The sequence below is a fragment of the Rattus norvegicus genome, chromosome 4 (genome assembly GCF_036323735.1).
Source record: "Rattus norvegicus strain BN/NHsdMcwi chromosome 4, GRCr8, whole genome shotgun sequence".
Taxonomy (NCBI): Eukaryota; Metazoa; Chordata; class Mammalia; order Rodentia; family Muridae; genus Rattus; species Rattus norvegicus.
The window spans coordinates 158,014,617-158,158,795 of NC_086022.1; the positions used below are offsets into that span (position 1 = coordinate 158,014,617).

The 144,179-nt window shown below is 40.1% G+C and overlaps 2 protein-coding genes across 8 annotated transcripts in view; both read left to right on the forward strand.

Annotated features, from left to right (window-relative positions):
* The first annotated feature begins 11,521 nt into the window (after positions 1-11,521).
* On the forward strand, positions 11,522-105,288 carry Clec4a (C-type lectin domain family 4, member A). 7 transcript variants are annotated; one of them, XM_017592740.2, is made up of 7 exons: positions 85,738-86,094; positions 87,977-88,093; positions 90,981-91,082; positions 99,705-99,871; positions 100,861-100,973; positions 103,243-103,402; positions 105,038-105,288. In XM_017592740.2, the coding sequence occupies exons 1-6, from the start codon at positions 86,013-86,015 to the stop codon at positions 103,382-103,384; spliced, it is 723 nt and encodes a 240-aa protein (XP_017448229.1). In that variant the 5' UTR covers positions 85,738-86,012; the 3' UTR covers positions 103,385-103,402; positions 105,038-105,288.
* Positions 105,289-133,817: 28,529 nt separating this feature from the next.
* The window catches only part of Clec4b2 (C-type lectin domain family 4, member B2), a 23,500-nt gene continuing 13,138 nt past the window's right edge, over positions 133,818-144,179 (forward strand). Inside the window, exons 1-3 of the mRNA NM_001005896.2 lie at positions 133,818-133,871; positions 134,379-134,468; positions 139,344-139,445. Of these exons, the coding sequence (NP_001005896.2) occupies positions 133,847-133,871; positions 134,379-134,468; positions 139,344-139,445 (217 nt within the window). The 5' untranslated portion in view covers positions 133,818-133,846. The remainder of the gene's footprint in view (positions 133,872-134,378; positions 134,469-139,343; positions 139,446-144,179) is intronic.

The following is a 144,179-nucleotide window of genomic DNA, read 5'->3' on the forward strand; positions in this document are numbered from 1 at the left end:
ATTTTGGGGAAAGTACCATGAAGTGTGTGAAGAAGGTTTATACTTTTGTTTTAGGATAGAATATCATATAAATATATGTTAAGTCCTTTTGGTTCATGACTTCTCTTCGTCTGTCTATGTCTCTGTTTAATTTCTGTTTCCATGATCTGTCCATTGATGAGAGTTGGGTGCTGAAATCTCCTACTATTGTTATGTGAGCGGTAATGTGTGCTTTGAGCTTTAGTAAGGTTTCTTTTATGTATGTAGGTGCCCTTGTATTTGGGGCATAGATATTTAGGCTTGAGAGTTCATCTTGGTGGATTTTTCCTGTGATGAATATGAAGTGTCCTTCCTTATCTTTTTGATGACTTTCAGTTAAAAATCAATTTTATTCGATATTAGAATGGATACTCCAGCTTGATTCTTCTGACCATCTGCTTGGAAAGTTGTTTTCAAGCCTTTCATTCTGAGGTAGTGTCTGTCTTTGTCTCTGAGGTGTATTTCTTGTAGGCAGTAGAATGCAGGATCCTCATTGCATATCCAGTTTGTTAACCTATGTCTTTTTATTGGAGTGTTGAGACCATTGATGTTGAAAGATATTAAGGAATAGTGATTATTGCTTCCTCTTATATTCATATTTGGATGTGAGATTATGTTTGTGTCCATTTCTTCTCTTTGTTTTGTCGCCAAGACGATTAGTTTCTTGCTTTTTCTAGGGTATAGCTTGCCTTCTTATTTTGGGCTTTACCATTTATTATCCTTTGTAGTGCTGGATTTGTAGAAAGATATTGTGTAAATTTGGTTTTTTCATGGAATGTCTTGCTTTCTACATCTATGTTAATGAGAGTTTTGCTGGATACAGTAACCTAGGCTGTCATTTGTGTTCTCTTAGGGTCTGTATGACATCTGTCCAGGATCTTCTGGCTCTCATAATCTCTGGTGAGAAGTCTGGTGTGATTCTGATAGGTCTGCCTTTATATGTTACCTGACATTTCCCCTTACTGCTTTTAATATTCTTTCTTTGATTTGTGCATTTGGTGTTTGACTATTATGTGACGTGAGGTGTTTCTTTTCTGGTCCAATCTATTTGGAGTTCTGTAGGCTTGTTGTATGTTTATGGGCATCTCTTCCTTTAGGTTAGAGAAGTTTTCTTGTATGATTTTGTTGAAGATATTTACTGGTCCTTTGAGCTGGAATTCTTCACTCTCTCCTATATTTATTATCATTAGGTTTGATCTTCTCATTGAGTACCGGATTTCCTGTATGTTTTGGACCAGTTGCTTGTACCATTTTACATTATCTTTGACAGTTGTGTCGATGATTTCTATAGAATCTTCTGCTCCTGAGATTCTCTTTTCTATCTCTTGTATTCTGTTTGTGATTCTTGTATCTACGGCTCCTTGTCACTTCCTTTGGTTTTATATATCCAGGGCTGTTTCCTTTTGTGCTTCATTATTGCTTCTATTTCCGTTTTTATTTCCTTCACCTGTTTGATTGTGTTTTCCTGTAAATCTTTCAGGGATTTTTGCATTTTCTCTCTATAGGTTTCTGCTTTTTTATTTGTGTTTTCCTGCATTTCTCTAAGGGAGTTCTTTATGTCTTTCTTGAAATCCTCTATAATCATGATTAAATGTGATTTTTAAACCTAGATCTTGCTTTTCTCGTGTGTTTGGATATTCAGTGTTTGCTTTGGTGGAAGAATTGGGGTCCAATGATGCCATGGAGGCTTGTTTTCTGTTGCTTGGGTTCCTGCACTTGCCTCTTGTCATCACTTTGTTTCTGGTGTTACCTTGTCTGCTATTTCTGACATTGGGTAGACCATTCTATAGGCCTGTGTGTCAGGAGTACTGTAGACCTGTTTTCCTGTTATCTTTCAGCCAGTTATGGGAGCAGTGTTTTCTGCTTTCAGGCATGTAATCTTTCCTATCTAGTGGTCTTCAGCTGTTCCTGTGGGCATGTGTCCTGAGTCCACCAGTCAGATGGCTTGGAGCAGAAAAGTTGATCTTACCTCTAGTCCCGCAGCTGAAGTTGCTCCTGGGGGGCTGCTTTTGAGCTCTCCATGAAGGCAGCAACCAGGAGGGCCTGCAACCCCTTTCCCTGGGGCCCCCAGTGCACCAGGGTCCCAGATGGTGTTAGTTGTTTTCCTCTGGTGTCAGAAATATGGGCAGAGTGTAGTTTCTTCTTGCTTCCCAGGCGTGTCTGCCCCTTTGAAGTGTTATCTCTCCCTCCCACTGTATTTGGCTGCAGGGATCTGTTGATGGGTCCCTTCAGGTCCGGGAGCTGTCTGTACCTCAGGGGATCTGCTGCTTGAGTGCCCCTATCTTCCAGTTCCCAGAGGCACTATACAGTTTCCCCTTTGGCCAGGGGGGTGGGCAGGGGTGGGCAGTATTGGTGGTCTCTCCTGCTCTGCAGTCTCAGGAGTGCCCACCTGTCTGGGCGGTGAGCTCTCTCTCCCAAGGGGTTTGGGATCAGGGAGCTGTGGTTTAACGTTATATTTTACTTCAGGCCATTCTTCAGTTGGACTTTGTTCTATTACCTTAGCATTGTGTATGAAAAGGCATGCCAGCATAATCTGAAGACTGAAGGGAGCAGAGCGTAGAGTGAAGGGCATAGTGGTCTACACAGAAATCAATTAGGGGAGCATATGTTGGAGATTGGTAAGGAGGAATGTATGCTCAATAGGAACTAAAAGCACTGAGCAGCTTGCCTCTGAATAGCTTAGGGGAATATTTTCTCATCCTGGACAGTCAGTCAACTCCACACTATAGTTTGTGTTTCTTCATCCTCAGGGTCAACTACAAAGTGTAGGTAATGCCTTTGCTGTATTAATCACTTCTCCTTAGGAATTAAATCTTAAATAACCATGGACAAAAGGTTTTTGGAGTTTAAAATTACCAAATCTATCTCAGCATTATCTATATCGCTTCTTATCCTGGTGCTGGAAAAGCTTCATTGAGTTCAATCTAGGTTTGAATTTCTTCACAGGTCTATGGTTGGTTACTGGAAACTGAACTCAGTCTTCAGTACTTTGCTTTCTTCTAGGGGAGTGGGAATCAGAGTTCTGACTGTCTGATCACATGGTATGTCCCTTCTTGAAACAATCTTGGGGACTGACAAGAGTCATTTCTTTAGTATAATGTAAAGCCTAGTTAAAATGGAATTGCTCTATATAAGAAAAGATGTTTCTTTTATACTTATTGTTCTGGAACTATTTTTGCAATTTAAAAAATCCCCACGATAATTGACAAATAAATTTTCCCATTATCAAAAGACTTTTAGAAGTTCTGTGCTAAGAACTAGGGATAGGGGCCATACATGTGCATGTTCTGTATCCTAATATCATTATGTACGTCACAGGAGACTGCTTCCTTATGAATGTGCAAGTGTTGGTGAGGATAATAGAGGGAAGGTTCCAGAGAATGTGCGTGAAAAGGAAGAGATAACAGATTTTATGGAGCTTGCCTCTGATTTCACACAACTCTTCACTTCTGCTAACCTATTGAGAGAATTCATAAACAGTTACCAGTGGACTATTGCCCCATGCAAGCCAGATTTTGTTATATTGGGCCAGGTCTGTCTGGTTCCTTCTTTCCTGGCAACAATTTCAAGCCCAAGGATATAACTCCTATCAGAGGAGCAGGCTACATCATTACTCTCCAATCACATTACTAGTAATGCCCTACATGAAAACAGTCCACGCTGGTTGCTGCCACTGCAGAGAGCCCCTGGGCAGCACCCCACGAGCGAACCTGAGCCTCGGGACCACAGGTAAGACCAAATTTTCTGCTGCAAGAAAGCTGCCTGGTGAGCTTGGGACACACGGAAGCAGAATTTCTCTAAGACCGGGCACGTTCTGTGTTTACCGGAAGTCCCACACCCGCGGATCCCGGCCCGCAGCAGCTCTCTGCTCCCAGACCCGGTGAGAGAGAGACCCAACCGCCTGGTCAGGTGGGCACTCCTGAGGCTGCAGAGCGGAAGAGACCACCAACACTGCTCACCCCTGCCCACATCCCTGGCCCAAGAGGAAACTGTATAAGGCCTCTGGGCTCCCGTGGGGGAGGGCCCAGGAGCGGCAGGACACCAGCCTGAGACACCGCCAGAACCTGAAAGAAACAGACCAGATAAACAGTTCTCTGCACCCAAACCCCGTGGGAGGGAGAGCTAAACCTTCAGAGAGGCAGACAAGCCTGGGAAACCAGAAGAGACTGCTCCCTGCACACACATCTCGGACGCCAGAGGAAAAAGCCAAAGACCATCTGGAACCCTGGTGCACTGAAGCACCCGGAAGGGGCGGCACAGGTCTTCCTGGTTGCTGCCACTGCAGAGAGCCCCTGGGCAGAACCCCACGAGCATACTTGAGCCTCAGGACCACAGGTAAGACCAAATTTTCTGCTGCAAGAAAGCTGCCTGGTGAACTCAAGACACAGGCCCACAGGAACAGCTGAAGACCTGTAGAGAGGAAAAACTACACACCCGAAAGCAGAACACTCTGTCCCCATAACTGACTGAAAGAGAGGAAAACAGGTCTACAGCACTCCTGACACACAGGCTTATAGGACAGTCTAGCCACTGTCAGAAATAGCAGAACAAAGTAACACTAGAGATAATCTGATGGCGAGAGGCAAGCGCAGGAACCCAAGCAACAGAAACCAAGACTACAATGCATCATCGGAGCCCAATTCTCCCACCAAAACAAACATGGAATATCCAAACACACCAGAAAAGCAAGATCGAGTTTCAAAATCATATTTGATCATGATGCTGGAGGACTTCAAGAAAGACATGAACACACTTAGGGAAACACAGGAAAACATTAATAAACAAGTAGAAGCCTACAGAGAGGAATCGCAAAAATCCCTGAAAGAATTCCAGGAAAACACAATCAAACAGTTGAAGGAATTAAAAATGGAAATAGAAGCAATCAAGAAAGAACACATGGAAACAACCCTGGATATAGAAAACCAAAAGAAGAGACAAGGAGCTGTAGATACAAGCTTCACCAACAGAATACAAGAGATGGAAGAGAGAATCTCAGGAGCAGAAGATTCCATAGAAATCATTGACTCAACTGTCAAAGATAATGTAAAGCGGAAAAAGCTACTGGTCCAAAACATACAGGAAATCCAGGACTCAATGAGAAGATCAAACCTAAGGATAATAGGTATAGAAGAGAGTGAAGACTCCCAGCTCAAAGGACCAGTAAATATCTTCAACAAAATCATAGAAGAAAACTTCCCTAACCTAAAAAAAGAGATACCCATAGACATACAAGAAGCCTACAGAACTCCAAATAGATTGGACCAGAAAAGAAACACCTCCCGTCACATAATTGTCAAAACACCAAACGCACAAAATAAAGAAAGAATATTAAAAGCAGTAAGGGAAAAAGGTCAAGTAACATATAAAGGGAGACCTATCAGAATCACACCAGACTTCTCGCCAGAAACTATGAAGGCCAGAAGATCCTGGACTGATGTCATACAGACCCTAAGAGAACACAAATGCCAGCCCAGGTTACTGTATCCAGCAAAACTCGCAATTAACATTGATGGAGAAACCAAGATATTCCATGACAAAACCAAATTTACACAATATCTTTCTACAAATCCAGCACTACAAAGGATAATAAATGGTAAAGCCCACCATAAGGAGGCAAGCTATACCCTAGAAGAAGCAAGAAACTAATCGTCTTGGCAACAAAACAAAGAGAATGAAAGCACACAAACATAACCTCACATCCAAATATGAATATAAAGGGAAACAATAATCACTATTCCTTAATATCTCTCAATATCAATGGCCTCAACTCCCCAATAAAAAGACATAGATTAACAAACTGGATACACAACGAGGACCCTGCATTCTGCTGCCTACAGGAAACACACCTCAGAGACAAAGACAGACACTACCTCAGAGTGAAAGGCTGGAAAACAACTTCCCAAGCAAATGGTCAGAAGAAGCAAGCTGGAGTAGCCATTCTAATATCAAATAAAATCAATTTCCAACTAAAAGTCATCAAAAAAGATAAGGAAGGACACTTCATATTCATCAAAGGAAAAATCCACCAAGATGAACTCTCAATCCTAAATATCTATGCCCCAAATACAGGGGCACCTACATACGTAAAAGAAACCCTACTAAAGCTCAAAACACACATTGCACCTCACACAATAATAGTGGGAGATTTCAACACCCCACTCTCATCAATGGACAGATCATGGAAACAGAAATTAAACAGTGATGTCGACAGACTAAGAGAAGTCATGAGCCAAATGGACTTAACGGATATTTATAGAACATTCTATCCTAAAGCAAAAGGATATACCTTCTTCTCAGCTCCTCATGGTACTTTCTCCAAAATTGACCATATAATTGGTCAAAAAACGGGCCTCAACAGGTACAGAAAGATAGAAATAATCCCATGCGTGCTATCGGACCACCACGGCCTAAAACTGGTCTTCAATAACAATAAGGGAAGAATGCCCACATATACTTGGAAATTGAACAATGCTCTACTCAATGATAACCTGGTCAAGGAAGAAATAAAGAAAGAAATTAAAAACTTTTTAGAATTTAATGAAAATGAAGATACAACATACTCAAACTTATGGGACACAATGAAAGCTGTGCTAAGAGGAAAACTCATAGCGCTGAGTGCCTGCAGAAAGAAACAGGAAAGAGCATATGTCAGCAGCTTGACAGCACACCTAAAAGCTCTAGAACAAAAAGAAGCAAATACACCCAGGAGGAGCAGAAGGCAGGAAATAATCAAACTCAGAGCTGAAATCAACCAAGTAGAAACAAAAAGGACCATAGAAAGAATCAACAGAACCAAAAGTTGGTTCTTTGAGAAAATCAACAAGATAGATAAACCCTTAGCCAGACTAACGAGAGGACACAGAGAGTGCGTCCAAATTAACAAAATCAGAAATGAAAAGGGAGACATAACTACAGATTCAGAGGAAATTCAAAAAATCATCAGATCTTACTATAAAAACCTATATTCAACAAAATTTGAAAATCTTCAGGAAATGGACAATTTCCTAGACAGATACCAGGTATCGAAGTTAAATCAGGAACAGATAAACCAGTTAAACAACCCCATAACTCCTAAGGAAATAGAAGCAGTCATTAAAGGTCTCCCAACCAAAAAGAGTCCAGGTCCAGACGGGTTTAGTGCAGAATTCTATCAAACCTTCATGGAAGACCTCATACCAATATTATCCAAACTATTCCACAAAATTGAAACAGATGGAGCACTACCGAATTCCTTCTACGAAGCCACAATTACTCTTATACCTAAACCACACAAAGACACAACAAAGAAAGAGAACTTCAGACCAATTTCCCTTATGAATATCGACGCAAAAATACTCAATAAAATTCTGGCAAACCGAATTCAAGAGCACATCAAAACAATCATCCACCATGATCAAGTAGGCTTCATCCCAGGCATGCAGGGATGGTTTAATATACGGAAAACCATCAACGTGATCCATTATATAAACAAACTGAAAGAACAGAACCACATGATCATTTCATTAGATGCTGAGAAAGCATTTGACAAAATTCAACACCCCTTCATGATAAAAGTCCTGGAAAGAATAGGAATTCAAGGCCCATACCTAAACATAGTAAAAGCCATATACAGCAAACCAGTTGCTAACATTAAACTAAATGGAGAGAAACTTGAAGCAATCCCACTAAAATCAGGGACTAGACAAGGCTGCCCACTCTCTCCCTACTTATTCAATATAGTTCTTGAAGTTCTAGCCAGAGCAATCAGACAACAAAAGGAGATCAAGGGGCTACAGATCGGAAAAGAAGAGGTCAAAATATCACTATTTGCAGATGACATGATAGTATATTTAAGTGATCCCAAAAGTTCCACCAGAGAACTACTAAAGCTGATAAACAACTTCAGCAAAGTGGCTGGGTATAAAATTAACTCAAATAAATCAGTTGCCTTCCTCTATACAAAAGAGAAACAAGCCGAGAAAGAAATTAGGGAAACGACACCCTTCATAATAGACCCAAATAATATAAAGTACCTCGGTGTGACTTTAACCAAGCAAATAAAAGATCTGTACAATAAGAACTTCAAGACTCTGAAGAAAGAAATTGAAGAAGACCTCAGAAGATGGAAAGATCTCCCATGCTCATGGATTGGCAGGATTAATATAGTAAAAATGGCCATTTTACCAAAAGCAATTTACAGATTCAATGCAATCCCCATCAAAATACCAATCCAATTCTTCAAAGAGTTAGACAGAACAATTTGCAAATTCATCTGGAATAACAAAAAACCCAGGATAGCTAAAGCTATCCTCAACAATAAAAGGACTTCAGGGGGAATCACTATCCCTGAACTCAAGCAGTATTACAGAGCAATAGTGATAAAAACTGCATGGTATTGGTACAGAGACAGACAGATAGACCAATGGAATAGAATTGAAGACCCAGAAATGAACCCACACACCTATGGTCACTTGATTTTTGACAAAGGAGCCAAAACCATCCAATGGAAAAAAGATAGCATTTTCAGCAAATGGTGCTGGTTCAACTGGAGGGCAACATGTAGAAGAATGCAGATCGATCCATGCTTATAACCCTGTACAAAGCTTAAGTCCAAGTGGATCAAGGACGTCCACATCAAACCAGACACACTCAAACTAATAGAAGAAAAACTAGGGAAGCATCTGGAACACATGGGCACTGGAAAAAATTTCCTGAACAAAACACCAATGGCTTATGCTCTAAGATCAAGAATCGACAAATGGGATCTCATAAAACTGCAAAGCTTCTGTAAGGCAAAGGACACTGTGGTTAGGACAAAACGGCAACCAACAGATTGGGAAAAGATCTTTACCAATCCTACAACAGATAGAGGCCTTATATCCAAAATATACAAAGAACTCAAGAAGTTAGACCGCAGGGAAACAAATAACCCTAATAAAAAATGGGGTTCAGAGCTAAACAAAGAATGCACAGCTGAGGAATGCCGAATGGCTGAGAAACACCTAAAGAAATGTTCAACATCTTTAGTCATAAGGGAAATGCAAATCAAAACAACCCTGAGATTTCACCTCACACCAGTGCGATTGGCTAAGATCAAAAACTCAGGTGATAGCAGATGCTGGCGAGGATGTGGAGAAAGAGGAACACTCCTCCATTGTTGGTGGGATTGCAGACTAGTAAAACCATTCTGGAAATCAATCTGGAGGTTCCTCAGAAAATTGGACATTGAACTGCCTGAGGATCCAGCTATACCTCTCTTGGGCATATACCCAAAAGATGCCTCAACATATAAAAGAGACACGTGCTCCACTATGTTCATCGCAGCCTTATTTATAATAGCCAGAAAATGGAAAGAACCCAGATGCCCTTCAACAGAGGAATGGATACAGAAAATGTGGTACATCTACACAATGGAATATTACTCAGCTATCAAAAACAACGAGTTTATGAAATTCGTAGGCAAATGGTTGGAACTGGAAAATAACATCCTGAGTGAGCTAACCCAATCACAGAAAGACATACATGGTATGCACTCATTGATAAGTGGCTATTAGCCCAAATGCTTGAATTACCCTAGATCCCTAGAACAAACGAAACTCAAGACGGATGATCAAAATGTGAATGCTTCACTCCTTCTTTAAATGAGGAAAAAGAATACCCTTGGCAGGGAAGGGAGAGGCAAAGATTAAAACAGAGACTGAAGGAACACCCATTCAGAGCCTGCCCCACATGTGGCCCATACATATACAGCCACCCAATTAGACAAGATGGATGAAGCAAAGAAGTGCAGACCGACAGGAGCCGGATGTAGATCGCTCCTGAGAGACACAGCCAGAATACAGCAAATACAGAGGCGAATGCCAGCAGCAAACCACTGAACTGAGAATAGGTCCCCTATTGAAGGAATCAGAGAAAGAACTGGAAGAGCTTGAAGGGGCTCGAGACCCCAAAAGTACAACAATGTCAAGCAACCAGAGCTTCCAGGGACTAAGCCACTACCTAAAGACTATACATGGACTGACCCTGGACTCTGACCCCATAGGTAGCAATGAATATCCTAGTAAGAGCACCAGTGGAAGGGGAAGCCCTGGGTCCTGCTAAGACTGAACCCCCCGTGAACTAGTCTATGGGGGGAGGGTGGCAATGGGGGGTGGGTTGGGAGGGGAACACCCATAAGGAAGGGGAGGGGGGAGGGGGATGTTTGCCCGGAAACCGGGAAAGGGAATAACACTCGAAATGTATATAAGAAATACTCAAGTTAATAAAAAAAAAAAAAAAAAGAAAACAGTCCACAAATCAATCTCTTGTTTTCAAAGAATGCAATGGTGGATTGCAAAGATAACTGAGAAGTATATATACATTTAAAAATGTATGTATGTTCATGTGTACATGTTCATGTGTGTGCAGGTCCACCAGTGTGTGAAGGCGTGAGGACTGCTAGGTCTCCAACTCAGAACAAACAGCTAACTGAGGTGCCTATTAACATATTAATGCAGACTGTTCAGCAGCCTGTCTCAGCAATGGCAGTTCCTGTTACAGAGACATTCTGACTGGCATAGCCTGCCTCTACCCTGTACTCTCCACTTCAAGTACTAGGCTAGACCTCAGCTTCTCTTCCCTACATTACACAGACATTTTGTTACTTAGTTCTTTTGGTTCTCCTGGTCTCTTTGCTCACTCCTGGCCTTTTCACCCTTAATTCCTGTGCCCTCCTACCACCCAGCAATGGTCTGGTTCATTCTGGAACAATCCAGATGCCTCTGGTTTTATATATCCCCACCTAGTCATGTCTTCCTTTTATTTCCATTTAAGGACAATCTCAGATGTAGGTCCCAGGAACACTATCTACTGCCTTTGAGGTAGGATCTCTTGTGGATTTGGAGAATATCAATTAGGCTGAACAAGAAGCTTCCAGTGACCCACCTGTCTCTACTCTCCAATGTTGGCATTTCAAGCATGTATCTGCACACATGATCTTTTTAGGCTGGTTCTGAGCATTAGTCTCGGGTCCTCATGCTTGCAAGTCTCCCAACCACTTTACCCTCTCCCACCATCCATGGACTTATTATTGTTTACTGCATTAACTCATAACATCTAAGTTCTAGCCGCTCAAACTTTTATTGTTTCCTAGAACCCTGTTTACTTTATGAGTTAAGTCTTTTACAAAATAAATAAACCACATAAAATTTTGTAAAGAACAATGAATGTAAATACGGTTTACAGATAAATTTATTTTGAGGTAGAAGATATTTCTACACTAGTAACTGAACAAGTTATGAGAACCTTCCTCTGAGAGTTTTCAGGAAAAATTTCAGGTATGTTTCTCAATTTCCTCTTTCTGATGTCCTTAAACCATTAGAGAGAAGTATAAACTGTGACTTCTATCTATACAACATTGGCCATCTCTAGAGCATGAGACACTTGACTCTGAGCTCTGGCCTTTTGAAAAGAGCCAGGTTCCTGCGTCATACCTCAGAGAGACATATAGAAGAAATCCTTGACCTTTTGAATATACACCTCAATAATGATACAGGAAAAACTGCCCCAAGGTGAGATGGGCAATCTTTGGTACAGGGAGAGACTGGGAGTATGTGATATAGTGAGAAGGTGACTGGGCTAATGACACAGACAAGTTGGCAGTCTGAAGTGATGGAGTGGATCAAGACAGCAGAGCCACAGGGGTTTGAAGGAAGTATAATACCTCAGAGACAGGAACTATGAACAAATAAGAAACCAAATATTGAAGAGGTATATAAAAAGATAGGATATCGATGGAAAAATGTGACACTTAAGATAGAAGTAAAAGGGTATAAAAATTTCAGGTGCCTGAGGGTGAAATGTTTCTGGAGTGTGTGTGTGTGTGTGTGTGTGTGTGTGTGTGTGTGTGTACGTGTGTGTGTGTGTGTGTGTGTGTGTGTGTTTTCCGGAGCTGGGGACCGAACCCAGGGCCTTGCGCTTCCTAGGCAAGCGCTCTACCACTGAGCTAAATCCCCAACCCGTGTGTGTGTGTGTGTGTGTGTGTGTGTGTGTGTGTGTGTGTGTGTGTGTGTGTGTGTTTTATAGCTGTCTTTAACATATACTCTAGATCTTTGGCAACTATTTACAGCTTCTTTGGAAATATTCCGAGCAGTTTTTCTGATTGTCGATTGCTCTAAGCTTTTGGTCCTATGGTGAGTATATCTGCTTGCTATCTGACAAGGAAGGAAGTCTGCTGGATTCTGAGACTCTGGTCAGCTGCTGTGATTTCCATGTTACTCCTCAGCACCTGTTTCATCATCAGCTGTGTGGGTAAGTTCTTCACTGACTGTTGTCCCTTTTGGACACTGTCTGGTCTCTTCTACAGAGATTCATAGGGGCTCTTTTGTTTTGTTTTGAGTTTCTAAGATAGTTTCTCTGTGTAGTCTGTTGCTATCCTGAAATTCTCTCCATGGTCCTGATGCTGAACTCACTGCGATCCTACTGCCTCCATCTTTCAAGTACTGGAAATAAAAGGATGCAATATCATCACCAGACCGAGGGTTTTCTTTTAACCACATTATCTGTTCCATCCTTACATGCAGTGTCATGCTTTTCTCAACTTCTTTTCCTTGTTGTTCTTTTCCCCACCTTTTGACCACAGAGTTGTCTAAGGTTCCTTGACCAGCTGTCTTAGCACATGTTATTTATAACCATCATCTTAGATAGTGCCTTCCTTTAATCACAGTTTCTTCTCACAACACCTCCATATTGGGAATGCAAATTCAATTGATGTTTCATTGTTGACAGGTCAGAGTCTGATTCATATGGGATTTTTCCTCAATACAAGAGGGAAAGTAACCAAATAAAATAATGATGATTGAAGAAATAAAATATTTCTGCCTCTTTGATCCTCATGTAAAGCACCCTCTGTAGTCTATTCTGTGAAACGTTTTGGTGATGTTCTTTGCAGTCTACAGTCTGCTTCTGTATTTGGTATGAGAATTATCACAGTAGTTACCACATAGTCTAAGGAGAGGAAGTGACTTACCCCAAGTCCTTCATGTCTGCAGTCTGCTCTGCAATCCAAAGACATCTTCTCACTGAAGTGCAATCTGGCTTAATTAGCACAGCCAAGCTTAAGGGTGTGGATTGTGGTCATTAAGGATAGTTATTTTGCTGTTTGTGGAACCAAAGTTCAGGACCCAAACCATGAACTAGAAACATTTGCTTAAAGTAGTAATAAAGCCCATGTTTGTTGATAGTTTAGCGTGCATACTCATGAACAAAATGTTAACGTAGAAGTATTTTTATTGGATCTTTGAAACTTACATATTTATATACAACGTATTTTGATCAAATCCACCCCAGATAGAAGTCTTCATGTTTAATTTATTCCAAACTGTGGTGGTGGCCATGCAGAATCTTCAGGGAACAGAATCTGAGAAACAGCCACACAACTTTTTTTTTCTTTTCTTTTTTCTTTTTTTCGGAGCTGGGGACCGAACCCAGGGCCTTGGGCTTGCTAGGCAAGCGCTCTACCACTGAGCTAAATCCCCAGCCCTGGGAACAGAATCTGAATGCTTCAGTGATGGAACTCTATGGTGGCAAGGCTCATGGAAAATGCTTCCCACTTGGGGATGACCTGCTGTAGAAAGTATTTAATCTCAATTGGGGGTTTATACCCTGCCTTTGATCATTAAGTTCAAAGATAAAGGACATATAACCTTTATATTTATAATAAGCCTTCATCAGTACTAGGGCTGGGCAGATATTCATCCTGTATGCTATTATGTCTACTTCCTTGTCAATAGCCCTGACTTATAACTTGTGATGTTCCATTTGGACCTCTCTTATCTCAATTTGGCCAGCCATCATGGCTATCTTTTCATGCTTCACCTTTCTCTTTTCCCCACCTTCTTCCTCTTCATGGTTCTCCTCAGACCCCCAAACCCTGCCTGTCTCAATTCTGCTTAGCTATAGGATGTTAGCATCTTTATTCATGAATGAGGAATAACTTGAGAGATAATGTCACATAGTGTCATTTGGGTCTACATGTAGATCCTGTTGCCTCCTGTTGGCAACCAGACCTTTTGTGGCCAGAATTTAGCATTACAATACCTAACAAAAGAATAAAACTCAAGAATTACCTGTGCTCTCCTTGCTCTTACTATTCTGTCTGTGCTCATAGCAATATTTTCTTTTACTTTGTTGGTCTTAGGCAAGGCTGGGATCACTCATGCTGAAAGCTCTGTGGATGAATCTACATTTTTTCTCAATAACCTTTTGAGGGGTAAAACTCTCCTGTCCTACTTTTGCATGTGTTTATTTTCCAGATGTAATCTTTAAACATGGGTATTTTGGGGCATGTTATCATGTCCCTAGAGAAACTGCTACAGCCACAGTGAGTAAGCCTGTGACTGCTATAGAAAACAGTGTGTCCTGCTTGCATAGCTGTTCTGAGGAAGCTGTGTCTGATCAACAGAGATATCAAATGAGGAAGCTGTGACTGAACAAGAGACTTAAAATGGGGGAAGCTATGTCTGATCAACAGAGTCTTAGTAAATAGCGAACTTATGTCTGATCAATAGGGGCTTGAAAACAGTTTTTAGAAAGATGATATCAGGAATTGATAGGTACATGTCAGAAAAATTTGCTTGGTACAAGGAACACTTCTCTGTCCACAATTAAAAATGGTATTGTGAAAGAGGATTAACTATCTGATAACTAGATTTATACTCATGAATGTTTAATCTGTCTCTCACCTTGTGTAACTTCATTTGTTACCAGCTGTCTATAGGACATACTTGGCTAAACATTTAATTTTGGCTTGCTGAAATTGTACTTTGCAGCTCAAAGTAAGGTTAGGGGGTGATTTACCCAGTGGGAAGGGGAAGGAGGAAAAAAATTGAGGGCTTTTTATATTGATGGGGCTTTTTTAATGCTGATGTTATGATTTCTTTTAATAAAATAACCAGTGACATCACAGGATTATGATTGTATAACAACATAAAATACATAAAATTGGAGCTATTTGGGGCTCCATGCTAGAAAGTTGACAGGAGCTCAGTGTCTTCACTTTCGCTGGCACCCCTTCCTGGTCTCAGGACCTGAACCTTTCAGCTGAAGATGGTCTCTGAATACTTGCAAGCAGGAATATTCATACCCTCTGATCTTGGCTCAAAGACCAATACCTTAATGAAGAGTTGGAACATATATACAGTATAGTGTAGAAAAATATAACCTTCAATTTCTATTTATAAAAATTCCACACCAATGTACAATATTTGACTAGACGCTGTTAAGTATGAAGTAGAGTCAATGATTTATATTTTATCTCACCTTTCTATATTCTCCCCTCTTTTATTCTCCTTTCCCCTCTTTTTCCTTACTATTAGATAGAAGTAAAGAAGAAAATGGCAAAAATGAAAGAAAGAAAGAAACCCCTGAATATAACCTTCTTTTCTGTGTTTACTCCTTGACCAAGAATATTAACAGCCACTTGCTCCTCTTAAGAAACTTGAAATAAGTCCTGGGAAACCTGTTGTGTAATTTACTGTCCAGTTTCTGTGTGATGGAATACTGCAGAGCTTAACTGAAGTCCTGTCTGGAACAATTTGAGCCTGGACCATCTTAGCTAGGTGTTCTGAAATTGTCCTGGATGCCATTTTTGAGGATATAGGCAGTCCACGAGGTTAGATCACCTGGGCTAACTGTCTTGTCTTCATTGGTGTCTGGTCATTTTTGTGCTAAGAATACATTACTTGAGTAATGTCATAATGTCAGCGATCCAATAAGGAATTTCAGGTCCATTCTCCTTATCTGTTCTTCACCCCAAGCTCATTCAGCAAGCACCTGAGATTCCTGGAATGCTAAGTACCTTAGCTTTCAGCTAGTGACCTTTGCTCACCCTGGATACTCCTAACTCCTTCTCCAAAACTATATATCCCTTGCTTCAGTCCAAAAAATGTGTGTGTTCACAAACTCTGTTTTGTTTAATACCATCTAAGAGATGTGATTTATTGAGCCACCCAAGAATGTAATGGCTGCTTCACACATGGTGAAAGCATATCATATCCTTAAATGTTTTAAATCTAACATGTCCATGGGGTGCCATCCAAATTCTTCATAATCTTGGGGATGTATATGGTCTGCTGTTATTTTCAAAAAGTAACTGGATAAGACCTTCTTTAATTTCATTATATGATAACACTGTAGGCTCTTGTCTTAGTTCCACTGTATCAGTTAATCTTTATTTCTTTTTTTTTTACTTTTAAAGATTTATTTGAATTTTTTTTCAGTTTTTTTATTTATTTAATACTTAATAATAATTCTTTGGTTTCCGGGCAAACATCCCCCTCCCCCCTCCCCTTCCTTATGGGTGTTCCCCTCCCAACCCTCCCCCCATTGCCGCCCTCCCCCCAACAGTCTAGTTCATTGGGGGTTCAGTCTTAGCAGGACCCAGGGCTTCCCCTTCCACTGGTGCTCTTACCAGGATATTCATTGCTACCTATGAGGTCAGAGTCCAGGGTCAGTCCATGTATAGTCTTTAGGTAGTGGCTTGATCCCTGGAAGCTCTGGTTGCTTGGCATTGTTGTACACATGGGGTCTCGAGCCTCTTCAAGCTCTTCCAGTTCTTTCTCTGATTCCTTCAATGCGGGTCCTATTCTCAGTTCAGTGGTTTGCTGTTGGCATTTGCCTCTGTATTTGCTGTATTCTGGCTGTGTCTCTCAGGAGCGATCTACATCCGGCTCCTGTCAGCCTGCACTTCTTTGCTTCATCCATCTTGTCTAATTGGGTGGCTGTATATGTATGGGCCACATGTGGGGCAGGCTCTGAATGGGAGTTCCTTCAGTCTCTGTTTAATCTTTGCCTCTCTCTTCCCTGCCAAGGGTATTCTTGTTCCCCTTTTAGAGAAGGAGTGAAGCATTCACATTTTGATCATCCGTCTTGAGTTTCATTTGTTCTAGGCATCTAGGGTAATTCAAGCATTTGGGCTAATAGCCACTTATCAGTGAGTGCATACCATGTATGTCGTTCTGTGATTGGGTTAGCTCACTCAGGATGATATTTTCCAGTTCCAACCATTTGCCTACGAATTTCATAAACTCGTTGTTTTTGATAGCTGAGTAATATTCCATTGTGTAGATGTACCACATTTTCTGTATCCATTCCTCTGTTGAAGGGCATCTGGGTTCTTTCCAGCTTCTGGCTATTATAAATAAGGCTGCGATGAACATAGTGGAGCACGTGTCTTTTTTATATGTTGGGGCATCTTTTGGGTATATGCCCAAGAGAGGTATAGCTGGATCCTCAGGCAGTTCAATGTCCAATTTTCTGAGGAACCTCCAGACTGATTTCCAGAATGGTTGTACCATTCTGCAATCCCACCAACAATGGAGGAGTGTTCCTCTTTCTCCGCATCCTCGCCAGCATCTGCTGTCACCTGAGTTTTTGATCTTAGCCATTCTTACTGGTGTGAGGTGAAATCTCAGGGTTGTTTTGATTTGCATTTCCCTTATGACTAAAGATGTTGAACATTTCTTTAGGTGTTTCTCAGCCATTCAGCATTCCTCAGCTGTGAATTCTTTGTTTAGCTCTGAACCCCATTTTTTAATAGGGTTATTTGTCTCCCTGCGGTCTAACTTCTTGAGTTCTTTGTATATTTTGGATATAAGCCCTCTATCTGTTGTAGGATTGGTAAAGATCTTTTCCAAATCTGTTGGTTGCCGATTTGTCCTAACCACAGTGTCCTTTGCCTTACATAAGCTTTGCAGTTTTATGAGATCCCATTTGTCGATTCTTGATCTTAGAGCATAAGCCATTGGTGTTTTGTTCAGGAAATTTTTTCCAGTGCCCATGTGTTCCAGATGCTTCCCTAGTTTTTCTTCTATTAGTTTGAGTGTATCAGGTTTGATGTGGAGGTCCTTGATCCACTTGGACTTAGGCTTTGTACAGGGTGATAAGCATGGATCAATCTGCATTCTTCTACATGTTGACCTCCAGTTGAACCAGCACCATTTGCTGAAAATGCTATCTTTTTTCCATTGGATGGTTTTGGCTCCTTTGTCAAAAATCAAGTGACCATAGGTGTGTGGGTTCATTTCTGGGTCTTCAATTCTATTCCATTGGTCTATCTGTCTGTCTCTGTACCAATACCATGCAGTTTTTATCACTATTGCTCTGTAATACTGCTTGAGTTCAGGGATAGTGATTCCCCCTGAAGTCCTTTTATTGTTGAGGATAGTTTTAGCTATCCTGGGTTTTTTGTTATTCCAGATGAATTTGCAAATTGTTCTTTCTAACTCTTTGAAGAATTGGATTGGTATTTTGATGGGGATTGCATTGAATCTGTAGATTGCTTTTGGTAAAATGGCCATTTTTATTATATTAATCCTGCCAATCCATGAGCATGGGAGATCTTTCCATCTTCTGAGGTCTTCTGCAATTTCTTTCTTCAGTGTCTTGAAGTTCTTTTTTTTTTTTTTTATTAACTTGAGTATTTCTTATATACATTTCGAGTGTTATTCCCTTTCCCGGTTTCCGGGCAAACATCCCCCTCCCCCCTCCCCTTCCTTATGGGTGTTCCCCTCCCAACCCTCCCCCAATTGCCGCCCTCCCCCCATAGACTAGTTCACTGTGGGTTCAGTCTTAGCAGGACCCAGGGCTTCCCCTTCCACTGGTGCTCTTACTAGGATATTCATTGCTACCTATGGGGTCAGAGTCCAGGGTCAGTCCATGTATAGTCTTTAGGTAGTGGCTTAGTCCCTGGAAGCTCTGGTTGCTTGGCATTGTTGTACTTTTGGGGTCTCGAGCCCCTTCAAGCTCTTCCAGTTCTTTCTCTGATTCCTTCAATAGGGGACCTATTCTCAGTTCAGTGGTTTGCTGCTGGCATTCGCCTCTATATTTGCTGTATTCTGGCTGTGTCTCTCAGGAGCGATCTACATCCGGCTCCTGTCGGTCTGCACTTCTTTGCTTCATCCATCTTGTCTAATTGGGTGGCTGTATATGTATGGGCCACATGTGGGGCAGGCTCTGAATGGGTGTTCCTTCAGTCTCTGTTTTAATCTTTGCCTCTCCCTTCCCTGCCAAGGGTATTCTTTTTCCTCATTTAAAGAAGGAGTGAAGCATTCACATTTTGATCATCCGTCTTGAGTTTCGTTTGTTCTAGGGATCTAGGGTAATTCAAGCATTTGGGCTAATAGCCACTTATCAATGAGTGCATACCATGTATGTCTTTCTGTGATTGGGTTAGCTCACTCAGGATGATATTTTCCAGTTCCAACCATTTGCCTACGAATTTCATAAACTCGTTGTTTTTGATAGCTGAGTAATATTCCATTGTGTAGATGTACCACATTTTCTGTATCCATTCCTCTGTTGAAGGGCATCTGGGTTCTTTCCAGCTTCTGGCTATTATAAATAAGGCTGCGATGAACATAGTGGAGCACGTGTCTCTTTTATATGTTGAGGCATCTTTTGGGTATATGCCCAAGAGAGGTATAGCTGGATCATCAGGCAGTTCAATGTCCAATTTTCTGAGGAACCTCCAGACTGATTTCCAGAATGGTTTTACCAGTCTGCAATCCCACCAACAATGGAGGAGTGTTCCTCTTTCTCCACATCCTCGCCAGCATCTGCTGTCACCTGAGTTTTTGATCTTAGCCAATCGCACTGGTGTGAGGTGAAATCTCAGGGTTGTTTTGATTTGCATTTCCCTTATGACTAAAGATGTTGAACATTTCTTTAGGTGTTTCTCAGCCATTCGGCATTCCTCAGCTGTGAATTCTTTGTTTAGCTCTGAACCCCATTTTTTAATAGGGTTATTTGTTTCCCTGCGGTCTAACTTCTTGAGTTCTTTGTATATTTTGGAAATAAGGCCTCTATCTGTTGTAGGATTGGTAAAGATCTTTTCCCAATCTGTTGGTTGCCGTTTTGTCCTAACCACAGTGTCCTTTGCCTTACAGAAGCTTTGCAGTTTTATGAGATCCCATTTGTCGATTCTTGATCTTAGAGCATAAGCCATTGGTGTTTTGTTCAGGAAATTTTTTCCAGTGCCCATGTGTTCCAGATGCTTCCCTAGTTTTTCTTCTATTAGTTTGAGTGTGTCTGGTTTGATGTGGAGGTCCTTGATCCACTTGGACTTAAGCTTTGTACAGGGTGATAAGGATGGATCGATCTGCATTCTTCTACATGTTGCCCTCCAGTTGAACCAGCACCATTTGCTGAAAATACTATCTTTTTTCCATTGGATGGTTTTGGCTCCTTTGTCAAAAATCAAGTGACCATAGGTGTGTGGGTTCATTTCTGGGTCTTCAATTCTATTCCATTGGTCTATCTGTCTGTCTCTGTACCAATACCATGCAGTTTTTATCACTATTGCTCTGTAATACTGCTTGAGTTCAGGGATAGTGATTCCCCCTGAAGTCCTTTTATTGTTGAGGATAGTTTTAGCTATCCTGGGTTTTTTGTTATTCCAGATGAATTTGCAAATTGTTCTTTCTAACTCTTTGAAGAATTGGATTGGTATTTTGATGGGGATTGCATTGAATCTGTAGATTGCTTTTGGTAAAATGGCCATTTTTATTATATTAATCCTGCCAATCCATGAGCATGGGAGATCTTTCCATCTTCTGAGGTCTTCTTCAATTTCTTTCTTCAGTGTCTTGAAGTTCTTATTGTACAGATCTTTTACTTGCTTGGTTAAAGTCACTCCGAGGTACTTTATATTATTTGGGTCTATTATGAAGGGTGTCGTTTCCCTAATTTCTTTCTCGGCTTGTTTCTCTTTTGTGTAGAGGAAGGCTACTGATTTATTTGAGTTAATTTTATACCCAGCCACTTTGCTGAAGTTGTTTATCAGCTTTAGTAGTTCTCTGGTGGAACTTTTGGGATCACTTAAATATACTATCATATCATCTGCAAATAGTGATATTTTGACTTCTTCTTTTCCGATCTGTATCCCCTTGATTTCCTTTTGTTGTCTTATTGCTCTGGCTAGAACTTCAAGAACTATATTGAATAAGTAGGGAGAGAGTGGGCAGCCTTGTCTAGTCCCTGATTTTAGTGGGATTGCTTCAAGTTTCTCTCCATTTAGTTGAATGTTAGCAACTGGTTTGCTGTATATGGCTTTTACTATGTTTAGGTATGGGCCTTGAATTCCTATTCTTCCCAGGACTTTTATCATGAAGGGGTGTTGAATTTTGTCAAATGCTTTCTCAGCATCTAATGAAATGATCATGTGGTTTTGTTCTTTCAGTTTGTTTATATAATGGATCACGTTGATGGTTTTCCGTATATTAAACCATCCCTGCATGCCTGGGATGAAGCCTACTTGATCATGGTGGATGATTGTTTTGATGTGCTCTTGGATTCGGTTTGCCAGAATTTTATTGAGTATTTTTGCGTCGATATTCATAAGGGAAATTGGTCTGAAGTTCTCTTTCTTTGTTGGGTCTTTGTGTGGTTTAGGTATAAGAGTAATTGTGGCTTCGTAGAAGGAATTTGGTAGTGATACATCTGTTTCAATTTTGTGGAATAGTTTGGATAATATTGGTATGAGGTCTTCTATGAAGGTTTGATAGAATTCTGCTCTAAACCCATCTGGACCTGGGCTCTTTTTGGTTGGGAGACCTTTAATGACTGCTTCTATTTCCTTAGGAGTTATGGGGTTGTTTATCTGGTTTATCTGTTCCTGATTTAACTTCGGTACCTGACATTTGTCTAGGAAATTGTCCATTTCCTGTAGATTTTCAAGTTTTGTTGAATATAGGCTTTTATAGTAAGATCTGATGATTTTTTTGAATTTCCTCTGAATCTGTAGTTATGTCTCCCTTTTCATTTCTGATTTTGTTAATTTGGACACACTCTCTGGGTCCTCTCGTTGGTCTGGCTAAGGGTTTATCTATCTTGTTGATTTTCTCAAAGAACCAACTTTTGGTTCTGTTGATTCTTTCTATGGTCCTTTTTGTTTCTACTTGGTTGATTTCAGCTCTGAGTTTGATTATTTCCTGCCTTCTACTCCTCGTGGGTGTATTTGCTTCTTTTTGCTCTAGAGCTTTTAGGTGTGCTGTCAAGCTGCTGACATATGCTCTTTCCTGTTTCTTTCTGCAGGCACACAGCGCTATGAGTTTTCCTCTTAGCACAGCTTTCATTGTGTCCCATAAGTTTGAGTATGTTGTACCTTCATTTTCATTAAATTCTAAAAAGTTTTTAATTTCTTTCTTTATTTCTTCCTTGACTAGGTTATCATAGAGTAGAGCATTGTTCAATTTCCATGTATATGTGGGCATTCTTCCCTTATTGTTATTGAAGACCAGTTTTAGGCCATGATGGTCTGATAGCACGCATGGGATTATTTCTATCTTTCTGTACCTGTTTAGGCCCGTTTTTTGACCAACTATATGGTCAATTTTGGAGAAAGTACCATGAGGAGCTGAGAAGAAGGTATATCCTTTTGCTTTAGGATAGAATGTTCTATAAATATCTGTTAAGTCCATTTGGCTCATGACTTCTCTTAGTCTGTCTACGTCTCTGTGTAATTTCTGTTTCCATGATCTGTCCATTGATGAGAGTGGGGTGTTGAAATCTCCCACTATTATTGTGTGAGGTGCAATGTGTGTTTTGAGCTTTAGTAAGGTTTCTTTTACGTATGTAGGTGCCCTTGTATTTGGGGCATAGATATTTAGGATTGAGAGTTCATCTTGGTGGATTTTTCCTTTGATGAATATGAAGTGTCCTTCCTTATCTTTTTTGATGACTTTTAATTGAAAATTGATTTTATTTGATATTAGAATGGCTACTCTAGCTTGCTTCTTCTGATCATTTGCTTGGAAAGTTGTTTTCCAGCCTTTCACCCTGAGGTAGTGTCTGTCTTTGTCTCTGAGGTGTGTTTCCTGTAGGCAGCAGAATGCAGGGTCCTCGTTGCGTATCCAGTTTGTTAATCTATGTCTTTTTATTGGGGAGTTGAGGCCTTTGATGTTGAGAGATATTAAGGAATAGTGATTATTGCTTCCTGTTATATTCATATTTGGATGTGAGCTTATGTTTGTGTGCTTTTCTTCTCTTTATTTTGTTGCCAAGACGATTAGTTTCTTGCTTCTTCTAGGGTATAGCTTGCCTCCTTATGTTCGGCTTTACCCTTTATTATCCTTTGTAATGCTGGATTTGTAGAAAGATATTGTGTAAATTTGGTTTTGTCATGGAATATCTTGGTTTTTCCATCTATGTTAATTGAGAGTTTTGCAGGATACAGTAACCTGGGCTGGCATTTGTGTTCTCTTAGGGTCTGTATGACATCTGTCCAGGATCTTCTGGCCTTCATAGTTTGTGGCGAAAAGTCTGGTGTGATTCTGATAGGTCTGCCTTTATATGTTACTTGACCTTTTTCCGTTACTGCTTTTAATATTCTTTCTTTATTTTGTGCGTTTGGTGTTTTGACTATTATGTGATGGGAGGTGTTTCTTTTCTGGTCCAATCTATTTGGAGTTCTGTAGGCTTCTTTTATGCCTATGGGTATCTCTTTTTTTAGGTTAGGGAAGTTTTCTTCTCTGATTTTGTTGAAGATATTTACTGGTCCTTTGAGCTGGGAGTCTTCACTCTCTTCTATACCTATTATCCTTAGGTTTGATCTTCTCATTGATTCCTGGATTTCTTGTATGTTTTGGACCAGTAGCTTTTTCTGCTTTACATTATCTTTGACAGTTGAGTCAATGATTTCCAGGGAATCTTCTGCTCCTGATATTCTGTCTTCCATTTCTTGTATTCTGTTGGTGAAGCTTCTATCTACAGCTCCTTTTCTCTTCTTTTGATTTTCTATATCCAGGGTTGTTTCCATGTGTTCTTTCTTGATTGCTTCTATTTCCATTTTTAATTGCTTCAACTGTTTGATTGTGTTTTCCTGGTTTCTTTCAGGGATTTTTGTGTCTTCTCTCTATGTGTTTCTACTTGTTTATTTATGTTTTCCTGGAATTCTTTCAGGCATTTTTGCGAATCCTCGCTGTAGGCTTCTACTTGTTCTCTAAGGGAGTTCTTCACGTCTTTCTTGAAGTCCTCCAGCATCATGATCAAATTGATTTTGAAACTAGATCTTGCTTTTCTGGTGTGTTTGGATATTCCATGTTTATTTTGGTGGGAGAATTGGGCTCCGACGATGCCATGTAGTCTTGGTTTCTGTTGCTTGGGTTCCTGGGCTTGCCTCTCGCCATCAGATTATCTCTAGTGTTACTTTGTTCTGCTATCTGACAGTGGCTATACTGTCCTATAAGCCTGTGTGTCAGGAGTGCTGTAGACCTGTTTTCCTGTTTTCTTTCAGCCAGTTATGGGGACAGAGTGTTCTGCTTTCGGGCATGTAGTTTTTCCTCTCTACAGGTCTTCAGCTGTTCCTGTGGGCCTTTGTCTTGAGTTCACCAGGCAGGTCACTTGCAGGGGAAAAGTTGGTCCTACCTGAGGTTCCGAGGCTCAAGTGTGCTCGTGGGGTACTGCCTAAGTCCTCTCCGTGGCGGCAGCAACCGAGAAGATCTGCGCCGCTCTTTCCAGGAGCCTCCGTGCACCAGGGTTCCAGATGGCGTTTGGTGTTTTCCTCTGGCGTCTGGATGTGCGCAGAGTGCAGAGGTTTCCCATGCGTGTCTGCCTCTCTGTAGGTTTAGCTCTCCCTCCCACGGGATTTGGGTGCAGAGAACTGTTTATCTGGTCTGTTTCCTTCAGGTTCCGGCGGTGTCTCAGGTGCAGGGGTCCTGCCGCTCATGGGCCCTCCCCTACGGGAACCCAGAGGCCTTATACAGTTTCCTCTTGGGCCAGGGATGTGGGCAGGGGTGGGCAGTGTTGGTGGTCTCCTCCGCTCTGCAGCCTCAGGAGTGCCCACCTGACCAGGCGGTGAGGTCTCTCTCCCACAGAGTTTGGGAGCAGAGAGCTGCTGCGGGCCTAATCTTTATTTCTATTTATAACTCTAAAGCTTTTCTGAGAGTGTACAGATAGCCAATATGGTTATTAAAAATAAAATGTGAATGACCAGAATTGTAATGATCCACAGCTGCCATTAAGCTGGTTGAAATTAAATTATTTAAGGTTTCATTTTCTGTTTATATTTTTAACCTATGTAAGGTAGCATTATATAGGATTTGACACCCTGTATGGATCTGTTTCCCAGCTTTATGTGGCTTATTCCTTAATTTTATTTAACTCTTTTATTAATTATTCCCTCATTTTATTATATGGTAACTATTTTTTTGCCTTTTGACATTTGTTTTTTAATTCTTTGTCTATGCATATATAGAAAACATTTTTACCTATTTTTTCTCTCCACCTTGGAAGACTTCAGTTTATTATTTTCAAAGTTCATATTTCTTTCTATTACTATATTTTTTTAGTTTCTTTTTCTTTTTAACTTTCTTTAGCATCTATGCATCTTTCAAAACACTTCTTTCTCTTCTTCAGAGACTATACTTTTTATGTGTGTGTATTTACTTATTTTTCATTTACCAATTTTTAATGTAATATCTTATTTTACATTTCATTTTTCTTAAATTTGTTCCTCTGGTGATTGCCTATTAGCATTTACATTACTGGTTCCAAATCAGCTTTTCTGTCTTCAGCTGATGTGGTGGCCTGACATCCCTAGGAGACTCAGTGTTCTACTGTGTCTTAAAAGAGCCAAGCCTCTGTATTCTGGGAGTACCTGGCCTGCATGAAAGTAAGCAGTTGGTAGGAATCCTAGTTAAGGTCCAAGTCCAGAACTTTTCTGGGCTTTCTCAAGTTCTATTCTGGAATTACATGCCTCCATGTTGGATTTAAGCAGGCTATATATAATGGAGGGAGAGGTCTGGCACAGGTAGAGGACATGAGGCATCAGTGATGGTTATATAATGCTCATTGCCTTCTTTGTTTACAGTGACTTACCAGTTTATGTTGGAGAAGCCCAATAGAACACTGTCTGAACTTCACACATATCATTCTAGTCTCACCTGGTTTAGTGAAGGGACTATGGTGTCAGGTGAAGCGTCACAATATTTCTTTAGACGAGAGAGAGAGAGAGAGAGAGAGAGAGAGAGAGAGAGAGAGAGAGAGAGAGAGAATAGGGAGCAATAGTGAATGGAGAGGGAAGGGAGAGGGAAGGGAGGAAGAAGGGGAGGAAAAAGGGGAGGGAAGGAGATGGGAAAGAAGAGAGAGGAGAATAAGCAGGAAGTAGAGGTTACAGTGTGGGTTTACTAAGATTTATTATTGTGTGTGTGTTTATGTGTGTGTGTTATGCTTGTATGTGCTCTGTATTTTTGTGTTGTGTGTGTTGGGTGTATATATGTGTAACTGCTGTATATATGTGTTGTTTGTCTTTGTCTTCATTTCTTTAAGGGATTTTTATTTAATTTCTCTTTAAGGAAACATATTGTCTTCATAAAATTGGTTCTGAGTTCTTTTTCTTGTCCTTTTGCTCTGCTGCTGTAGTTTCTCAGTTCTTGCTGTATTAAATTATCTGTGTTCCAGTGATGACCTACTTAATGCCTTGGATGCTGATTGCGTTCTTACCCTGGTGTCCATGCCTTTAGTTTAAGGAATTATAGGTCTACATGGTGATTTTCAAGTTTGTCTATGTTGGATGGATATTTTGATTTTTGGTTTCTGTTTTCTCTCTGGCCGTTTGGTCTGTGTGGCTTGCAGTTGAGGAGATGTTCTCTGCCAGTGGCTGGTCCTACTTGATGCACAGGCCACATTAGGGAGCCCTTGTACAACACTACCTGGATGGACAGGAACTAAAGACTGAATAGCCCAGACACCTAGGATTGAAGCAAATACCACTGGGGAAAAAAGTCAATGAAATGATTCCTGATGATTTTCTGCTATACTCATATATCCTTGCCTAGCCCAACTGTCATCAAAAAGCCTTCATTGAGCAGCTTCTGAAAACAGATGCAAAGACCCACAGCCAAACATTAGACAGAGCTTGGGGAATGTAGAAAAAGAAGGGGAGGAAAGATTGTAGAATCCAGAGGGGTCAAGGATTCCAGAAAATTGTGGCCCATAGAATAAATTAAGCAGAGGGGTTACCGAGACTGAATCAGCAATCACAGAACTTACACAGACTTGCATTAGGTCCTCTACAGGCATATTATGTTTATCTATCTTGGTGTTCTTGTTGGACTCCTAACAGTAGAATTGGATTGTCTCTGACACTTGGCCTGTTCTTGGTACTATTTTCTCAGCCAGGATTACTTTGTTCAGCCTTGATATAAGATGTGGTAACTACTCTTACTGTAATTATGCCAGGTTCTATAGATATCCCTGGGAGGTCTCCTCTTTTTGGAGAGAAATAGAGGAGGTGTGGATCTGGGGGAAAGGGGATGTGGGAGGCAGTGACTGGGAGGGGATGGAGGGGAAATGGTGATTGGGATGTAATTTATTAGAGAATAAGTGTAGGAGAGAGACAGAGAAAGATAGAAAAAAATATTTTGGTGAAACTATTACACTGTACAGCAGCAACCAAACACTTAGGTACATTAATTCTTATCTTCCATGAGCAAAACATTTTTTGTGCAGTTCAAATGATTGTGAGTTTTATCTTTTATGGCTTTTCTTTTCTCCAAAAAGTTGAGAGTACTTTTGAAAATAAACTGGAAGAAAACAAAACCAAAACCACTCATCTTCATGATATAACTATGCCTTTCAATTTTTTAAAAATTATTGGTACAAACATCTACAACATTCAGATTGCCTAAGTAGATAGGACATGACTATAATTCCCATCACCCAATAATCAATGGAATCCTCAATCTCCAAATTTGAAACCACAGACACTTTCAGAACTCACAGAAACATGAGGGACTTAAAAGGCAAGATCGGCCCATTATAATGGCTCTAAGGAAAATGAACCACACCCTTCAGTGTTGAATGTAAGATGAAGATGCTAATTCTTCAAGGAGATGAAGCAGAGATAGTCATATTTAAGAATGTAAACTAACTTCCTGTTGGGAGGAAAAGGGGTTTTCTAATTCTGAGTAGTTATAGGTTATTTTAGAAGGGGAAGTAAGAAAAAACCAACAAATATCTGCTGGGCATTGTTTTCTTCTCTAAACTCGCATCTTTTCAACTGAGTTGCTCCTCTGTGTACCACACTCCTGTTTACCCAGAATCAAACTGACTGGCCTCTCCGTCGACATCTGAATATCTTCAGTTTCCTGCCTGTGTCTTTGTCCTCCTTTTCCCATCACTTTTGCTTCCTCCATTTTTCCAACATCAGTTCTGAAATGGATCAACAGTAACATTCCAGAGCACTCATAGGTCTTCTTGGTATTAGACTTGATTCCAGTTCTCTTTCCCTTCAAGCCCAGGAACCATTGCTCTGTCTGGTTTTGCCTCAACTTTTGTCCTTCACTTCTTGTCTTTTATAATCTCTTCTCCCTTTGTTGACCCCTTCAAAATTTAACAGTTTCCACAATCCTGTCATTATGCTTTCTCCTCATATAAATTCTTCCTGTGTGAGGTCATGTATTGCTATTGCCTTGTCTGCTACCTATTTGTATGGGATTTTGCTTTTGCCCACTAAACACAAACATATTAGGATCAACTCAATATGCCTAACACTAAAGTCAACATCTACCAACTTAAACCTATAACTTATCATACATTCTCTACCTCTTTGATCAACTTCATCTTGGCTGAGTTTTTTCATAAGAATATTAAAGTCACATGTAACTTCTTGAACCCTTAATCCCTAGATCTCAATATTCATCACTCATCTATTTCCTTTATCCTATATTTTTACATCTCAAAGCTGCCTCTTCTCATGCTCTTCAGACATTTATCTCGTTTTCAGGTTATAAATAAGCCGTATTGTTTATTTCTTGGTAGTAATAATTTTATTTTCAGATTCCCTTAAACAGACTGTCTATAACTTAAATATGCCTAGAGAATTTCTTTATTTGAAATGGTACAATGTTTCTCTTTGGCATTGCTGGTTTGCAAAAAATTACCACATTCTTAACTTCTGTATTCACAAACCATTGTAATGTGATTTTGCAACTGTCCCAGTTCAATTTTTTTTTATTAAAAGTAAAGTCTGTTTGAGCTGGCAAAGAAAATGTGCAAAATCATCTCTAATCCACTCTCCAGTTAAATTTTTGAGAGCCTGGCTCATGGTCACCCTCAATTTGTAAATCTTCAATCTGCTCGTAAACAAGCCTAGCACATCCTGAGGACTCATAAAAGGTGACCCATACTGATAGTCATTCCAGCTGGTCTCCTTTTCCTCAGAGGCTGAGTGTGAGCCATACTGCTAGTCATTCTATCTGGCTTCCTCTTCCTCAGAGGCTGAGTTGCCTGGACTAGTAACTCACAACATACACATGCTTAAGTCAGCTAGGGCCAGAGGAGCCAGTCAGTGACGATCAGTCAAAATTTCCAAACCATGGAAACGTAAGATAAATAAGATAAATAATGAATAAGTAAGTGTGTTAGCTCACTACATTTATACTGATGTATTAAGGAGAAAAAATACTTGATTAAAGAACACTCTTTAGAAGAAAATTTTTTTTGGTAAGGGGGCACAGCAGGTGCTCTGCATCCTGCTTGTATCTAGCTGGGGAACTTCTTCATGTAGCACTGTGTGCTTGAGCCACTCACCCCTCTGTGACAACTTGGTACCCACAGATCTAGTTGTCACCTCTTCTAGGACAACTATCTCAGCACAACACTTCCCAGACAAAGTTGCAGACACTAGTTCATTTTATATATATATATATATATATATATATATATATATATATATATATATACACACACACACACACACACACACACACACACACACATATACATTTTACATAGCCCAAGTTAGCTTCACACTTGCTTTCCTACTAGCACCCTGAATAGCTGAGATAACAGGTGTGTGCCATTGTACCTGGCTGGCACCGATTCCTTTCTTTTCCTCTAATTTTTTTGAGTACAGAGTCTGTCTTCTTCTTATTCTTGGTCTTATGCATCTTCTGACGTACATTAATATATGCTATTACTTTATTATTACTATTACTTTATTCTGAGTGATCAAGCGAATGAGTAAAACAACCTAAGTATACTATTTTTCATGCATTTTTTTAGTTTTTCACAAGTGCTCAAATCCTTGATGAACAGAAATCCAGCCATTTGCTCAGGTTGCTTTTAGATTTCTTACAATACTGGATAAGACAGAAGTAGCTAGGAATTAGCTTAAGAACTCTTCTTGGATAATTTCTTCCTAGCTCTTTCTTGTCCACAAGCTTACACTAGATGAAGAAGTCCTATACACATACAGCTTGACCTCTTGATGCCAATGATAAAATGTAGATTTGACCTCCCAGTCTAATAAAGACAGTAGTCCACAGAGTTCACTCCATAACCCCACACAGACACTCATAAATGTGATTCAGTTTTTCTACTGAGAATGAATTCCATTTTTCCCAAGACAACAGCTAAATTCAAGGACAAAGGAAAGTCATAATGGATTACTTTGAATTCTTTTTCCCCAAAGAATATTTCTTCTTCAAAGAATATTTCCATTAAATGCCAACTGCTACCATGGAACCTCTCTTTATCAAAAGCAGACATGGACCATTGATTTGTTTGGGATACTTACTGATAAAAGAACCTAAGAATGTGATTGTCAACAGCAGGAGAAGTATCATCAAGGATGTAAAAAGCAGTGAGTGGGAACCTGGCTTACTTAGATGATGGGTAGGTTTCTCTCTGGGAACTAGAAGGAGAACCACATTCATTTCATGAGAAATAAGTTATATTCTTGTTTCTTGTTTTCCACCCTCCTCTTCTCCCTTTTTCTCTAGGAACACAATTTACTAATAGTATGAACATTTCAAGTAACAGAAAAGTAAAAGCACAAACTAACATTGCTGGAATAACTGGCAGTAATATGTGAGATCTTGATTATATATTTATTTATATATATATATATATATATAGATAGATAGATATTATGTGTATACACATATATATGCAGAGTTGGATTTTGATGTGTGTGTGTAGGCTCTCACTATCCAAATCCAGCCCTAGAAAGGATAATAGATAATAGCCCAATACAAGCAGGGAAGCTACACCCTAGGAAATGCAAGAAAGTAATCTTGTAATGACACCAAGAGAGACACACAAACATAATTCCACATCTAACAACAAAAATAACAGAAAGCAACAATCACTATTCCTTAATATCTCTTAGCATTAATGGACTCAATTCCCCCGTAAAAAGACATAGACTAACAGATTGGATAGGTAAAGAGGACCCAGCATTTTGCTGCATACAGGAAACACACCTCATGGACACAGACAGTCACTACCTCAGAGTAAAAGGCTAGAAAATAACTTTCCAAGCAAATAATCACAAAAAAACAAGCTGGAGGAATCATACTAATATCAAATAAAAAAGACTTTCAAACTAATGTATCAAAAAATGATAAGGAAAGATACTTCATGTACATCAAAGGAAAAATGAAGTCCACCAAGATGAACTCTCAATCTTAAAAATCAATGCTCCAGAGAAGCCGTGGCAGGACAATGGATGCTGACGTAAAGATCTTGCTCTGTATTTACAGGTTGTTATCAATGTTCTTAAGGGATGGATGGCACTGGGCTTTATATGTTTAAGTGGGCAATTATATCTTATCAGTTGGATGTAAGATTATTGTGTTGTGTGTTCTTTTATGTGAGGGTTTGAGTGTAAGAAAGTGTGCAGCGGCTGGAAACACTGGGTAGCCGCAGCAGAGTTGGGATGTGTTTCTGCAGAGATGTCTAGCAGATATCTTGGGACACTGTGGTGCGGACCCAGTGAGGTAAAGACAATACATTTTTTTTATTTTTATATTATTATAACAATAGATGGTGGGCGAACCAATGTGATGGGCAAGAATCCACTAGTAGTCCTAAGAATTTAGAGAAAGGTTTTATTTTCTAAGAGGAGGCCAGCAACATGTTAAGTCATTGATATCTTAAGGGCGGGGAAACAGCCTGGGCTGGCAGGCTGTAGGTCCCTTGCTGTGTGATAAGTAATGGCAGCTCAGAGAGTTAGAGGTTAAAAGCTGCTTTTTAAAGAAAGTTGTTGGGCTGGAGAGATGGCTCAGCCGTTAAAGGCTAGGCTCACAACCAAAAATATAAAGAAAGTTGTTTAGAAAGTCTTTCAGGATAGTCATATTCTTTTTAATGTGGGCTCCACAGGAATTTTGGGTTGAAATCCTAGTTAGACAAGCTACTTCTTAATTACAGGTATTATTAAAAGGTGATTAAGTTTTTTTAAGAAAGAAGAGAGTAAAGAGATTACCTGAATCATGTAGGATTTTCACCCATGGTTCAGAACTTAGATAGGGAAAAATTAGTCACTGACTCCAAGTAGAGAGTTGTGATTAATGTCTGTAACACCAGGCAGAGTGAGTGCAGACATATATTATAGAAGTAATTAAGGTTAAATAAAAATCTGTGGCTCCAGGTAGAGAGCTTAGCAGATGGTTATATTTTGGGCTAAAGTCCTGGTTTGATAAGTTGTTTATTGGTTTTACGATTGATAGAGGTGTTTAAGTTTGTTTTAAGGAAAGTAAAGAGATTACCTGAATCACGTGGGGATTTTCATCTATGGTTCAGAACTTAGATAAGGAAAAATTGGTCACTAACTCTAAGTAGGGAGTTGTGATAAATGTCTGTAACACTAGGGAGAGTGAATGCAGACATATAATATAGAAGTTTTTAAGGTTAAAGGAAAATCTGTGGCTCCAGGTAGAGAGCTTGACAGATGGATATTTTTGGGCCAAAGTCCTGGTTTGATATGTTGCTTATTGATATTGGAATTGATAGAAGGTATTTGGTTTGTTTTATGAATTATTCCGCTAAAGGCCATATGGCTCATTAATGCCGGCTATTGAGGGTTTGTGGTTACTTTTGATATTTACCACAACAGGATGCTCAGATTCTCTTAACAAGAATTTTGGGTTCATTTCCTGATATCACAGAGTACAAAAGCCTATCTGGCTCATTGTTTAGCTTACTTCCTTTTTAAAAAATTGTTTAATGTTCAAAATGGGTATGACTTTGAGTTTTATGGTTATGTTATTACTCTGGGAGAGAGTGCAAGATACAAACTTTTCTGGTTACAGACTAAGGAACACAGTATTTTGGGAGAAAGATTTTGTCTTTGTGTTTTTAAAAAGTGTGATTAGGCTCTGGAAACCTCGCAGAGTCATAATGATCAGATTTGATAGAGGTAGACCACCTGAAAAATTGATTCAGGAGAGTCAAACAAGATATCTCGATTCTAAACTTTTGTCTTGAGAGTTGTATTTTGCAGAATGTGCCTACTTGGATTCCTGGTCTCAAGGACTTTCAGCTGGGTCCCGTCAGGACACATCGGCTACAGCGTTTGCTTCATTCTTCCTACCCCCTTACCCGCAAGGATATCTCAACATGCATCAACGTCCGTCATCTTAACAGCTTGAAGAAGTTATGGAGGAGTCATCGTCCCAATTCCCTGGCCTTTTGGGGGGCTGGAAGTGGTTATTCTAAAGTTGTTTTTATGAGGAACTTAAGATTGGTTGTAATTTAACAGGGAGAAATTAGCCAGATTGAGTTGTACAGTCATAATCTCATTTAGTAACTAAGGTAAAACCATATCTTTGTTTTGATATAGAATTTATTTGTTAAAAGAGTTTTAAAGTACAAGGTTTAGAGCCAGTCCTTCTATTGATGTCATTACAAACTTCTGAGTTGATTACACATGTGAGTTAAGGGCCAAATAGCAAACATATTGCTGACTTTGTGAGAGTACTTTCAAGATATTGTTAAGATATAAAGATAGTACAGATTGTCTTATATAGGTAGATGGTTGTCAAAAATGTCAGAAATCCACAAAATTTGAGATTTAAAGTTATTTATCTTTGGTTGAGACATATCTGCTCCTAACAGTTCCCCTTTGTCAGATTTAACAAAGAATTTGAACATCTCTACCTCCAGATGACACAATACTTTGTGGCTAGGCAGCCACTAGACAAAACTGCCTGTTTCATCTGCTGACTAATACTGTCAAAGGACAAATTATGCAGAATAGTTGACTGGTAAACTCTGCCAAGACAGGGTGATCAGCCCTTCAAAATCTGCATTTCAAGAGTCTGTCAGTTGATTTTGCGCCAGGAGGCTGAAGACTTGTGCTCACATTTTGCTAACAGGGAACTGTAATAGTGGAGATTTGTCTCTATAACCTCTCAGCTCTGGAAGCCGTGTTAGGCTTCCTTTGTGTATAGATATTTGGTCATTCTCAGATTTCTGACAGGGTTGAGGACTGATTATAGTCTCATAGCCTATCAGGCTATTTAACTCTGAATATACACATTTTATTGGATAGTTATCAGATAGTATACAAGCTAGCCAAGATATAATATAGATTTTAAGCCTTTCTTAAGCTGGAATGGATAACTAAATGTTCTATTTAGTGATGGACTGGGTGTTGAGTATATTGTATGTTTTATAAATTGTAGAATGGTAATAGTTGTACTCAATTAATGTATAAGTGAAAAGGCTTTATAACTGGACAAAAAGGGGGAAATGTTGTGGTTTGCTCTGGAGTAATCCGTATTTTGATGCTAATTCCACTGCCTCAAGGAGGGTTGCTTAGTCACATACTTAGGAATCAGGTGACTTCACCAAAACCTCCCCATTGAATTTGTAAAATACAGGTGAGGGGCAGGTGCAAGATAGAAGGAGGCCTGTCATTGGAGGAGAAGTAAGGATGGGTGGGAGAGAAGTTTGAAGGAAGAGGAGGAGACTGGAACGAAAATGAAGGGAGACAGGAGGGAGAGAGAGAAGCTGCAGCAGGACAATGGAGGCTGACATAAAGATCTCACTCTGGGGGTTGGGGATTTAGCTCAGTGGTAGAGCGCTTGCCTAGCAACCGCAAGGCCCTGGGTTTGGTCCCCAGCTCCGAAAAAAAAGAAAAAAAGAAAAGAAAAAAAAAAAGAAGATCTCGCTCTGAATTTACAGGTTGTTATCAATATTCTTTTTTTTTAATTAACTTGAATATTTCTTATTTACATTTCGAATGTTATTTCATTTCCTGGTTTCGGGGCAAACATCCCCCTAATCCCCCCTCCCCTTCTTTATGGGTATTCCCCTCCCCACCTTTCCCCCCTTGCCACCCTCCCCCCAACAATCTAGTTCACTGGGGGTTCAGTCTTAGCAGGACCAAGGGCTTCCCCTTCCACTGGTGATCTTACTAGGATATTCATTGCTACCTATGAGGTCAGAGTCCAGGGTCAGTCCATGTATAGTCTTTAGGTAGTGGCTTAGTCCCTGGAAGCTCTAGTTGCTTGGCATTGTTGTTCATAAGGGGTCTCGAGCCCCTTCAAGCTCTTCCAGTTCTTTCTCTGATTCCTTCAACGGGGGTCCCGATCTCAGTTCAGTGGATTGCTGCTGGCATTCGCCTATGTATTTGCTGTATTCTGGCTGTGTCTCTCAGGAGAGATCTACATCTGGTTCCTGTCGGCCTGCACTTCTTTGTTTCATCCATCTTGTCTAATGGGGTGGCTGTATATGTATGGGCCACATGTGGGGCAGGCTCTGAATTGGTGTTCCTTCTGCCTTAACAATGAGTGCACCAGATGTGTTTTTCTGTGATTGGGTTACCTCACTCAGGATGATATTTTCCAATCATGTTATGTACTCATTGATAAGTGGTTATTAGCTCAAATGCTCGAATTACCCTAGATGAACAGAACACATGAAACTCAAGAAGGATGACCAAAATGCGAATGCTTCACTCCTTCTTTAAGAGGGGAACAAGAAAACCCTTCGCAGGGTATAGGGAGGCAAAGTTTAGAACAGAGGCAGAAGTAACACCTATTCAGATCCTGTCCCACATGTGGCCCATACATATACAGCCAACCAATTAGATAAGATGGATGATGCAAAGAAGTGCAGGCTGACAGGAACTGGATGTAGATCTCTCCTGAGAGACACAGTGAGAATACAGCAAATATATAGGCTAATGCCAGCAGCAATCCACTGAACTGAGATCGGGACCCCCGTTGAAGGAATCAGAAAAAGGACTGGAAGAGCTTGAAGGGGCTCGAGACCCCATATGAACAACAATTCCAACCAACCTGAACTTGCAGGGACTAAGCCACTACCCAAAGACTATACATGGACTGACTCTAGGCTCCAACCTCATAGGTAGCAATGAATAGTCTAGTAAGAGCACCAGTGGAAGGGGAAGCTCTTGGTCCTGCAAGACTGACCGCCCAGTGAACATGATTGTTGGGGGAAAAGTGGTAATGGGGGGAGGGTGGGGAGGGGAAGCCCATGTAGAAGGAGGGGGGAGGGGCTAGGGGGAAGTTGGCTTGGAAACTGGGAACAGGAATAATAATCATAATGTAAATATGAAATACTCAAGTTAATAAAGATAAGAAAAAAAAAAAGAAAAAAATAAACATTGACACAACCTTCAAAGGTAATAACAATGCAAAAAGCTCCTAGCCCAAAACATCCAGGAAATCCAGGACACATGAGAAGATACAACCTAAGGATAACAAATATAGAAGACAGTGAAGACTTGCTACTTTAAGGGCCAGTAAATATATTCAACAAAATTATAGAAGAAAACCTTCCTAATTTAAAGAAAGTGATGCCCATAAAGATATAGGAAGCCTACAGAACTTCAAATAGATTGGACCATAAGAGAAATTCCTCCTGTCACATAGTAGTTAAAATACCAAATGCACAAAACAAAGAAAGAATATTAAAAGCAATAAGGGAAAAAGGTCAACAAATAAAGGCAGACATATACAAATTACACCAGAGACTATGAAAGCCAGAAGATCCTGAACAGATGTCATACAGACCCTAAGAGAATACAAATGCCAGCACATGCTACTATATTCAGCAAAACTCTCAATTAACATAGATGGAGAAAACAAGACATACCCCGACAAAACTAAATTTACATAATATCTACAAATCCAGCCCTACAAAGAATGGAAAACTCCAACATAAGGAGAGAAACTACACTGTATAGAAAGTAAGAATATAATCTCCTTGCAATGAAACCAAAAGAAGGGCACAGAAACATAACTCCACCTCTAAGAACGACAGTAACAGAAAGTGACAATCACTCTTCCTTAATATCTCTCGACATCAACAGACTCAATTCCCCAGTAAAAAGACATAGCCTAACAGACTGGATACATAAAGAGGATCCAGTATTTTGCTACATAGAGGAAACACACCTCAAAGACAAAAACAGACACTACCTCAGAGTAAATGGCTGGTAAACAACTTTCCAAGCAAATGGCCTAAAGAAACAAGCTGCAGTTGCCATTCTCTCTTTTTTTTTCTTTTTTTCTTTCAGAGCTGGGGACCAAACCCAGGGCCTTGCAATTGCTAGGCAAGTGCTCTACCACTGAGCTAAATCCCCAACCCCTGCAGTTGCTATTCTAATGTCAAATAAAATTGGCTTTCAACCAAAAGTCATCAAAAAAGATAAGGAAGGACACTTCATATTCAACAAAGGAAAATCCCACGAAGATAAACTCTCAATCCTAAATATCTATGTTCCACATGCAAGGGCACCTACATTCATAAAAGAAACCTAACTAAAGCTCAAAGCACACTTTGCACCTCACACAATAATAGTAGGAAATTTCAACGCCACACTCTCATCAATGGACAGATCTTTGAAACAGGAATTAAACAGTGATATAGAGGAACTAACAGAAGTTATGAACCAAATGATTTAACAGATATTTATAGAACATTCCATTTTAAAATATAAGGATATAACTTCTTTGCACCTCATGGTATTTTCTACCAAACTGACCATATAATCGGTCATAAAACATTCTTCAACAGATACAAGAAGATAGAAATAATTCCATGCATCCTATCAGATTACCACAGACTAAGTCTGGTCTTCAATAAAAACAAAAATGACAGAAAGCCCACATATATATGTAAATTGAACAATGCTCTACTCAATGACAACTCGGTCAAGGAAGAAATAAGGAAAGAAATTAAAGATTTCTTAGAATTAAATGAAAATGAAGATACAACATACCTAAACTTATGTGACACAATGAAAGCAGGGTGAAGAGGGAAACTCATAGCTCTAAGTGCCTGCAAAAAGAAACAGGAGGGAACAGACACTAGAAGCTTGACAACACTCCTAAAAGCTCTAGAACATAAGGAAATGAATAAACCCAACAGGAGTAGAAGGCAGGAAATAATCAAACTCAGGGCTGAAATCAACCAAGTAGTAATGAAAAGGACCATACAAAGAATCAACAAAACGAGGACCTGGTTCTTTGAGAAATCAACAGGATAGATAAACTCTTAGTCAGACTAACCAGAGGTCATAAATACTGTATCCAAATGAACACAATTGGAAACTAAATGGGAGATATAACAAGAGAATCTGAGGAAATCAAAAAGTCATGAGATCCTAGTACAAAAGCCGATATTCAACAAACTGGACAATCTGCAGGAAATAGACAATTTTCAAGAGAGACACCAGGTACCAAAGTTAAAGCAGCATCAACTAAATCATTCAACAACTCCATAACCCTTAAAGAAATAGAAGCAGGTATGAAAAGTCTCCAAGCCAAATAGAGCCAAGACCAGATAGATTTAGTGCAGAATTATAGACCTTCATAGAAGACCTCATACTAATACTGTCCAAACTATTCCACAAAAATAGAAACAGATGGAGCACCACCAAATTCCATCTATGAAGCCACAATTACTCTTATCCAAAGATCCAAAAAAAATATGAACTTAAGAGCAATTTCCCTTATGAATATTCACTCAAAAATACTCAATAAAATTCTTGCAAACCAAATCAAAGAAGACATCAAAATGATCATCCATCATGATCAAGTATGCTTTATCCTAGGGATGCAGGGATGGTTTAATATATGGAAATTCATCAACATAATCCACTATATAAGAAACTCAAAGATAAGAACCATGTGATCATGTCATTAGATGCTGAAAAAGCATTTGACAAAATTCAACACCCCTTCATGATAAAAGTCCTGGAAAGATCAGGAATTCAATGTCATATCTATACATAGTAAAAGCAATATTTAGCAAATCATTAAGTAACATCAAACTAAATGGAGAGAAACTTGAAACAATCCCAGTAAAACCAGGGAATAGACAAGGAAGCCCACTCTCTCTCTTCTTATTCAATATAGTACGTGAAGTCTTAGACAGAGCAATCAGACAACGAAAGGAGGTCAGAGGGATACAATTTGGAAGAGAAGAGGTCAAAATACCACCATTTGCAGATTATATGATTGTACACTTAAGTGACCCCAAAAGATGCACCGGAGAACAACTTAACCTGATAAAAAACTTCAGCAAAATGTTGGGGTAGAAAATTAACTCAAACAAATCAGTAGCCTTCTTTTACTCAAAGGATAAACAGGCTGAGAAAGAAATTAGGAACTTGACATCCTTCACTATAATGCCAAATAATATAAGCTACCTTGAAGTGCCTTAAATAAGCAAGTGAAAAAACTGTATGACAAGAACTTCAAGTTTCTGAAGAAAGAGATTGAAGAAGATCTCAGAAGATGGAAAGATCTCCCATTCTCATGGATAGGCATGATTAATATAGTAAAAATGGCCATTTTGCCCAAAGGAATCTACAGATTCAATGCAATCCCCATCAAAATTTCTACTCAATTCTTTAATTTGGAATAACAAAAAACCCAGGATAGCTAAATCTATACTGAACAATGAAAGAACTTCTGGAAGAATCACCATCCCTGACATCAAGCAGCATTACAGAGCAATAGTAGTAAAAACTGGTATTTGTAGACAGACAGGCAGATAGACCAGTGGAACAGAATTGAAGACCAGGAAATGAACCCACACACCCTTGGTTACTTGGTCTTTGACAAAGGAGCTAAAACCATGAAGGGAAGAAAGATAGCATTTTCAACAAATGGTGCTGGTTCAACTAGAGGTGACCATGTAGAAGAATGCAAATCAATCCATTCTTATCACCCTGTACAAAGGTTAAATTCAAATGGATCTAGGACCTTCACATCAAACCAGATACACTCAAAGTCATAGGAGAAAAATTGGGGAGAAGTCTTTAACACATGGGCACTGGGGAAAATTTCCTGAACAAAACACTAATGTCTCATGCTCTAGGATCAAGAATCTACAAATGGGACCTCATAAAACTGCAAAGCTTCTGTAAGATAAAGGACACTGTCATTAGGACAAAATGGCAACTAACAGATTGAGAAAAGATCTTTACCAGTCCTACATTGGATAGAGGACTAATATCCAAAATATACATAGAACTCCAGAAGTTAGCCTCCAGAGAGTCAAGTAACCCTATTAAAAATGGGGTATAAAGCTAAACAAAACATTTTCAGCTGAGAATTATCAAATGGCAAAAAGCACCTAAAGAAATGTTCAGCATCCTTAGTCATCAGGGAAGTGCAAATCAAAACAACCCTGAAATTCTATGTAGCACTTGTCAGAATGGCTAAGATCAAAAACTCAGGTGACAGCAGATGCTGGTGAGGATGTGGAGAAAGAGGAACAATCCTCCATTGTTGGTCGAATTGTAAACTGGTACAACCACTCTGGAAATCAGTCTGGAGTTTCCTCAGAACATTGGAAATTCCACTACATAAGGACCCACTGTACCTCTTCTGGGCATATACCCAAAGGATGCTCCAACATATAACAAAGACACATGTTCCACTATGTTCATAGCAACCTTATTTCTATTAGCCAGAAGGTGAAAAGAACCCAGATGCCCTTCAACCGAAGAATGGATTAAAAAAATGTGGTACATCTACACAATGGAATACTACTCAGCAATAAAAAACAATGACTTCGTGAAATTCACAGGCAAATGGAATGAACTAGAAAATATCTTCCTGAGTGAGGTAACCCAACCACAAAAAACACTCATGGTATGCACACATTGATAAGTGGATATTAGCCCAAAAGCTCAAATTATCCAAGATTCAATCCAAAGACCACAGGAAACTCAAGAAGAATGATGACCAAAATTTGGATGCTTCCATTTGTAAAAGTGGGAACAAAAATATTCATAAGATGGGATATGGATGTAAACTATCAAATATCACTATCTGCAAAGTCAAAATATCACTATTTGCAGATGATATGATAGTATATTTAAGTGATCCCAAAAGTTCCACCAGAGAAATACTAAACCTGATAAAAAACCTTCAGCAAAGTGGCTGGGTATAATATTAACTCAAATAAATCAGTAGCTTTCCTCTACACAAAAAAGAAACAAGCCGAGAAAGAAATTAGGGAAAGGACACCCTTCATAATAGTCTCAAATAATATAAAATATCTTGGTGTGAGTTTAACCAAGCAAGTGAAAGATCTGTATGATAAGAACTTAAAGCCTCTGAAGAAAGAAATTGAAGACCTCAGAAGATGGAAAGCTCTCCAATGCTCATGGATTGGCAGGATTAATATAGTAAAAATAGCCATTTTACCAAAAACAATCTATAGATTCAATGCAATCCCCATCAAAATACCAATCCAATTCTTCACAGAGTTAGACAGAACAATTTGCAAATTCATCTGGAATAACAAAAAACACAGGAGAGCTAAAACTGTCCGCAACAATAGAAGAACTTCTGGGGGAATCACTATCTCTGAACTCAAGCAGTATTACAGAGCAATAGTGATAAAAACTGCATGGTATTGGCACAGAAACAGACAGATAGACAAGTGGAATAGAATTGAAGACCCAGAAATGAACCCACACACCTATGATCACTTGATTTTTGACAAAGGAGGCAAAACCATCCCATGGAAAAAAGATAGCATTTTCAGCAAATGGTGCTGGTTCAACTGGAGGTCAGCATGTAGAAGAATGTAGATCGATCCATGCTTATCACCCTATACAAAGCTTAAGTCCAAGTGGATCAAGGACCTCCACATCAAACCAGATACAATCAAACTAATAGAAGAAAAAGTGGGGAAGAATCTCGAACACATGGGCACTGGAGAAAATTTCTTGAACAAAACACCAATGGCCTATGCTCTAAGATCAAGAATCAACAAATGGGATCTCATAAAACTGCAACGCTTCTGTAAGGCAAAGGAAACTGTTGTTCAGACAAAACGGCAAGCAACAGATTGGGAAAAGATCTTTACCAATCCTACAACTGACAGAGGGCTTACATCCAAAATATACAAAGAACTCAAGAAGTTAGACCGCAGGGAGACAAATAACCCTATTAAAAATGGGGTTCAGATCTAAACAAAGAATTCAGAGCTGAGGAATGTCAAATGGCTGAGAAACACCTAAAGAAATGTTCAACATCTTTAGTCATAAGGGAAATGCAAATCAAAACAACCCTGAGATTTCACCTCACACCAGTGCGATTGGCTAAGATCAAAAACTCAGGTGACAGCAGATGCTGGCGAGGATGTGGAGAAAGAGGAACACTCCTCCATTGTTGGTGGGATTGCAGACTGGTAAAACCATTCTGGAAATCAGTCTGGAGGTTCCTCAGAAAATTGGACATTGAACTGCCTGAGGATCCAGCTATACCTCTCTTGGGCATATACCCAAAAGATGCCTCAACATATAAAAGAGACACGTGCTCCACTATGTTCATTGCAGCCTTATTTATAATAGCCAGAAAATGGAAAGAACCCAGATGCCCTTCAACAGAGGAATGGATACAGAAAATGTGGTACATCTACACAATGGAATATTACTCAGCTATCAAAAACAACGAGTTTATGAAATTCGTAGGCAAATGGTTGGAACTGGAAAATATCATCCTGAGTGAACTAACCCAATCACAGAAAGACATACATGGTATGCACTCATTGATAAGTGGCTATTAGCCCAAATGCTTGAATTACTCTAGATCGCTAGAACAAACGAAACTCAAGACGGATGATCAAAATGTGAATGCTTCACTCCTTCTTTAAATGAGGAAAAAGAATACCCTTGGCAGGGAAGGGAGAGGCAAAGATTAAAACAGAGACTGAAGGAACACCCATTCAGAGCCTGTCCCACATTTGGCCCATACATATACAGCCACCCAATTGGACTAGATGGATGAAGCAAAGAAGTGCAGACCGACAGGAGCCGGATGTAGATCGCTCCTGAGAGACACAGCCAGAATACAGCAAATACAGAGGCGAATGCCAGCAGCAAACCACTGAACTGAGAATAGGTCCCCTATTGAAGGAATCAGAGAAAGAACTGGAAGAGCTTGAAGGGGCTCGAGACCCCAAAAGTACAACAATGCCAAGCAACCAGAGCCTCCAGGGACTAAGCCACTACCTAAAGACTATACATGGACTGACCCTGGACTCTGACCCCATAGGTAGCAATGAATATACTAGTAAGAGCACCAGTGGAAGGGGAAGCCCTGGGTCCTGCTAAGACTGAACCCCCAGTGAACTAGTCTATGGGGGGAGGGCGGCAATGGTGGGAGGGTTGGGAGGGGAACACCCATAAGGAAGGGGAGGGGGGAGGGGGATGTTTGCCCGGAAACCGGGAAAGGGAATAACACTCGAAATGTATATAAGAAATACTCAAGTTAATAAAAAAAAAAAAAAAAAAAAAAAAAAAAAAAAAAAGAAATGTTCAACATCTTTAGTCATAAGGGAAATGCAAATCAAAACAACCCTGAGATTTCACCTCATACCAGTGAGAATGGCTAAGATCAAAAACTCAGGTGACAGCAAATGCTGGCGAGGATGTGGAGAAATAGGAACACCCCTCCATTTTTGGTGGGATTGCAGACAGTACAACCATTCTGGAAATCAGTCTGGAGGTTCTTCAGAAAAATGGACATTGAACTACCTGAGGACCCAGCTATACCTCTCTTGGGCATATACCCAAAAGACGCCCCAACATGTAACAAAGACACATGCTCCACTATGCTCATAGCAGCCTTATTTATAGTAGCCCGAAGCTGGAAAGAACCCAGATGCTCTTTAACAGAGGAATGGATACAGAACATGTTGTATATCTACACAATGGAATATTACTCAGCTATCAAAAACAATGACTTTATGAAATTCATAGGCAAATGGTTGGAACTGGAAAATATCATCCTGAGTGAGGTAACCCAATTGCAGAAAAACACACATGGTATGCACTCACTGATAAGTGGATATTAGCCCAAATGCTCGAATTACCCTAGATGCACAGAACACATGAAACTCAAGAAGGATGACCAAAATGTGAATGCTTCACACCTTCTTTAAAAGGGGAACAAGAATACCCTTGGTATGGATTACGGAGGCAATGTTGAGAACAGAGGCAGAAGGAACACCCATTTAGAGCCTGCCCCACATGTGGCCCATACATATACAGCCACCCAATTAGACAAGATGGATGAAGCAAAGAAGTTCAGGCTGACAGGAACCGGATGTAGATCTCTCCTGAGAGACACAGCCAGAATATGGCAAATACAGAGACACATGCCAGCAGCAAACCACTGAACTGAGAATGGGACCCCTGTTGAAGGAACCAGAGAAAGGACTGAAAGAGCTTGAAGGGGCTTGAGACACCATATGAACAACAATGCCAACCAACCAGAGCTTCCAGGGACTAAGCCACTACCCAAAGACTGTACATGGACTGACCCTGGGCTCCAACTGCATAGGTAGCAATGAATAACGTAGTAAAGGCACCAGTGGAAGGGGAAGCCCTTGTTCTTGCCAAGACTGAACCCCCAGTGAATGGGATTGTTGGTGGGAGGGCGGTAATGTGAGGAGGATGGGGAGGGGAATACCCATATAGAAGGGGAGGGGCAGCGGTTAGGGGGATGTTGACCTGGAAACCAGGAAATGTAATAACAATTGAAATGTAAATAAGAAATACCCAATTAAATAAAGACGGAGGAAAAAAGAGGGGGTGAGTCTCGGAAAGTTTGTTCTGTATCATTCAAGAATGCGATTTAGGTTTCACTAGGGAACATGGGGAAAAAATGAAATGTGCATGTCTAGAGTAAAAAATTATGAGACTAATAAATGCCTGACAGTAACGAAGGAAAAGTGGATAAGGAATATAGTGAATATTGGTTCTAATGTATACCATACTAATATCATAGGTCCAGCTATAGTTAGAGGTCTCTGATATCAAAATGCCTGATGCATTAATCATGGGAAATATGCTCATTTCAAAAAAATGTAAACAAAGCATCTCTCAGAGCAATGGTACTTCTTAATATAAACCAGAAAGAAGGCCTCAGCTTTCAGGGGTATGCAAGTAATTCAGCAAGAATTGTCATTGGACCAATTAATGTAGGTCCAAAAGAGATATTTAAGGTAATTTTTAACATCAGGGGCTAGCTCAAGGTATGACAGCAAAAAATGAATGAACCATTTCAGAAAGGAACAACAGCAGCCAAGAAACACTGCAATATAGGTAAAGAAATTCTGAAATTAAATCATCCTGTATACTATAAGGGTGTCTTACCATCACGATGGAAGTTAGTGAAAGTTTTGCATACGGGTCATGAATTTGTTTTTATTTCCATAGGAAACAAAAACCTGTGGATAACATCAAACCCAATAGAGATTAGATCTGAGCAGAAGTTTATCATTTCCCACTACATGCAACATAATTAATGACTGAAAATAGAAAGGGGGAAGGTACTGAGAATTGAGGAATCTTGTTTTCTTTTAAAAACAGAGAAATATAAGGATATATATTTTGTTTTAACCACAGGTGTGGGGATATCAAGCTGCTTTTTGACATCTGACCATTGTTGGAGTTTAGTAATTGCCACCCAAATGAAGCAAACACTGATCTCAGTTTTAAGCAAGAATAGTTTATTGACTGCACGCCTTGATACTGAACGTTCAGGACCATAAAATGACTAGGAAGCCTATGTGTGGTTCTTCTCTGCTCTCAGGGTAGAGTATAAATAGAAACAGGTTCAAAGCAATGAATATCCTAGTAAGATCACCAGTGGAAGGGGAAGCCCTTGGTCCTGCTAAGACTGAACCCCCAGTGAACGTGATTGTTAGGGGGAGGGCGGCAATGGGGGGAGGGTGGGGAGGGGAACACCCATAAAGAAGGGGAGGGGGGAATTAGGGGGATGTTTGCCCGGAAACCGGGAAAGGGAACAACATTCGAAATGTAAATAAGAAATACTCAAGTTAATAAAGAGAGAGAGAGAGAGAGAGAGAGAGAGAGAGAGAGAGAGAGAGAGAGAGAGAGAGATGATAGCAGTAACACAGAAAAAAAAGAAACAGGTTCAAAAGTTTAAAGGGCAAAAGGGGGAGCAGTAGGTTTAGTAGGCAAAACATTATCAGCTAACCTTTAAGCTCATTGGAGCTGAGTTAGGTGAGGGGAGTAGTGGATGGGTGGTAAACAGGGAAATTGCAGAACATTGAGATAACAGAGCATGAGTATTATAAGCATAACCTTTTGGCTTATTAGTAGCATTCTTCAGTGTCAACTTCAAAACCACAGTGAGCCCATATGTAGGTTCAGATGACTGCCTGGTGATCAATTCTGACTCAAGCCACTTCATACATAACAGTTCATATTTACCTTTGATTTTTTAGGGTTCTAAGTAAAGCTTTGTGGAATTTTTTAAGATTAGCAAACTTCATACAGAACAGTCAGAACATAAAGAACAAAACAAGATATGTAGTCATCATGTCCTTGAGTCAAGTCACTTGTCTGTGTCAATGACTGGCAGGTTTGTTATAGCAGCAATATAAAAATGGCTCCCAGGCATAGAACAAAAGGGTTACGGCTATTCTAGATGTTGGGGTCAGTCCATAACAACTATGATTTACCTCCTGCCCTGGAAGAGGCATCTTTCCAGCTGCAGATTCTGTAATTGTGTGATTCTGGTAATTTTTTAGATGATACATAAATGTTACCTCCATAATAGATCGGGGTTAGTAGTTATTGGTCATCCAGGCAAGTTGGTTAGGGTTTATTAATAGTTGTTCTCTGTAAATGTTGTTTTTTGTTTTCTCAGACGAGGAAATGAAGTAAGAGCCATTTCCAAGCCTTTCTAGCTCTTTCTGAACTCTCACTGGCTGGTTCAACTCAGCTTTTCTGGTCTAAATTCCTTTCCAACATGAGTGACTCAAATTGACTTCTCTTGTCTTTTGACTGAATTGCTCTGCCTGACCTCGAACTAATTCTGGCAATATGTTTTAATCTTCTGTCACGTTCTCCTTCTCTTGTTCATTCTGTCTTCACTTGTGTCTAGCTTGTTCTTCCTGCAACCTACCTGTCTCTGTAAAATTGTTCCAGTAAGTAATTCTTGGTAAAATGTATCTCTAATCCCCCGCCCCTCTGTCTCTCCTTCCCTCTCTCCCTCCCTCCCTCTCACATTCTTCTTTATTTCCTATCTAGCGATAGGGGTAAAATTTGGGGAGGGAATGTGGGGGATAGAGAATGGAAAAGAGAACCCACAAAGTAGTAAAAGATAAATGAATTATCTTTCAACCACCTGTGTCTCTGAATCCCAATACAGTATGGAGCCAACATTATGCTTGAGTGTCCTCTCTCCTCTTCTAAATACTGAATACTGTCTTACCTCTCTTATCTCACCAGCAGAGAGTCAATATAGATGGTCTTTGCTACTTTGGGTGTTCTTCTTTTTCCCACCCTTTATAACCAAATTTCACCCCCTATGACTAGACAGGAAAGAAGGATAAGGGGACAGAGAAAGAGATCCCTGAGTCTAATTTCTTTCCTTTGGTTTCTTCCGTGAGCATGACTACTAACAAACCACAACCAAGGCCACTGAACGATCAACAACCCCTAAACCCATGTCTCTGGACCCTAGTGTTTCTATGCTATCTGAAAAGGTCCCATAGGGTATCTCTCCTATACAAAGGCCTCCCTGTTCCTTCCACCAAGGTTAATAGAACACTCAACCCCTGCCTTGAGCCTCATGTGTATCTCCTCTTAAAATTCCAGGCATCAGCAAGCCAGGAAATATGCCTTCCTGCAGAACATCCTGCCAGTCCACCAAACCCTGGATCACTTTTGACCCTGCCTAGCAGGCAATATGGCATCCTCTGCTAGAATGTGATAAACAATAACCATAACAAATAATTCATAGTTAGCTGCTGTTTATAGTCTGAAGTAGCCACATGTGCCTAAAATAAAACCTTGATTTAAAATAAAAAACCACTTTTATAATATTTCTATGTTTCTTAAAGAAATCAAAATTGCAGAATTGTCACTACAACAATAAGTACCCAGGGCCTTAGCTGACTGTTGGATGTCTAGAAGACCTGAGTCCCAGATGAAGTGGATTATAGATTACAGACAAAATGCCCACAGGAGGCAGGCTTCTATGTATTACCCAGGTTCCCCCTGTGTCTCATTGACCCTTGACCTATAGAGATAAGATCTTGAAGAGGTCTTGTGATACAGTAAATGGAAATCCCAAAAGTTTAGTACCTATCAGAATGCCCAAAGTCTCAAAATCGTGAACTGTTGTATGTTCTCCTGCACTGGCATTTGCTGTTTAAGGATAGCCAGTCTACCATACAAATACTAACAATGTGATATCCTTGTCCCAATCCTGACAGCAAGTCCCCAAACTAGTCACACCCAGAGACACCTCACAGTTTGAGAGGCCTGGGCTCTACGACTGAGCTCTAAGCCTGCAGATTCCTGGGGCAACATATGATTAAATCCTCTGACAACCTTACACTTCTAGGAGCACAGCAAGGCTCAGCACGAGTGCCTGGTCCACACTTGTCCACAGAAAAAAAGCAAAGAAAGGTATATGGTAGTTTTATTTTGTTCTATTATGTTTGGTTTCTTTTTATTAAGACAGTGTAGCTATGTAACCAAAGCCAGCCTTGAATTCATGATCCACTTGCCTCAGCCTCCTAAGTAATAAGATTATAGAGATGTGATACCTATGTAGCCTTAGATTCTTCAAACCACACTTTTATAAGAATTTTCAAATACTTCAACTCCCATTCTAGCCAGCTGTCCAAAGGTAGGGGAGAAAAGATGGTAAATAGGACAAGAGGATGTGGTTCTGTCTAGAAGTAGTTCCTTGAGGCAATTCCAATCTTTGTTTGCAGGACACCAGCAGTCCAATTCAGTAGTGACAGGGTACCCACCATGAATCAGCAGCAGTGGTGTGATCCAGCAGAAACTACTAGGCCTCTGTGGAATTGACAAAAGTCAGCAGGAGCAACCAGGACCAGACAGGATGCCAGGAGAAGTTCTCGACCATGCCTCTCTTCAAAGTGAAGACCAATGAAGCAAAGTGTTGCAAAGGTAGCTATGCAAACATGCCATCACTATCTGTTAAGGCCCATTTATACTCACTCCAAACATCACATTCCACCAACAGGTCTTGTCATCTTTCTTCAGTAAAACACCCCATGTGTCTACATTAGCAAAATACCATGTGAGGCTGCATCACTTAACATATCCAGAAACATCACACTTATCTGTAGTTTTCCTTCTCTTTCTTATTAGCTTTTTTCAAACAAGTTCTCATTAGCCATCACAGAATGAAATCTTAACTCAGTATCCTCCTGTCTTAACTTTTTTTTTTTCCGGAGCTGGGGACCGAACCCAGGGCCCTGCGCTTGCTAGGCAAGCACTCTACCACTGAGCTAAATCCCCAACCCCCTGTCTTAACTTCTAAGAGCTAGAATTGTACAGTAACCTAGCAAAGATTTTAAGATAAATTTTAATACTAGTTTTATTTATTGATTCTTCAAGAATCACATATTTTGAACATATTCATCTCTCCACCAGTTCTCATACCCAGGATTTTTACCGTCCCGTCTCTGCTCATACAACTTTTGAGATTTCATTCTTTGTTTTCTTTCTATTAACTTCAGATAGTGTTGCCAACTAATCTTAGGAGTTGGTTAGCCTGGCTTATTATCATGGTTTGAACAGGAATAGCCCCCATAGATTCATGTATTTGAATGCTTAGCCCACAGGAAATAACACTATAAGGAGGCCTAAGAGGAAATCTGTCACTATGGAAGAAGGCCTTGAAGTTGGCCATGCTCAAGTTATGTCCACTGTGGCATACAGTCTCCTTTTGGCATCTCTGAATCAAGATATAGAACTCTCAGCTCTTTCAGCACCGTGTCATCCACCATGGATGGATTTCCACCATGTTGTAATGGACTAAACTCCTGAACCAATTAAATGTTTTTCTTTATAACAGTTTCCATGGTCATAGTGCCTCTTCAAAACATTAAACCCTAACTAAGACATAAGTTACTACTATAGACCGGGATATTGCTGTGATAAGTCTAACCATGATTTTGTTTGGAAAAACATGGATTTTGGAACTTCTGACTAGGAAAGCAGTGAAATGCTTTAAGCAGAATTACTGGGCCATCCTAGTAGGCATATGAAGCACATTGGTCTTAAGAATAATTTGAACCATGGGTGCATAGCTCAAGAGGTTTCAGAAGAGAAAAATGCTAGTGTGTGGGCCAAAGATTGTTCTTGTGATGTTTTGGTTGAAGAATGTGGCTGTCTTTTCCTTTATCCAAAAATGTTGCTTGGGGCTAAAATGAAGAGTTTCAGATGGATTGGCAATCTCAAAACAGCCTAACATAGATATTGTTGTATGATTATTATTGTTGTTCATTCTTATAAAGATGGTTTTTATTTAAAAGAGGAGCAAGCTGAGCAAGGTAAAATACAAAGTTTGCAGTTCAAGGAGAAAAGAAGCACTGGGGAGTAGAATGGAGCTAAGACTGTGTTCAAGGAGAAAAGCAAATTAAAGCTATTAAATGGAATAAAGAGAATGGTGACCTCAGGACAAGATCTCACACAGTAAACTACCAATCTGAGAAAGAGGAAGTGGACATGGTGGGGCACACCTTTAAGTCCAGCCCTCCAGAAGCAGAGGCAGGATAATCTGTAAGTGCAAGACCAGCCTGGTCTACAAAGCAAGGTCCAGGACAGGCAAGTGTACACAGTGAAGAAAATCAATGAGAAGAGAAAGCTAGTAAAGATTTAATTGAATTAGTCCCCAGTCCCAAAGTGCCCATGGGTGGCCAGCCCCAGAAAGCAACAGAACCTGAAAGCATTGATTGTGTTTCTGGTTTCAGAATCTAGGAGAGAAGAATGTGGTTAAGGAATCTCCCTCCAATACTAAGGAAAATGGCTGAAACCACATACATATGTAGCAGGGGTGTCCCTGCATAGAGACCCATTGGCTAAATCTGTGAAGATGATCCCTGAATTGCCTTGGAGACTCCAAGAGGTTAGAGATGCCAGAGCCAAAGGATACTTACTGAGGAAAGCTTCTAACAGGGAGAGGAACCAGCCCAAGAGAATGAACTGTGCTGCAGTCAACAGAGCTGATGGAGATGCAGAGTCTGGAGTTTGCATGGCTGGTTTTCAGTTTTGCTTTGTCTCAGTATTTCTTCACTAGGCTCCCATTTCTAATGTATAACCTGTGTCATTATATGGTCAAAGAATATCATCTGTTTTTCTATTTTAACTTTACCGATGATTACAATTAAGAGATCATATAAGCTTTAAAAGAGACTTTGAACTTTGGACATTTAAGTAAGTTTGAGACTATTGTAGACTATAGGGACTTTGAAGTTGGACTGAATGAATTTTTGCCTTATGTAATGGCTACAAACCTATTTAAGCCAAGGAATGCAATGTGGTGTTTTGAAAGAATCAATTCCATGGACTCATGTATTTGATTACTTGGCCCATCAGGAATAACACTATTAGGTGTGGCCTTGTTGAAGTGGGTATGGACCGTCAGAGAGCTGGACCGTCAGAAGTGTGAACACTCCCGAGAAGCCAGAGGAGACTACTCTCTGCCCACATTCCAGACACAAGAGGGAATCGCCTAGTGCCAACTGTGCCCCCTGGGTGCAAGAATAGAGAAGCAATCAGGGGCAGGACTCTTCTGATTCCTGACTGTGCCTAGAGCTGGAAGACAGTTTCCAGGAGCACTTACACACCTGAGAGAGGAGAGGTAAGACCCACTTTTCTGTTAACAAGTGACCTTCCTGTTGGATACAGGACACACAAAGGCAGAAGTTCACTGGGTCAGGGCACTTCCTGTTTCTGATTCTGCCTGGAAGAAACTGATACCATCCCACAGTTCCATGCACCCAAATCCTGAGGGTAAGCTGAACACCCAGAAGTGCAGACATCCTGAGTCCACAGGACAGATAACCTCTTCTGCACACCTCAGTCCACATCCCTGGTCCAGGAGGAAACTGCACAGTGCCTCTGGACAGAGGAATGTAGGAACAGTCAGCTGACAGTACCTGCAGGTCTGGTCTGCACCCAGGAAGGAACTGAACTAGCCAAACAGTTCCTGGAACACAACTCCCATGCAGGAGAGAGCTGGACCCTCAGAAGTGTGGAAACTCCTTAGAAGCCAGAAGAGAGACTACCCACTGCCCACATTCCAGACACAAGAGGAAATCACCTAGTGCAAACTGTGCCACCTGGGTGCAAGGACCTAGGAACAATCAGGGGCAGGGTCCTTCTGATTTCTGCCTGCACCTAGAGGTGGAAGACAGTCACCAGGTGCCCCTACACACATGAAGTCAGAGCACCTGTTCTTAGGAAAGTCTGAAAGAAAACAGGAAAACAGTTCTACAGGAGTGCTGACACAGAGGCCTATGGGGGTGGGGTGTCAAGTCACTCTCAGAAACAGCAAGACAAGCAAACACCAGAGACAACCCAATGGCTAGAGGCAACCTCGGGAACCCAAGCAATAGAAACCAAGAGTAGTTGGCATCATCAGAGCCGAGTTCTCCCACCAAAGAAAATACTGCACATCCAAACACACCAGAAAAGCAAGATGTAGATTTAAAATCACATTTTATGATAATGATGGAGGACTTTGAGAAGGACATAAAGAACTCCTTTAAAGAAATGCAGGAAAACACAAGTCAACAAATAGAAGTCCTAAAAGAAGAAACACAAAAATACCTGAAAGAACTACAGGAAAACACAAGCAAACAGGTGAAGGAAGTGAACAAAACCATTCAGGATTTAAAAATGGAAATTGAAATAATAAAGAAAGCACAAAGGGAAATGACTTTTGATATAGAATCCTAAGGAAGAGACAAGGAATCGTAGATGCAAGCATCACCAACAGAATACAAGAGATGGAAGAGAGAATTTCAGGGGCAGAAGATACCACAGAACACATCAACACAACTGTCAAAGATAACATAAAATGCAAAAAGTTCCTAGCCCAAAATATCCAGGAAATCCAGGACACAATGAGAAGATCAAACGTAAGGATATTAGGTATAGAAGAGAGTGAAGACTCCCAACTTAAAGGGCCAGTAAATATATTTAAAAAATTATAGAAGAAAACTTCCCTAAAATAAAGAAAGAGATGCTCAAAAACAGACAAAAAGACTAAGCCACTACCTAAAGACTATGCATGGACTGATCCTGGACTCTGACCTCATAGGTAGCAATGAATATCCTAGTAAGAGCACCAGTGGAAGGGGAAGCCCTGGGTCCTGCTAAGACTGAACCCCCAGTGAACTAGACTGTTGGGGGGAGGGCGGCAATGGGGGGATGGTTGGGAGGGGAACACCCTTAAGGAAGGGGAGGGGGAGGGGGATGTTTACCCGGAAACCAAAGAATTATTATTACGTATTAAATAAATTAAAAAAAAATAAAAAAAATAAAAAAAATTATAGAAGAAAACTTCCCTAAAATAAAGAAAGAGATGCTCAAAAACAGACAAAATGCTACAGAACTCCAAATAGATTGGACTAGAAGAGAAATCCCTCCCATCACATAATAGTTAAAACACCAAATGCACAAAACAAAGAAAAAATATTAAAAGCAGTAAGGGGAAAAGGTCAAGTGACATTTAAAGGCAAACCTATAAGAATCACACCAGACTTCTCACCAGAGACTATGAAAGCCAGAAGATCCTGGACAGATGTCATGCAGGTCCTAAGAGAACACAAATGCCAGCCAAAGCTACGGTATCCAGCAGAACTCTCAAATAACATAGATGGAGAAACCAAGATATTCCATGACAAAAGCAAATTTACACAATATCTTTCTACAAATCCAGCCCTAAAAAGGATAATGGATGGAAAACTCCAACACAAGGAGAGAAACTACACCATACAGAAAGCAAGAGTACAATCACCTTGCAATGAAACCAAAAGAGAGACACACAAACATAATTCCACCTCTAACATCGAAAATAATAGGAAGCAACAATCACTATTCTTTAATATCTCTCAACATTAATGGACTCTATTCCCAATAAAATGACATAGACTAACAGACTGGATACATGAAGAAAACCCAACATTTTGATGCATGCAGTAAACACACCTCAGAGACAAAGACAGACACTACCTCTGATTAAGTGGCTGGAAAACAACATTCCAAGAAAATGGCCCAAATAAAGAAGCTGGAGTTGACATTCTAACATCTACTAAAATTGACTTTCAACTAAAAGTCATTAAAAAAGTAAAAGAAGGACACGTCATATTCATCAAAGGAAAAATCCACCAAGATGAACTCTCAGTCTTAAATAACTATGCTCCAAATGCCAGGGCAACTACATTCATTAAAAAAAAAAACCTTACTAAAGGTCAAAGCACACATTGCACGTCACACAAAAATAGTCGGATATTTCAACACCCCATTCTCATCAATGGACAGATCATGGAAACAAAAATTAAACAAAGACATACAGAAACAAATTATGAACCAAATGGGTTTAACAGATATTCATAGAACACATAAAACATCATATAACATCATAAAACAAAAGGATTTACCTTCTTCTCAGCAACTCATGATACCATCTCCAAAACTGAGCATATACTCAGTCACAAAACAGTCCTCAACTGATACAGTAAGATAGAAATAATCCCATGTATCCTATCAGATGACCACGGACTAAGACTAGTTTTCAATAACAATAATAAAAACAGAAAGCCCACATATATATGGAAGTTGAACTATGCTCTACTCAGTGACAACTTGGTGAAGGAAGCAAGAAAGAAAGAGATTAAAGACTTCTCAGAAATTAATGAAAATGAAGATACAACATTCCCAAACTAATGGGATACAATGAAAGCAGTGCTAAAAGGAAAACTCATATCTCTGAGCGCCTGCAAAAAGAAACAGGAGACAGCAAATCTCAGCAGGTTGACAGAACACATAAAAGCTCTAGAACAAAAAGAAATAAACTCAAGAGGAATAGAAGACAAGAAATCATTTAACTCAGAGATGAAATCACCCAAGTAGAAACAAAAAGGAGTATACAAAGAATAAACAAAACCAGAAGCTGGTTCTTTGAGAAAATCAACAAGATAGATAAATACTTAGCAAGACCAAACAGAGGTCATAGAGAATGTATACAAATTAACAAAATCAGAAATGAAAAGGGAGATATAACAACAGAAACTGAGGACATTAACAAAATCATCAGATCCTACTAGAAAAGCCTATATTCAACAAATCTGGAAAATTTGGAGGAAATGCACAATTTCCTAGACAGCTACCAGGTATCAACGTTAAATAAACCATCTAAACAATAAAGAAATGGAAGCAGTTATTGAAAGTCTCCCAACCAAAAAGAGTCCAGGACCAGATGGGTTTAGTGCAGAATTCTATCATAACTTCATAGAAGAATTCGTACCAGTACTGTCCAAAGTATTCCAAAAAATAGAATCACATGGAGCACTACCAAATTCCTTCTATGATGCCACAATTACTCTTATACCGAAACCACAAAAAGACCCAACAAAGAAAGAGAACTTCAGGCCAATTTCCCTTGTGAATATCGACACAAAAATACTCAATGAAATTCTTGCAAACTGAATCCAAGAACACATCGAAACGATCATTCATCATGATAAGTAGACTTCATCCGAGAGATGCAGGGTTAGTTTAATATTCAAAAATCTATCAACGTAATCCACTATATAAAGAAACTCAAAGATAAGAGCCACATGATCATTTCATTAGATGATGAGAAAGCATTTGACAAAATTCAATACCACTTCATGATAAAAGTCCTGTAAATATCAGGAATTCAAGGCCCTTATCTAAATGTAATAAAGGCAATATACAGTAAACCAGTAGTTAACATCAAACTAAATGGAGAGAAACTTGAAGCAATCCCACTAAAATCAGGGATTGACAAGGATGCCTACTCTCGCCCTACTTATTCAATATAGTACTCAAAGTCCTAGCCAGAGCAATCAGACAACAAAAGGAAGTCCAAAGGATACAAAATGGAAGGGAAGAAATCAAATTATCACTATGCACATGATATGATAGTATACTTAAGTGTGTTGGGAGCGATGCCCTTGAAGCCCTCCATTGTTGATGTTATTATTATGGTTAGAATTAAGTGTGACTGTGTTCATGGAAAATCCCCAGCCAGCTGTAGTAGACTAATACAAATCTGGTGGTCAAAATGTATAATAATATGATTCATCAAGATACCCAATGTAATGACCTGTAACCTTTCTGAAAAACCAACATCCTGCTGACTAATAGATATGACAAACCTGTGACCTTTCTGACATCCTGTCAACATCAGCCAATTCCCTGACCACACAAATATTGTGTCCTTGGCCTGTGTAAATGTTTCAAACTTCCCCTGTCTCTCTGTTATCCCTGTTATGGTATAAATTCAGCCTTGGGGAAAAATAAAATTGTCACCTTGATCAGATTCTTGTCTTGGCGTCCTTCTTTGTGTCTCTTGTCCCCCATTCTCTTCCAGATACACGCAGCACCCTCGTTAACTTTCCTGCAGGATGTGACATAAGTGAACCCAAAAGTTTCACCAGAGAGCTACTTAAACTGATAAACAACTTCAGCAAAGTGTTGGGGTATAAAATTAACTCAAATAAATCAGTCGCCTTCCTCTACTTAAAGGATAAACAGGATGAGCAAGATATTGGGGAAATGAAACCCTTCATGATAGTCCCAAATAATATAAAAATCCTCGGTGTGACTTTATCCAAACAAGTGAAAGATCTGTATGATAAGAACTTCAAGCCTCTGAAGAAAGAAATTGAAGATCTCAGAAGATGGAAAGATTTCCCCTGCTCATGGATTGGCAGGATTAATAAAGTAAGAATGGCCATTTTTCCCAGATGCCCTTCAACAGAGGAATGGATAGAGAAAATGTAGTACATCTACACAATGGAATATTACTCAGCTATCAAAAGCAACTGGACATCCTGAGTGAGGTAACCCAATCACAGAAAACACACACGGTATGCACTCATTGATAAGTGGCTATTAGCCCAAATGCTTGAATTACCCTAGATGCACAGAACACATGAAACTCAAGAGGGATGACCAAAATGAGAATGCTTCACTCCTTCTTTAAAAGGGGAACAAGAATACCCTTGGCAGGGAAGAGAGAGGCAAAGATTAAAACAGAGACAGAAGGAACACCCATTCAGAGCCTGCCCCACATGTGGCTGATACATGTACAGCCACCAAACTAGATAAGATGGATGAAGCAAAAAAGTGCAGGCCGACAGGAACAGGATGTAGATCTCTCCTGAGAGACACAGCCAGAATACAGCAAATACATAGGCGAATGCCAGCAGCAAACCACTGAACTGAGAACGGGACCCCAGTTGAAGGAATCAGAGAAAGGACTGGAAGAGTTTGAAGGGGCTCGAGATCCCATATGAATATCAATGCCAAGCCACCAGAGCTTCCAGGGACTAAGCTACTACCCAAAGACTACACATGGACTGATCCTGGGCTCCAATTGCATCAGGAGCAATGAATAGCCTAGTAAGGGCACCAGTGGAAGGGGAAGCCCTTGGTCCTGCCAAGGCTGGACTGCCAGTGAATGGGATTCTTGGGGGGAGGGCAGTTATCATGGGAGGATGGGGAGGGGAACACCCACATATAAGGGGAGGGGGAGGAGTTGGGGGAATGTTGGCCTGGAAACTAGGAAATGGAATAACATTTGAAATGTAAATAAGAAATACCCAATTTAATAAAGATGGAAAAAAACTTGCCTTATGTCAGGGTCTTATACAGTCTTGCTCCCAGCTGACATTAAACTTTTTTAAAACAACAACAATAACTGCAGCAGCGGCAGCAGCAACAACAAAAACAGTGATGGCTTCTCCAAAGCCTTGTACTGTCTTAGTATACAAGGTGGACACTTTTTCATGGTGCTTCCATTGAGTCCTAAGGTCTTAAAGCTGCTAAGCAACATTGTTCTATCCTAGTAACATCATCAAATTGAATCTGTTCTTATATATCAGAGTAGCAACCCTTATCCAGCCATGTACCTTTTACTATATTTATTTCCCTAGCAGTATTTCACTGTTAAACAGTTGTTGCTTCCTCTGTCAACCCTTTTAACCTTTGCAACTGTGGCCCAGCCTCAAGTACAGCTGTTACCAATTCCTTCCAGTCTTGGGAAATAATTCTATTTTGAGTACCCTAGTTATTTGAAATTTGTTTCACATAAGTTGAGTGCATTCTTTTTTTTTTTTTATTAACTTGAGTATTTCTTATTTACATTTCGAATGTTATTCCCTTTCCCGGTTACCGGGCAAACATCCCCTTAATCCCTCCCCCTCCCCTTCTTTATGGGTGTTCCCCTCCCCACCCTCCCCCCATTGCCGCCCTCCCCAAACAATCACGTTCACTGGGGGTTCAGTCTTAGCAGGACCCAGGGCTTCCCCTTCCACTGGTGCTCTTACTAGGATATTCACTGCTACCTATGAGGTCAGAGTCCAGGGTCAGTCCATGTATAGTCTTTAGGTAGTGGCTTAGTCCCTGGAAGCTCTGGTTGCTTGGCATTGTTGTTCATAAGGGGTCTCGAGCCCCTTCAAGCTCTTCCAGTTCTTTCTCTGATTCCTTCAACAGGGGTCCTATTCTCAGTTCAGTGGTGCTGCTGGCATTCGCCTCTGTATTTGCTGTATTCTGGCTGTGTCTCTCAGGAGCGATCTACATCCGGCTCCTGTCAGCCTGCACTTCTTTGCTTCATCCATCTTGTCTAATTGGGTGGCTGTATATGTATGGGCCACATGTGGGGCAGGCTCTGAATGGGCGTTCCTTCTGTCTCTGTTTTAATCTTTGCTTCTCTATTCCCTGCCGAGGGTATTCTTGTTCGCCCTTTTAAAGAAGGAGTGAAGCATTCACATTTTGATCATCTGTCTTGACTTTCATTTGTTCTAGCCATCTAGGGTAATTCAAGCATTTGAGCTAATAGCCACTTATCAATGAGTGCATACCATGTGTGTTTTTCTGTGATTGGGTTACCTCACTCAGGATGATATTTTCCAGTTCCAACCATTTGCCTACGAATTTCATAAAGTCATTGTTTTTGATAGCTGAGTAATATTCCATTGTGTAGATGTACCACATTTTCTGTATCCATTCCTCTGTTGAAGGGCATCTGGGTTCTTTCCAGCTTCTGGCTATTATAAATAAGGCTGCGATGAACATAGTGGAGCACGTATCTGTTTTATATGTTGGGGCATCTTTTGGGTATATGCTCAAGAGAGGTATAGCTGGATCCTCAGGCAGTTCAATGTCAAATTTTCTGAGGAACCTCCAGACTGATTTCCAGAATGGTTGTACCAGTCTGCCATCCCACCAACAATGGAGGAGTGTTCCTCTTTCTCCGCATCCTCGCCAGCATCTGCTGTCACCTGAGTTTTTGATCTTAGCCATTCTCACTGGTGTGAGGTGAAATCTCAGGGTTGTTTTGATTTGCATTTCCCTTATGACTAAAGATGTTGAACATTTCTTTAAGTGTTTCTCAGCCATTCGGCATTCCTCAGCTGTGAATTCTTTGTTTAGCTCTGAACCCCATTTTTTTTTATTTTTTCTTTTATTTTTTTATTTTTTTTATTTTTTTTTTTAATTAACTTGAGTATTTCTTATATACATTTCAAGTGTTATTCCCTTTCCCGGTTTCCGGGCAAAATCCCCCTCCCCCCTCCCCTTCCTTATGGGTGTTCCCCTCCCAACCCTCCCCCCATTGCCGCCCTCCCCCCATAGTCTAGTTCACTGGGGGTTCAGTCTTAGCAGGACCCAGGGCTTCCCCTTCCACTGGTGCTCTTACTAGGATATTCATTGCTACCTATGGGGTCAGAGTCCAGGGTCAGTCCATATATAGTCTTTAGGTAGTGGCTTAGTCCCTGGAAGCTCTGGTTGCTTGACATTGTTGTACTTTTGGGGTCTCGAGCCCCTTCAAGCTCTTCCAGTTCTTTCTCTGATTCCTTCAACGGGGGACCTATTCTCAGCTCAGTGGTTTGCTGCTGGCATTCGCCTCTGTATTTGCTGTATTCTGGCTGTGTCTCTCAGGAGCGATCTACATCCGGCTCCTGTCGGTCTGCACTTCTTTGCTTCATCCATCTTGTCCAAATGGGTGGCTGTATATGTATGGGCCACCTGTGGGGCAGGCTCTGAATGGGTGTTCCTTCAGTCTCTGTTTTAATCTTTGCTTCTCCCTTCCCAGCCAAGGGTATTCTTTTTCCTCATTTAAAGAAGGAGTGAAGCATTCACATTTTGATCATCCGTCTTGAGTTTCGTTTGTTCTAGGGATCTAGGGTAATTCAAGCATTTGGGCTAATAGCCACTTATCAATGAGTGCATACCATGTATGTCTTTCTGTGATTGGGTTAGCTCACTCAGGATGATATTTTCCAGTTCCAACCATTTGCCTACGAATTTCATAGACTCGTTGTTTTTGATAGCTGAGTAATATTCCATTGTGTAGATGTACCACATTTTCTGTATCCATTCCTCTGTTGAAGGGCATCTCGGTTCTTTCCATTTTCTGGCTATTATAAATAAGGCTGCGATGAACATAGTGGAGCACGTGTCTCTTTTATATGTTGAGGCATCTTTTGGGTATATGCCCAAGAGAGGTATAGCTGGATCCTCAGGCAGTTCAATGTCCAATTTTCTGAGGAACCTCCAGACTGATTTCCAGAGTGGTTTTACCAGTCTGCAATCCCACCAACAATGGAGGAGTGTTCCTCTTTCTCCACATCCTCGCCAGCATCTGCTGTCACCTGAGTTTTTGATCTTAGCCATTCTCACTGGTGTGAGGTGAAATCTCAGGGTTGTTTTGATTTGCATTTCCCTTATGACTAAAGATGTTGAACATTTCTTTAGGTGTTTCTCAGCCATTCGGCATTCCTCAGCTGTGAATTCTTTGTTTAGCTCTGAACCCCATTTTTTAATAGGGTTATTTGTTTCCCTGCGGTCTAACTTCTTGAGTTCTTTGTATATTTTGGATATAAGGCCTCTATCTGTTGTAGGATTGGTAAAGATCTTTTCCCAATCTGTTGGTTGCCGTTTTGTCCTAACCACCGTGTCCTTTGCCTTACAGAAGCTTTGCAGTTTTATGAGATCCCATTTGTCGATTCTTGATCTTAGAGCATAAGCCATTGGTGTTTTGTTCAGGAAATTTTTTCCAGTGCCCATGTGTTCCAGATGCTTCCCTAGTTTTTCTTCTATTAGTTTGAGTGTGTCTGGTTTGATGTGGAGGTCCTTGATCCACTTGGACTTAAGCTTTGTACAGGGTGATAAGCATGGATCGATCTGCATTCTTCTACATGTTGCCCTCCAGTTGAACCAGCACCATTTGCTGAAAATGCTATCTTTTTTCCATTGGATGGTTTTGGATCCTTTGTCAAAAATCAAGTGACCATAGGTGTGTGGGTTCATTTCTGGGTCTTCAATTCTATTCCATTGGTCTATCTTTCTGTCTCTGTACCAATACCATGCAGTTTTTATCACTATTGCTCTGTAATACTGCTTGAGTTCAGGGATAGTGATTCCCCCTGAAGTCCTTTTATTGTTGAGGATAGCTTTAGCTATCCTGGGTTTTTTGTTATTCCAGATGAATTTGCAAATTGTTCTGTCTAACTCTTTGAAGAATTGGATTGGTATTTTGATGGGGATTGCATTGAATCTGTGGATCGCTTTTGGTAAAATGGCCATTTTTACTATATTAATCCTGCCAATCCATGAGCATGGGAGATCTTTCCATCTTCTGAGGTCTTCTTCAATTTCTTTCCTCAGTGTCTTCAAGTTCTTATTGTACAGATCTTTTACTTGCTTGGTTAAAGTCACACCGAAGTACTTTATATTATTTGGGTCTATTATGAAGGGTGTCGTTTCCCTAATTTCTTTCTCGGCTTGTTTCTCTTTTGTATAGAGGAAGGCAACTGATTTATTTGAGTTAATTTTATACCCAGCCACTTTGCTGAAGTTGTTTATCAGCTTTAGTAGTTCTCTGGTGGAACTTTTGGGATCACTTAAATATACTATCATGTCATCTGCAAATAGTGATATTTTGACTTCTTCTTTTCCGATCTGTATCCCCTTGATCTCCTTTTGTTGTCTGATTGCTCTGGCTAGAACTTCAAGAACTATATTGAATAAGTAGGGAGAGAGTGGGCAGCCTTGTCTAGTCCCTGATTTTAGTGGGATTGCTTCAAGTTTCTCTCCATTTAGTTTAATGTTAGCAACTGGTTTGCTGTATATGGCTTTTACTATGTTTAGGTATGGGCCTTGAATTCCTATTCTTTCCAGGACTTTTATCATGAAGGGGTGTTGAATTTTGTCAAATGCTTTCTCAGCATCTAATGAAATGATCATGTGGTTTTGTTCTTTCAGTTTGTTTATATGATGGATCACGTTGATGGTTTTCCGTATATTAAACCATCCCTGCATGCCTGGGATGAAGCCTACTTGATCATGGTGGATGATTGTTTTGATGTGCTCTTGAATTCGGTTTGCCAGAATTTTATTGAGTATTTTTGCGTCGATATTCATAAAGGAAATTGGTCTGAAGTTCTCTTTCTTTGTTGTGTCTTTGTGTGGTTTAGGTATAAGAGTAATTGTGGCTTCGTAGAAGGAATTCGGTAGTGCTCCATCTGTTTCAATTTTGTGGAATAGTTTGGATAATATTGGTATGAGGTCTTCTATGAAGGTTTGATAGAATTCTGCACTAAACCCGTCTGGACCTGGGCTCTTTTTGGTTGGAAGACCTTTAATGACTGCTTCTATTTCCTTAGCAGTTATGGGGTTGTTTAACTGGTTTATCTGTTCCTGATTTAACTTCGATACCTGGTATCTGTCTAGGAAATTGTCCATTTCCTGAAGATTTTCAAATTTTGTTGAATATAGGTTTTTATAGTAAGATCTGATGATTTTTTGAATTTCCTCTGAATCTGTAGTTATGTCTCCCTTTTCATTTCTAATTTTGTCAATTTGGACGCACTCTCTGTGTCCTCTCGTTAGTCTGGCTAAGGGTTTATCTATCTTGTTGATTTTCTCAAAGAACCAACTTTTGGTTCTGTTGATTCTTTATATGGTCCTTTTTGTTACTACTTGGTTGATTTCAGCTCTGAGTTTGATTATTTCCTGCCTTCTACTCCTCCTGGGTGTATTTGCTTCTTTTTGTTCTAGAGCTTTTAGGTGTGCTGTCAAGCTGATGACATATGCTCTTTCCTGTTTCTTTCTGCAGGCACTCAGCGCTATGAGTTTTCCTCTTAGCACAGCTTTCATTGTGTCCCATAAATTTGGGTATGTTGTATCTTCATTTTCATTAAATTCTAAAAAGTTTTTAATTTCTTTCTTTATTTCTTCCTTTACCAGGTTATCATTGAGTAGAGCATTGTTCAATTTCCACGTATATGTGGGCATTCTTCCCTTATTGTTATTGAAGACCAGTCTTAGGCCGTGGTGGTCCGATAGCATGCATGGGATTATATCTATCTTTCTGTACCTGTTGAGGCCCGTTTTTTTGACCAATTATATGGTCAATTTTGGAGAAAGTACCATGAGGAGCTGAGAAGAAGGTATATCCTTTTGCTTTAGGATAGAATGTTCTATAAATATCCGTTAAGTCCATTTGGCTCATGACTTCTCTTAGTCTGTCGACATCACTGTTTAATTTCTGTTTCCATGATCTGTCCATTGATGAGAGTGGGGTGTTGAAGTCTCCCACTATTATTGTGTGAGGTGCAATGTGTGTTTTGAGCTTTAGTAAGGTTTCTTTTACGTATGTAGGTGCCCTTGTATTTGGGGCATAGATATTTAGGATTGAGAGTTCATCTTGGTGGATTTTTCCTTTGATGAATATGAAGTGTCCTTCCTTATCTTTTTTGATGACTTTTAGTTGGAAATTGATTTTATTTGATAGTAGAATGGCTACTCCAGCTTGCTTCTTCTGACCATTTGCTTGGAAAGTTGTTTTCCAGCCTTTCACTCTGAGGTAGTGTCTGTCTTTGTCTCTGAGGTGTGTTTCCTGTAGGCAGCAGAATGCAGGGTCCTCATTGCGTATCCAGTTTGTTAATCTATGTCTTTTTATTGGGGAGTTGAGGCCATTGATATTGAGAGATATTAAGGAATAGTGATTATTGCTTCCCTTTATATTCATATTTGGATGTGAGGTTATGTTTGTGTGCTTTCATTCTCTTTGTTTTGTTGCCAAGACGATTAGTTTCTTGCTTCTTCTAGGGTATAGCTTGCCTCCTTATGTTGGGCTTTACCATTTATTATCCTTTGTAGTGCTGGATTTGTAGAAAGATATTGTGTAAATTTGGTTTTGTCATGGAATATCTTGGTTTCTCCATCTATGTTAATTGAGAGTTTTGCTGGATACAGTAACCTGGGCTGGCATTTGTGTTCTCTTAGGGTCTGTATGACATCAGTCCAGGATCTTCTGGCCTTCATAGTTTCTGGCGAGAAGTCTGGTGTGATTCTGATAGGTCTCCCTTTATATGTTACTTGACCTTTTTCCCTTACTGCTTTTAATATTCTTTCTTTATTTTGTGCGTTTGGTGTTTTGACAATTATGTGACGGGAGGTGTTTCTTTTCTGGTCCAATCTATTTGGAGTTCTGTAGGCTTCTTGTATGTCTATGGGTATCTCTTTTTTTAGGTTAGGGAAGTTTTCTTCTATGATTTTGTTGAAGATATTTACTGGTCCTTTGAGCTGGGAGTCTTCACTCTCTTCTATACCTATTATCCTTAGGTTTGATCTTCTCATTGAGTCCTGGATTTCCTGTATGTTTTGGACCAGTAGCTTTTTCCGCTTTACATTATCTTTGACAGTTGAGTCAATGATTTCTATGGAATCTTCTGCTCCTGAGATTCTCTCTTCCATCTCTTGAATTCTGTTGGTGAGGCTTGTATCTACAGCTCCTTGTCTCTTCTTTTGGTTTTCTATATCCAGGGTTGTTTCCATGTGTTCTTTCTTGATTGCTTCTATTTCCATTTTTAATTCCTTCAACTGTTTGATTGTGTTTTCCTGGAATTCTTTCAGGGATTTTTGCGATTCCTCTCTGTAGGCTTCTACTTGTTTATTAATGTTTTCCTGTGCTTCCCTAAGTGTGTTCATGTCTTTCTTGAAGTCCTCCAGCATCATGATTTTGATGACTTTGTAACTAGATCTTGCTTTTCTGGTGTGTTTGGATATTCCATGTTTGTTTTGGTGGGAGAATTGGGCTCCGATGATGGCATGTAGTCTTGGTTTCTGTTGCTTGGGTTCCTGCGCTTGCCTCTCGCCATCAGATTATCTCTAGTGTTACTTTGTTCTGCTATTTCTGACAGTGGCTAGACTGTCCTATAAGCCTGTGTGACAGGAGTGCTGTAGACCTGTTTTCCTCTCTTTCAGTCAGTTATGGGGACAGAGTGTTCTGCTTTCTGGCGTGTAGTTTTTCCTCTCTACAGGTCTTCAGCTGTTCCTGTGGGCCTGTGTCTTGAGTTCACCAGGCAGCTTTCTTGCAGCAGAAAATTTGGTCTTACCTGTGGTCCCGAGGCTCAGGTTCGCTCGTGGGGTGCTGCCCACGGGCTGTCTGCAGCGGCAGCAACCAGGAAGACCTGTGCCGTCCCTTCCGGGAACTTCAGTGCACCAGGGTTCCAGATGGTCTTTGGCTTTTTCCTCTGGCGTCCGAGATGTGTGTGTAGGGAGCAGTCACTTCTGGTTTCCCAGGCTTGTCTGCCTCTCTGAAGGTTTAGCTCTCCCTCCCACGGGGTTTGGGTGCAGAGAACTGTTTATCCGGTCTGTTTCTTTCAGGTTCCGGCGGTGTCTCAGGCACAGGGGTCCTGCCGCTCCTGGGCCCTTCCCCACGGGAGCCCAGAGGCCTTATACAGTTTCCTCTTGGGCCAGGGATGTGGGCAGGGGTGAGCAGAGTTGGTGGTCTCTTCTGCTCTGCAGCCTGAGGAGTGCCCACCTGACCAGGCGGTTGGGTCTCTCTCTCACCGGGTCTGGGAGCAGAGAGCTGCTGCGGGCCAGGATCCGCGGGTGTGGGACTTCCGGTAAACACAGAACGTGCCTGGTCCTAGAGAAATTCTGCTTTCCTGTGTCCCAAGCTCACCAGGCAGCTTTCTTGCAGCAGAAAATTTGGTCTTACCTGTGGTCCCGAGGCTCAGGTTCGCTCGTGGGGTGCTCCCCACGGGCTCTCTGCAGCGGCAGCAACCAGGAAGACCTGTGCTGCCCCTTCCGGGAGCTTCAGTGCACCAGGGTTCCAGATGGTCTTTGGCTTTTTCCTCTGGCGTCCGAGATGTGTGTGCAGGGAGCAGTCACTTCTGGTTTCCCAGGCTTGTCTGCCTCTCTGAAGGTTTAGCTCTCCCTCCCATGGGATTTGGGTGCAGAGAACTTGAACCCCATTTTTTAATAGGGTTATTTGTCTCCCTGTGGTCTAACTTCTTGAGTTCTTTGTATATTTTGGATATAAGGCCTCTATCTGTTGTAGGATTGGTAAAGATCTTTTCCCAATCTGTTGGTTGCCGTTTTGTCCTAACCACAGTGTCCTTTGCCTTACAGAAGCTTTGCAGTTTTATGAGATCCCATTTGTCGATTCTTGATCTTAGAGCATAAGCCATTGGTGTTTTGTTCAGGAAATTTTTTCCAGTGCCCATGTGTTGCAGATGCTTCCCTAGTTTTTCTTCTATTAGTTTGAGTGTATCTGGTTTAATGTGGAGGTCCTTGATCCACTTGGACTTAAGTTTTGTACAGGGTGATAAGCACGGATCGATCTGCATTCTTCTACATGCTGACCTCCAGTTGAACCAGCACCATTTGCTGAAAAGGCTATCTTTTTTCCATTTGATGGTTTTGGCTCCTTTGTCAAAAATCAAGTGCCCATAGGTGTGTGGGTTTATTTCTGGGTCTTCAATTCTGTTCCATTGGTCTATCTGTATGTCTCTGTACCAATACCATGTAGTTTTTATCACTATTGCTCTGTAATATTGCTTGAGTTCAGGGATAGTGATTCCCCCTGAAGTCCTTTTATTGTTGAGGATAGTTTTAGCTCTCCTGGGTTTTTTGTTATTCCAGATGAATTTGCAAATTTTCTGTCTAACTCTTTGAAGAATTGGATTGGTATTTTGATGGGGATTGCATTGAATCTGTAGATCGCTTTTGATAAAATGGCCATTTTTACTATATTAATCCTGCCAATCCATGAGCATGGGAGATCTTTCCATCTTCTGAGGTCTTCTTCAATTTCTTTCTTCAGAGTCTTGAAGTTCTTATTGTACAGATCTTTTACTTGCTTGGTTAAAGTCACACCGAGGTACTTTATATTGTTTGGGTCTATTATGAAGGCTGTCGTTTCCCTAATTTCTTTCTCGGCTTGATTCTCTTTTGTGTAGAGAAAGGCTACTGATTTATTTGAGTTAATTTTATACCCAGCCACTTTGCTGAAGTTGTTTATCAGCTTTAGTAGTTCCCTGGTGGAACTTTTGGGATCACTTAAATATACTATCATGTCATCTGCAAATAGTGATATTTTGACTTCTTCTTTACCAATCTCTATCCCTTTGATTTCCTTTTGTTGTATGATTGCTCTGGCTAGAACTTCAAGAAGTATATTGAATAAGTAGGGAGAGAGTGGGCAGCCTTGTCTAGTCCCTGATTTTAGTGGGATTGCTTCAAGTTTCTCTCCCTTTAGTTTAATATTAGCGACTGGTTTGCTGTATATGGCTTTTACTATGTTTAGGTATGGGCCTTGAATTCCTATTCTTTCTAGGACTTTTATCATGAAAGGATGTTGAATTTTGTCAAATGCTTTCTCAGCATCTAATGAAATGATCATGTGGGTTTGTTCTTTCAGTTTGTTTATATAATGGATCACGTTGATGGTTTTCCGTATATTAAACCATCCCTGCATGCCTGGGATGAAGCCTACTTGATCATGGTGGATGATTGTTTTGATGTGCTCTTGGATTCGGTTTGCCAGAATTTTATTGAGCATTTTTGCATCGATATTCATAAGGGAAATTGGTCTGCAGTTCTCTTTCTTTGTTGGGTCTTTGTGTGGTTTAGGTATAAGAGTAATTGTGGCTTCATAGAAGGAGTTCGGTAGTGCTCTATCTGTTTCAATTTTGTGGAATAGTTTGGATAGTATTGGTATGAGGTCTTCTATGAAGGTCTGATAGAATTCTGCACTAAACCCATCTGTACCTGGGCGCTTTTTGTTTGGGAGACCTTTAATGACTGCTTCTATTTCCTTAGGAGTTATGGGGTCGTTTAATTGGTTTATCTGTTCCTGATTCAACTTCGGTACCTGGTATCTGTCTAGGAAGTTGTCCATTTCCTGCAGATTTTCAATTTTGTTGAATATAGGCTTTTATAGTAAGATCTGATGATTTTTTGCATTTCCTCTGAATCTGTAGTTATGTCTCCCTTTTCATTTCTGATTTTGTTAATTTGGAAACAATCTCTGGGTCCTCTCGTTAGTCTGGCTAAGGGTTTATCTATCTTGTTGATTTTCTCAAAGAACCAACTTTTGGTTCTGTTGATTCTTTCTATGGTTCTTTTTGTTTCTACCTGGCTGATTTCAGCTCTGAGTTTGATTATTTCCTGCCTTCTACTCCTCCTGGGTGTATTTGCTTCTTTTTGTTCTAGAGCTTTTAGGTGTGCTGTCAAGCTGGTGACATATGCTCTCTCCTGTTTCTTTCTGCAGGCACTCAGAGCTATGAGTTTTCCTCTTAGCACAGCTTTCATTGTGTCCCATAAGTTTGGGTATGTTGTACCTTCTTTTCAATTAAAAATCTAAGAAGTCCTTAATTTCTTTCTTTATTTCTTCCTTGACCGGGTTATCGTTGAGTAGAGCATTGTTCAACTTCCACGTATATGTGGGTGTTTGTCCCTTATTGTTGTTGAAGACCAGGTTTAGGCCGTGGTGGTCTGATAGCACGCATGGGATTATTTCTCTCTTTCTGTACCTGTTGAGGCCCATTTTTTGACCAATTATATGGTCAATTTTGGAGAAAGTACCATGAGGAGCTGAGAAGAAGGTATATCCTTTTGCTTTAGGATAGAACGTTCTATAAATATCTGTTAAGTCCATTTGGTTCATGGCTTCTCTTAGTCTGTCTACGTCTCTGTTTAATTTCTGTTTCCATGATCTGTCCATTGATGAGAGTGGGGTGTTGAAATCTCCTACTATTATTGTGTGAGGTGCAATGTGTGCTTTGAGCTTTAGTAAGGTTTCTTTTACGTATGTAGGTTCCCTTGTATTTGGGGCATAGATATTTAGGATTGAGAGTTCATCTTGGTGGATTTTTCCTTTGATGAATATGAAATGTCCTTCCTTATCTTTTTTGATGACTTTTAGTTGGAAATTGATTTTATTTGATATTAGAATGGCTACTCCAGCTTGCTTCTTCTGACCATTTGCTTGGAAAGTTGTTTTCCAGCCTTTCACTCTGAGTTAGTGACTGTCTTTGTCTCTGAGGTGTGTTTCCTGTAGGCAGCAGAATGCAGGGTCCTCGTTGCGTCTCCAGTTTGGTAATCTATTTTTTTTATTGGGAGTTGAGGCCATTGATATTGAGAGATATTAAGGAATAGTGATTATTGCTTCCTTTTATATACATATTTGGATATGAGGTTATGTTTGTGTGCTTTTCTTCACTTTGTTTTGTTGCCAAGACGATTAGTTTCTTGCTTTTTCTAGGGTGTAGCTTGCCTCTTTATGTTGGGCTTTACCATTTATTATCCTTTGTAGTGCTGGATTTGTAGAAATATATTGTGTAAATTTGGTTTTGTCATGGAATATCTTGGTTTCTCCATCTATGTTAATTGAGCGTTTTGCAGGATACAGTAACCTGGGCTGTCAGTTGTATTCTCTTAGGGTCTGTAGGACATCTGTCCAGGATCTTCTAGCTTTCATAGTCTCTGGCGAAAAGTCTGGTGTTATTCTGATAGGTCTGCCTTTATATGTTACTTGACTTTTTCCCTTACTGCTTTTAATATTCTTTCTTTATTTTGTGCATTTGGTGTTTTGACTATTATGTGTCGGGCGGTGTTTCTTTTCTGGTCCAATCTATTTGTAGTTCTGTAGGCTTCTTGTATGCTTATGGGTATCTCTTTCTTTAGGTTAGGGAAGTTTTCTTCTATGATTTTGTTGAAGACATTTACTGGTCCTTTGAGCTGGGAGTCTTCACTCTGTTCTAAACCTGTTATCCTTAGGTTTGATCTTCTCATTGAGTCCTGGATTTCCTGTATGTTTTGGACCAGTAGCTCTTTCCGCTTTACATTATCTTTGACTGTTGAGTCAATGATTTCTTTTTTTTTTTTTTTATTAACTTGAGTATTTCTTATATACATTTCGAGTGTTATTCCCTTTCCCGGTTTCCGGGCAAACATCCCCCTCCGCCCTCCCTTTCCTTATGGGTGTTCCCCTCCCAACCCTCCCCCCATTGCCGCCCTCCCCCCATAGACTAGTTCACTGGGGGTTCAGTCTTAGCAGGACCCAGGGCTTCCCCTTCCACTGGTGCTCTTACTAGGATATTCATTGCTACCTATGGGGTCAGAGTCCAGGGTCAGTCCATGTATAGTCTTTAGGTAGTGGCTTAGTCCCTGGAAGCTCTGGTTGCTTGGCATTGTTGTACATATGGGGGTCTCGAGCCCCTTCAAGCTCTTCCAGTTCTTTCTCTGATTCCTTCAACGGGGGTCCTGTCTCAGTGCAGTGGTTTGCTGCTGGCATTCGCCACTGTATTTGCTGTATTCTGGCTGTGTCTCTCAGGAGCGATCTACATCCGGCTCCTGTCGGTCTGCACTTCTTTGCTTCATCCATCTTGTCTAATTGGGTGGCTGTATATGTATGGGCCACATGTGGGGCAGGCTCTGAATGGGTGTTCCTTCAGTCTCTGATTTAATCTTTGCCTCTCCCTTCCCTGCCAAGGGTATTCTTTTTCCTCATTTAAAGAAGGAGTGAAGCATTCACATTTTGATCATCCGTCTTGAGTTTCGTTTGTTCTAGGGATCTAGGGTAATTCAAGCATTTGGGCTAATAGCCACTTATCAATGAGTGCATACCATGTATGTCTTTCTGTGATTGGGTTAGCTCACTCAGGATGATATTTTCCAGTTCCAACCATTTGCCTACGAATTTCATAAACTCGTTGTTTTTGATAGCTGAGTAATATTCCATTGTGTAGATGTACAACATTTTCTGTATCCATTCCTCTGTTGAAGGGCATCTGGGTTCTTTCCAGCTTCTGGCTATTATAAATAAGGCTGCGATGAACATAGTGGAGCACGTGTCTCTTTTATATGTTGAGGCATCTTTTGGGTATATGCCCAAGAGAGGTATAGCTGGATCTTCAGGCAGTTCAATGTCCAATTTTCTGAGGAACCTCCAGACTGATTTCCAGAATGGTTTTACCAGTCTGCATTCCCACCAACAATGGAGGAGTGTTCCTCTTTCTCCACATCCTCGCCAGCATCTGCTGTCACCTGAGTTTTTGATCTTAGCCAATCGCACTGGTGTGAGGTGAAATCTTAGGGTTGTTTTGATTTGCATTTCCCTTATGACTAAAGATGTTGAACATTTCTTTAGGTGTTTCTCAGCCATTCGGCATTCCTCCGCTGTGAATTCTTTGTTTAGCTCTGAACCCCATTTTTTAATAGGGTTATTTGTTTCCCTGCGGTCTAACTTCTTGAGTTCTTTGTATATTTTGGATATAAGGCCTCTATCTGTTGTAGGATTGGTAAAGATCTTTTCCCAATCTGTTGGTTGCCGTTTTGTCATAAGCACAGTGTCCTTTGCCTTACAGAAGCGTTGCAGTTTTATGAGATCCCATTTGTCGATTCTTGATCTTAGAGCATAAGCCATTGGTGTTTTGTTCAGGAAATTTTTTCCAGTACCCATGTGTTCCAGATGCTTCCCTAGTTTTTCTTCTATTGGTTTGAGTGTGTCTGGCTTGATGTGGAGGTCCTTGATCCACTTGGATTTAAGCTTTGTACAGGGTGATAAGCATGGATCGATCTGCATTCTTCTACATGTTGCCCTCCAGTTGAACCAGCACCATTTGCTGAAAATGCTATCTTTTTTCCATTGGATGGTTTTGGCTCCTTTGTCAAAAATCAAGTGACCATAGGTGTGTGGGTTCATTTCTGGGTCTTCAATTCTATTCCATTGGTCTATCTGTCTGTCTCTGTACCAATACCATGCAGTTTTTATCACTATTGCTCTGTAATACTGCTTGAGTTCAGGGATAGTGATTCCCCCTGAAGTCCTTTTATTGTTGAGGATAGCTTTAGCTATCCTGGGTTTTTTGTTATTCCAGATGAATTTGCAAATTGTTCTGTCTAACTCTTTGAAGAATTGGATTGGTATTTTGATGGGGATTGCATTGAATCTGTAGATTGCTTTTGGTAAAATGGCCATTTTTACCATATTAATCCTGCCAATCCATGAGCATGGGAGATCTTTCCATCTTCTGAGGTCTTCTTCAATTTCTTTCCTCAGTGTCTTGAAGTTCTTATTGTACAGATCTTTTACTTGCTTGGTTAAAGTCACACCGAGGTACTTTATATTATTTGGGTCTATTATGAAGGGTGTCGTTTCCCTAATTTCTTTCTCGGCTTGTTTCTCTTTTGTATAGAGGAAGGCAACTGATTTATTTGAGTTAATTTTATACCCAGCCACTTTGCTGAAGTTGTTTATCAGCCTTAGTAGTTCTCTGGTGGAGCTTTTGGGATCACTTAAATATACTATCATGTCATCTGCAAATAGTGATATTTTGACCTCTTCTTTTCCGATCTGTATCCCTTTGATCTCCTTTTGTTGTCTGATTGCTCTGGCTAGAACTTCAAGAACTATATTGAATAAGTAGGGAGAGAGTGGGCAGCCTTGTCTAGTCCCTGATTTTAGTGGGATTGCTTCAAGTTTCTCTCCATTTAGTTTAATGTTAGCAACTGGTTTGCTGTATATGGCTTTTACTATGTTTATGTATGGGCCTTGAATTCCTATTCTTTCCAGGACTTTTTATCATGAAGTGGTGTTGAATTTTGTCAAATGCTTTCTCAGCATCTAATGAAATGATCATGTGGTTCTGTTCTTTCAGTTTGTTTATATAATGGATCACGTTGATGGTTTTCCGTATATTAAACCATCCCTGCATGCCTGGGATGAAGCCTACTTGATCATGGTGGATGATTGTTTTGATGTGCTCTTGAATTCGGTTTGCCAGAATTTTATTGAGTATTTTTGCGTCGATATTCATAAGGGAAATTGGTCTGAAGTTCTCTTTCTTTGTTGTGTCTTTGTGTGGTTTAGGTATAAGAGTAATTGTGGCTTGGTAGAAGGAATTCGGTAGGGCTCCATCTGTTTCAATTTTGTGGAATAGTTTGGATAATATTGGTATGAGGTCTTTTATGAAGGTTTGATAGAATTCTGCACTAAACCCGTCTGGACCTGGGCTCTTTTTGGTTGGGAGACCTTTAATGACTGCTTCTATTTCCTTAGGAGTTATAGGGTTGTTTAACTGGTTTATCTGTTCCTGATTTAACTTCGATACCTGGTATCTGTCTAGGAAATTGTCCATTTCCTGAAGATTTTCAAATTTTGTTGAATATAGGTTTTTATAGTAAGATCTGATGATTTTTTGAATTTCCTCTGAATCTGTAGTTATGTCTCCCTTTTCTTTTCTGATTTTGTTAATTTGGAAGCACTCTCTGTGTCCTCTCGTTAGTCTGGCTAAGGGTTTATTTATCTTGTTGATTTTCTCAAAGAACCAACTTTTGGTTCTGTTGATTCTTTCTATGGTCCTTTTTGTTTCTACTTGGTTTATTTTAGCTCTGAGTTTGATTATTTCCTGCCTTCTACTCCTCCTGGGTGTATTTGCTTCTTTTTGTTCTAGAGCTTTTAGGTGTGCTGTCAAGCTGCTGACATATGCTCTTTCCTGTTTCTTTCTGCAGGCACTCAGCGCTATGAGTTTTCCTCTTAGCACAGCTTTCATTGTGTCCCATAAGTTTGAGTATGTTGTATCTTCATTTTCATTAAATTCTAAAAAGTTTTTAATTTCTTTCTTTATTTCTTCCTTGACCAGGTTATCATTGAGTAGAGCATTGTTCAATTTCCACGTATATGTGGGCATTCTTCCCTTATTGTTATTGAAGACCAGTTTTAGGCCGTGGTGGTCCGATAGCACGCATGGGATTATTTCTATCTTTCTGTACCTGTTGAGGCCCGTTTTTTGACCAATTATATGGTCAATTTTGGAGAAAGTACCATGAGGAGCTGAGAAGAAGGTATATCCTTTTGCTTTAGGATAGAATGTTCTATAAATATCCGTTAAGTCCATTTGGCTCATGACTTCTCTTAGTCTGTCGACATCACTGTTTAATTTCTGTTTCCATGATCTGTCCATTGATGAGAGTGGGGTGTTGAAATCTCCCACTATTATTGTGTGAGGTACAATGTGTGTTTTGAGCTTTAGTAAGGTTTCTTTTACGTATGTATGTGCCCTTGTATTTGGGGCATAGATATTTAGGATTGAGAGTTCATCTTGGTGGATTTTTCCTTTGATGAATATGAAGTGTCCTTCCTTATCTTTTTTGATGACTTTTAGTTGGAAATTGATTTTATTTGATATTAGAATGGCTACTCCAGCTTGCTTCTTCTGACCATTTGCTTGGAAAGTTGTTTTCCAGCCTTTCACTCTGAGGTAGTGTCTGTCTTTGTCTCTGAGGTGTGTTTCCTGTAGGCAGCAGAATGCAGGGTCCTTGTTGCGTATCCAGTTTGTTAATCTATGTCTTTTTATTGGGGAGTTGAGGCCATTGATATTGAGAGATATTAAGGAATAGTGATTATTGTTTCCCTTTATATTCATATTTGGATGTGAGGTTATGTTTGTGTGCTTTCATTCTCTTTGTTTTGTTGCCAAGACGATTAGTTTCTTGCTTCTTCTAGGGTATAGCTTGCCTCCTTATGTTGGGCTTTACCATTTATTATCCTTTGTAGTGCTGGATTTGTAGAAAGATATTGTGTAAATTTGGTTTTGTCATGGAATATCTTGGTTTCTCCATCTATGTTAATTGAGAGTTTTGCTGGATACAGTAACCTGGGCTGGCATTTGTGTTCTCTTAGGGTCTGTATGACATCAGTCCAGGATCTTCTGGCCTTCATAGTTTCTGGCGAGAAGTCTGGTGTGATTCTGATAGGTCTGCCTTTATATGTTACTTGACCTTTTTCCCTTACTGCTTTTAATATTCTTTCTTTATTTTGTGCGTTTGGTGTTTTGACAATTATGTGACGGGAGGTGTTTCTTTTCTGGTCCAATCTATTTGGAGTTCTGTAGGCTTCTTGTATGTCTATGGGTATCTCTTTTTTTTAGGTTAGGGAAGTTTTCTTCTATGATTTTGTTGAAGATATTTACTGGTCCTTTGAGCTGGGAGTCTTCACTCTCTTCTATACCTATTATCCTTAGGTTTGATCTTCTCATTGAGTCCTGGATTTCCTGTATGTTTTAGACCAGTAACTTTTTCTGCTTTACATTATCTTTGACAGTTGAGTCAATGATTTCTATGGAATCTTCTGCTCCTGAGATTCTCTCTTCCATCTCTTGTATTCTGTTGGTGAAGCTTGTATCTACAGCTCCTTGTCTCTTCTTTTGGTTTTCTATATCCAGGGTTGTTTCCATGTGTTCTTTCTTGATTGCTTCTATTTCCATTTTTAATTCCTTCAACTGTTTGATTGTGTTTTCCTGGAATTCTTTCAGGGATTTTTGCGATTCCTCTCTGTAGGCTTCTACTTGTTTATTAATGTTTTCCTGTGTTTCCCTAAGTGTGTTCATGTCTTTCTTGAAGTCCTCCAGCATCATGATCAAATATGATTTTGAAACTAGATCTTGCTTTTCTGGTGTGTTTGGATATTCCATGTTTGTTTTGGTGGGAGAATTGGGCTCCGATGATGGCATGTAGTCTTGGTTTCTGTTGCTTGGGTTCCTGCGCTTGCCTCTCGCCATCAGATTATCTCTAGTGTTACTTTGTTCTGCTATTTCTGACAGTGGCTAGACTGTCCTATAAGTCTGTGTGTCAGGAGTGCTGTAGACCTGTTTTCCTCTCTTTCAGTCAGTTATGGGGACAGAGTGTTCTGCTTTCGGGCGTGTAGTTTTTCCTCTCTACAGGTCTTCAGCTGTTCCTGTGGGCCTGTGTCTTGAGTTCACCAGACAGCTTTCTTGCAGCAGAAAATTTTTGATAGCTGAGTAATATTCCATTGTGTAGATGTACAACATTTTCTGTATCCATTCCTCTGTTGAAGGGCATCTGGGTTCTTTCCAGCTTCTGGCTATTATAAATAAGGCTGCGATGAACATAGTGGAGCACGTGTCTCTTTTATATGTTGAGGCATCTTTTGGGTATATGCCCAAGAGAGGTATAGCTGGATCTTCAGGCAGTTCAATGTCCAATTTTCTGAGGAACCTCCAGACTGATTTCCAGAATGGTTTTACCAGTCTGCATTCCCACCAACAATGGAGGAGTGTTCCTCTTTCTCCACATCCTCGCCAGCATCTGCTGTCACCTGAGTTTTTGATCTTAGCCAATCGCACTGGTGTGAGGTGAAATCTTAGGGTTGTTTTGATTTGCATTTCCCTTATGACTAAAGATGTTGAACATTTCTTTAGGTGTTTCTCAGCCATTCGGCATTCCTCCGCTGTGAATTCTTTGTTTAGCTCTGAACCCCATTTTTTAATAGGGTTATTTGTTTCCCTGCGGTCTAACTTCTTGAGTTCTTTGTATATTTTGGATATAAGGCCTCTATCTGTTGTAGGATTGGTAAAGATCTTTTCCCAATCTGTTGGTTGCCGTTTTGTCATAAGCACAGTGTCCTTTGCCTTACAGAAGCTTTGCAGTTTTATGAGATCCCATTTGTCGATTCTTGATCTTAGAGCATAAGCCATTGGTGTTTTGTTCAGGAAATTTTTTCCAGTACCCATGTGTTCCAGATGCTTCCCTAGTTTTTCTTCTATTGGTTTGAGTGTGTCTGGCTTGATGTGGAGGTCCTTGATCCACTTGGATTTAAGCTTTGTACAGGGTGATAAGCATGGATCGATCTGCATTCTTCTACATGTTGCCCTCCAGTTGAACCAGCACCATTTGCTGAAAATGCTATCTTTTTTCCATTGGATGGTTTTGGCTCCTTTGTCAAAAATCAAGTGACCATAGGTGTGTGGGTTCATTTCTGGGTCTTCAATTCTATTCCATTGGTCTATCTGTCTGTCTCTGTACCAATACCATGCAGTTTTTATCACTATTGCTCTGTAATACTGCTTGAGTTCAGGGATAGTGATTCCCCCTGAAGTCCTTTTATTGTTGAGGATAGCTTTAGCTATCCTGGGTTTTTTGTTATTCCAGATGAATTTGCAAATTGTTCTGTCTAACTCTTTGAAGAATTGGATTGGTATTTTGATGGGGATTGCATTGAATCTGTAGATTGCTTTTGGTAAAATGGCCATTTTTACCATATTAATCCTGCCAATCCATGAGCATGGGAGATCTTTCCATCTTCTGAGGTCTTCTTCAATTTCTTTCCTCAGTGTCTTGAAGTTCTTATTGTACAGATCTTTTACTTGCTTGGTTAAAGTCACACCGAGGTACTTTATATTATTTGGGTCTATTATGAAGGGTGTCGTTTCCCTAATTTCTTTCTCGGCTTGTTTCTCTTTTGTATAGAGGAAGGCAACTGATTTATTTGAGTTAATTTTATACCCAGCCACTTTGCTGAAGTTGTTTATCAGCCTTAGTAGTTCTCTGGTGGAGCTTTTGGGATCACTTAAATATACTATCATGTCATCTGCAAATAGTGATATTTTGACCTCTTCTTTTCCAATCTGTATCCCTTTGATCTCCTTTTGTTGTCTGATTGCTCTGGCTAGAACTTCAAGAACTATATTGAATAAGTAGGGAGAGAGTGGGCAGCCTTGTCTAGTCCCTGATTTTAGTGGGATTGCTTCAAGTTTCTCTCCATTTAGTTTAATGTTAGCAACTGGTTTGCTGTATATGGCTTTTACTATGTTTATGTATGGGCCTTGAATTCCTATTCTTTCCAGGACTTTTTATCATGAAGTGGTGTTGAATTTTGTCAAATGCTTTCTCAGCATCTAATGAAATGATCATGTGGTTCTGTTCTTTCAGTTTGTTTATATAATGGATCACGTTGATGGTTTTCCGTATATTAAACCATCCCTGCATGCCTGGGATGAAGCCTACTTGATCATGGTGGATGATTGTTTTGATGTGCTCTTGAATTCGGTTTGCCAGAATTTTATTGAGTATTTTTGCGTCGATATTCATAAGGGAAATTGGTCTGAAGTTCTCTTTCTTTGTTGTGTCTTTGTGTGGTTTAGGTATAAGAGTAATTGTGGCTTGGTAGAAGGAATTCGGTAGGGCTCCATCTGTTTCAATTTTGTGGAATAGTTTGGATAATATTGGTATGAGGTCTTTTATGAAGGTTTGATAGAATTCTGCACTAAACCCGTCTGGACCTGGGCTCTTTTTGGTTGGGAGACCTTTAATGACTGCTTCTATTTCCTTAGGAGTTATAGGGTTGTTTAACTGGTTTATCTGTTCCTGATTTAACTTCGATACCTGGTATCTGTCTAGGAAATTGTCCATTTCCTGAAGATTTTCAAATTTTGTTGAATATAGGTTTTTATAGTAAGATCTGATGATTTTTTGAATTTCCTCTGAATCTGTAGTTATGTCTCCCTTTTCTTTTCTGATTTTGTTAATTTGGAAGCACTCTCTGTGTCCTCTCGTTAGTCTGGCTAAGGGTTTATTTATCTTGTTGATTTTCTCAAAGAACCAACTTTTGGTTCTGTTGATTCTTTCTATGGTCCTTTTTGTTTCTACTTGGTTTATTTTAGCTCTGAGTTTGATTATTTCCTGCCTTCTACTCCTCCTGGGTGTATTTGCTTCTTTTTGTTCTAGAGCTTTTAGGTGTGCTGTCAAGCTGCTGACATATGCTCTTTCCTGTTTCTTTCTGCAGGCACTCAGCGCTAAGAGTTTTCCTCTTAGCACAGCTTTCATTGTGTCCCATAAGTTTGAGTATGTTGTATCTTCATTTTCATTAAATTCTAAAAAGTTTTTAATTTCTTTCTTTATTTCTTCCTTGACCAGGTTATCATTGAGTAGAGCATTGTTCAATTTCCACGTATATGTGGGCATTCTTCCCTTATTGTTATTGAAGACCAGTTTTAGGCCGTGGTGGTCCGATAGCACGCATGGGATTATTTCTATCTTTCTGTACCTGTTGAGGCCCGTTTTTTGACCAATTATATGGTCAATTTTGGAGAAAGTACCATGAGGAGCTGAGAAGAAGGTATATCCTTTTGCTTTAGGATAGAATGTTCTATAAATATCCGTTAAGTCCATTTGGCTCATGACTTCTCTTAGTCTGTCGACATCACTGTTTAATTTCTGTTTCCATGATCTGTCCATTGATGAGAGTGGGGTGTTGAAATCTCCCACTATTATTGTGTGAGGTACAATGTGTGTTTTGAGCTTTAGTAAGGTTTCTTTTACGTATGTAGGTGCCCTTGTATTTGGGGCATAGATATTTAGGATTGAGAGTTCATCTTGGTGGATTTTTCCTTTGATGAATATGAAGTGTCCTTCCTTATCTTTTTTGATGACTTTTAGTTGGAAATTGATTTTATTTGATATTAGAATGGCTACTCCAGCTTGCTTCTTCTGACCATTTGCTTGGAAAGTTGTTTTCCAGCCTTTCACTCTGAGGTAGTGTCTGTCTTTGTCTCTGAGGTGTGTTTCCTGTAGGCAGCAGAATGCAGGGTCCTTGTTGCGTATCCAGTTTGTTAATCTATGTCTTTTTATTGGGGAGTTGAGGCCATTGATATTGAGAGATATTAAGGAATAGTGATTATTGTTTCCCTTTATATTCATATTTGGATGTGAGGTTATGTTTGTGTGCTTTCATTCTCTTTGTTTTGTTGCCAAGACGATTAGTTTCTTGCTTCTTCTAGGGTATAGCTTGCCTCCTTATGTTGGGCTTTACCATTTATTATCCTTTGTAGTGCTGGATTTGTAGAAAGATATTGTGTAAATTTGGTTTTGTCATGGAATATCTTGGTTTCTCCATCTATGTTAATTGAGAGTTTTGCTGGATACAGTAACCTGGGCTGGCATTTGTGTTCTCTTAGGGTCTGTATGACATCAGTCCAGGATCTTCTGGCCTTCATAGTTTCTGGCGAGAAGTCTGGTGTGATTCTGATAGGTCTGCCTTTATATGTTACTTGACCTTTTTCCCTTACTGCTTTTAATATTCTTTCTTTATTTTGTGCGTTTGGTGTTTTGACAATTATGTGACGGGAGGTGTTTCTTTTCTGGTCCAATCTATTTGGAGTTCTGTAGGCTTCTTGTATGTCTATGGGTATCTCTTTTTTTTAGGTTAGGGAAGTTTTCTTCTATGATTTTGTTGAAGATATTTACTGGTCCTTTGAGCTGGGAGTCTTCACTCTCTTCTATACCTATTATCCTTAGGTTTGATCTTCTCATTGAGTCCTGGATTTCCTGTATGTTTTAGACCAGTAACTTTTTCTGCTTTACATTATCTTTGACAGTTGAGTCAATGATTTCTATGGAATCTTCTGCTCCTGAGATTCTCTCTTCCATCTCTTGTATTCTGTTGGTGAAGCTTGTATCTACAGCTCCTTGTCTCTTCTTTTGGTTTTCTATATCCAGGGTTGTTTCCATGTGTTCTTTCTTGATTGCTTCTATTTCCATTTTTAATTCCTTCAACTGTTTGATTGTGTTTTCCTGGAATTCTTTCAGGGATTTTTGCGATTCCTCTCTGTAGGCTTCTACTTGTTTATTAATGTTTTCCTGTGTTTCCCTAAGTGTGTTCATGTCTTTCTTGAAGTCCTCCAGCATCATGATCAAATATGATTTTGAAACTAGATCTTGCTTTTCTGGTGTGTTTGGATATTCCATGTTTGTTTTGGTGGGAGAATTGGGCTCCGATGATGGCATGTAGTCTTGGTTTCTGTTGCTTGGGTTCCTGCGCTTGCCTCTCGCCATCAGATTATCTCTAGTGTTACTTTGTTCTGCTATTTCTGACAGTGGCTAGACTGTCCTATAAGTCTGTGTGTCAGGAGTGCTGTAGACCTGTTTTCCTCTCTTTCAGTCAGTTATGGGGACAGAGTGTTCTGCTTTCGGGCGTGTAGTTTTTCCTCTCTACAGGTCTTCAGCTGTTCCTGTGGGCCTGTGTCTTGAGTTCACCAGACAGCTTTCTTGCAGCAGAAAATTTGGTCTTACCTGTGGTCCCGAGGCTCAAGTTCGCTCGTGGGGTGCTGCCCAGGGGCTCTCTGCAGCGGCAGCAACCAGGAAGACCTGTGCCGCCCCTTCCGGGAGCTTCAGTGCACCAGGGTTCCAAATGGTCTTTGGCTTTTTCCTCTGGTGTCTGAGATGTGTGTGCAGGGAGCAGTCTCTTCTGGTTTCCCAGGCTTGTCTGCCTCTCTGAAGGTTTAGCTCTCCCTCCCACGGGATATGGGTGCAGAGAACTGTTTATCCGGTCTGTTTCTTTCAGGTTCAGGCGGTGTCTCAGGCAGGTGTCCTGCTGCTCCTGGGCCCTCCCCCACGGGAGCCCAGAGGCCTTATACAGTTTCCTCTTGGGCCAGCGATGTGGGCAGTGGTGAGCAGTGTTGGTGGTCTCTTCCGCTCTGCAGCCTCAGGAGTGCCCACCTGACCAGGCGGTTGGGTCTCTCTCTCACCGTGTCTGGGAGCAGAGAGCGGCTGCGGGCCGGGATCCGCGGGTCGAGTCAATGATTTCTTTGGAATCTTCTGCTCCTGAGATTCTCTCTTCTATCTCTTGTATTCTGTTGCTGATGCTTGTATCTAAGGCTCCTTGTCTCTTCCTTTGGTTTTCTATATCCAGGGTTGTTTCCATGTGTTCTCTCTTGATTGCTTCTATTTCCATTTTTAATTCCTTCAATTGTTTGATTTGTTTTCCTGGAATTCTTTCAGGGATTTTTGTGAATCTTCTCTATAGGCTTCTACTTGTTTATTTATGTCTTCCTCGAATTCATTCAGGGATTTTTGTGATTCCTCTCTGAAGGCTTCTACTTGTTTATTTATGTTTTCCTGTGTTTCTCTAAGGGAGTTCTTCATGTCTTTCTTGAAGTCCTCCAGCATCATGATCATATATGATTTTGAAACTAGATCTTGCTTTTCTGGTGTGTTTGGATATTCTGTGTTTGCTTTGGTGGGAAAATTGGGCTCTGATGATGCCATGTAGTCTTGGTTTCTGTTGCTTGGGTTCCTGCGCTTGCCTGTCACCATCAGATTATCTCTAGTGTTACTTTGTTCTGCTATTTCTGACAGTGGCTAGACTGTGCTATAAGCCTGTGTGTCAGGGGTGCTGTAGACCTGTTTTCCTGTTTTCTTTCAGCCAGTTATGGGGACTGAGAGTTCTGATTTCGGGCCTGTAGTTTTTCCTATCTACAGGTCTTCAGCTGTTCCTGTGGGCCTGTGTCTTGAGTTCACCAGGCAGGTCGCTTGGAGCTGGAAGGTTTGTCTTACCTGTGGTCCCAAGGCTCAAGTTTGCTCGTGGAGTGTTGCTTATGAGCTCTCCGTGGCGGCAGCAACCAGGAAGATCTGTGCCGCCCTTTCTGGGATATTCCGTGCACCAGGGTTCCAGATGGCATTTGGTGTTTTCCTCTGGAGTCAGAGATGTGGGCTGAGTGTAGACTCTTCTGGTTTTCCAGGCGTGTCTGCCTCTCTGAACGTTTAGCTCTCCCTCCCACGGGATTTGGGTGTAGAGAACTGTTTATCTGGTCGGTCCCTTCAGGTTTCGGCGGTGTCTCAGACGCAGTCAGTTGAGTGCATTCTTATGACATCATGGCTTCTTTAAAATGTATTAGAGCTATCATTTCTATGGGATGCCATCGTTTCTTGTCATAACCTTACTCCATACCATTCAGCACCAGGCTTAGTTGTGTATCTTTTGGGAAAGTTGAGGTGGTCTCATAACCCTAGGGTGCCCCTTCTCCCCCTCTGGCAACACAGTTGGTTAGAGATGAACCTTTTTTTCAAAATGGCCTGTTTCTTCAGATTATCCTCCTGCTTTTTCAGCTTTTCTCTGACCTATTCACCCTCTGGCAAGTCTATTTCCTCTTTCTTCCTGTGGGAAATTCCTATTCTCTTGCTCAGTTACTAGGCCTGAACCTTTTATTCTCCCTTTTCGGTGTTCCATACTCCCCTGTGCTTCCACCTCCATCCACAGTTTTTTCAGTTGTACACTCCACTCTACAGTCCTCTCAGAAACATGGAGCCAGACTGACTCCTTTTGTTCCTCCCTCCTCTTTTTAGTTTTACTATGCTTCCTCATTTTCAGCCACAATTTTTCCAACTCCTCGGCCAGTCTTTCAAGCCTTTTTTGAAACAAAATATGTGAAGAAGGAAAAGAAAAAAAAAAAACAGACCCAGAAAATCCCTCTGGGAGTAAGGTGGGGATGGATACCCAGCAGTAGCAGATGCAATGCACTTTTTGTTGGCTTCTTAAAACAAAATATCCACATCTTCTCTCCCAAATTTCTTTCATGGCATTTGAATTCAAATTTCCCATTTTATCTTTAAATTTTGAGCCCAAGGCTGAGGCACCACTTGTTGCTGTCTTTGCTACTTTTTGGGTTCTTGTTCTTCCCACTCTTTAACTCGGTTCCCCACTATTTCACCCCTTTAAGTAGATAGGAGAAAGAGTCTAGATGGAAAGACGAGGAAGATAGAGATCCTTGAATCTATTCTCTCTCTTATTTCTTCTTTGTGTGTGACTACTAAAAAACTGAAACCCCTCCCCCTCACAACTGCCAACCCTGTCTACTGCAGCTCTAGAATTTATATACTTTCTGAAAATTTTCCAGAATTCCAAACATGGCACAACTGCAGAAACTGTCTGCAACTGGAATAATCACAGCACCACCAGAGCTCAAGGTTAGTCACAGTCAGCTGCTGTGGAAAGTCTGAAGCAACCACATATTCCCACATCTGAGATTAAAGTGAAAATATATTCTTATATTTCTGTGCTTTTTAAAGAAACCAAAACTGCTTCCTTGCAGAGGGTAGATCAGGCATGGCAAAGAGTGTACATGGGGGAAAGCTCACTGTGGGACATTACTGTCTGTTAAGGTAAGGAGAATATCCTTGCCTGGCTGTGGATGACCTGGCATTGAGTCTTAGCAGTCATGTAGGATGAGGAGGGTGTCTATGTAGAAGGCAGAAATGATGTTGGTTTCAGAGACTGGCAAGGTAAGGATGCTGTCTGCTTGGTGGGATGTCTCTGTATGGCCACTCAATACTTTCCAGCGTGATGAGTGCTTCTGCCCATCAAGGTGACCTTGGTGGAGTGCTAAAACTTCAGCGAGGCTGAGTGGAGTCTCCCAAGAGATCACACACGGAGTCAGAGCACAAGTTGGGTGAAGGAAGCTTCTCTCAGGCAGGGTGTCAGAACCTCAGTAAGGTGTCTGGTCTTGTGTTGGAACATCCAGCTTAAGAGAAGAAGGTATAACTTTACAGGACGTAGGCTTGACCTGAGGTTTAGAGTTCATCCAGAAAGGACAGGCCTCTTAGTGAAGGGTGAGGGTCATTGTGGGAAGGAGATGGGTAGCATCCAAGAGTTTGATAGATAATAATGGGCATAGATTTGTTTTCTACCATAGATGTAGATTAGAAATGCTAAATTTGGGAAATAAATGAAACCTGTGGCTTTATACTGAAATGGGAGTAATAGTTTGAATCCGTGGTTTTCAGTATGTTTAGTATGTTTGTGTATAAAAGCAAGAGAAAACTAATAAAAGCAAGATGTGTGTGTGTTTCTTATGCATGCACATGCTGTATGCTTGTTATGTGTAGGAACATGGAAGTAGCTAGAGAAGATTCAAAGAAGGAAGGTATTTGGACTAAGTGTAGGTTAAGCATGTGGCTATGAGCTGGAAGATGTCTGTGGGAGGGACTCAAATGATCCCATCTTCAGCAACTAATGTAAGTGTCCCCTCTTGTATCCATTTTATTTTCCCAAGTATTCCCCAAAGTGCAGTGAATATTTAGAGCCTGTGCTGAGGAGCATAGGGATTAATGGAAGAGAGACACAGGAGAGGACAGATCCTCCCATAATTACTATACAGAGCTGTTTCAGGATCTCTGAATGTGGCCAGTAGCAAAGTGAGTGGGGAGTTTCCATGCAGCTAACTATGGACCTGTGGCAGAGTGCTGAGAGGAGCAGCTTCAGAAGAAACAGGATCTGAGCTTTGCATTCCCCACACTGGAGGCAGCTGAGAGAAAAGTGTGAGCCCACACAATGGTGAGGGCTAATGGACCTCTGGAATGTGATATCAAAAATTGCCTTTTCAGTCAAAATCAATATTGTGCCTTAAGTGTTTGCTCATCTTTTCTAGTTTGCTAGAAACCACATTTATATATAGAAGTGCACAAATTTATGCTTATTGTAGAGTCTTAAGACACAGTTTTCTAATAGCATGGTTCCGCTTTTCCCCTCCTTCCTATTTCTTTCCTTCCCCCTTTGAGTTCCTACTTTGTAGACCTTGCATATCTTGCTGAGTGCGTTTGAGGGCTACAATTTTTATTTTCCTGTATTAAGAGGTTGCATCTCCCTTGTGTGACCTGAGTGAACCTGTGTGTGGTTTCTTGTTCTTATATGGTTTATCCTCATGAGACATGCCTCTTCTTTCACATAAATGTGTGATATGACATCTTATCACTGTGATTGGTTCTCGTATAACACAGAACCTTAGAGAGGGAACAAGGTGCTCTTTTTGACGGAGGAAATTCTTTTCTTGATATGGCTTCAGAAATCACTTATGCAGAAGTAAGGATCAAGAATGAATCCAACTCCTCGGTCACCTACTCAGGATCTCCTGCAGGTAAAACAAAACAAAATCCCGTTTTTGTACTTAACAAAGATGGGTGTATAAAGGAATGGTCATTCACAAAGTTGGGTGGTATTTGTGACTTTGAGTGATCCCATCTGGTATTTTACTGGAGTCTCAGATGTTTAAACCGTTTGTAGATTGACTTGAAGAGCTGTAGAGTTGTACAGTGGGAAGGAAAAGCTTTCTTGACATGATTTTTGCTCTTGTTATTTACAGAAACTTTATCTTGAATTCTCCTGTATTTCCTGCTCTATATAAATGAATATAAATGAAATATTTTTCTGAAAATTAAATCATTTTTTAATGTGAGCTCTTCCCTCTCTGCTTGACAGTATTTTGTAACTTCAGGAAAACTCTTTCATTGTTTGGAGCTTTTTTCCTGAAGGAACTTTTTTCTTTTATACTATAGACGAGAGCAAAAACTCTCACTGGATAGGCAGTTGCTCTGCCATTAAATTGTACCTTCCTCCAGGAAAGTTTCTAGCCATTTGATGGTAGCTAGCCAACTGACCTCATGCTAAAGAAGGGGACTATGATCAGAAATATTTATCTTTTATTGTACATTTGTCTTTAATATTTGGACTGTCTGGAAGTGATTTTAAATATACAGTATTGCAACCACAGTAAAGAACACCATGAAAATTCAGTGACATGAAAATATATTTACCCTGCCCCACATGTGGCCCATACATATACAGCCATCCAATTAGACACGATGGATGAAGCAAAGAAGTGCAGACCGACAGGAGCGGGATGTAGATCGCTCCTGAGAGACACAGCCAGAATACAGCAAATAGAGGCGAATGCCAGCAGCAAACCACTGAACTGAGAATAGGACCCCCGTTGAAGGAATTAGAGAAAGAACTGGAAGAGCTTGAAGGGGCTCGAGACCCCATATGTACAACAATGCCAAGCAACCAGAGCTTTCAGGGTCTAAGCCACTACCTAAAGACTATACATGGACTGACCCTGGACTCTGACCTCATAGCAATGAATATCCTAGTAAGAGCACCAGTGGAAGGGGAAGCCCTGGGTCCTGCTAAGACTGAACCCCCAGTGAACTAGATTGTTGGGGGGAGGGCGGCAATGGAAGAGGATGGGGAGGGGAACACCCATAAAGAAGGGGAGGGGGAGGGATTAGGGGATGTTTGCCCAGAAACCAGGAAAGGGAATAACACTCGAAATGTATATAAGAAATACTCAAGTTAATAAAAAAAATCTTAAAAAAAAATAAAAAAAGAAAATATATTTACAATACTGACGCAAAGAAAAGCTGTAGGCCAGGTGGCAGTGTTTATGTTGTGTTGTCATGTGGGAAAAATATTATATATACATTCTTTAGCACTTGCTGAAAAGGCCAGGTTTGGTCTAATTCCAACACTCAGAAAGCAGAGGCAGGAGGATCACTGGGGATTTGTGCCCGTTCTATTCTACATAATGAGTTGCAGACCACCCAGGACTACACAGTGAGATCCTAGTTCATTACACTTCACATCACCAAAAACAAACAAACAAACAAACAAACAAACAAACAAACCGAAATAAAAACCCAAACAAAAGAAACAAAACAAAAAACTCCCTGAAAATACATGAATAAGTATTTTTATAATATACATTCACATATAAATATATGTATAAATATGTACATATGTATGGATACACACACATATATATATTCAAAGTATTTTTTCAGATCTCAGAATATTAATATCAGTTATTTCAACAGTGTAAGCTTGTGCTTTATTTTTTTATTATTTTAAATGTTCCTGCTATTAGTACTTATGTGTCATGGAGGAAAATGAAGAGGAGGGTGTAAAAGAAGAAACAAGGATGTAACTTATTTCTCATGAAATGAATGTGCTTCTCCTTCTAGCTCCCAGAGAGAAACCTACCCGTCATCTGAGTAAGCCTGGTTCCCTTTTGGTGCCTTTTACATCCCTTATGGTACTTCTCCTGCTGCTAGCAATCACATTCTTAGTTGCTTTCATCAGTAAGTATCCTAGATGAATCAATGGGGCCATGTCTGTCTTAGATGAAGAAAGGTTCCACTGTAGCAGCTGGCATTTAATGGAAATATGAAGAAATATTCTTTGGGAAAAATAAATTCAAAGGATTCCATTGTGACTTTTCATTTGTCCTTGAGTTAGGGGAAAATGAAATCCATTCTCAGGAAAGAAATTGAATCACATTTATGAGTGTCTGTGTGGGGTTGTGAAGTGAACTCTGTGGACTATTATCTTTATTAGACTGGGAGGTCAACTCTACATTTTCTCATTGGCATCAAGAGGTCAAGCTGTATGTGCATAGTGCTTCTTCATCTAGTGTAAGCTTGTGGACAAGAAAGAGTTGGAAAGAAATTATCCAAGAAGAGTTCTTTAACTAATTCCTAGCTACTTCTGTCCTGTCTAGTATTATGAGAAATCTAAAAGCAGCCTGAGTAAATGTGTGGATTTCTGTTCATCAAAGATTTGAGCATTTATGAAAAACTTAAGAATCTGTGAAAAGTAGTATATTTAGGATGTTTTACTCATTTATTTGATCACTCAGAATGTAATATGCATTAATGTATGTCGGTCGATGTGTCAGACCAAGTCCAGGGCGAATACAGACTCCCTTCTCAAGAAATTTAGAGGCAAGTCAGTGAATCAGTATCAGCTAAATACAGTGGCACACTCCTATTATCCCAGCTATTCAGGATGTTAGATGTAGGAGAGCAAGTTTGGATCTAGCTTGGGCCTTGCAAAAAGACTGTATCAGATAAAAATGAACTAGTGTCTGCACTGTTGTTTAGGAATTGTTGTGCTGTGATAGCTCTCCTAGAATAAGTGACACCTAGATCTGTGGGTGCTAAGAATGTCGCAGAAGGATGAAACTGAAGCATGAGTGGTTGAGACACACAGTGTTAAGTGAAGAAGTGATATTTCCTCAGGTTGACACAAGCAGGATGCAGAGCATGTGTTATGAAAGAGTTTTCTCCTAAACAGTGTTCTCTAATCAAGTATTGTTTTCCACTTAATATATCAGTATAAACGTAGTGAACTGAAACACTTATTTATTTATTATTTATCTCATTTATCTTATGCTTCCATGGTTTGGCAATTTTGGCTGATTTCCACTGAGCAGCTACTCTGGCCCTAGCTGAACTTACGCATGTATATATTGTCAGTTACCAGTCCAGGCAACTCAGCCTCTGAGGAAGAGGTGGCCAGCTGGAATGACTAACAGTATGGCTCACCTTTATATGAGTCCTTACGTGGGTCTGGGCATGCCTTTTTTATATGGCAGCTTGGAGATTTCCAAGATTGAGGGTGAGTCAGGCTCTCGAAAAATTTAGCTGGAGAGTAGATCAGAGCTCGTTTTGCAATCCTCTTGGCCAGCTAGTGCAGAAGCCATATATATATATATATATACATATATATATATATATATATATATATATATATATATATATATATATATATATGCTGGGACAGTTGCAAAATTACATTGCAGCGATGTGTGGATACAGAAGTTAAAAATTGTGGTCATGGTTTTGCAACATCAATACCAGGGAGAACCACTGTACTCTTCAAGTAGGGAATTGGTATAGGCATATATAGGTTATAGGCATTGTTTCTGCAGGAATCTGAAAATACAATAATTAGGCTAAAGAAAAAAAATGAGAGAACTAATTTGTAACCTGATAATGAGATAAGTGTCTGGAGAACACGAGAGGAGGCAGCTTTGAGATGTAAAGAGTATAGGACCAAGGAAATAGATGTTTGATGAATATTGAGATCTAGGGATTAAAGGGTCCACAAAGAAAAAATGTAACTTTAATATTCTTATGACAAAAACTCAGCAACCATGAAGTTATTCAAAGAGGCAGAAAATATATAAATCATAGGTTTAAGTTGGTAAATGTTGATTTGAGTTTTAGGCATATTGAGTTGAACCTAATATGTTATTGTTTATTGAGCCAAAGTCTCTTTAGAATAGGCACTACACAAGATCATAGCAATGATATCTCTTGGGAAGAATTTGTATGTGAAAGCAGCTTAATGGCAGGGCCATAGGAAATGTTACATTTTGCAGGGTGGATGGAGGGAGAAGGGATTATAGAAGATAACAAGAAGTGATGTCCAAAAGGTGAGGCAAAATCAGGACAGAGCAATGTCTCAAGACCTAAGAGGGAAGAAAACTAGTTTCAAGTACAATAACAAGATGGCTAATGAGTGCCTAGGTATATCACTGATGACCCACTTCAAAACTGGTATTGGAGAAATGGAGGAAGCAAAAGTGATGGCATAATGAAGACAAAGACACAGGCAGGATAGTGGAGAAATTCAGTTGTAGAGGGAGAGGCTAGTTGGTTTTATTCCGAGTGAGCAAGAGTGTGGTGCATGGAGGAGTGAGTCTGTCAAAAAGAAGAGTTTAGGGAAGAAAGCAATGCTCTGTAGACACATTTTTTTCTCTCTCCTTATTTCACACTCTAAAATAAGCTATAACTACTCAGAATTACTTATCTTCTTTTCCTCCCAAAGCGAAGGTTCTTTATAGTCTTAAACATGCATATCTATCTCTGTTTCATTTCCTTGAAGAATTAGCATTTTCATTTTACATTCACCATTCAAGGGTATGGCTCACTCTCTTTACAGTCTTGATAATTGACCCATCCTGCCTTTTAAATCACTTGTGCTTCTGTGAGTTCTGAAAGTATCCATGGTTTCAAAATAGGAGGCCGAGGATTCCATTGATTGTAGTGTGATGGGAACCATAGTCAGGCTCTGTCTACTTAGTAATCTGGATGTCATAGATCTACTTATGTACCATAGTAGAAAATAGAAAGGCATACTTCTATCATGCAAATGAGTGGTTTTGGTTCTGTTTTCTTACAGTTTATTTTCAGAAGTACTCTCAATTTCTTGAAGAAAAAAAAGCTATAAAAGGTATAACTCACAAAGAATTGAACTGCATAAAAAATGTTTTGCTCATGGAAGGTAAGAAGTAATAATGTACCTAAGCATTTGATTGCGCCTGTAGAGTGTAATAGTTTCATATGTCTCCCTTTCTCTCTTCCTCCATTGTTCCTTCCCTCTGTCCCCCTCCCTCCCATTTTTCCTTTCTTATTGATTCTTATTTCCTACATTACACTGCAATGGCTTGTATCCCTCCATACACTCTTCCTAATCAAACCCTCCTACCTCCAGTTCTCCCACAGATCCACCTCTGCTCTCTTTCCCTACAAAAAAAGAAGAGGCCTCCCAGGGCCTTCATCCATAGAACCTGGTATAATGAGGTACAATAAGACTAGGCACCAAACCTCCTGTCAAGGCTGAGCAAAGTAATCCAGGAGGAGGAAAATGGTCTTAATAGCAGGCAAAGTTTCAGAGACAACTCTACTGTTAGGAGTCCCACAAGAACACCAAGATAGATAGACATAACATGCCTGTAGAGGACCTAGTACAAGTCTGTGTAAGTTCTGTGATTGCTGATTCAGTCTCTGTAAGCCCTTTGCTTAATTTATTCTATGGGCCATGTTCTTCTGGAATCCTTGACCCTTCTGGAGCCTACAATCCTTCTTCACTTTCTTCTTCATTCTCCAAGTTCTGTTTCTGTATGGCTGTGGGCCTTTGCATCTGTTTTCAGCAGTTGATGGATGAAAGCTTTCTGATGACAGTTGGGCTAGGCAAAGATCTATGAGTATAGCAGAAAATCATTGGGAATCATTTAATTTGACTTTTTTCCAGTTGTGTTTGCTTCTATCCTAGGTGTCTGGGCTATTCAGTCTTTAGTTCCTGGTCATCCAGGAAGTGTTGGACATGGCCTCCTTCTTGTGGCTTGGACATCAAGTAGGAACAGCCATTGGTTGGCTACTCCTACAAGTTCTGTGTCACTATTGCCTCACAACATCTTGTAGGCAGGACAAATTTTAGGTCAAAGATTTTGTGGCTGGGTTGAGGTCCCTATCTTGCTGTTGGGAGCCTGGTTACAGAAGATAGTCAGCTCAGGATCTACATCACCCATTACTAGGAGTCTTTATTAGGGTTACCTTTATATATTACAGGGAGTCTCCACTGTACTAGGTTTCCACATAGCTTCCCCAAATCCCACAATCATCTCTCCCACCCCGAACTTCATTTTTTCTGTTCCAATCTGCACCTGCCCCTCAGTCTATCCATAAGATCTATTATATTTGCCATTACCAAGGAGATTCATATGGTCCCCCTTGATATTTAGTCTTTTGGGTTTGTAGATTGTAGTAAGATAATCTTTCAATTAACTTCAATTAACTTATAAGTGTATAGTATGTACTATATTTGTCTTTCCTTTTTTTCCAAATATTTTTATTGACATTTCAAATGTTATCCCCTTTCCCAGTTTCCCAGACATAAGCTCCCATCCCGTCCTCCTTACCTTCTTCTATAAGGGTGTTCCCCCTCCCCAACCACACACCTTCCCGCCTCCCCACCCTTACATTCGCCTCCACTGGAGATTCCAGTCTTGGCAGGACCAAAAGCTTCTCCTCCCATTGCTACCCAACAAGGCCATCTTCTGCTGCGTATGCAACTGGAGCCATGAGTCTGTCCATGTGTAGTCTTTGGGTAGTAGTTTAGCCCCTGGGAGTTCTGGTTGGGTGGTACTGTTGTTCTTATGGGGTTGGAAGACCCTTCAGCTCCTTCAGTCATTTCTCTAATTCTTCCAACGGGGACCCCGTTCTCAGTTCGATAGCTTGCTGCCAGCATTCACCTCTGTATTTGTCATGTTCTGGCTGTACCAGTTTGCAATCCCACCAAAAATGAACAAGTGTTCCTCTTTCTCCATATCCTTGCCAGCATGGGCTATCTCCTGAGTTTTTTTTTTTTTGAAGAATAGATCCTTGTTTATTTAATCTTATGGACATTGTTTTTGATGTTCATTGTTCTTTCAATGACAAAGTTCTCTGATTTGCAACACAAATTTATAAATACACTTTATAGAATAACCATCTTCATTGGCAATATTATAAATTAACAACAAAGATTTGCATTAAGCTATCTAAAATAATTGTATATGTACTATTTGAGGGAAAAGAATAAAATTACTTAGTTTGCTGCAAAATAGTTTATCTTTCCTATAGATTTTTGTAATAATTCTACACTATTTCCAATATTTAAGAATCAAAAAGAAAAAAAAGTGAAATGATAAGAAATCAAACACTCTATCAAGTATTGCTACTGTCAAGTTTACAAGAGAGTCTAAACACCATGACACAATCCATTCATCTTGTCTGAATACATACATAACAATTATCACATTAATACTATAAACTCATGCATATAGATGGGAATATACTAATTTTGGAGGCTAAAGATTGACACAGAAACTAGAGTACTGAATTCCACCAAAAGTCTATGATTAAGCAACTTTTCATTAAAACTTTTGACATTTAGTTTAATTCAGGTTATTTGTTTATATTCTCCTGAACCTACGATTTGTAATTGGACCCTGAAATATTTTCAATCAATGCAATTGGAATCAAGAAAATGCCTTTTTCTTTTTCTTTTTTTTGTTGGCTAGTGAGTACCATGTATTTGCTCCAGATGAAAAGTACTAATCTAAAATGCTAGAAGCAAAAATGTCATCAGCAGAAATAAGTATTTTACATGACTGTTTAGCGGGTTATGGTTGCTATTTCTTTTTTCAAAGGATTGCTTATTTTTACAAGTGTTTTTGCTCAGGTATAACATAATCATTAATCCTTACTGTAGATTTGTTGCCTAGACATGCCTATGTTTGTGAAAAAATGAATGACCCTAAAATTGCAGTCTGTCTTTGTCAGTGTTATATTTCTGTGAAGAGACACCTTGACCATGGCAACTTTTATAATGGAAAGCATTTAATTGGGGCTGGCCCACTGTTGTGGTGAGGAGCATGGCAGCATTCAGGTAGACATGGTGCTGGGGAAGTTGAGAGGTCTACAGGCAGCAGCAGGAGAGAAAGTCTCTGGGCATGGCTTGGGCCCTTGGAAAAAAAAGCTTGCCCTACCCCCAGCTCCAAGTGATGTACTTTTTCTTTTTTTTTTTTCATATCTCCTGAGTTTTTTATCTTAGCCATTCTGACTGGTGTGAGGTAGAATCTCAGGTTGTTTTGAACTGCATTTCCCTGATGACTAAGGGTGTTGAACATTTCTTTAGATACTTCTCAGCCATTCGATATTCCTCAGCTGAGAATTCTTTGTTCAACTCGGTAGCACTTTTTAAAATAGGGTTATTTGGTTCTCTGGAGTCTAACTTCTTGAGTTCTTTGTATATATTGGATATTGGCCCTCTATCAGATGTCGTATTGTTAAAGATGTTTTCCCAATCTGTTGGTTGCTGTTGTGTCCTAATGACAGTGTCCTTTGCCTTACAGAAGCTTTGCAGTTTTTTTGCAGAAGTTTGCAGACAAATGAGGTCCCATTTGTCAATTCTTGATCTTAGAGCATAAGCCATTGGTGTTTTGTTCAGGAAATTTTCTCCAGTGCCCATGTGGTCGAGTTGCTTCCCCACTTTTTCTTCTGTTTGTTTGAGTGTATCTGGTTTGATGTGGAGGTCCTTGATCCACTTGGACTTAAGCTTTGTACAGGGTGATAAGCATGGATCGATCTGCATTCTTCTACATGCTGACCTCCAGTTGAACCAGCACCATTTGCTGAAAATGCTATCTTTTTTCCATTGGATGGTTTTGGTTTCTTTGTCAAAAATCAAGTGAACATAGGTGTGTGGGTTCATTTCTGGTTCTTCAATTCTATTCCACTGGTCTATCTATCTGTCTCTGTACCAATACCATGCAGTTTTTACCACTATTGCTCTGTAATACTGCTTGAGTTCAGGGATAGTGATTCCCCCAGAAGTCCTTTTATTGTTGAGGATAGTTTTTGCTATCTTGGGTTTTTTGTTATTTCAAATGAATTTGGAAATTGCTCTTTCTAATTCCATGAAGAGTTGAGTTGGAATTTTGATGGCTATTGCATTGAATCTGTATATTACTTTTGGCAATATGGCATTTTTACTATATCAATCCTGCCAATTTTTAAGCTTGGGAGATCTTTCCATCTGAGATCTTCAATTTCTTTCTTCAGAGACTAGAAGTTCTTGTCATACAGATCTTTCACTTGGTTGGTTAGAGTCAAACCGAGGAATTTTGTGTTATTTTTGACTATTGTGAAAGATGTCATTCCCCTCATTTCTTTCACAGCCTGTTTATCTTTTGAGTAGAAGAAGGCTACTGGTTTATTTGAGTTAATTTTATACCCAGTCACTTTGCTGAAGCTGTTTATCAGGCATAGTATTTCTCTGGTGAAACATTTGTGGTCCCTTAAGTATACTATCATACCATCTGCAAATAGTGATATTTTGACTTCTTCCTTTCCCATTTGCATCCGGTTGACCTCCTTTTGTTGTCTGATTACTCTGGCTAGGACTTCGAGTACTATATTGAATAAATAGGGAGAGAGTGGGCATTCTTCTCTAGTCCCTGATTTTAGTGGGACTGTTTCATGTTTCTCTTCATTTAGTTTGATGTTAACTACTGGTTTTCTGTATATTGCTTTTTCTATGCTTTGGTACAGGCCTTGAATTCCTGATCTTTCTAGTAGTTTTATCATGAAGGGGTGTTGAATTTTGTCAAATGCTTTCTCAGCATCCAATGAGATGATTATGCAGTTTTTTCTTTGAGTTTGTTTACATAGTGAATTATGCCGATGGATTTCCATATAATGAACCTGCATCCCTGGAATGAACCCTACTTGATCATACTGGATGATCATTTTGATGTATTCTTGGATTTGGCTTGGGAGAATTTTGTTGAGTATCTTTGTGTTCATAGTCATAGGGAAATTGTTCTATAGTTCTCTTTCTTTGTTGGGTCTTTCTGTGGTTAGGTATAAGTGTACTTGTGGATCCATAGAAGGAATTGGGTAGTGCTCCTTCTCTTTCTCTTTTGTGCAATAATTTGGACAGTATTGGTATGGGGTTTTCTATGAAGGTCTGATAGAATTCTGAACTAAATCCATTGGTTCCTGAGCTTTTTTTGGTTGGGGGAGTTATATTAATTTCTTTTATTTCTTTAGGAGTTATGGGAGAGTTTAGATGGTTTATCTGATCCTGATTTAACTTTCATACCTGGTATCTGTCTTGAAATTATTCATTCCATCCTGATTTTCCTGTTTTGTTGAATATAGGCTTTTGTAGTAGGATCTGATGATTTTCTGAATATCCTTAGATTCTGTTGTTATGTCTCCATTTTCATTTCTGATTTTCTTAATTTGGATACTCTTTCTGTGCCCTTTGGTTAGTCTGGCTAAGTGTTTATCTATCTTGTTGATTTTCTCAAAGAACCAGCTCCTTGTTTTCTTGATTCTTTCCATAGTTCTTTTTCTACTTATTTGACTTCAGCTCTGAGTTTTGAAGCCTTCTACTCCTATTCGGCATATTTGCTTCTTTCTGGTCTAGAGCTTTTAGGTGTGCCATCAAGCTGCTAAGGAATGCTCTCCTCTGTGTGTTTTTGGAGGCACTCAGAGGTATGAGTTTTCCTCTTAGCACTGCTTTCATTGAGTTCCATAATTTTTGGTATGTTGTCTCTTCATTTTCATTAAATTTTAAAATATCCTTAATTTCTTTCTTTATTTCTTCCTTAAGCAATTTATCATTGAGTAGAGCATTGTTCAGCTTTCATGTGTATGTGATATTCATTTTTGTTTGCTATTGAAGGCTAGCCTCAGTCAGTGGTGATCTTATAGGACACATGGGGTTATTTTTTTAATTTTATTAACTTGAGTATTTCTTATTTACATTTCAATTGTTATTCTCCTTCCCGGTTTTCAGGCCAACATCCCCCAAAACCTTCCCCCTCCACTTCTATATGGACTTCCCCTCCCCATCCTCCCCCCATTACCACCCTCCTCCCAACAATCACGTTCACTAGGTGTTCAGTCTTGGCAGGACCAAGGGCTTTCCACATGGGGTTATTTAAATCTTGTATCTGTTATCTATATTGTGGCTGATTATATGGTCAATTCTGGATAAGGTACCATGAGGTGCTGAGAAAAAGGTATATTCTTTTGTTTTAGGATGTAATGTTCCATAAATATCTGTTAAGTTCATTTGGTTCCAACCTTCTGCTAATTTCTCTATGTCTCTGTTTAGTTTCTGTTTCCATGATCTGTCCATTGATGAGAGTGGGGTGTTGAAATCTCCCACTATTATTGTGTCATATGCAATGAGTGCTTTGAACTTAATAAGGTTTCTTTTATGAATATAGGTGCCCTTGCATTTGGAGCATATATATTTAGGGTTGAGTGTTCATCTTGGTGGATTTTTCCTTTGATGAATATGAAGTGTCCTTCTTCATCTTTTTTTGATAAATTTTGCTTGAAAGTTGATTTTTATTCAATGTTAGAATGGCTACTCCTGTTTGTTTCTTCAGACCATTTGCTTGGAAAATTGTTTTCCAGACTTTTACTCTGAGGTAGTGTCTGTCTTTGTCACTGAGGTCTGTTTCCTGCATGCAGCAAAATGCTGGGTCCTCTTTACATTCCAGTCTGTTAGTCTATGTTTTTTATTTTTAAATTGGGGAATTGCATCCATTGATGTGAAGAAATATTAAGGAATAGTGATTGTTGTTTTATGTTATTTTTGTTGTTAGAGTTGGAATTATTTTTGTGTGACTCTCTTCTTTTGTTTTTGTTGCAAGTAGATTACTTTCTTGCTCTTTCTAGGGTATAGTTTCCCTCCTTGTGTTGGGGTTTTCCATGTATTATCCTTTGTAGGATTATATTAGTGGAAAGATATTGTCTAAATTTAGTTTGTTTTGGGATATCTTGGTTTCTCCATGTATGTTAATTTAGGGTTTTTTTTCAACATAGTAGCCTGGTCTGGCATTTTTATTCTCTTAGGGTTTGTGTGACACCTGCTCATGCTCTTCTTGCTTTCATAGCCTCTAGTGAGTAGTCTGGTTTAATAGGTTGGCCTTTATACGCTACTTGACCTATTTTCCTTAATGCTTATAAAAATTTTTGTCTTGTGCATTTGGTGATGGGAGGAATGCCTTTCTGGTCCAATCTATTTGGAGTTCTGTAAGTTTCTTTTATGTTTATTGGCATCTCTTTCTTTAGGTTAGGGATGTTTTCTTCTATAATTTTGTTGAATATATTTACTGGTCTTTTAAATTTCGAGTCTTCACTCTCTTCTATATCTGTTATCTTTATGTTTGAACTCTTCATTGTGTCCTGGATTTCCTGGATATTTTGGGTTAGGAGCTTTTTGCATTTTACATTTTCTTTGACCCCTGTGTCAATGTTTTCTGTTGTATCTTCTGCCCCTGAGATTCTCTATTGTATGTCTTGATTTCTATTGTTGATGCTTGCATCTATGACTCTTGATCTCTTTCCTATGTTTTCTCTCTCTAGGTTTGTCTCCCTCTGCAATTTCTTTATTGTTTCTATTTCCATTTTTAGATCCTGGATGGTTTTGTTTAATTCCTTCACATGTTTGGATGTGTTTTCCTGTAATTCTTAAGGGATTTTTGTGTTTCCTCTTTAAGGGTTTCTACTTTACCTGTGTTGTCCTGTATTTCCCTAAGGGAATTATTTATGTCCTTCTTAAAGTCCTCTATCATCATCATGAGATGTGATTTTAAACCCAAATCTTGCTTTTCTGGTGTGTTGGGATAACCAGTATTTGCTGTGGTGGAAGAACTGGGCTCTGATGATGCCATTTAGTCTTGGTTTCTGTTGCTTATTTTCCTGTGCTTGCCTCTCACCATCTGGCTTTCTCTAGTGTTAGCCTGTCCTACTGTCTCTGACAGTGGTTTGAGTTTCTTGTATACCTGTGTTCAGCACTCCTGGAGACTGGCTTCCTCCCAGTGAGATTTGGGTACAGAGAATTGTGGAACTGGGTCAACTCCAGTTTCAGGCAAAACAGGAAGGGTTCTTTTCCATACTGTTCCTGGGTTCATGTATCCTGAGTGTTCTCCGTGGGTCCCTGGGGGCAGAAGTGGTGGTCTTACCTCTGCTGTTAGATGTGCCTGCACCCTTGCTTACTGTCTTTCAGAAGATTTACTTTCTTTCATTCTTTCCTTCTTTATATCTGTTTTTCCTTTGTTATTTAATTCAATTTGGATTTTGTTTTTCCAGTTAACTGATTTCTCTGTCAACTCCATTTTACTATAACCACTACATTTAAAAAAGATTATCCTCTCAAATATTTTTCAATTATTAAATGGAAAAAACATATAGTTACAAAGACTTGTATTCGAAAACATTAGATTTTTATTACATTTTTACCTTCCTTTCACATTCTACTTTACATTTATTTGTAGAATCTTTGTAATAATTTTGTGAGACCCAGATGGTTTTCTTTAAATACTCAGAGCCTGGATGTCCTTTATACTCTGTTTTTCTAGCTTTTCCTGACAGCACCTCAGTTAGACAAAGGGTCCTGTCATTAGAGATAGACTTGTGTATCTTGGCAGTGAGGGTAAGGGACTCCTGCTGCATCTAGTAGCAGGTAGGAGTCCCAGCTTTCATGTGTTCTCTGCATACAAGCAGTTTTTAGGATTAATTTATTACATTGTATTTGCATTTCCTTCTTCCCCCAAAGAAAAAAGCTGGAGCTGTTGCCCAAAGAATTGGAAGCCATTTGGTTCCCACTGCTACTGGGTTACCAAACATACTTCAACTTACTCAAAAGCATCTTGGAACGAGAGTGAGAAGAACTGCTTCAGCATGGGTGCTCATCTCCTAGTGATCCATAGCAAGGAAGAACAGGTGCATGCTGGGAGAGACTGGGACCTGGTCCCAGCATGTTGTCTTCCTGTTTCTGCTAAGAGGGAGTTTTGTTGACTTGGGTGTTGGTGCTGTGGCAGAAGGCTTTCCAGAAGATAGGGAGGGATGGTGGCTTCAGCCTTTGCCTTCCACATCTTGGTCCTGTTTCAGTGGAATGAAACCCCAAGGGACCATGGCATCAGAAATGCAGCACTTGAGGATGAAGGGAAAGATGAAATGCTTCTGCCTTAAAACCAGTTTGTGATTTTTGCACACTAATGCCTCCTGTAGTATCACCTGCCTTACATAGAAGGCCACAGGAAAACACTACCAAACTGGAAGGGCCACAATCAGCCATTAGAAATTAATTATCTAAGGTTATGCATGAAGAAAGATTAGAAGTATCAAATTCTTTCATACGAAACTGTCAAGAATGGTGTTGGTGAAGAAAGGAGGGGAGTAAATCTGAGATGAGAATTCATTATGATCATGGGCAGTGATTGCTTCCAGAATTGTTAAAACATAAGTCATGACTTTAACAGTGTCCTGATAATATGGAGGAGATGTGTTCTTTTGGGCTGGGAATGGCGGGGGGTGGGGGGGGAGAAGTGCACTCCTGATGTCAGGGAGTATACTTCTGAAGAGGGAGAGAAGACATACACAAAGAGGTGCACTTTTGGGAGGTGTGAGAGTCTCTTTTATTCCTTGATTCTTTGTATTCTCATCTCTCTATGACCAATAAAAATCAGTCAAAATATCAAGTCTACCTCTACAATGTACAATTATTGATATTAATATCAAATTTGAAAAGTATTTAAGAGCCTAGATAGATGAAGAAGGATTTGATTATTTGTGTATTTGCATATGTGCATCATATTGACCCCTATAATTTTGTATCATTGAAATAATTTTAAATGGTCTTATAAGAAATTCTGTAACATAAAATGAATCACTCAATCCAGGCTGAAAGCTGTATCTTTGTTTCCCCTTAGGACTTCATCACTGGGTTCCTGAACCGTGATGCTGCTTATTTTATAGGGCTCTGGGATTCAGGTCATCGACAATGGCAATGGGTTTCTCAGACACCATACAATGCGAGTGCCACGTGAGTCTAGAGTTATGTAGAGAATTCCTGGGTCCTGTAGCATGAGGAGAATTTGGGCAGTTCCATCTGTTGGTTATGAAACTAAAATAGCTCCCTCCTGATGCAAGTGCTAGAGTTGGAGTAATTTTTACTCCCCCATTTAGTCATCACAGCAGTCCTGTGAGACACACACTATTGGTATTCCCAGTAGAGATGAGGAAATTTAGTTTGAAGAATGTAGAATATAAAAAGCCGAGGCATCAAATCAAGGTCCTTACACCTATACGTGTTTTATGTTTTTTCAGTTTATATCTTAAAAATATACTTTAATTCACTTTTACTTATGCATATATATTTGTATTTCTATGAGGGCCTACTATGTGTGTTTGGGTTTCTGTGGAGCGTGTAATAGGGTGTTTGATCTCCTGGAACTGGGTAGCACAGGTGGTGGGATGTGGACAATGTAAGTTCTGGGAACAGAACCCTCAATTTTTTTTTTTTGGGGAAGCAGCAAGCACTCTTTGGTTTTCTTTCTTTTATTGGATATTTTCTTTATTTTCATTTCAAATGTTATTCCCTTCTTGGTTGCCCCTCCGGAAACACCCGCACATCTCCCCCTCCTCCTGCTTTTATGAGGTTGCTCCCCCAACCACTCCTTCCTGTCTCCCCACCCTGGCATTGCACTACACTGGGGCACCCAACCTTGGCAGGACAATGACCATTCCTCCCACTGATGCCTGACAAGGCCATCCTCTGCTTCATATGTGGCTAGAGCCATGGGTCGCTTCATGTGTACTTTTTGGTTGGTGGTTTAGTCCCTCGGAGCTCTGGGGCATCTGGCTAGTTGATATTGTTGTTTTTCCTATGATGTTGCAAACCCCTTCAGCTCCTTCTGTCCTTTCTCTATCTCCTCCATTAGGGACCCTGTTCTTAGTTCAATGGTTGGCTTCAAGCACCTGCCTCTGTATTTGTCAAGCTCTAGGAGACCCTCTCAGGAGACAGGCTCCTGTCAACATGCATTTCTTGACATCTACAAGTGTCTGGGTTTCGTGACTGTATATGGGATTTTTGGAAAAGCAGCAAGCAGTCTTAATATCTGATGTAACTCTCTTGTCCTCATTTATATATTTATAAGAAAAATTGGCATCAAGATCTTTACTGATTACTTCTTACATTTCAAAAGCACTCAATCTGATGTCATTGTGTTTTATATTGATGTAGTAATTTAAAAACTCTTGCTACCTTAGTATGTTGTCATATTCTGTTCTGATATATGACTTGAAAAATATGTAGTGCGTTGTATTTTAAAACAAATCCCAAATATTCGATTTTACCAATGAAGACTCAGGAGCCAGATGCTCAGATGAAATCATGCTATCTCAGAGAGGAAGATAAAGCACCCAGTTGACCTTCCTACTCAGTCCATGTCTGAGAAGAATAAAGCCCCTTTTCCATCCTGTTGTAAATACCCTATAAACTCCATGTTTCTCCTTTACTTTTTGTACATGTCTTTACCCATTGTTCAGACTTCCTCTTACTTTCAATGGTATTTTCTTATGTTCACTCACTGTTAACTGGTTTCTTCCTCTACCTCTCTATGGTTGAATTTATTTAATCCCAATTAGAGAAAGCTCTTAGATGAAAGATGTGTGCTAGGACTGAGCTACACCACAACTTGATTTTAATAAACAGAACAACCTTGGATTAAAGACTGAGACACACTGCAATGGAAATGGGTTTTTCTAGTTTATAATCTCGAGACCACAATGTGAGCAAATGTCCTCCAACAATAGTGAGATTATTGCTCTGAATTTTAAGAGAAGGCAACTAGGACTTTAGAATTTTAACTATTTGTTCTTGATGACAGAAATAAACAGATTATCTAGAGTTTTCAACTAGTTCTCCTGTCTCTAACATAGTCCTTTTGTATAATGGAAAAGCTTTGTTAAAACATGAGAGTAATGAAAGACAGTTTCAACATCTAAATAAGTGCAATGGGGTGACTGTCTCCTGGTACCAAGGCATAGGGATGAAGAAATCGCCTCTGTGATGTGTGCTGAGAGAACAGTTAAGTAATATGCTAAAAGAACTTTGAGTGCTGTGGGCCCTGTTATCCAGGGAAATGTGAGATATGGGTGATGGACATGATGGAGATGGGGAATACTTGATGTGTACATTCTTGAATTTGACCTCAAAAAATTCCAACCTCATCCTCAGGCTTGCTTCCTTTTGCTTCCTCTTTTCAAGCATTATTGTAGGCAACACCCTGATGTTCTTTACTCTCTTTCAGATTCTGGCACAAAGGTGAGCCCAGCAGTGACGATGAAAAGTGTGTTATAATAAATCATCTTAATTCTGGATGGGGCTGGAATGATATCCCTTGCAGTGGTAAACAGCAGTCAGTTTGTCAGATGAAGGAAATACAGTTATGAATCATACGTTCTCCATGGGTATGTGATTTCATTGTTGTTCACTATTACATGGACACCTGGGAAATTATACTAATGGAAGAGATGGCCACAGAATTGAAGTGGGAAGCAAATGGTTATGCATATGAGAATGCTGGCCCACATGTATCTTTGTGTATTCACCCACTTACTCTGTCATAAAATGAACTTTCATTGAGAATTTTCTACATGCCAGATTGTATACAGAGTCCCTTTTATGGCATACATGGAGCTTTTCTGCCAATTCCTCAACATTTCATTTACTTATGTGATTGTATGATATGTTCCCTAGATCTATCAATCTTTCTGTTTTTTTAAAACATACCTTTGGTTTTATTGACATGAAATTGAGAAGTAAAATTATATAAATATTTAAATTGAAGTGTCTGGATTGATATATACACACACATTTACTGTGAAATATACATATATATTCATCATGAAATAATTATCCAATACAGGATTAAAACATTACTTACTTCTATTACTTAACATCATTGCCATAGTGTGTGTATGTGTGTGTGTGTGTGTGTGTGTGTGTGTGTGTGTGTGTGTGTGTGAGAGAGAGAGAGAGAGAGAGAGAGAAGAACATTTAAAGTCATTTAAATAAAATGCAGATACACAGGATGGTGATATTGACATTCTATTGTACTGTGGTTCTCAGTACTTACATCTATTTTATCTGGCAGTTTGACCCCTTCATCAACGTATCAGAGATCTCAGAACCCTTTACAACCATATATTCTTCACTCTAATTACTGAGATCATTTGATAAATTATTAAGTAATCAAGTATTGTAATATTTTAGAGATTATCTCCCCATTTATTCTCTCTAACGTGTCATGAAAAGCAACAGCCCCAGCCACCAACACGCAGTGATTTTTGTTTTGTCTGTTGTTTAAGTGATGTTTAAGGACAATCCTGGATTACACTTTAGGCTTAAGTAAATAAAGAATGGAAAAAATAAGGCCTAACTTGCTAATGTAGCTATAGTGCTGACTTGAAAATGTGAACATGCATTCGCACTATAAAATATGAGAAATAATAAACATTCTTTATTAGATATATGAAAACAACACTGAAATGCCTTTCACTAAGTAAAATTTAGTATCTTTTGACACAAAAATTTTGGCTAATTTGGTATAGAAGAGAAGAAGTTAGACAATTGCTTCCTTCTTTTCAAACATTTTGTGTAGCAAGCTAATGGTGACAATTGGAAACAGGCAAATCTTGCTCAGCTCTGAGGTAGTTCAGACATGTTCATGTAACCAGTTATATAAGTCAATATGTGAAATAAAGCTTCAGCAGCCTCTGAGGCAGCATTTCCATCTTTGTGGAAAATTGAACATTACTAATTAAGCCAAATGTTTTCTTTAGAAAAGGAAAGCAGAGATAGTATTCTCTAAGCTGGAGCTGCTATTTTTAAAAAGGATCATATTCACTTTACTGTGAGCCAATTTTACTCAAACCAAGTGAAATTTTTTGCTAGTCTTTCACAATTTGAATTCTAATGTATGAATGAAGTCTTGGTACAGGTTAAAATCATGAGACAATCAGTTTGTAGTAAGTAGGCAGTACACACTAGTCACTTGTAGCAAGGCACTATGTTTACCTCTTCTCTTGCTTTCTTAATTGCAGTAAAGACCATCCCTGTTCCCTCCATTATCACACCCTCCTTAGAAGATGTCTTTGTGCTTGGTGACCTTTATGTAAGTGATCCAGTCCAAAATTGTGCTGCCTCTCCTTCTCACAGGTGGCCCTAAGCATTATTCTAAAGTACAATCTTGTCTTTCTTAACAAAACATTTGTTATTGTTGTTTTTGTTATTATTATTATTATTATTGTTGTTGTTGTTGTTGTTTTTATTAAACTTGTTCACTTTGTATTCAGCTCAGTGTAAACCTCCTGGTCACCTCTCCCACAATCTTTCCCCCATTCCTCTCTCCCCCACTTTCCTCTAAATGAATGGAGACACCCTCGGTATTCCCTGACCCTAGCACATTCAGTTTCTGTGGGGCTAGGCACATCTTCTTCTACTAAGGCCAGATAAGGTAGCCCAGCTAGAAGAACATATCCCAGGGACAGACAACAGCTTTTGGGAAAGCTGTCACTCTAGCTGTTTGGGTCCCACATGTAGACCAAGCTGCAAATCTGCTACATATGTGAGGGGAGGCCTAGGACCAGCCCATGTATGTTCTTTGGTTGGTGGCTCAATTTCTGAGAACTCCAAGGGTAAGGATTAGTTGACAATGCTGGTCTTCCTCTGGATGTCTTATTGCCTTCAGAGCCTACAGTTCTTCCCCCTAATTTTCCATGAAAGTCCCCAAGCTCTATCCACTGTTTGGTTATAGATGTCTGCATCAGTCCTAGTTAGCTGCTAGGTGGAACCTCTCAGAGAACAGCCACACTAGATTCCTGTCTGAAAGACTAATGGAGAATCATTAATAGTGCCAGGAATTGGTGCTTGCCATGGAATGGGTCTTAAGTTTGTTTAGTTACTGCTTGGCCATTCCTCTAGATTCTGCTTTATCCCCCATGCCTGCATTTCTTATAAACAGTGTAAATTTTGGGTTGAAAGTTTTGTGGGTGGGTTAGTGTCCATATTGCAGTACTGGAATTCTGGCCTGTTTACAGGAGGTGGCCTCTTCAGGCTCCATATTCCCAATGTTGTAAGTCACAGCAAGGACCCCTCCCCCTTTGATTTTTGGGTACATCCCTTAGTCAAAGTTTCTCCCTCCTGCTGGAGTTGTAAACAATCGGGAACTTGAATGGAAAGATTGAGGGAGTGGCCAACCAAAAACTGGCCCACCTTCAAACCATCTTTCTAATTTTTATGTATAAGTTTTTAAAAAAAATTTAAGGCTCATTTCTACTTTCTGTTTGTCTCCTTTTCTTGTAAATTAAAGTCCCTTTCTTTGAGAAGGCACAAAACTTTTATGACAATTAAGATGAATGTAAGAAATACTAGCATAATAATAACAACCCTAATTGCTATTTTGCCAATCTTAGTTAAGCCATTTGTTTCTTCTTCTGTCTCTGTTTTTTAACCATGCAAGATAGAATTACCTGTGGTCCACATGCCATGTTTTATTGCTTTTCTCATCCTTAATTGTGGTATTCCTTTAATTTTATCAATTTAAAATTCCTTATACCTGCTTATGATTTTTCATTCTCTCTCTCTCTCTCTTAAACATTTTAAAACACGATCAGAAGTTTGGTCGTGCTCAGTGTTTTTTTGTGTTCTCTCTATTTTTTGTGAAAGATCAGACCTCATGCTGTGGCTGGTCCTGACCCTGTTCGTCATTTCCCAGGGAAAAGGTATTTCTGATGTCCCCATGTGTCTGTAGCTAATATCAATCAAGTTTCACATTTATGGATATCAGATGGGAGCTGTGTCTTACCAGATGCTTAGCCTCTCCCTCAAGGCCTGCCAAGGCCAATGGAGCTCCTCATGTAATGCTTCTGGCAGGCAGCATCTCCAGCCACCACTTTATATGGGCTCAAATCACCTGCCATGCACATCCCAACTGTAGGCAACAGCAAGTACTACCTCACAGAGGAGTAGGCTCCTTCCTATAGCTGCTCCTTTGTGTAGGTGTGGCCTGGGAATGCACTTGTGCTAAGTATGTATATGTAGCTCAAGCAGACCATCACATGCATGTCCACCTGGGACACCTAGCTCTCTCTGTCCTCTCAAGCTTCTTTGGAACCTTGTAGTGTTTGGGGGAAGTTTCCACTTTATGACCTCTATTCTTGCCAAGCCTTATATTCTCAGCCTCTGATTATTTCTCTGGCTCATGTAGCCAGTCAGATTTCAGCTGCTCTGCTTATAGAGCAGTCTTCCAGTTGCCATAGAGTTTGCCTGCTTCTGGGGAGTGCTTTCTGGCTTCTTCCACCTGGGATTTTTCAGGCTCTAAGCCTGGTTCTTTCTAAGTTTTGGATTTGTGTGTATGTTGCAATTTTGTGCATAACATGATGGGTGCTAGATGTAAATGTAATTCTGGGGGCATATTTTATGGCCACTATTGTCCCAGAAAAATGATACAGAGTCCTTATATTTATTAACAAGCAGCAAACACTATAGAGGGGCAGACATTCCTACATTCTAGCCAGATCATGCTGACCCAGACTACTATCCAGCAATGTGCCTGATTACTTGTCATCTGAGTCTTACCTCATGGCTGCTCCCTTTATGACCTGCTCATGGCAAATCTCCTCTTCCTCTGTCTCCCTCTCTGCTTGAAAACCCCCTGGGATTGGAAGTTCTGTTCTCCTGCCTTAGTTAGGGTTTCCATTGCTGAGAAGAGACACCATTACTAAGGCAATTCTTTTAAGGGACAGCATTTTATTGGGGCTGACTTACAGGTTCAGAGGTTTAGTCCATTATCTTTATGACAGGAAGCATGGTGGTGTCCATACCCATGTGTGCTGGAGAAGGAGCCAAGAGTTCTGCATCTTCATGTAAAGGAAGCTAGGAGCAGGCTGTCTCAGGCAGCTAGGAGAAGGGTTCCAAAGTCCATGGACACAGTAACGTACTTCCTCCAACAAGGCCATACCTAGTCAATCAAGGCCACTCCCTGGACCAAGCATATTAAAAGCAACATAACACACATATACTCCTGCTCAGCTATTTAGAGATCAAGTCTTTATTAATCAATCAATGGTGATTAAAACCAAATTTTGCACATCATTGAGTAAGAGGATTGTCCAGTAATCATAACAATGCCAACATCTGGACTGTACCCAGATCACTGGTCACAGAAATCAGCATCTGAATACACAGTACACAAAATCATTCCCCAATACTAAGTGGGACATGTATATCACATCCCGTCTTCCCAAAGCTCATTGTGGAATAGTGGATGTGGAGAATGTAAGAGCCAGAGCAATGGATGACTCAAAGGAAACAGTGTCTTCTCTACATATCAGGACAGCTGGACATAGGAGCTCAGTGGTTATCATACCATGTATAGCTCTACAATACCAAGACAGACTTCACCCAACATGAATAGGGAAGATGCATAAAATATCACCCCTATTCATGGATCTATTGGCAATCAATACCTTACCTGCTGAGAGAGGTAACTCAGTTGTCTTTAAGAAGACAGCTCTTCTGAAGGGGCTTGAAAACCCCATAAGAAAAACAATGCCAACCAACCAGAGCTCCCAGGGACTAAACCACTACCCAAAGACTATACATGGACTGACCCATGGCTCCAGCTGCATATGTAGCAGAGGATGGCCTTGTTGGACACCAATGGAAGGAAAAACCTTTGGTCCTGCCAAGATTGGACACCCCCCTCAGTGTAGGGGAATGTCAGGAGGGCGTTGGAAGGGGGGTGGATTGGGAGTGGAACACCCTTATAGAAGAATGGAAGGGAGATGGGGATAGGGGGCTAATGTCTGGGAAACCAGGGAAGGAAATAACATTTGAAATGTAAATAAAAATCCAATAAAAGAAAAAAAAGAGGGAATAACATTTGAAATGTAAATAAAAAATCCAATAAAAGAACAAAAAAAGAGGACAGCTCTTGGAAACTTGGTCATGCATTGAAGAATATTTGAACAGTTCATATTGGGTTTGATGGGTTAAAAGAAATAAGAGGACCCAAGTTGGTATGTAAGGAAGTGAGGGGAGATGTGGGAGGCATGGATAGAGGAGAGGAATACAATCAAAATATGAAATTCTCCAAGGATGAATGAAATATTCCTTTAAAATACTTTAAAAATGAATTGAAAAATACATCAAAATGATCAGGCATCATGATCAAGTTAGGTTCCTTCAGAGATGCAATGATGGTTCAACATATGTAACTCAATAAATGTAATTCACCATATAAACAGGGAAAAGTATGAAAGAAACCACATGATCCTCTTAGTGAGACACTGTCTCATGATAAAAAGTAAAAAGAGGGGTACTGGATAGAAACTCTAGAAGTTAAGAATACTCGCTGTTCTCCAAGAGGATCTAAGTTTAGTTCCCAGCACCTACACAGTGTTTGACAACCATCTACACTCTACTTTCTAGTTTCTAGTTTCAGATATCCTTTTCTGGCATCAACAGCACCAGGAATGGATGATACACAGACATGCAGGTAGGCAAAACCTCATATGTATAACATAATTTTTAAAATTATTTTGTTACATATATTTCTTTACTTACATTTCAAATGTTATTCCCCTTCCCGGTTTCCTGTCCATTAGTCCCTATCCAATCCCCTCCCCATCCCCCATATGGACATTCCCCCCCATAAGTCCCCCTCACTGCCCCCATATTCCCCTGCACTTGGGGTCCAACCTTGGAAGGACCAAGGGCTTCCCCTTACACTGGTGCCCCAACAAGCCTATTCTCTGCTACATATGCAGTTGGAGCCCTGGGTCAGTCCATGTATAGTCTTTCAGTAGTGGTTTAGTCACTGGAAGCTCTGGTTGGTTGGCATTGTTGTTCTTATGGGGTTGTAAGCTCCTTCAACTCTTTCAATACTTCCTCTAATTCCCCTCAAGGGGGTACTGTTCTCAGTTCAGTGCTTTGCTGCTAGCAAACTTCCCTAACCTAAAGAAAGAGATTGGCATAAACATACAAGCAGCCTACAGAACTCCAAATAGTTTGGAGAAAAGAAATTCCTCCTGTCACATAATAGTCAAAGCACCAAATGTACAAAACAAAGAAAGAATATTAAAAGCAGTAAGGGAAAAAGGTCAAGTAACATATAAAGGCAGACCTATCAGAATTACACCAGACTTCTCACCAGAGACAATGAAAGCCAAAAGATCCTGGGCAGACGTCCTACAGACCCTGAGAAAATACAAACACCAGCCCAGGTACTGTATCCAGCAAAACTTTCAATTAGCAGAGATGGAGAAACCAAGATATTACATGACAAAACCAAATTTAATCATCAGCTTTCTACAAATCCAGGGCAACAAAGGATAATAGATGGAAAACTCCACATAAGGAGGTATACTACATCATAGCAAAAACAAAGTAATCTAGTTGCAATGAAAACAAAAGCAGAGACATAAACATAATTCCACCTCTAACAATGAAAATAACAGGAAGCAACAATCACTATTCCTCAATATCTCTGAACATCAAAGGACTCAATTCCCCAATAAAACGACATAGACTAACAGACTGGATACTTAAGGAGGACCCAACATTTTGATGCATACAGGAAACACACCTCAGAGACGAAGACAAACACTACCTCAGAGTAAAAGGCTGGAAAACAACTTTCCAAGCAAATGGTCCAAAGAAAGAAGCTGGAGTCACCATTTTAATATTGAATAAAATTGACTTTCAATGAAAAGTCATCAAAAAAGATAAAGAAGGACACTTCATATTCATCAAGGAAAAATCCATCAAGGTGAACTCTTAATCCTAAATATCTATGCTCCAAATGCAAGGGCCCCTACATTCATAAGAGAAACCTTACTAAAGCTCAAAGGACACATTGTACCTCACACAATAATAGTAGAAGGTTTCAGCACCACACTCTCATCAATGAACAGATCATGGAAAGAGAAATTAGACAGAGACATAGTGAACCTAAAAGAAGTTTTGAAACAAATGATCTTAACAGATACTTGTAGAACATTTCATCCTAAAACAAAAGGATACAAACTCTTCTCTGCACCCTATGGTATCATCTCCAAAATTGACCATATAATTGGTCATAAAACAGTCCTCAACAGATACAGAAAGATAGAAATAATCCCATGCATCCTATCAGATCACCACAGACTAAGACTGGCCTTCAATAACAACAAAAATGACAGAAAGCCCGCATATACATGGAAGTTGAACAACACTCTACTGAATGAGATCTTGGACAAGGAAGAAACAAAGAAAGAAATTAAAGACTTCTTAGAATTTGATGAAAATGAAGGTACAACATACCCAAACTTATGGAACGCAATGAAAGCAGTGCTAAGAGGAAATCTCATAGCTCTGAGTGTCAGCAGAAAGAAACAGGAGAGAGCATACATCAGCAGCTTGATAGCACACCTAAAATCTCTAGAACAAGAAGAAGCAAATAAACCCAAGAGGCATAGAAGGCAGGAAATAATCAATCTCAGGCTGAAAATGACCAAGTAGAAATAAAAAGGGCTATACAAAGAATCAAGAACACCAGGAGCTGGTTCTTTGAGAAAATTACCAAGATAGATAAAACCCTTGCCTAGACTAACCAGAGGACACAGAGAGTGTATCCAAATTAACAGAATCAGAAATGAAAAGGGAGACATAACAACAGAATCTTAGGTAATTTAAAAAATCATGAGATCCTACTGAAAAGCCTCTTTTCAACAAAACTGGAAAATCTGGAGCAAATGGACAATTTTCTAGATAAATACAAGATACAAAGGTTTAATCAGGAACAGGCAAACCATGCAAACACCACTATAACTCCTAAAGAAATAGAAGGAATCATTAAAAGTCCCCCAACCAAAAATCCTAGGAACTGGTGGGTTTAGTGTAGAATTCTATCAAACCTTCATAGAAGACCTCATACTAATACTGTCCAAACAATTTCACAAAATAGAAATAGATGGAACACTACTAAATTGCTTCTATGAAGCCACAATTATGCTTATACCTAAACCACACAAAGACCCAACAAAGAAAGAGAACTTCAGACCAATTTCCATTAAGAATATTGATGCAAAAATACTCAATAAAATTCTCACTAACCAAATCTAAGAACACAGCAAGAACAAGATCATGTAGGCTCCATCCAAGGGATGCAGAGGTGGTTCAATACATGGAAAGTCATAGATATAATCCATGATATCAGAATCTTAAAAAAAAATCACATGGTCATTTCATTAGATGCTGAGAAAGTATGTGATAAAATTCAGCACCTTTTCATGATAAAAGTCCTGGAAAGTACAGGATTTCAATGCTGATACCTCAACATAGTAAAAGCAATGTACAACAAACCAGTTGCTAATATTAAACTAACTGGAGAGAAACTTGAAGAAATTTCACTAAAATCAGGGACTAGACAAGGCTGGCCTCTCTCTCTCTACTTATGCAATATAGTGCTTGACATCCTAGCCTGAGCAATCAGACAATGAATGGAAGCCAAAGGATGATACAAATTGGAAAGGAAGAAATCAAAATATTGCTATTTGCAGATGATATGATCATATACTTAAGTGACCCCAAAAGTTCCACCAGAAAACTCCTTAGTCTTATAAACAACTTCAGCAATATGGCTGGGAATAAAATTAACTCAAAGAAATCAGTAGCCTCCCTCTACTCAAAGGATAAATAGGCTGAGAAAGAAATTAGGGAAATGACATCCTTCACAATAGTCCCAAATAAAATAAAATACCTCTGTGTGACTCTAACCAACAAGTGAAAGATCTGTATGACAAGAACATGAAGTCTCTGAAGAAAGAAACTGAAGAAGATCTCAGAACATGGAAAGACCTCCCATGCTCATGGATTGGCAGGATTAATATAGTAAAAATGGCCATTTTGCTAAAAGAAATCTAGAGATTCAATCCCCATCAACATTCCAACTTAATTCTTCATAGAGTTAGAAAGAGCAACTTGCAAATTCATTTGGAGTAACAAAAACACAGGATATCGAAAACTATACTCAACAATACAAGAACTTCTCAGGGAATGACCATCCCTGACCTCAAGCTGTATTACAGAACAATAATGGTAAAAACTGCATGGTTTTGGTACAGAGACAGACAGTTTAATCAATGGAATAGAATTGAAGACCCAGATATGAACCCACATAGCTATGGTCACATGGTATTTGAAAAAGGAGGTAAAACCATCCAATAGAAAAAACATAGCATTTTTAACAAATGATGCTGGGTCAACTGGAGGTCAGCGTGTAGAAGAATGCAAATCAATTAATTCTTATCACCCTGTACAAAGCTTAAGTCCAAGTGAATCAGGGACCTCCACATCAAACCAGATACACTCAAACCAATAGAAGAAAAAATTGGGGAAGAATCTCGATACCCTGAGCACTGGGGATAATTTCCTGAACAAAACACCAATGGTTTATGCTCTAAGATCAAGAATGGACAAATGAGACCTCATAAAACTGCTAAGCTTCTGTAAGGCAAAGGACACTATCATTAGGACAAATTGGTAACCAATATATTGGGAAAAGAATTTTACCAATCCTACATCTGATAGAAGGCTAATATCCAAAATATAGAAAGAACTCAAGAAGTTAGACTTCATACAGCCAAATAACTCTATTAAAATGGTAGGGAGCTAAGGAAAGAATTCTCATCTGAGGAATATCGAATGATTGAGAAGTACCTAAAGAAGTGCTCAAAATCCTTAGTTACCAGGGAAATGCAAAGCAAACAACCCTGTGATTCCACCTCACACCAGTCAGAATGGCTAAGATCAAAAACTCAGGTGAGAAGAGATGCTGGTGAGGACATAGAGAAAGAGGAACACTCCTCCATTGTTGGTGGGATTGCAAACTGGTAAAACCACTCTGGAAATCAGTCTGGAGGTTCCTCAGAAAATTGGACACTGCAGTACCTGAGGACCCAGCTATACCCCTCTTGGGCATATAGCCAAAAGATGCACCAACATATAGCAAAGGTACATGCTCCACTATGTTCATCGCAGCCTTATTTATAATGGCCAGAGGCAGGAAAGAACCCAGATGCCCTTCAACAGAGGAATGGATACAGAAAACGTTGTACATCTACACCATGGAATACTACTCAGCTATCAAAAACAATGACTTTATGAAATTCATAGGCAAATGGATGGAACTTGAAAAAAATCATCTGAGTGAGGTAATCCAATCACAGAAAAACACATATGGTATGCACTCACTGGTAAGTGGATATTAGCCCAAATGCTCGAATTACTCTAGATGCACAGGACACATGGAACTCAAGAAGGATGACCAAATTTTGGATGCTTCACTCCTTCTTTAATAGTGGAACAAGAATACCCTTAGGAGGGGATAGGGAGGCAAAGTTGAGAATAGAGGGTGAAGGAACGCACATTCAGAGCCTGCCCTACATGTGGCCCATACATATACAGCCACCAAACTAGATAAGATGGTTGAAGCAAAGAAGTGCAGGCTGACAGGAACCGGATGTAGATCTCTCCTGATAGACACAGTCAGAATACAACAAATACATAGGCAAATGCCAGCAGCAAACCACTGAACTGAGAACGGGACTCCCATCGAAGGAATTAGAGAAAAGACTGAAAGAGCTGAAGGGCCTTGAGACCTCATATGAACAACAATGCCAACCAACCAGAACTTCTAGGGACTAAGCTACTACTCAAAGAGTATACATGGACTGACCCTGGGCTTCAACTGCATAGGTAGAAATAAATAGCCTAGTAAGGACACCAGGGGAAGGGGAAGCCCTTGGTCCTGCCCAGGCTGGACCCACAGTGAATGGAATTCTTGTCCAGAGGGCAGTAATTGGGGGAGGATGGGGAGGGGAACACCCATATAGAAGGGAAGTGGCAGGGGTTAGGGGGATGTTGGCCTGGAAACCTGGAAAGGGAATAACATTTGAAATGTAAATAAGAAGTACCCAATTTAATAAAGATGAAAGAAAAAAAAGAAAATGTTTAGGTGTGTGCCCTGTATCCCTGATTTCTTTAACATGAAGGGATGTTGAATTTTATCAATTGCTTTTTCAGTATCTAATGAGATAATCATGTGATTTTCTTTCAGTTTGTTATTAAGGTTGATTATTTTGATGGATTTTCATTTTTTTTAACCATTCCTGTATTTCTGGGATGAAGCCTACTTGATCATGATGGATGATGTCTTTGATGTGTTCCCGGATTCAGTCTGCAAGTCTTTATTGAGTATTTTTGCAACAATGTTCATAACAGAAATCTGTCTGCAGTTCTCTTTCACAGAATCCAACACTCCTTCATATGAAATGTACTAGAGAGATCAGGGATACAAGTCACATACCTAAACATGATATTAGCAGTATACAGCAAGCCTATAGTCAACAAAAAGCTAAATGGAGAGAAACTTATAGCATTTCCACTAAAATAAGGGACAAGACAAGGCTCATCACTCTCTCCCCTTAGTAAGGGTTCTTAAATGCTTTAACCTTCCTTCTAGTCCAGCATCCACTAGAGGTATTTGAAAGGTAAGGTTAATAGGGCAAAGAAGGATGTGAAAGTATTTAGAAATATTTCTTTAGAACAAATCCAATCTGTGTTGTCAGGATATCAGCAGTACAGTTCACATGAATTAGCAGTCACAGCTCAATCTACTTGCAAACACCTTTCATGGATCAGCAAGGCAGGTCAATCCAGAAGAAACCACAAGGCTCAGTCAATTGATTTGAGTCCACACAATTGGCAAGAAGTCTCTGGAACACCACATGTATTTTTTGGTGCATTTCTTCATTTGAAGTCATGGAAACCAATGACCAGCAAACAATGTTAAAGTGTCCCAATACCATCAAGAGCCATCAACAAAGACCAATGTCAGCAAAGCCCAATGATGATCAGAAAAGAAGGGCAAGCCATACCAGTGTCATCTAGCATTGTTCATCGTCTGTTGGGTATATTTATATTCTTTCCCAATGCCGTGTGTTCTGTCAAGTGTCTGCTCTAGGAAAACAATACATTCCCTTTTTCCAGAGTGCCTCCAGAAAAACATTACATGTCTGTTCTTAGCAAGACATCCTCCCATGTGTATGCTTCAGCAAATATAGTCTCTCATAACATTTTCCAGAAAAATATTGCATGTCACAACTGAATTTCCAATGAAGCTAGAAATTTCCATTTCAGTTCTTGAAGTTCTAGCCAGAGCAATACATCAAATAAAGGGGACCAAGGGTATACAAATTGGAAAGGAAGAAGTCAACATATTGTTATTTGCAGACCATATAATAGTATATATATAAGTGACCCTCAACACCATCTGATAAACACCTTCAGCAAAGTGGCTAGATACAAAATTAACTCAAAGAAATCAGTAACCCTCCTGTGATACATCTACACAATGGAATGCTATTCAGTTATTAAAAACCAAAACATCACGAATTTTGCAGGCAAATGAATGGATCTTGAGAGCATCATCTTGAGTGAGGTATCCCAGTCTCAAGTGAACACACATGTTATGTACTCAATTAAAAGTGGATATTAGCCATAAATACAGGATGCCCATGGTATACTCCACAACCCCAAAAATAGCTAAGCAAGAAGGAAGGCACAAGAAAGGATGCTTGAATCTCACTTAGAAGGGTGAACAAAAAGTCAGAAGAGTCAGACAGAAGGAGAGAACTTGGTGGAAGAGGGGATAGGGAAGGAAATGTGGGGAAGATCAGGTGTGGGGAGGGACAGGATGGATGGCTATATGTCCACGAAAATGAATGGAAATCAGCAACTGATGTGGGCAGGGAGGTAGGGGGCATCTTTATAAAGAGACAGAGTTGTGGGAAAGTGATACTCCTAAGAATCAATGGGGGTGTCCTAACTCAGCTTTGGGGATATGGAACCTGAAGAGGCCACCTCTTTTAGCCAGGCAGGAACCTCAGTGGAGGGATAAGGGACCAACCCACCTACAAATGTTTCAATCCAAAATGTATCCATCCTACAAGAAAAGCAGGCACCCGGGATGGAAAAGAGACTGAGGGAATGACCAACCAATAACCCGCCCTAACTTGAGACCCATGCCATGGGCAAACAACAATCCCTGACACTATCAATGATATTGTGTTGTGCTTGCAGATAGGAGTCTAGCATGGTTGTCCTCTGAGAGGCTCCACCCAGCAGCTGACTCACACAGATACAAATACCCACAGCCAAACAGTAGATGGAGCTTGGGGACTCTTAATAGGAGGAAGGATTATAGACCCAAAGGGATTAGGAACTCATAAGATCAGCAGAGTCAACTCACCTGGACCTTGGGGGACTCTCAGATTCTGAACCACTAACTAAAGAACTTACACTGGCTGAACCTAGGCTTCCCCATACGTATGTTCCAGATATGCAGTTTGGTCTTCATGCGGAACCCAAACAACTGGAATGGGGGCTATCACATATATTCTTCTAGCTAGGCTACCTTGTATGGTCTTAGTGGGAGAGGTAGCTCCTATCCTCGCAGAGACTTGAAGTGTCCAAAGTAGGAAATCCCTAGGGGGGCTCCCACTCACTCAGAGGCAAAGGGGCGCAGGGTCTGGGGGAAGAATTAAGGGAGGGTGAATGGAAGGGGGCAGTAAATGCTATCTAAAGTAAGTAAACACTGCTGATGCTGATAATAATAATACTGATAATAATAATAACAATAATAAATATTTAAAAAATATAATTCCAGGGGTTGGGGATTTAGCTCAGTGGTAGAGCGCTTGCCTAGGAAGCGCAAGGCCCTGGGTTCGGTCCCAAGCTCCGAAAAAGAGAACAAATATATATATATATAATTCAAAATTCTTTCGGCCTGTGTAGTTCTTCTGAGACATCTCCTTTTTTTTTTTTTTTTTTTTATTAACTTGAGTATTTCTTATATACATTTCAAGTGTTATTCCCTTTCCCGGTTTCCGGGCAAACATCCCCCTCCCCCCTCCTCTGCCTTATGGGTGTTCCCCTCCCAACCCTCCCCCCATTGCCGCCCTCCCCCCATAGTCTAGTTCACTGGGGGTTCAGACTTAGCAGGACCCAGGGCTTCCCCTTCCACTGGTGCTCTTACTAGGATATTCATTGCTACCTATGGGGTCCGAGTCCAGGGTCAGTCCATGTGTAGTATTTAGGTAGTGGCTTAGTCCCTGGAAGCTCTGGTTGCTTGACATTATTGTACTTTTGGGGTCTCGAGCCCCTTCAAGCTCTTCCAGTTCTTTCTCTGATTCCTTCAACGGGGGACTTATTCTCAGTTCAGTGGTTTGCTGCTGGCATTCGCCTCTGTATTTGCTGTATTCTGGCTGTGTCTCTCAGAAGCGATCTACATCCGGCTCCTGTCAGTCTGCACTTCTTTGCTTCATCCATCTTGTCTAATTGGGTGGCTGTATATGTATGGGCCACATGTGGGGCAGGCTCTGAATGGGTGTTCCTTCAGTCTCTGTTTTAATCTTTGCCTCTCCCTTCCCTGCCAAGGGTATTCTTTTTCCTCATTTAAAGAAGGAGTGAAGCATTCACATTTTGATCATCCGTCTTGAGTTTCGTTTGTTCTAGGGATCTAGGGTAATTCAAACATTTGGGCTAAAAGCCACTTATCAATGAGTGCATACCATGTATGTCTTTCTGTGATTGGGTTAGCTCACTCAGGATGATATTTTCCAGTTCCAACCATTTGCCTACGAATTTCATAAACTCGTTGTTTTTGATAGCTGAGTAATATTCCATTGTGTAGATGTACCACATTTTCTGTATCCATTCCTCTGTTGAAGGGCATCTGGGTTCTTTCCAGTTTCTGGCTATTATAAATAAGGCTGCGATGAACATAGTGGAGCACGTGTCTCTTTTATATGTTGAGGCATCTTTTGGGTATATGCCCAAGAGAGGTATAGCTGGATCCTCAGGCAGTTCAATGTCCAATTTTCTGAGGAACCTCCAGACTGATTTCCAGAATGGTTTTACCAGTCTGCAATCCCACCAACAATGGAGGAGTGTTCCTCTTTCTCCACATCCTCGCCAGCATCTGCTGTCACCTGAGTCTTTGATCTTAGCCATTCTCACTGGTGTGAGGTGAAATCTCAGGGTTGTTTTGATTTGCATTTCCCTTATGACTAAAGATGTTGAACATTTCTTTAGGTGTTTCTCAGCCATTCGGCATTCCTCAGCTGTGAATTCTTTGTTTAGCTCTGAACCCCATTTTTTAATAGGGTTATTTGTTTCCCTGCGGTCTAACTTCTTGAGTTCTTTGTATATTTTGGATATAAGGCCTCTATCTGTTGTAGGATTGGTAAAGATCTTTTCCCAATCTGTTGGTTGCCGTTTTCTCCTAACCACCGTGTCCTTTGCCTTACAGAAGCTTTGCAGTTTTATGAGATCCCATTTGTCGATTCTTGATCTTAGAGCATAAGTCATTGGTGTTTTGTTCAGGAAATTTTTTCCAGTGCCCATGTGTTCCAGATGCTTCCCTAGTTTTTCTTCTATTAGTTTGAGTGTGTCTGGTTTGATGTGGAGGTCCTTGATCCACTTGGACTTAAGCTTTGTACAGGGTGATAAGGATGGGTCGATCTGCATTCTTCTACATGTTGCCCTCCAGTTGAACCAGCACCATTTGCTGAAAATGCTATCTTTTTTCCATTGGATGGTTTTGGCTCCTTTGTCAAAAATCAAGTGCCCATAGGTGTGTGGGTTCATTTCTGGGTCTTCAATTCTATTCCATTGGTCTATCTGTCTGTCTCTGTACCAATACCATGCAGTTTTTATCACTATTGCTCTGTAATACTGCTTGAGTTCAGGGATAGTGATTCCCCCTGAAGTCCTTTTATTGTTGAGGATAGCTTTAGCTATCCTGGGTTTTTTGTTATTCCAGATGAATTTGAAAATTGTTCTGTCTAACTCTTTGAAGAATTGGATTGGTATTTTGATGGGGATTGCATTGAATCTGTAGATTGCTTTTGGTAAAATGGCCATTTTTACTATATTAATCCTGCCAATCCATGAGCATGGGAGATCTTTCCATCTTCTGAGGTCTTCTTCAATTTCTTTCCTCAGTGTCTTGAAGTTTTTATTGTACAGATCTTTTACTTGCTTGGTTAAAGTCACACCGAGGTACTTTATATTATTTGGGTCTATTATGAAGGGTGTCGTTTCCCTAATTTCTTTCTCGGCTGGTTTCTCTTTTGTATAGAGGAAGGCAACTGATTTATTTGAGTTAATTTTATACCCAGCCACTTTGCTGAAGTTGTTTATCAGCTTTAGTAGTTCTCTGGTGGAACTTTTGGGATCACTTAAATATACTATGATGTCATCTGCAAATAGTGATATTTTGACTTCTACTTTTCCGATCTGTATCCCCTTGATCTCCTTTTGTTGTCTGATTGCTCTGGCTAGAACTTCAAGAACTATTGAATAAGTAGGGAGAGAGTGGGCAGCCTTGTCTAGTCCCTGATTTTAGTGGGATTGCTTCAAGTTTCTCTCCATTTATTTAATGTTAGCAACTGGTTTGCTGTATATGGCTTTTACTATGTTTAGGTATGGGCCTTGAATTCCTATTCTTTCCAGGACTTTTATCATGAAGGGGTGTTGAATTTTGTCAAATGCTTTCTCAGCATCTAATGAAATGATCATGTGGTTCTGTTCTTTCAGTTTGTTTATATGATGGATCACGTTGATGGTTTTCCGTATATTAAACCATCCCTGCATGCCTGGGATGAAGCCTACTTGATCATGGTGGATGATTGTTTTGATGTGCTCTTGAATTCGGTTTGCCAGAATTTTATTGAGTATTTTTGCGTCGATATTCATAAGGGAAATTGGTCTGAAGTTCTCTTTCTTTGTTGTGTCTTTGTGTGGTTTAGGTATAAGAGTAATTGTGGCTTCGTAGAAGGAATTCGGTAGTGCTCCATCTGTTTCAATTTTGTGGAATAGTTTGGATAATATTGGTATGAGGTCTTCTATGAAGGTTTGATAGAATTCTGCACTAAACCTGTCTGGACCTGGGCTCTTTTTGGTTGGGAGACCTTTAATGTCTGCTTCTATTTCCTTAGGAGTTATGGGGTTGTTTAACTGGTTTATCTGTTCCTGATTTAACTTCGATACCTGGTATCTGTCTAGGAAATTGTCCATTTCCTGAAGATTTTCAAGTTTTGTTGAATATAGGTTTTTATAGTAAGATCTGATGATTTTTTGAATTTCCTCTGAATCTGTAGTTATGTCTCCCTTTTCATTTCTGATTTTGTTAATTTGGACGCACTCTCTGTGTCCTCTCGTTAGTCTGGCTAAGGGTTTATCTATCTTGTTGATTTTCTCAAAGAACCAACTTTTGGTTCTGTTGATTCTTTCTATGGTCCTTTTTGTTTCTACTTGGTTGATTTCAGCTCTGAGTTTGATTATTTCCTGCCTTCTACTCCTCCTGGGTGTATTTGCTTCTTTTTGTTCTAGAGCTTTTAGGTGTGCTGTCAAGCTGCTGACATATGCTCTTTCCTGTTTCTTTCTGCAGGCACTCAGCGCTATGAGTTTTCCTCTTAGCACAGCTTTTATTGTGTCCCATGAGTTTGGGTATGTTGTATCTTCGTTTTCATTAAATTCTAAAAAGTTTTTAATTTCTTTCTTTATTTCTTCCTTGACCAGGTTATCATTGAGTAGAGCATTGTTCAATTTCCACGTATGTGTGGGCATTCTTCCCTTATTGTTATTGAAGACCAGTTTTAGGCCGTGGTGGTCCGATAGCACGCATGGGATTATTTCTATCTTTCTGTACCTGTTGAGGCCCGTTTTTTGACCAATTATATGGTCAATTTTGGAGAAAGTACCATGAGGAGCTGAGAAGAAGGTATATCCTTTGCTTTAGGATAGAATGTTCTATAAATATCCGTTAAGTCCATTTGGCTCATGACTTCTCTTAGTCTGTCGACATCACTGTTTAATTTCTGTTTCCATGATCTGTCCATTGATGAGAGTGGGGTGTTGAAATCTCCCACTATTATTGTGTGAGGTGCAATGTGTGTTTTGAGCTTTAGTAAGGTTTCTTTTACATATGTAGGTGCCCTTGTATTTGGGGCATAGATATTTAGGATTGAGAGTTCATCTTGGTGGATTTTTCCTTTGATGAATATGAAGTGTCCTTCCTTATCTTTTTTGATGTCTTTTAGTTGGAAATTGATTTTATTTGATATTAGAATTGCTACTCCAGCTTGCTTCTTCTGACCATTTGCTTGGAAAGTTGTTTTCCAGCCTTTCACTCTGAGGTAGTGTCTGTCTTTGTCTCTGAGGTGTGTTTCCTGTAGGCAGCAGAATGCAGGGTCCTCGTTGCGTATCCAGTTTGTTAATCTATGTCTTTTTATTGGGGAGTTGAGGCCATTGATGTTTAGAGATATTAAGGAATAGTGATTATTGCTTCCCGTTATATTCATATTTGGATGTGAGGTTATGTTTGTGTGCTTTCATTCTCTTTGTTTTGTTGCCATGACGATTAGTTTCTTGCTTCTTCTAGGGTATAGCTTGCCTCCTTATGTTGGGCTTTACCATTTATTATCCTTTGTAGTGCTGGATTTGTAGAAAGATATTGTGTAAATTTGGTTTTGTCATGGAATATCTTGGTTTCTCCATCAATGTTAATTGAGAGTTTTGCTGGATACAGTAACCTGGGCTGGCATTTATGTTCTCTTAGGGTCTGTATGACATCAGTCCAGGATCTTCTGGCCTTCATAGTTTCTGGCGAGAAGTCTGGTGTGATTCTGATAGGTCTCCCTTTATATGTTACTTGACCTTTTTCCCTTACTGCTTTTAATATTCTTTCTTTATTTTGTGCGTTTGGTGTTTTGACAATTATGTGACGGGAGGTGTTTCTTTTCTGGTCCAATCTATTTGGAGTTCTGTAGGCTTCTTGTATGTCTATGGGTATCTCTTTTTTTAGGTTAGGGAAGTTTTCTTCTATGATTTTGTTGAAGATATTTACTGGTCCTTTGAGCTGGGAGTCTTCACTCTCTTCTATACCTATTATCCTTAGGTTTGATCTTCTCATTGAGTCCTGGATTTCCTGTATGTTTTGGAACAGTAGCTTTTTCCGCTTTACATTATCTTTGACAGTTGAGTCAATGATTTCTATGGAATCTTCTGCTCCTGAGATTCTCTCTTCCATCTCTTGTATTCTGTTGGTGAAGCTTGTATCTACAGCTCCTTGTCTCTTCTTTTGGTTTTCTATATCCAGGGTTGTTTCCATGTGTTCTTTCTTGATTGCTTCTATTTCCATTTTTAATTCCTTCAACTGTTTGATTGTGTTTTCCTGGAATTCTTTCAGGGATTTTTGTGTCTCCTCTCTATGGGCTTCTACTTGTTTATTTATGTTTTCCTGGAATTCTTTCAGGGATTTTTGCGATTCTTTCAGGCATTTTTGCGATTCCTCTCTGTAGGCTTCTACTTGTTCTCTAAGGGAGTTCTTCACGGCTTTCTTGAAGTCCTCCAGCATCATGATCAAATATGATTTTGAAACTAGATCTTGCTTTTCTGGTGTGTTTGGATATTCCATGTTTGTTTTGATGGGAGAATTCGGCTCCGATGGTGCCATGTAGTCTTGGTTTCTGTTGCTTGGGTTCCTGCGCTTGCCTCTCGCCATCAGATTATCTCTAGTGTTACTTTGTTCTGCTATTTCTGACAGTGGCTACACTGTCCTATAAGCCTGTGTGTCAGGAGTGCTGTAGACCTGTTTTCCTCTCTTTCAGCCAGTTATGGGGACAGAGTGTTCTGCTTTCCGGCGTGTAGTTTTTCCTCTCTACAGGTCTTCAGCTGTTCCTGTGGGCCTGTGTCTTGAGTTCACCAGGCAGCTTTCTTGCAGCAGAAAAGTTGGTCTTACCTGTGGTCCCGGGGCTCAAGTTCGCTTGTGGGGTGCTGCCCACGGGCTCTCTGCAGCGGCAGCAACCAGGAAGACCTGTGCCGCCCCTTCCGGGAGCTCCAGTGCACCAGGGTTCCAGATGGTCTTTGGCTTTTTCCTCTGGCGTCCGAGATGTGTGTGCAGAGAGCAGTCTCTTCTGGTTTCCCAGGCTTGTCTGCCTCTCTGAAGGTTCAGCTCTCCCTCGCACGGGATTTGGGTACAGAGAACTGTTTATTCGGTCGGTTTCCTTCAGATTCTGGTGGTGTCTCAGGCAGGGGTCCTGCCGCTCCTGGGCCCTCCCCCACGGGAGCCCAGAGACCTTATAGAGTTTCCTCTTGGGCCAGGGATGTGGGCAGGGGTGAGCAGTGTTGGTGGTCTCTTCCGCTCTGCAGCGTCAGGAGTGCCCACCTGACCAGGCGGTTGGATCTCTCTCTCACAGGGTCTGGGGGCCGAGAGCTGCTGCGGGCCGGGATCCGCGGGTGTGGGACTTCCGGTAAACACAGAACGTGCCGGGTCCTAGAGGAATTCTGCTTCCCTGTGTCCCAAGCTCACCAGGCAGCTTTCTTGCAGCAGAAAAGTTGGTCTTACCTGTGGTCCCGGGGCTCAAGTTCGCTTGTGGGGTGCTGCCCACGGGCTCTCTGCAGCGGCAGCAACCAGGAAGACCTGTGCCGCCCCTTCCGGGAGCTTCAGTGCACCAGGGTTCCAGATGGTCTTTGGCTTTTTCCTCTGGCGTCTGAGATGTGTGTGCAGAGAGCAGTCTCTTCTGGTTTCCCAGGCTTGTCTGCCTCTCTGAAGGTTCAGCTCTCCCTCCCATGGGATTTGGGTGCAGAGAACTGTTTATCCGGTCTGTTTCCTTCAGATTCTGGTGGTGTCTCAGGCCGGGGTCCTGCCGCTCCTGGGCCCTCCCCCACGGGAGCCCAGAGGCCTTATACAGTTTCCTCTTGGACCAGGGATGTGGGCAGGGGTGGGCAGTGTTGGTGGTCTCTTCCGCTCTGCAGCCTCAGGAGTGCCCACCTGACCAGGCGGTTGGGTCTCTCTCTCACAGGTTCTGGGGGCAGAGAGCTGCTGCGGGCCGGGATCCGCGGGTGTGGGACTTCCGGTAAACACAGAACGTGCCGGGTCCTAGAGGAATTCTGCTTCCCTGTGTCCCAAGCTCACCAGGCAGCTTTCTTGCAGCAGAAAAGTTGGTCTTACCTGTGGTCCCGGGGCTAAAGTTCGCTTGTGGGGTGCTGCCCACGGGCTCTCTGCAGCGGCAGCAACCAGGAAGACCTGTGCCGCCCCTTCCGGGAGCTTCAGTGCACCAGGGTTCCAGATGGTCTTTGGCTTTTTCCTCTGGCGTCCGAGATGTGTGTGCAGAGAGCAGTCTCTTCTGGTTTCCCAGGCTTGTCTGCCTCTCTGAAGGTTCAGCTCTCCCTCCCACGGGATTTGGGTGCAGAGAACTGTTTATCCGGTCTGTTTCCTTCAGATTCTGGTGGTGTCTCAGGCAGGGGTCCTGCCGCTCCTGGGCCCTCCCCCACGGGAGCCCAGAGGCCTTATACAGTTTCCTCTTGGGCCAGGGATGTGGGCAGGGGTGAGCAGTGTTGGTGGTCTCTTCTGCTCTGCAGCCTCAGGAGTGCCCACCTGACCAGGCAGTTGGGTCTCTCTCTCACGGGGTTCTGGGGGCAGAGAGCTGCTGCGGGCCGGGATCCGCGGGTGTGGGACTTCCGGTAAACACAGAACGTGCCGGGTCCTAGAGGAATTCTGCTTCCCTGTGTCCCAAGCTCACCAGGCAGCTTTCTTGCAGCAGAAAAGTTGGTCTTACCTGTGGTCCCGGGCTCAAGTTCGCTCGTGGGGTGCTGCCCACGGGCTCTCTGCAGCGGCAGCAACCAGGAAGACCTGTGCCGCCCCTTCCAGGAGCTTCAGTGCACCAGGGTTCCAGATGGTCTTTGGCTTTTTCCTCTGGCGTCCGAGATGTGTGTGCAGAGAGCAGTCTCTTCTGGTTTGCCAGGCTTGTCTGCCTCTCTGAAGGTTCAGCTCTCCCTGCCACGGGATTTGGGTGCAGAGAACTGTTTATTCGGTTGTTTCCTTCAGATTCTGGTGGTGTCTCAGGCAGGGGTCCTGCCGCTCCTCGACATCTCCTTTTTATTTATTTATTTATTTATTTATTTATTTATTTATTTATTTATTTTTTATTAACTTGAGTATTTCTTATATACATTTCGAGTATTATTCCCTTTCCCGGTTTCCGGGCAAACATCCCCCTAATCACTCCCCTTCCCTTCTTTATGGGTGTTCCCCTCCCCATCCTTCACCCATTGCCACCCTCCCCCCAACAATCTAGTTCACTGGGGGTTCAGTCTTAGCAGGACCCAGGGCTTCCCCTTCCACTGGTGCTCTTACTAGAATATTCATTGCTACCTATGAGGTCAGAGTCCAGGGTCAGTCCATGTATAGTCTTTAGGTAGTGGCTTAGTCCCTGGAAGCTCTGGTTGCTTGGCATTGTTGTACATATGGGGTCTCAAGCCCCTTCAAGCTCTTCCAGTTCTTTCTCTGATTCCTTCAACGGGGGTCCTATTCTCAGTTCAGTGGTTTGCTGCTGGCATTCGCCTCTGTATTTGCTGTATTCTGGCTGTGTCTCTCAGGAGCGATCTACATCCAGCTCCTGTCGGCCTGCACTTCTTTGCTTCATCTATCTTGTCTAATTGGATGGCTGTATATGTGTGGGCCACATGTGGGGCAGGCTCTGAATGGGTGTTCCTTCTCTGTCTGTTTTAATCTTTGCCTCTCTATTCCCTGCCAAGGGTATTCTTATTCCCCTTTTAAAGAAGGAGTGAAGCATTCACATTTTGATCATCCGTCTTGAGTTTCATTTGTTCTAGGCATCTAGGGTAATTCAAGCATTTGGGCTAATAGCCACTTATCAATGAGTGCATACCATGTGTGTTTTTCTGTGATTGGGTCACCTCACTCAGGATGATATTTTCCAGTTCCAACCATTTGCCTACGAATTTCATAAAGTCATTGTTTTTGATAGCTGAGTAATATTCCATTGTGTAGATGTACCACATTTTCTGTATCCATTCCTCTGTTGAAGGGCATCTGGGTTCTTTCCAGCTTCTGGCTATTATAAATAAGGCTGCGATGAACATAGTGGAGCACGTGTCTTTTTTATATGTTGGGGCATCTTGTGGGTATATGCCCAAGAGAGGTATAGATGGATCCCCAGGCAGTTCAATGTCCAATTTTCTGAGGAACCTCCAGACTGATTTCCAGAATGGTTGTACCAGCCTGCAATCCCACCAACAATGGAGGAGTGTTCCTCTTTCTCTGCATCCTCGCCAGCATCTGCTGTCATCTGAGTTTTTGATCTTAGCCATTCTCACTGGTGTGAGGTGAAATCTTAGGGTTGTTTTGATTTGCATTTCCCCTATGACTAAAGATGTTGAATATTTCTTTAGGTGTTTCTCAGCCATTTGGCATTCCTCAGCTGTGAATTCTTTGTTTAGCTCTGAACCCCATTTTTTAATAGGGTTATTTGTCTCCCTGCGGTCTAACTTCTTGAGTTCTTTGTATATTTTGGATATAAGGCCTCTATCTGTTATAGGATTGGTAAAGACCTTTTCCCAATCTGTTGGTTGCCGTTTTGTCCTAGCCACAGTGTCCTTTGCCTTGCAGATGCTTTGCAGTTTTATGAGATCCCATTTGTCGATTCTTGATCTTAGAGCATAAGCCATTGTTGCTTTGTTCAGGAAATTATTTCCAGTGCCCATGTGTTCCAGATGCTTCCCTAGTTTTTCTTCTATTGGTTTGAGTGTATCTGGTTTGATGTGGAGGTCCTTTATCCACTTGGACCTAAGCTTTGTACAGGGTGATAAGCATGGATAGATCTGCATTCTTCTACATGTTGATCTCCAGTTGAACCAGCACCATTTGCTGAAAATGCTCTCTTTTTTCCATTTGATGGTTTAGGCTCCTTTGTCAAAAATCAAATGCCCATAGGTGTGTGGGTTCATTTCTGGGTCTTCAATTCTGTTCCATTGGTCTATCTGTCTGTCTCTGTACCAATACAACGCAGTGTTTATCACTATTGCTCTGTAATACTGCTTGAGTTCAGGGATAGTGATTCCCCCTGAAGTCCTTTTATTGTTGAGGATAGTTTTAGCTATCCTGGGTTTTTTGTTATTCCAGATGAATTTGCAAATTGTTCTGTCTAGCTCTTTGAAGAATTGGATTCGTATTTTCATGGGGATTGCATTGAATCTGTAGATCGCTTTTGGTAAAATGGCCATTTTTACTATATTAATCCTGCTAATCCATGAGCATGGGAGATCTTTCCATCTTCTGAGGTCTTCTTCAATTTCTTTCTTCAGAGTCTTGATGTTCCTATTGTACAAATCTTTTACTTGCTTGGTTAAAGTCACACCAAGGTACTTTATATTATTTGGGTCTATTATGAAGGGTGTCGTTTCCCTAATTTCTTTCTCGGCTTGTTTCTCTTTTGTATAGAGGAAGGCTACTGATTTATTTGAGTTAATTTTATACCCAGCCACTTTGCTGAAGGTGTTTATCAGCTTTAGCAGTTCTCTGGTGGAACTTTTGGGATCACTTAAATATACTATCATATCATCTGCAAATAGTGATATTTTGACTTCTTCTTTAGCAATCTGATTCCCCTTGATTTCCTTTTGTTGTCTGAGTGCTCTGGCTAGAACATCAAGAACTATATTGAATAAGTAGGGAGATAGTGGGTAGCCTTGTCTAGTCCCCGATTTTAGTGGGATTGCTTCAAGTTTCTCTCCTCTTAGTTTAATGTTAGCAACTGGTTTGCTGTATATGGATTTTACTATGTTTAGGTATGGGCCTTGAATTCCTATTCTTTCCAGGACTTTTATCATGATGGGGTGTTGAATTTTGTCAAATGCTTTCTCAGCATCTAATGAAATGATCATGTGGTTTTGTTCTTTCATTTTGTTTATATAATGGATCACGTTGATGGCTTTCCGTATATTAAACCATCCCTGCATGCCTGGGATGAAGCCTACTTGATCATGGTGGATGATTGTTTTGATGTGCTCTTGAATTCGGTTTGCCAGAATTTTATTGAGTATTTTTGCGTCGATATTCATAAGGGAAATTGGTCTGAAGTTCTCGTTCTTTGCTGGGTCTTTGTGTGGTTTAGGTATAAGAGTAATTATGGCTTCATAGAAGGAATTCGGTAGTGCTCCATCTGTTTCAATTTTGTGGAATAGTTAGGATAGTTTTGGTATGAGTTCTTCTTTGAAGGTCTGATAGAATTCTGCACTGAACCGTCTGGACTTGGGCTCTTTTTGGTTGGGAGACCTTTAATGACTGCTTCTATTTCCGTAGGAGTTATGGGGTTGTTTAACTGGTTTATCTGTACCTGATTTAACTTCGGTACCTGGTATCTGTCTAGGAAATGGTCCATTTCCTGCTGATTTTCAAGTTTTGTTGTATATAGGCTTTTATAGTAAGATCTGATGATTTTTTGCATTTCCTCTGAATCCGTAGTTATGTCTCCCTTTTCATTTCTGATTTTGTTAATTTGGACACATTCTCTGTGTCCTCTCGTTAGTCTGGCTAAGCATTTATGTTGATTTTCTCAAAGAACCAACTTTTGGTTCTGTTGATTCTTTCTATGGTCCTTTTTGTTTCTACTTGGTTGATTTCAGCTCTGAGTTTGATTATTTCCTGCCTTCTACTCCTCCTGGGTGTATTTTCTTCTTTTTGTTCTAGAGCTTTTAGGTGTGCTGTCAAGCTGCTGACATATGCTCTTTCCTGTTTCTTTCTGCAGGCACTCAGCGCTATGAGTTTTCCTCTTAGCACAGCTTTTATTGTGTCCCATAAGTTTGGGTATGTTGTACCTTCATTTTCATTAAATTCTAAAAAGTCTTTAATTTCTTTCTTCATTTCTTCCTTGACCAGGTTATCGGTGAGTAGAGCATTGTTCAACTTCCACGTATATGTGGGCGTTCTTCCCTTATTGTTTTTGAAGACCAGCTTTAGGCCGTGGTGGTCCGATAGTACGCATGGGATTATTTCTATCTTTCTGTACCTGTTGAGGCCCGTTTTTTCACCAATTATATGGTCAGTTTTGGAGAAAGTACCATGAGGAGCTGAGAAGAAGGTATATCCTTTTGCTTTAGGATAGAATGTTCTATAAATATCTGTTAAGTCCATTTGGTTCATGACTTCTCTTAGTCTGTCTACGTCTCTGTTTAATTTCTGTTTCCATGATCTGTCCATTGATGAGAGTGGGGTGTTGTAATCTCCTACTATTATTGTGTGAGGTGCAATGTGTGTTTTGAGCTTTAGTAAGGTTTCTTTTACGTATGTAGGTGCCCTTTTATTTGGGGCATAGATATTTAGGATTGAGAGTTCATCTTGGTGGATTTTTCCTTTGATGAATATGAAGTGTCCTTCCTTATCTTTTTTGATGAATTTTAGTTGAAAATTGATTTTATTTGATATTAGAATGGCTACTCCAGCTTGCTTCTTCCGAACATTTGCTTGTTAATTTGATTTCCAGCCTTTCATTCTGAGGTAGTGTCTGTCTTTGTCTCTGAGGTGTGTTTCCTGTAGGCAACAGAATGCAGGGTCCTCGTTGCCTATCCAGTTTGTTAATCTATGTCTTTTTATTGGGGAGTTGAGACCATTGTTGTTGAGAGGTATTAAGGAATAGTGATTATTGCTTCCTGTTATATTCATATTTGGATATGAGGTTATGTTTGTGTGCTTTTCTTCTCTTTGTTTTATTGCCAAGACGATTAGTTTCTTACTTTTTCTAGGGTGTAGCTTGTCTCCTTATGTTGGGCTTTACCATTTATTATCCTTTGTAGTGCTGGATTTGTAGAAAGATATTGTGGATATTGTCATGGAATATCTTTGTTTCTCCTTCTATGTTAATTGAGAGTTTTGCAGGATACAGTAACCTGGGATGGCATTTGTGTTCTCTTAGGGTCTGTATGACATCTGTCCAGGATCTTCTGACTTTCATAGTCTCTGGCGAAAAGTCTGGTATGATTCTGATAGGTCTGCCTTTATATGTTACTTGACCTTTTTCCCTTACTGTTTTTTAATATTCTTTCTTTATTTTGTGCATTTGGTGTTTTGTCTAACATGTGTCGGGAGGTTTTTCTTTTCTGGTCCAATCTATTTGGAGTTCTGTAGGCTTCTTGTATGCCTATGGGTATCTCTTTTTTTAGGTTAGGGAAATTTTCTTCTATGATTTTGGTGAAGATATTTACTTGTCCTTTGAGCTGGGAGTCTTCACTCTCTTCTATACCTATTATCCTTAGGTTTGATCTTCTCCTTGAGTCCTGGATTTCCTGTATGTTTTGGACCAGTAGCTTTTTCCGCTTTACATTATCTTTGACAGTTCAGTCAATGATTTCTATGGAATCTTCTGCTCCTGAGATTCTCTCTTCCATCTCTTGTATTCTGTTGGTGAAGCTCATATCTACAGCTCCTTGTCTCTTCTTTTGGTTTTCTATATCCAGGGTTGTTTCCACGTGTTCTTTCTTGATTGGTTCTATTTCCATTTTCAATTCCTTCAATTGTTTGATTGTGTTTTCCTGGAATTCTTTCAGGGATTTTTGTTATTCCTCTCTATAGACTTCTACTTGTTTATTTATGTTTTCCTGGAATTCTTTCAGGTATTTTTGTGACTCCTCTCTGTAGGCTTCTACTTGTTTATTTATGTTTTCCTGTGTTTCTCTAAGGGAGTTCTTCATGTCTTTCTTGAAGTCCTCCAGCATCATGATCAAATGTGATTTTAAATCTAGATCTTGGTTTTCTGGTGTGTTTGGCTATTCTGTGTTTGCTTTGGTGGGAGAATTGGGCTCCAATGATGCCATGTAGTCTTGGTTTCTGTTGCTTGGGTTCCTGCGCTTGCCTCTTGCTATCAGATTATCTCTAGTGTTACTTTGTTCTGCTATTTCTGACAGTGGCTAGACTGTCCTATAAGCCTGTGTGTCAGGAGTGCTGTAGATCTGTTTTCCTGTTTTCTTTCAGCCAGTTATGGGGACAGAGTGTTCTGCTTTCGGGCGTGTAGTTTTTCCTCTCTACAGGTCTTCAGCTGTTCCTGTGGGCCTGTGTCTTGAGTTCACCAGGCAGGTTGCTTGCACAGAAATGTTGGTCTTACCTGCAGTCCCGATGCTCAAGTTTGCTCGTGGGGTGTTGCTTATCATCTCTCCATGGCGGCCGCAACTAGGAAGATCTGCGCTGCCCTTTCCGGGAGCTTTGGTGCACCAGGGTTCCAGATGGCATTTGGTGTTTTCCTCTGGAATCAGAGATGTGGGCCAAGTGTAGACTCTTCTGGTTTCCCAGGCGTGTCTGCCTCTCTGAAGGTTTAGCTCTCCCTCCCTCGGGATTTGGGTGCAGAGAACTGTGTATATTCTGTATCTTAATACCATTTTGTGCTTCATAGGAGACTGCTTCCTCATGATATTGCATGTGTCACTGAGGATAGTAGAGGGAAGGTTCCAGAGAGTGTGTGTGAAAAGGAAGAGAGAACAGATTCTATGGAGCTTGCCTCTGATATCACACCCCTCTTCACTTCTACAAACCTAATGAGAAAATTCATAAACTGTTACCAGTGGACTTCTGCCCCATGTAAGCTAGATTTCGTTATATTGGACAAGATCTGCCTGGTTCCTTCTTTCCAGGCAACAATTTCAAGCCTAAGGATTTTAACTCCTATCAGAGGAGCAGGCTACAGCATTACTCTCCAATCACAATACTAGTAATGCCCCATGTGAAAACAGACCACAAATCAATCGCTTGTTTTCAAAGAATGCAAAGGTGGATTGTAAAGATAACAGAGAGGAATGTGTGTGTGTGTGTGTGTGTGTGTGTGTGTGTGTGTGTGTGTGTGTGTATTAAATGTATGTATATTCATGTGCATGCAGGTCCACAAATGTGTGAAGGAGTGAGGACTGCTAGGTCTCCAGTCAGAACAAACAGCTAACTGAGGTGCCTATTAACATATTAATGCAAGCTGTTCAGCAGCCTGCCTCAGCAATGGCAGTTCCTGTCCCACAGACATTCTGACTGGCATAGCCTGCCTCTACCCTGTAATCTCCAGTCCAAGTACTAGGCTAGACCTCAGCTTCTCTTCCCCACATTACACAGCCATTTTCTACTTAGTTCTTTTGATCTCCTGGTCTCTTTGCTCTCTCCTGGTCCTTTCACCCTTGGTTCCTGTGCCCTCCTTCGACCACCCAGCAATGGCCTGGTACATTCTGGAACAATACAGATGCCTCTGGTGAATATATATATATATATATATATATATATATATATATATATCCATCCCTTAGTCATGTCTTCCTTTTATTTCCATTTAAGGACAACCTCAGATGTAGTTCCCAGGAACACTATCAACTTCCTTTGAGGCAGGGTCTCTTGTGGTTTTGGAGCAATTAGGCTGGACAAGAAGCTTCCAGTGATCCACCTGTCTCTAATCTCCAATGTTGGCATTTCAAACATGTATCTCCCAACCACTTTACCCTCTCCCAGCATCCATGGGCTTATTATTGTTTACTGCATTAACTCATAACATCTAAGTTCTACTCATTCAAACTTTTTACTGTTTCCTAGAACCCTGTTTACTATATGAGTTAAGCCTTATACAAATAAATAAACTACGTAAAGTTTTGTAAAGAACAATGACTGTAAATAAGGTTTACAGAAAAATTTATTGTGAGGTGGAACATATTTCCACACTAGTAACTGAACAAGTTATGAGAACCTTCTGAGAGTTTTCAGGAACAATTTCAGGTATGTTTCTCAATTTCCTCTTTCTGATTTCCTTAAACCATTAGAGAGAAGTATGAACTGTGACTTCTATCTATGCAACATTGGCCATCTAGAGAATGAGAAGCTTGACTCTGAGCTCCAGCCTTTTTGAAAAGAGACAGGTCCCTGGGTCATACCTCAAAGAGACATATACAAGAAGTCCTTGACCTTCTGAATATATGCCTCAATAATGATGCAGGAAAAACTGCCCCAAGGTGAGATGGGCATTCTTTGGCCCAGGAAGAGAGTGTGAATGTGTGATACAGTGAGAAGGTGACTGGGCTAACGACCCAGACAAGTTGGCAGTCTGAAGTGATGGAGTGGATCAAGATAGCAGAGCCACTAGGGTTTGAAGGAAGTATAATAACTCAGAGACAGGAACCATAAACAAATAAGAAACCAGATATTGAAGAGGTATATAAAAAGATAGGATATCAATGAAAAAATGTGAAACATAAGATGAAAGTAAAATGTTATAAAAATTTCAGAAGCCTGAGGGAGAAATGTTTCTGGAGTTTGTGTGTGTGTGTGTGTGTGTGTGTGTGTGTGTGTGTGTGTGTGTGTGTGTGTATGAGTGTATTTTATAGCTGTCATTAACATATACTCTAGAGCTTTGGCAACTATTTACTCCTTCTTTGGAAATATTCTGAGCAGTCTTTCTGGTTGTCAATAGCTCTAAGCTTTTGGTCCTGTGGTGAGTATATATGCTTGCTATCTGACAGGTAAGGGAGGATGCTGGACTCTGAGACTCTGGTCAGCTGCTGTGATTTCCATGTTACTCCTCAGCACCTGCTTCATCATGAGCTGTGTGGGTAAGTTCTTCACTGACTGGTGTCTCTTTTGGACACTCTCTGGTCTCTTCCACAGAGACTCACAGGGCTCTTTTGTTTTTTGTTTTTTGTTTGTTTGTTTTTTTGAGTTTCTAAGATAGTTTCTCTGTGTAGTCTGTTGCTGTCCTGATATTCTCTCCATGGCCCTGACAATGAACTCACAGAGATCCTCTTTCCTCTGTCTTTCAAGCGCTGGAATTAAAAGGATGCCATACCATCACCAGACCAAGGGTTTTCTTTTAACCACATTATCTGTTCCATCCTTACATGCAGTGTCATGCTTTTCTCAACTTCTTTTCCTTGTTGTTCTTTTCCCCACCTTTTGACCACAGAGTTGTCTAAGGTTCCTTGACCAGCTGTGTTAGCACATGTTATTTATAACCATCATCTTAGATAGTGCCTTCCAGTAATCACAGTTTCTTCTCACAACACCTCCATATTGGGAATGCAAATCCAATTGATGTTTCATTGTTGACAGCTCAGAATCTGATTCATATGGAATTTTTCCTCAATACAGGAGGAAAAAGTAACCAAATAAAATAGTGATAATTGAAGAAATAAAATATTTCTGCCTATTTTATCCTCCTGTAAAGCAACATCTGAAGTCTATTGTGTGAGAAGTTTTAGTGATGTCTTTTGCAGTCTACATCTACTTCTAATTTTGGTGTGAGAATTATCACAGTAGTTACTACATGGTCTAAAGAGAGGAAGTGACTTACCCCAAGTCCTTCACGTCTGCAGTCTCCTCAGTGATCCAAAGACATCTTCTCACTGAAGTGCAATCTGGCTTAATTAGCACAGTCAAGCTAAAGGTATGGATTGTGGTCATTAAGGATAGTTATTTCGCTGTTTGCGGAACCAAAGTTCAGGACCCAAACCATGACCTAGAAACATTTGCTTAAATTAGCAAAGAAAACTCATGTTTGTCGATAGTTTGGTGTGCATACTCATGAACAAAATGTTAACTTAGAAGTGTTTTTATTGGATCTTTGAGACTTATGTATTTTTATACAATGTATTTTGATCAAATCCACCCCAGGTAGAAGTCTTCATGTTTAATTTATTCTGAACTGTGGTGGTGGCCATGCAGAATCTTCAGGGAACAGCATCTGAATGCTTCAGTGATGGAACTCTATTGTGGCCAGGCCCATGGAAAGTTTTTCCCACTTGGGGATGACCTGTTGTAGAAAGTATTTAATCTCAATCGGGGGTTTTTACTCTGCCTTTGATCATCAAGTTCAAAGATAAAGGACATATAACCTTTATATTTATAATAAGCCTTAATCAGTACTAGGGCTGGGCAGATATCCATCCTCTATTATGTCTACTTCCTTGTCAATAGCCCTGACTTACAACTCGCTATGTTCCATCTGGGCCTCCCATATCTCCAATTGGGCAGCCATCATGGCTATCATTTCATGCTTCACCTTTCTCTTCTCCCCACCTTCTCCCTCTTCGTGGTTCTCCTCAGACCCCAAACCCTGCCTTAGATATAGGTTGTAAGCATCTTTATTCATGAATGAGGGATAACTTGAGAGATAATTCACATAGTCTCATTTGGGTCTACATGAAGATCCTGTTGTCTCCTGGTGACAACCAGGCCTTTTGTGGCCAGAGTTTAGCATTACAATACCTAACAAAAGAATAAAACTCAAGAATAACCTATGGTTAACTTGGTAGACTGTAAGGTTGTTACCTCGGTTGCATGTGCTACGAGATCTCCTTGCTTTTACTATGCTGTCTATACTCGTAGCAATATTTTCTTTTACTTTGTTGGTCTTAGGCAAGGCTGGGATCACTCATGCTGAAAGCTCTGTGGATGAATCTATGTTTTTCTCAATAACCTTTTGAGGGTTAAAACTCTCCTGTCCTACTTTTGCATGTGTTTATTTTCCAGATGTGATCTTTAAACATGGGTATTTTGGGGCATGTTATCATGTCCCTAGAGAAACTGCTACAGCCACAGTGAGTAAGCCTATGACTGCTACAGAAAACAGTGTGTCCTGCTTGCATAGCTGTTCTGAGGAAGCTGTGTCTGATCAACAGAGATATCAAATGAGGAAGCTGTGTCTGAGAAACAAAGATTTAAAATGGGGAAGCTATGTCTGATCAACAGAGTCTTAGAAAATAGGGAACTTATGTCTGATCAATAGGGACTTGGAAACAGTTCTTAGAAAGATAATATGAGGACTTGATAGGTACATGTCAGAAAACTTTGCTTGGTACAAGGAACACTTTTCTGTCCACAATTACAAATGGTATTGTGAAAGAGGGTTAACTATCTGATAACTAGATTTATACTCATGAATGTTTAATCTATCTGTCACCTTGTGTAACTGTGTAACTACATTTGCTACCAGCTTTTTATAGGACATACCAGGCTAAACATTTAATTTTGGCTTGTTGAAATTGTACTTTGTAGCTCAAAATAAGGTTACGGGGTGGTTTACCCAGTGGGAAGTGGAAGGAGGAAAAATGTTGAGGGCTTTGTATATTGATGAGGCTTTTTTAACACTGATGTTATGATTTATTTTAATAAAATAACCAAAGACATCACAGGATTATGATTGTATAACCACATAAACTACATAAAATTGGAGCTATTTTGGGCCCCATGCTAGAAAGTTGAGAAGAGCTCAGTGTCTTCACTTTTGCTAACACCCCTTCCTGGTCTCAGGACTGAACCTTTCAGCTGAAGATGGTCTCTGAATACTTGAAACCAGGAATATTCATACCCTGTGGTCTTGGCTCAAAGACAAATACCTTAATGAAGAGTTGGAACATATATACAGTATATTGTAGAAAAATATAACCTTGTATTTCTATTTATAAAAAATTCCACACCAATGTACAATATTTGGCTTGTTGATACTGTTAAGTATGAAGTAGAGTCAATGATATACATTTTATCTCATCTTTCTACATTCTACCTTCTTTTATTCTCCTTTCCCTTCCCTTTCCTTAACATTAGATAGAAGTAAAAGAAGAAAATGGCAAAAATGAAAGAAAGATACCCCTGAATATAACCTTCTTTTCTGTGTTTACTCCCTGACCAAGAATATTAACAGCTAGCCACTTGCTCCTCTTAAGAAACTTCAAATACGTCCTGGGGAACCTGTTATGTAATTTACTATCCAGTTTCTGTGTGATGGGATATTGCAGACCTTAACTGAAGTCCTGTCTGGAACAATTTGAGCCTCGACCATCTTAGCTAGGTGTTTTGAAATTGTCCTGGATGCCATTTTTGAGGACATAACTACTGAGGCAGTCCATGAGGCTAGATCACTGGGCTACTTGTCTTGTCTTCATTGGTGTCTGTTCATTTTGTGCTAAAAAATACCTAGGGTTATATATTTTCTTCTTTACCTGGGAGATCCTGGACTCCATACTGCTTACCTAGTAATGTCATAATATCAGCGATCCAATGAGGAATTTCAGGTCCATTCCCTTTTCTGTTCCTCACCCCAAGCTCATTCAGCAAGCCTGAGATTCCTGGATTGCTAAGTCAGCATCTCAGTACCTTAGCTTTCAGCTCGTGACCTTTGCCCACCCTGGATACTCCTAACTCCTTCTCCAAAACTATATATCCCTTGCTTCAGTCCAAAAATGTGTATGCACAAACTCTGTTTTGTTGAATACCATCTGAGAGATGTGATTTATTGAGCCACCCAAGAATGTAATGGCTGCTTCACACATGGTGAAAGCATATCATATCCTTAAATGTTTTAAATCTAACATGTTCATGGGGTGCCATCCAAATTCTTCATAATCTTGGGGATGTATATCGTCTGCTGTTATTTTCAAAAAGTAACTGGACAAGACCTTCTTTAATTTCATTATATGGTAGCACTGTAGGCTCTTGTCTTAGTTCCACTCTATCAGTTATTCTTCATTTCTATTTAGATCTCTAAAGCTTTTCTGAGAGTGTACAGATAGCCAATATGGCTATTAAAAATAAAATGTGAATGACGAGAATTGTAATGATCCACAGCTGCCATTAAGCTGGTCAAAATTAAATTATTTAAGGTTTCATTGTCTATTTATATTTTTAACCAATCTAAGGTAGCACTATATGGGATATGACACACTGTATGTATCTTTTCCTGAGGTTTATGTGGCTTATTCCTTATTTTTATTTAACTCTCTTATTAATTATTCCCTCATTTTATTATATTGTTACTAATCTTTTTGCCTTTTTACATTTGTTTTTTTTATTTCTTCTATAATTCTGTGTCTATGCACATATAGAAAACATTTTTACCTACTTTTTCTCTCCATCTTGGGAGAATTCAGTTTATTATTTTCAAAGTTAATATTTCTATCTATTACTGTATATTTTTTCTTTTTCTTTTTTAACTTTCTTTAGCATCTATGCATCTTTCAAAACACTCTTTTTCTCTTCTTCAGAGACTATATCTTTTATGTGTGTGTTTACTTATTTTTCATTTACCAATTTCTAATGTAATGTCTTACTTTACATTTCATTTTTCTTAAACTCTTTCCTCTGGGGATTGCCTATTAGCATTTACAATACTGATTCCAAATCGACTTTTCAGTCTTCAGCTGCTGTGGTAATCTGATATCCCTAGGAGCCTTAGTGCTCTACTGCATCTTAAAAGAGCCAAGCCTCTATGCTGGGAGTACCTAGCTTGCATGAGAGAAAGCAGATGGTAGGAATCCTAGTTAAGGTCTATGTCTAGAACTTTTCTAGGCTTTCTCAAGTTCTATTCTGGAACTGCATGCAACCATGTTGGACTAAAGCAGGCTATGTATAATGGAGGGAGAGGACTGGTTCAGGTAGAGGACATGAGGCTTCAGTGATGGTTATATGATGCTCATTGCCTTCTTTGTTTACAGTGACTTACCAATTCATGATGGAGAAGCCCAATAGAAGACTGTCTGAACTTCACACATATAATTCTAATTTCACCTGCTGCAGTGACGGGACTATGGTTTCAGGTGAAGAGTTACAATATTTCTTTAGACAGACGAGAGAGAGAGAGAGAGAGAGAGAGAGAGAGAGAGAGAGAGAGAGAGAGAGAGAGAGAGAGAGAAGGGAGCAATAGTGGAGGGAGAGGGAAGTGAGAAAGAAGGGGAGGGAGGGAGATGGGGAAGAAGAGAGGGGAGAATAAGCAGGAAGTAGAGGTTATGATGTGGGTTCACTAAGATTTATTAGTGTGTGTGTTTATGTGTGTGTGATATGCTTGTATGTACTCTGTATTTTTGTGTTGTGTATATATGTGTAAGTGCTCTTTATATATGTTGTTTGTATTTTTCTTTATTTCTTTAAGGGATTCTTATTTAATTTCTCTTTAAGGAAACCTATCATCTTCATAAAGTTGGTTCTAAGTTCTTTTTCTTGTGCTTTTGCTGTGCTGCTGTAGTTTCTCAGTTCTTGCTGTATTAAATTATCTGGGTTCCAGTGATGACCTACTTACTGCCTTGGATGCTGATTATGTTCTTACCCTGGTGTCCATGCATTTAGTTTAAGGGATTATAGGTCTAGATGCTGATTTTCAAGTTTGTCTATGTTGGATGGATGTTTTATATTTTTGGCTTCTGTTTCCTCTCTGGCCTTCTGGTCTGTGTGTCTGGTGGTTGAGGAGAGGTTCTCTGCCAATGACTGGTTCTACTTGATACACAAGCCACTAGGGGAGCCCTTGTACACTACCTGAACTAAAGACTGACTAGCCCAGAAACCTAGGAATGAAGCAAATACCACTGGAAAAAAATCAGTAAAATGATTCCTGATGATTTTCTGCTATACTCATAGATCCTTGCCTAGCCCAACTCTCATCAGTAAGCCTTCACCCAGCAACTGATGGAAACTGATGCAAAGGCCCACAGCCAAACAGTAGACAGAACTTGGGGAATGTAGAAAAAGAAGGGAGGAAAGATTGTAGAATCCAGATGGGTCAAAGATTCCAGGAAAACATGGCCCATAGAATAAATTAAGTACAGGGTTTACAGAGGCTGAATCAGCAGTCACAGAACTTACACAGACTTGCACTAGTTTCTCTACAGGCATATTATATTTATCTATCTTGGTGTTCTTGTGGGACTCCTAATAGTAGAGTGGAGTTGTCTCTGACACTTGGCCTGTTCTTGTTACCATTTTCCTCCTCCTGGATTACTTTGTTCAGCCTTGATATGAGGTATGGTAACTACTCTTACTGTAACTTGTTATGCCAGGTTCTATGGATATCCCTGGGAGGCATCCTTTTTTGGGGGAAAATAGAGGATGTGTGGATCTGGGAGGAAGGGGAGGTGGGAGGCAGTGACTGGGAGGAGATGGAGGGGAAATGGTGATTGGGATGTAATTTATTAGAGAACAAGTGAAAAAGAGAGACAGTGACAGAGAGAAAAAGATCTAGGTGAAATTATTACACTCTACAACAGCAACCAAACACTTAGGTACTTTCTTTCCTTTCATGAGCGAAACATTTTTTGTGCAGTTCAAATCATTGTGAGTTTTATCTTTTTAGCTTTTTTCTTCAAGAAGTTGAGAGTACTTTTGAAAATAAACTTGAAGAAAACAGAACCAAACCCACTCATTTTCGTGATAGAAATATGCCGTTCATTTTTTTTTAAAATTTACTGTTACAAACATCTATGACATCCAGATTACCCAAGTAGACAGGGCATGACTACAATTCCCATCACCCTATAATCAATGGAATCCTCAGCCTCTAAATTTGAAACCACACACACTTTTAGAACTCACAGAAACATGAGTAACTTAAAAGGCAGGATGGGTCCTTTATAATGGTTCTAATGAAAGTGAACCACACCCTTCAGTATTGAATGTAAAATGAAAATGCTAATTCTTCAAGGAGATGAAGCAGAGATAGATATTTAAGGATGTAAATTTCTTGTTGGGAGGAAAAGGGATTTTCTATTTCTGAGTAGTTATTGGTTATTTTAGAATGGGAAATAAGAAAAAAACTAAGTATCTACAAGGCATTGCTTTCTTCTCTAAATTCCCATATTTTCAATTGAGTTGCTCCTCTATGTACCACTTTCATTCACTAATTATCAAACTGACTGGCCTCTTCCTCTACATCTGAATATCATCAGTTTCCTGCCTGGGTCTTAGTCCTCCTTATGCCATCACTTTTTGCTTCCCTCATTTCTCCAACATCAGTTCTGAAATGGATCATCAGTAATATCCCAGGGCACTCATTGTCCTTCTTGTTATTGGACTTGAGGCCAATTCTCTTTCCCTTCATGCCCTTGAACCATTGCTCTGTCTGGTTTTGCCTCACCTTTTGGCCTTCACTTCTTGTCTTTTATAATTTCTTCTCTCTCTACTCTCCCCTTCACAATTTAACAGTTCTTACAATCCTGTCATTATGCTTTCTCTTCATACAAATTCTTCCTGAGTGAAGTCAAGGATTGTTATGGTCTTGTCTGCTGCCTATTTGTATGGGATTTTGTTTCTGACCACTTAACACAAACATATTAGGTTCCACTCAATATGCCTAACACTATAGTCAACATCTACCAACTTACATCTAAAATTTATCATATATTCTCTACCTCTTTGATCAATTTCATGGTGGCTGATTTTTTTGTCATAAGTATATTAAAGTCACATGCTACTTCTTGGATCCTTTAATCACTAGATCTCAATACTCATCAATCATCTGTTTCATTGATCCTATACTTTTTACATTTCAAAGCTGCCTCCTCTCATGTTCTCCAGGCACTTATCTCATTATCAGATTACAAATTAGCCCTATTGTTTATTTCTTGGTCCTAATAATTTTATTTTCAGATTCCTATAAAAGACTATCTATAACCTAAATATGTCTACAGAATTCTTTATTTGAAATGGTATAATATTTCTCTGTGGCATTGGTGGTTTGCAAAAATTACCACAATTCTTAACTTTTGTATTCACAAATCATTGTAATGTGATTTTGCCACTATCCCAGTTCAATTTTTTTTTAAAAAGTGAAGTCTGTTTGAGCTGGCCAAGAAAATGTGCAAAATCATCTCTAATTATCTCTCCAGTTAGATTTTTTGAGAGCCTGGCTCATGGTCACCCTTAATTTGTAAATCTCCAAGCTGCCAAGTAAACAACCTCAGGCCATCCTAAGGACTCATAAAAGGTGACCCATACTGATAGTCATTCCAACTGGTCTCCTCTTCCTCAGAGGCTGAGTATGAGCCATACTGTTAGTCATTCCAGCTGGCTTCTTCCTCAGAGTCTGGATTGCATGTACTAGCAACTGACCACATACACATGCCTGAGTTTAGCTAGAGCCAGAAGGGCCAGTCAGTGGCGATCAGTCAAAATGGAAACATAGGATAAGTAATGAATAAATAAGAGTATTATCCACTACATTTATACTGATATATTAAGTAGAAAACAATACTTGATTAAAGAAAACTCTTTAGAAGAATCTTTTTTGGTAGGGGGCACAACATGTGCTCTGTATCCTGCTTGTGTCTACTTGAGGAACTTCTTCACGTAGCACTCACGATGTGCTTGAGCCACTCACACCTTGGTGACAACTTGGTACCCACATTTCTAGTTGTCACCTTTTCTAGGACACGTATCTTAGCACAACACTTCCCAGACAAAGTTGCAGACACTAGTTCATCTTTTTTTTAAATCTTTATTAAATTGAGTATTTCTTATTTACATTTAGATTGATAATCCCCTTCCCCGTTTCCAGGTCAAAATCCCCGAAATCCCTCCCCCTCCCCTTCTATATGAGCTTTCCCTCCCCATCCTTCTCCCATTATAACCCTCCCCCCAACAATCACGTTCACTGGGGGTTCAGTCTTGGCAGGACCAAGGGCTTCCCCTTACACTGGTGCTCTTACTAGGCTATTCATTGCTACCTATGAGGTTGGAGACCAGAGTCAGTCCATGTATAGTCTTTGGGTAGTGGCTTAGTCCCTGGAAGCTCTGGTTGTTTGGTATTGTTGTTCATTCTGATTCCTTCAATGGGGGTCCCGTTCTCAGTTCAGTGGTTTGCTGATGGCATTCGCTTGTGTATTTGCTGTATTCTGGCTGTGTCTCTCAGGAGAGATCTACATCCAGTTCCTGTCGGCCTGCAATTCTTTGCTTCATCCATCTTGTCTAATTGGGTGGCTGTATATGTATGGGCCAAATGTGGGGCAAGCTCTGAATGGGTGTTCCTTCTGCCTCTGTTTTAATCTTTGCCTCCCTATTCCCTGACAAGGGTATTCTTGTTCCCCTTTTTAAAGAAGGAGTGAAGCATTCACATTTTGCTCATCCCTCCTGAGTTTCATGTGTTCTGTGCATCTAGGAAAATTCAAGCATTTGGGCTAATAGCCACTTATCAATGAATGCATACCATGTCTGTTTTTTTTTTTTTTTTTTTTTTGTGACTGGGTTACCTCACTCAGGACGATATTTTCCAGTTCCATCCATTTGCCTATGAATTTCATCATTTTTTTTGATAGCTGAGTAAGGTTCCATTGTGTAGATGTACCACAATTTCTATATCCATTCCTCTGTTGAAGGGCATCTGGGTTCTTTCCAGCTTCTGGCTATTATAAATAAGGCTGATAAGATCATAGTGGAGCATCTGTCTTTGTTATATGTTGGGGCGTCTTTTGGGTATATGCCTAAGAGAGGTATAGCTGGGTCCTCAGGGAGTTCAATGTCCAATTTTCTGAGGAATCTCCAGACTGATTTGCAGAATGGTTGTACCA

Bases quoted from the DNA above. Each gene is read 5' to 3' on its own strand.
- Clec4a (XM_017592740.2), top strand. From the start codon at position 86,013: ATGGCTTCAGAAATCACTTATGCAGAAGTAAGGATCAAGAATGAATCC. The intron at 99,872-100,860 runs GTGCATGCTGGG...GTTTCCCCTTAG, and splicing joins TCCATAGCAAGGAAGAACAG to GACTTCATCACTGGGTTCCT. The intron at 100,974-103,242 runs GTGAGTCTAGAG...ACTCTCTTTCAG, and splicing joins CCATACAATGCGAGTGCCAC to ATTCTGGCACAAAGGTGAGC.